Source organism: Hyperolius riggenbachi, chromosome 3 (assembly GCF_040937935.1).
Source record: "Hyperolius riggenbachi isolate aHypRig1 chromosome 3, aHypRig1.pri, whole genome shotgun sequence".
NCBI lineage: Eukaryota > Metazoa > Chordata > Amphibia > Anura > Hyperoliidae > Hyperolius > Hyperolius riggenbachi.
The window spans coordinates 286,361,538-286,467,870 of record NC_090648.1 but is presented as its reverse complement, the minus strand read 5'-3'; the positions used below and the strand labels follow the sequence as shown (position 1 = coordinate 286,467,870).

Genomic DNA, 106,333 nt, shown 5'->3' with positions numbered 1-106,333 from the left:
TTTTCTTTCTCTGCCTGAAAGAGTTAAATATCAGGTATGTAAGTGGCTGACTCAGTCCTGACTCAGACAGGAAGTGACTGCACTGTGACCCTCACTGATAAGAAATTCCCATTTTTTTTACCTCTTTCTTGCTCTCAGAAGCCACTTTCTGCTAGGAAAGTGTTTTATAGTTGGAATTTCTTATCAGTGAGGGTCACACTGTAGTCACTTCCTGTCTGAGTCAGGACTGAGTCAGCCACTTGCATACCTTATATTTAACTCTTTCAGGCTGAGAAAGAAAAAAAGGAACACAGCATAGTTATTTGTGTGCTAGGCACTGTACATACACATGTCTATCTCATTATGTCACATTTCAGTTCGGGAATCCTTTAATGTGCTTCTTCTTGAGCCACTCCTTTGTTGCCTTTGCTCTATGTTTTGGGTCATTGTCGTGCTGGAACACCCATCCACGACCCATTTTCAGTTTCCTGGCAGAGGGAAGGAGGTTGTCGTTCAGGATTTCACGATACATGGCTCCGTCCATTTTCCCGTAACTGTGATTAAGTTGTCCTGTGCCCTTAGCAGAAAAACATCCCCAAAGCAAAATGTTTCCACCCCCATGCTTGACGGTGGGGACGGTGTTTTGGGGGTCATAGGCAGCATCTTTTTTCCTCCAAACACAACGAGTTGAGTTAATGCCAAAGAGCTCTATTTTGGTCTCATCAGACCACAGCACCTTCTCCCAGTCACTCACAGAATCATTCAGGTGTTCATTGGCAAACTTCAGACGGGCCTGCACATGTGCCTTCTTGAGCAGGGGGACCTTGCGAGCCTTGCAGGATTTTAATCCATTGCGGTGTAATGTGTTTCCAATGGTTTTCTTGGTGACTGTGGTCCCTGCTAATTTGAGGTCATTCACTAACTCCTCCCGTGTAGTTCTAGGATGCTTTTTCACCTTTCTCAGAACCATTGACACCCCACGAGGTGAGATCTTGCGTGGAGCCCCAGAGCGAGGTCGATTGATGGTCATTTTGTGCTCCTTCCATTTTCGAACAATCGCACCAACAGTTGTCACCTTCTCTCACAGCTTCTTGCTAATGGTTTTGTAGCCCATTCCAGCCTTGTTCAGGTCTACAATTTTGTCTCTGACATCCTTGGACAGCTCTTTGGTTTTTCCCATGTTGGAGAGTTTGGAGTCTGCTTGATTGATTGATTCTTTGGACAGGTGTCTTTTATACAGGTGACTAGTTAAGACAGGTGTCCTTAATGAGGGTGACTAATTGAGTAGAAGTGTCTAACCACTCTGTGGGAGCCAGAACTCTTAATGGTTGGTAGGGGTTCAAAAACGTATTTCACTCAATGAAATGCAAATCAGTTGCTATCTTTTATTTAAGGTTATTTTTTCGATTTTCCTTTTGATGTGCTATCTGCCCCTGTTAAAATAAACCTACCATTGAAATGATACTGTTCTGAGACTTTTCATTTCTTTGTCATTGGACAAACTTACAAAATCAGTGAGGGGGTCAAATAATTATTTCCTCCACTGTATATACAGAGGGCTGCAGCACACAACAGGAAAACAGTGACAGGGGCTCTTGGTTACGCTTTAACACGTTTAAGCTCACCAACTGTGCCAAAGTGTCCCCGATCAGGTGAGTCCTACTCTAACCAGGCAAAAATGCTAGTTTTTAACAGCGTTCTAGTGGGAACCATGCCAAAAGCCCAAGGGTCAACTAAATGGGAGAAATTAAATTAAAAACACCTCACCTTCTACTAGCTACTAACTAAACTATGAGCTGCGCTCATTTATATGCTTAACTGTGCTAGAGGTGGGCGTGGTTATGCTCGCTCACAGGGGAAAATAATATATGTCAGGGGATGAGCAGCACAAATCAAATTTTATGCAATACTATGCAAAACATGCACGCATAGCCCACTAGAACGCTGATAAAAACTAGCATTTTTGCCTGGTTAGAGTAGGACTCACCAGATCTGGGACACTTTGGCGCAGTTGTTGAGCTTAAACGCATTAATGCGTAACCAAGAGCCCCTGTCACTGTTTTCCTGTTGTGTGCTGCAGCCCTTTTGTATTTATATATTTCTTATGGAGATTGGGGTTCTCCAGTGCTGCGTGCATGCTTTGCATAGTATTGCATAAAATTTGTTTTGTGCTGCTCATTCCGACATATATTATTTTCCCCTGTGAGTGTGCATAACCACACCCACCTCTAGCACAGTTAAGTATATAAATGAGCGGAGCTCATAGTTCAGTTAGTAGCTAATAGAAGGTGAGGTGTTTTTAATTTAATTTCTCCCATTTAGTTGACCCTTGGGCTTTTGGCATGGTTCCCACTAGAACGCTGATAAAAACTAGCATTTTTGCCTGGTTAGAGTAGGACTCACCAGATCGGAGACACTTTGGCGCAGTTGGTGAGCTTAAACGCGTTAAAGCGTAACCTAGAGCCCCTGTCACTGTTTTCCTGTTGTGTGTTGCAGCCCCTCTGTATTTATATATGTCTTATGGAGATTGGGGTTCTCCAGTGGTGCGTGCATGCTTTGCATAGTATTGCATAAAATTTGGTTTGTGCTGCTCATCCCCTGACATTATTTATATATATATATATATATATATATATATATATATATATATATATATATATATATATATATATATTATAATATATATTGTAAGGGAACGAGTCCAATTTGTGTAGTCTCAGGGGGTTTAGGCAGATTGCAGGGACCAGTTTGGTCTTAGAAACAACAGTTCAGTCAGCAGACCAAGTTTTAAGCTGATAGCATCAGCTTTATTTACATATCCAACACACAGGAGTACAACAAAAAACAAAACATAAAAATAAACCCTAGCCTGTCCGGCTCTAACTAACATACATAGATTCCCTCTCTATGCAATAGAGAGGATCTAGCATCCAGCTCTACAAACAGTATGCTTAAGTTTGGTTACTCACTGTGTCTGGCTCTCTCCTTACTGCAGGCAGGCAGATCCCAGGAAGAGAGAGAGAGTAACACTGGAGACACCCAGGGCCGGGCCGAGGCATAGGCTGGAGAGGCTCCAGCCTCAGGGCGCAGTGTAGCAGGGGGCGCAGAATTCATTCAGCTGTCATTCCTAATTGTGTTTGAAGCAGAAATAAATAAGAAAAGGGGATACATGGCAGTGACTGCAAGCCAGATAACTAGATATTAAGGTGTTGGGGAGGTCGTGGGCCCTGTGGCGCCTCTTAGTCTAATAGCAATCAGTGTGTGATGGCTGGGGTGGCAGGGATGGAGGGGCGCACTCAGGGCCGGATTTACCATAAGGCACTGTAGGCATGTGCCTACAGGCACCTGATGATGGAAAGGCGGCTCCCTCCCCTTTCCGAGCGCCTCCCTTCCTCCTTCCCTACGCAGAGTCCTGTTGAGAGTGTAAATGAGAAGTTACTCACCCTGCTCTCTGCATTCCACTGATGAGATCTCCCTTCGGTCAGGACCACCTCTAGCTTCTTATTATTGAGTGTACTTCTGGCTACCTAATACTAAAGGTGCCCATACATGGTACAATGTTTTCTTTTTTTTTCGATCAGATAATTTAGTTCAATTATTCTGTTAGATTGAATATAAAGATTTGTCCAGCATGTTCAATCAGATTTTTATTGAAAAAACGGGATAATCGTTCGTTTTTCTTGATAAAAAAAAAGATTATTTTTGACTATCATTCGATTCAATCGTTTTGGTGGAATAAACAGGAAAATTGAACTTTTTTTTATTGTACTGTAGCTATCTATGACAGGCAAGGGAGGTAAGGAAGAACTGACAGCTGGGACAGCCAGCACACTTACTGTGCAGTTTGGTGGGGTTTGTAGATTCATGGAGGGTGAAGTTGCCAGGAGGACATCTGTGCCTATAGGCTCCTGTGAGGTAAATCCGGGCCTGGGCGCACTTTAGTGTCTCAGCCTTGGGTGCTGGAGGACCTTGTCCCGGCTCTGGAGACACCATATTTAAAGGGTTTCCCCTGAAGCCTAATGAGGCAATTAATTAGCCAGGCTTCTTCAAAAGCCTGGATAGCCTGGTGAATGGAAGTCCCACCCGCTCACTTTCATTCACTCCAGGGCCCCTTTTACCGGCTTTTCTAAAAAGCCAAATGCAGTGAAAGAACACCCTTTCACTGCTGAAATGCTTGCTGCCCTGGAGTTTTAACATATATAAGAGAGAAATCTGGGAGAAATATACACACCTTCTACCTCTAACCCAGCATTTCTCTCACACACCCTCCCCCTCTGTTTCGACGTAGGGGTCGGAACATAACTAGCCTCAAGACAGTGTACCCGGGACAAGGCATCTGCATTTCCCAGCTGGGACCCGGGTCTATGCTCCACTGTGAACTTGTAGTTCTGAAGGGCCAGGAACCATCTTGTCACCCTTCTATTCTTTTCCCGATTTTCACACATCCATTTTAGGGGGGTGTGATCAGTAATTAATGTAAACTGGCGGCCTAACAGATAGTATCTAAGCTCCTCCAGAGCCCATTTAACTGCTAAGCATTCCTTCTCTACTGTAGCATAGTTTCTTTCATGGATGTTCAACTTTTTACTCAGGAAAACCACAGGATGCTCTGAACCTTCTCTGATTTGGGACAGTACTGCTCCCACTCCCACATCAGATGCGTCCGTCTGCACAATAAAGTTTTGTGTGAAGTCTGGGGTAATCAGCACTGGTTGGCTACATAAAGCTTTTTTAAGGGTCTGAAAGGCCTGTTCTGCCTCAGAGTTCCACTTGATCATTATAGACTTGGTCCCTTTTGTAAGGTCAGTCAGGGGGACCGCTATAGTGGCAAAATTAGCTATGAACCGTCTGTAGTAACCAGTGATTCCCAAAAAAGCTCGAACCTGTTTCTTTGTCAATGGTCTAGGCCAGTCCTGAATTGCTTGCACCTTGTTAAGCTGAGGCTTAACTAGCCCTCTGCCAATGTTATACCCCAAATATTTGGCTTCTTCCAGGCCTATGCTACATTTCTTTGGGTTAGCTGTCAGTCCGGCCATACGTATGGAGTCCAGCACGGCCTGTACCCTAGGTAGATGGGATTGCCAATCCGCGCTATGGATAACCACGTCATCCAGATACGCTGCTGCATACTGTCTATGGGGCCTTAAGATTTGGTCCATGGTACGTTGGAAGGTGGCAGGGGCCCCATGTAACCCAAATGGCAACACAACATACTGGAACAGTCCTTCGGGAGTGCTGAAAGCAGTTTTCTCTTTGGCTTGGTTTGTCAGGGGGATCTGCCAATAGCCCTTGGTCAAATCTAAGGTCGTCAGATATCTGGCTGTTCCTAGTCTCTCAATTAATTCGTCCACACGAGGCATAGGGTAGGCATCAAATTTGGAGACAGCATTTAATTTTCGAAAGTCATTGCAAAAGCGCCAGCTCCCATCCGGTTTAGGAATTAAGACAATTGGACTGGACCAATCGCTATGCGACTCCTCAATGACCCCCAACTCCAGCATTTTTTTAACTTCCTGAGATATGGCTTCTCGTCGAGCTTCAGGCACCCTATAAGGTTTTATGTTAACCCTTACCCCAGGTTCAGTTATGATGTCATGTTTTACCAAAGAGGTTCGACCAGGTTTCTCCGAAAAAACATCCCTATTCTTCATTACAAGGGCCTGTACTTCTTTCCTCTGAGTGTCGGACAAGGAGTCTGCCACCTTAACCTCTGGCACTAAGGGTTCTGCACTTAGAAATGAAGTAGGCTTGGTGAACAGTGACATCCTTTCTTTCCAAGGTTTGATAAGATTGACGTGGTAAACCTGCTCAGGTTTCCTTTTACCTGGCTGGCGAACCTTATAATTTACCTCGCCAATCTTCTCAAGAATTTCAAAGGGTCCTTGCCACTTTGCCAAAAATTTGCTTTCTACTGTGGGTATTAGAACTAGTACTCGATCACCAGGGGAAAAATTACGTATTTTAGCACTCCTATTATACACCCTCCGTTGGGCTTCCTGCGCCTGCTCCATGTGTTCTCTTACTATGGGCAGCACTGCAGTTATCCTGTCCTGCATTTGGCATATATGCTCAATGACACTTTTAAAGGGGGTGGGTTGACCCTCCCAGGTCTCCTTGGCTATGTCCAACAGGCCCCTAGGGTGTCTACCATATAACAATTCAAAAGGGGTGTATCCTGTAGAGGATTGGGGAACCTCCCTTATAGCAAACATTAGATAGGGTAATAAGTAGTCCCAATTTTTCCCGTCCTTGTCAACCGCTTTCTTAAGCATATTTTTGAGGGTTTTATTGAACCTTTCCACTAACCCATCAGTCTGGGGGTGGTATACAGAAGTGCGAAGTTGGTCCACTTTGAACAATCTGCACAACTCCTTCATGACCCGGGACATAAATGGGGTACCTTGGTCAGTAAGTATTTCTTTTGGGATTCCCACCCGGCTAAAGACTTGTACCAACTCTCTAGCAATGGATTTCGATGAGGTATTACGTAGGGGAATGGCCTCGGGGTATCGGGTAGCATAATCCATTATTACTAATATATGTTGGTGTCCCCGTGCAGATTTTACTATCGGGCCTACCAAATCCATTGCTATCCTCTCAAATGGTGTCTCTATCACAGGGAGAGGGACCAAAGGGCTACGAAAATGTGGCCTAGGAGCCGAATACTGGCAGTCTGGACAGGAACTACAGTATTCCTCGACTTCACAATGTAGTCCTGGCCAGAAAAACCGTTGCAAAATTCGTTCCTTTGTCTTCTCTACCCCTAAATGTCCACCCATCACATGTTTGTGTGCAAGGTCAAGTACCATACGTCGGTATGGTTTCGGGACAACCAGTTGCTCCACCCGATCATTTCCCTTTTCTACTACCTGATATAACAGGTCATTTTGGAGGGCTAAGTAGGGACAAGAGAGCGTGGAGTCAGGGTTTACGGGTTTCCCATCTATAACTTTTACATTAGCCCTTGCTCTAGATAAAGTGGGATCCTTTAACTGTTCTGAAGCAAAATTATCCCTCCTAATCTCCAAATCAGGCATGTCATTTTCTTCCTCAACCGAGTCTACATGGACTTCCCCCTCTGGTATCACCTGGTCAACCTGGGGTTCCATGTCTACCTCATCAGCTTCCCCTGCTAAAACAGAGAACGGAAAATCTCTAGTAGCCCCAGCCTCCGGTACACCCTCAGACACATTAGTACCAGAATCAGGGGAGCTTCCCTTTGAGCAAGATTGGTTCATAACCTTGTCTGTCTCCCACAATTTCCAAAAATGTGGGAAGTTTCTACCCAAAATGACATCGTGTGGTAAAGTGGGAACCAACCCTACGGGGTACATTAATGTCCCGTAGGCAGTTTTGATTTCCACTTCCGCAATAGAATACTCGCGAGTATCCCCATGTATACATGTAACCCCTACTTTATCATGCACATATTGAGGAGTTTCAACCAACACAGATTTCATCAGGGTAACCTGACTACCAGAATCCAACAATGCATTTACTTGTTTTCCTTCCACAACAACATTACACAGGTGCTTATCATTCCCTGTCTGTGGAAGGGCTGTACACACAATCTGAGCATACATTGACGTACATCTATTTGTTAAGGCCATATCACACTGCATAGGTTCATCAGTTAGGCTGCAGTCTGCAGCAAAGTGTCCCAGCATATTGCACCTGAAACACCGCACTAACTCTTTATTAGGTCCTCGGCGAGGAGGGGGCCCTCCTGACACATTTTGGTACTCTCTGAGTCTAGCGCTAGTAGATTCTCCACGTTGGAGCATGCTCTTATCAGTTGTAGATCCTTTTTTCCAAGCAGGAAGCTTTCCCTTGGGAACCTGGGTTCGCTCTACTTGTTGAAGGCTGAGTAGCTCCTCAGCAGAAACGTACCTCTCCACCATTTCCACAAGCTGATCAGCAGTTTTTGGCTCTGCATGGCTTACCCATTTGCGCAAAGGTGTCGGTAGAGACCTAAGGAACCGGTCCATCACTACCCTCTCCACGATCTGTGGTCCGGTTAGAGTCTCCGGTTGCAGCCATTTTTTAGTTAGATGAATTAGATCATGCATCTGGGAGCGGGGAGGCTTTTCTGTTATAAACATCCACTGATGAACACGCTGGGCGCGGACTGAGAGCGTGACCCCCAGTCGGGCCAGAATCTCAGCTTTTAGTCTGTCATAATCTTTAGCGGCTACGTGATCCAGATCAAAATAGGCTTTTTGGGGTTCCCCAGATAGAAAGGGGGCCACCAGACCCGCCCACTGCTCTCTAGGCCACTCCTCACGCTCTGCAATCCTCTCAAATGTGGAAAGGTAAGCTTCAACATCATCATTTGTAGTCAACTTTTGCAGATAGTAGCTAGCACGAATAGCACTTGACTTAGCGGTTTCTGTAGGCGGTGCTGCTGCACTCCTTGCAGCTAGCTGCTGCACCACCTCTTTGAGGAGCTCATGATCTTGACGCTGTTCCTCTCTGTTTGCAATCAGCTGTTGTTGCTGGACTCTGGTGGCCTCTTGCTGGGCAGCCGTAGCCTGTACCAGAGCCTTGACAATGTCATCCATATTGACATGCAACAAAACACTTTATAATGATGAATTGCAATTAGGTTTCTAGCCCCTTAAAAAAAAAAAAAAACCAAACCAAAAAAAAAAAAAAAAAAAATTTTTTTTTTTTTTTTTTTTTTTAATGCCAAAGCATCCTCCACCACATGTAAGGGAACGAGTCCAATTTGTGTAGTCTCAGGGGGTTTAGGCAGATTGCAGGGACCAGTTTGGTCTTAGAAACAACAGTTCAGTCAGCAGACCAAGTTTTAAGCTGATAGCATCAGCTTTATTTACATATCCAACACACAGGAGTACAACAAAAAACAAAACATAAAAATAAACCCTAGCCTGTCCGGCTCTAACTAACATACATAGATTCCCTCTCTATGCAATAGAGAGGATCTAGCATCCAGCTCTACAAACAGTATGCTTAAGTTTGGTTACTCACTGTGTCTGGCTCTCTCCTTACTGCAGGCAGGCAGATCCCAGGAAGAGAGAGAGAGTAACACTGGAGACACCATATTTAAAGGGTTTCCCCTGAAGCCTAATGAGGCAATTAATTAGCCAGGCTTCTTCAAAAGCCTGGATAGCCTGGTGAATGGAAGTCCCACCCGCTCACTTCCATTCACTCCAGGGCCCCTTTTACCGGCTTTTCCAAAAAGCCAAATGCAGTGAAAGAACACCCTTTCACTGCTGAAATGCTTGCTGCCCTGGAGTTTTAACATATATAAGAGAGAAATCTGGGAGAAATATACACACCTTCTACCTCTAACCCAGCATTTCTCTCACAATATATAATATTGCATATTCTGGCATATAAGACTACTTTTAAACCCTTGAAAATCTTCTGAAAAGTCAGGGGTCATCTTATAAGCCGGGTGTCATTGATGTCGGTGATACGCCCTACCCTGTTACCGGCTCTCAGATCTCGCTGTTGAGGACTGTAGTGAAGCGGCGCAGGTGCACATGTGCGAGATCCGAGAGGCAGAGAAGGAGGTAAATAGGATACCAGCATAGGCCAGAAGGGTGAAAGAGGTGTGTTTTTTGGGCACAGCGCAGTCTATTCTTCCATACCGCTCTGATAAACAGGGAGACGGGGAGAGCTGACCAATTCACTTAGGGAGAGGGAGAGTTGATCAAGCCAAGCAGTCAATCAATTGCTTCTATACTGTTATATACTGGGTACCACATACAGTACAGCACCAGTATCTGTTCATACATAGCACCAGTAGATGGTGTTTTTTTAATTTTTATTTGGTGTTCGTTGAAAGAGGGGTAGACTTATACGGCGAGTATATCTCAAACTCTATATTTTAACTGTAAAAGTTGGGGGCCGTCTTATATGCCCAGTCGTCTTAGGGCCTGTACACACTGCTGCGCTTGCGCTGCGCTTTTCAAATCGCATGCACTTTTTAATCGCAAGGTCTTTTGGAAAATAATGAACATCGTGAAAACCTGTACACACTGGTGCGATGCGCTTTTCCTATTCTCATGAAGGCTTGCAATTTAAAAATCGCATGCGATTTTAAAAGCGCAGCAGTGTGTACAGGCCCTTATACGCCGGAATATACGGTACGTACACACCACACACACACATGTCAGGCACACTTTACAGGCCGGGGATATCAAAAAACAGTCCTTGAGGGCCGAGGTCCTCACAAATTTTTGACATAGTTCAAATTAAATGGTGGGACTGATTTAGGAAAGGTGTGATTCATCAAGTAGAACACATTTACTGATTTCTCTTTTTATCCTAAACACTGGCATGGATATGGACTGGAATTTGCCACCTGTGCTGAGAAGTGGCGCTGCTGCGGCTTCTAATGATACCTAGCTCAAAGTCAGGATGGAATCAGGATGGAGTCAGTCGTGAGAAGGTGGGAAGAAGGCTGAATGAGGACATGCAGCAGAAAACAATAGCTCTATGCAGTGGCTTTTGTTTTTTACTGTGAGGCTTTATGAAGGGAATACTGTGAAGGAAGACATCAGGTGCTTCACATCACAATGCCAAGAAGACAGAATCCTTCTGAGGCAATACTGCACTGCATATGCTCCAAACCTATTACCTCTCTTGCCTCTACCTCAACCTGGCCCTGCAGTTATTGGCAGCCATTGCAAGTAAAAACACAAAAGATGGTCAATGCACAGAAACTAGAGGCGACCTTGATATACAGTGTATATTGTAGACTAAAACTCAAAAAACTAACAGAAAACATAAAAAGACTGGTATAATATTACTGGAAGCTAACTGATAACTTTGCTGGTTACAGGATACATTATCAGGTTGTCTTGTAATAAAGAAATTGGTGAGCAAATAAAGCAAAGAAAGTTCATTTTAACCCACCTCTGGGGATAGTAATTCACTGGAAAATTAAAATGTTTGCTATTACGTGGATTTGATAGTTTGATTTACTAATTACAGCTTCTGCCTTTTCAAGCCGAATAAATTATAATACACAATCATTAAAAATACTCTATTTTTATGTAAATATTTTAAAAAAAAGTTCAGTCTGGAGATTTGTTTGTGTTACAAGACTTTTGGTGACTATTGTCACCAGCTTTTTAAAATCCTTAGGTAGTGCACTGATTACATATTGCAAGAGCTAAGCAGCTTAGCAATTACAAAACAATAAAAACATGCAAAAGAAAATCATGAAAGTACTTCTGTTAATACTGTACACATTCTATTGCGTACAACAAAGATCAGAAGACTATTTTGGTAGAGTAGGAGTTTACATATTTCTGGTGATGTGCAAGTCAGCAATCAATGATTTTCCTGCACAGGTGCAGCATTGAAATAGCACTTCTAGAGTTGCCAGCCAGTGTTATCTGAGAGGTAGTACAAGTATCCTACTATGTGACAGTGTATGTATGTGTTTAGCCTGGTCTCATATTAACTGTTTAATAATGTAGCTAGCAAAGTGATATGCATTATAGCTATGTACAGTAAAGTTGCATTCTAGGAAGTATTTTCAAGGATAAATAACACAGAAATAAAGTACAGTATATGGTTTACAACCTGCTGTTTACCTTTATTGAAATTGATTGGTCCTGAGAAGATTACTCCACTTTGCCCTCTCATGTCAACCACAAAATAACTGTAGTCTGCTGGGACGCTGTATAAACAGGCTATTCATTAAACTACAACAAACAGATTTGTAGGTATTCCAGTTTCTCCTGTTTAGTTTTGTTAAGAATACCAGTGTGAGCTATGCATGTGCACTTGTATTTTAGATTCTTGGCGTGCTAAAACAAGGCTTCCTGTTCTGTGCAGTTTATTTTTCTTCTAGAAAAATGGAAACATGGCCGCATTCTAAAGCCTGGTACACACTTTTTATGAATAAAAGTGGTAAAAGGAGGTGATAAATTGGTCAGTGATTGGCCAATCATAATTAAAAGTGTGTGCCAGGCTTTAGAATGCTGCCATGTTTCCATTTTTCTGAAAGAAAAACTAACTGCACAGAACAGGAACATGGTAAGAGGCAGCGGTCAGGGAATGCGTGTCTTGTGATTTTGTAAGGGAATTTGGACATAGCTGCAAAGATTGAATTGGTGCATCAACTATCTGAAATGAGCTTTTAAGTTTAATCTAGGCCAGGGGTAGGAAGCCTATGGCTCGGGAGTCAGATGTGGCTCTTTTGATGGCTACATCTGGCTCATATACAAATCAGTAGGGGTTGATTCACTAAGCTACACTGATCAAGCAGCGCAGCTTAGTGTGGCAGCGCAAATAAAATTTTCAAAGTAGGCACGCTACTCCTGTAGCATGCACTACTAACTTACTCGCGCTACCTCAAAACGAACGGCTGCTCCAATTGTCCCACTCTGGATCCTGTCAGGTCCAGTGACTTTTTAGGACGAGTTTCCCGCATTTTGATTGGCCCAATAGGCTGCCTGTCACTTGACAGGCAGCCTATTGGGCCAAAGTGCGGAGATCTCATCCTACAAAGTCACTGTATCAACCCCCAAGTCAGCTATCTAATTGTACAAGCTGTTAGTCAGTATTTCTCCTGTCTAGCTCTCAGGGAAATTGCTGATGTTGCTGAAACCCAAGAGAAGCTGAAGATGTGTCTGACTCTTCCCCTGCCCAGCGGATCAACTGTATACACATCACCATGGGAACAGGGCCGAGAGCCCTCTGCTGCGCATGCGCACTATTCCAGTTTGAAACATATTGTATGGCTCTCACAAAATTACATTTTAAAATATGTGGCATTCTATCTCAGCTAAATTGGTTCCTGACCCCTGATCTAGGCACTTTGAGCCTCATTGGCTTTATTCTAAATAATTTTTGTTGGACCCTTATATAATTGGGGCAGAAGTAGTAGTTTTCTGGTGAAATGCTGCCCGCTGCGTTTGTTTTCTGGTGAAATGCTGCCCGCTGCGTTTGTTTTCTGGTGAAATGTGGCCCACTGCGTTTGTTTGCTGGTGAAATGCTACCCTCTGCGTTTATTTTCTGGTGAAATGTGGCCCACTGCGTTTGTTTTCTGGTGAAATGCTGCCCGCTGCGTTTGTTTTCTGGTGAAATGTGGCCCACTGCATTTGCTTGCTGGTGAAATGCTACCCTCTGCGTTTGTTTTCTGGTGAAATGTGGCCCACTGCGTTTGTTTTCTGGTGAAATGTGGCCCACTGCGTTTGTTTTCTGGTGAAATGCTGCCCGCTGCGTTTGTTTTCTGGTGAAATGTGGCCCACTGCGTTTGTTTGCTGGTGAAATGCTACCCTCTGCGTTTGTTTTCTGGTGAAATGTGGCCCACTGCGTTTGTTTTCTGGTGAAATGCTGCCCGCTGCGTTTGTTTTCTGGTGAAATGTGGCCCACTGCGTTTGTTTGCTGGTGAAATGCTACCCTCTGCGTTTATTTTCTGGTGAAATGTGGCCCACTGCGTTTGTTTGCTGGTGAAATGCTACCCTCTGCGTTTGTTTTCTGGTAAAATGCTGCCCGCTGCGTTTATTTTCTGGTGAAATGTGGCCCACTGCGTTTGTTTGCTGGTGAAATGCTACCCTCTGCGTTTATTTTCTGGTGAAATGTGGCCCACTGCGTTTGTTTGCTGGTGAAATGCTACCCTCTGCGTTTGTTTTCTGGTGAAATGCTGCCCGCTGCGTTTGTTTTCTGGTGAAAAGTGGCCCACTGCGTTTTTTTGCTGGTGAAATGCTACCCTCTGCGTTTGTTTTCTGGTGAAATGTGGCCCACTGCGTTTGTTTTCTGGTGAAATGTGGCCCACTGCGTTTGTTTGCTGGTGAAATGCTACCCTCTGCGTTTGTTTTCTGGTGAAATGCTGCCCTCTGCGTTTGTTTTCTGGTGAAATGTGGCCCACTGCGTTTTTTTGCTAGTGAAATGCTACCCTCTGCGTTTGTTTTCTGGTGAAATGTGGCCCACTGCGTTTGTTTTCTGGTGAAATGTGGCCCACTGCGTTTGTTTGCTGGTGAAATGCTACCCTCTGCGTTTGTTTTCTGGTGAAATGCTGCCCGCTGAGTTTGTTTTCTGGTGAAATGTGGCCCACTGCGTTTTTTTTGCTGGTGAAATGCTACCCTCTGCGTTTATTTTCTGGTGAAATGTGGCCCACTGCGTTTGTTTTCTGGTAAAATGCTACCCTCTGTGTTTGTTTTCTGGTGAAATGTGGCCCACTGCGTTTGTTTTCTGGTGAAATGCTGCCCGCTGCGTTTGTTTTCTGGTGAAATGTGGCCCACTGCGTTTGTTTTCTGGTGAAATGCTGCCTACTGCATTTGTTTTCTGGTGAAATGCTGCCCGCTGCGTTTGTTTTCTGGTGAAATGTGGCCCACTGCGTTTGTTTTCTGGTGAAATGCTGCCCGCTGCGCTTGTTTTCTGGTGAAATGTGGCCCACTGCGTTTGTTTGCTGGTGAAATGCTACCCTCTGCGTTTGTTTTCTGGTGAAATGTGGCCCACTGCGTTTGTTTTCTGGTGAAATGTGGCCCACTGCGTTTGTTTGCTGGTGAAATGTGGCCCACTGCGTTTGTTTGCTGGTGAAATGCTACCCTCTGCGTTTGTTTTCTGGTGAAATGTGGCCCACTGCGTTTGTTTGCTGGTGAAATGTGGCCCACTGTTTGTTTTCTAGTGAAATGCTGCCCACTGTTTGTTTTCTGGTGAAATGCTGCCCACTGGGTTTATTTTCTGGTGCAATGTGGCCCACTGCGTTTGTTTTCTGGTGCAATGTGGCCCACATTGCATTATTTTCTGCTGAAATGTTGCACACATTGCGTTTATTTTCTGGTGTCTGGGGTAACTTGCTGCATTTATTATTAATGGCTCATTCACACTACAGAACGTATGCACGAATGCGATTTCATGCATGCGCTGCCAACGCACAGTGATCGCACGGAATGCACGTTATGGTGCGCTAAAGCGTGGACGTCGGCAGCTGTACCCATCGGGGAAAAGTATGCGTTGTGCGTTAAAATGTTCCCAGATGCGTTACAACGTAACGCATGGGAATGCACACCTGTAGTGTGAATGGTAACATGGAAGTCTATTGACTTTCATGTTACCATATGAATCTTACATTATGTGCGTTGCGTCAAAACTGACAGTGCAGCAAATAGTGTGAATGAGCCCTTAATGGTCATAGTTGGCTATATTTGCTGCTTTGGTGGTTACGGCGGGTATAAATAGCATCATACAGTTTCTGCACACCCATGATGCGAATCCTCGTTTCACCACATCATGGCGGAAACACTGCTTTCTTATGCCTCGCTGTTACATCATTATGTTAGCTCCACCCATACAATATCATGGCCACGCCCATTTTTCAGGACCCCCCCCCCAGTGGCACTCGGAGATAAAAAAGTCGATGTTAGGTCGCAATTTGGGCACTCGGCCTCTGAAAGGTTAGCCATCACTGGTCTATCTGATACACACACGCACGCACGCACACACACACACACTGTGTGCCTCTTGGAGCACAGGTTGATAAGAGGGTAATAAAAGTACAGTGGATACCATCAGCTCCTATGGTACCTACCCATGTCTGTGTTTATAATTTCCAGTGCATGGAGTGCATTGTGCATGTTTTCAGTACATACTCCAGCCACCATCTTTTGCTTGACGTATGCCCATGTTTCTATGCAGCCTGTGCATCAAACCCTAAATAGTTACTGGAATATTCACTATGCACGCACACGGAATGCTCTCAACAGCAACTGCAAACTTGGGAGAAAAGCAGTATAAGTGAGGGGACCTTGTGGGGCCACTGCTGTGGTGAGGCATTGCCATAGGGTAGTGCTTAGTGATGAGCAGAAATTACATCTATGCATAATTACACATCATAATTTGCATTTATGCATCGTAATCATAATGCGAAATTTTGGGGAAAAGCATACTTAATTTTGTATGTAATTGTAAGCATTCGTAATTATGCATGAATTTACGCATCATTTTGTGCTGACTTTGGTGGTGAATAGCAAAGGGGCTTTGCTATTCACCACCAAAGTCAGCACAAAATGATGAAGTCAGCACATACATGCTATTGCTACCAAAATTGCTACATAGGTTAAAGAGAACCCGAGGTGGGTTTGAAGAATATTATCTGCATACAGAGGCTGGATCTGCCTATACAGCCCAGCCTCTGTTGCTATCCCAAACTCCCCTAAGGTCCCCCTGCACTCTGCAATCCCTCATAAATCACAGCCTCGCTGCTGACAAACAGCTTGTCAGAGCTGGCTGTGTTTATCTCTATAGTGTCAGTCTGCTGCTCTCCCCGCCTCCTGCAGAACTCCAGTCCCCACCTGCATCCCTTCCCTCCCTGCTGATTGGAGGGAAGGGACGGGGGCAGGGACCGGAGCTATGCAGGAGGCGGGGGAGCAGCTGAGACTGCACTACAGATGTAAACACGCGTACGTTAAAAAGGGGCGCTGGGAAAAAAGGGTGCGGGGTTTTAAACGATAAGCATGGATAACGTTTAAAAATGTATTGTACTGTATTTCGTTTAAAATTAATGTTTTATAAAGTTATGAAAAACAAAAGTTTGCTTTCCTAAAACAGAAAGAATTTGCGGTAATTCAGGTTGGAGTGAGCTCGAGATGTCTCCCAGGCACCACTGCTGAATATATGCAAATTAACCATTGTACCCTTAGAAGCTAAACACACCTCCAGAACCGCTGGAATGCATTGATGTGTCAGCTTGTTAATATGTACAGAGCCATAATAATCCAACATGCATACAGACTGTTTCGGATTGTTTGATTCTCATCAGTGCATGGCATGGATTAATTTGGCTCTATGGAGTAGGGCTTGTAAATCCGAGAGGCACAGACTAACCAGCAAGCTCATGGTGACCCAGAACTCATTGGGGTGTGTAAGGGACTACAATGGTCCTAAAAGCCCCCTTACTAAGATGTTAAGAAAAACAAAAGTTTGCTTTCCTAAAACAGAAAGAATTTGCGGTAATTCAGGTTGGAGTGAGCTCGAGATGTCTCCCAGGCACCACTGCTGAATATATGCAAATTAACCATTGCTTCCTTATAAAGTTATAAATCATTAAATAATGTGTATTAAATCGGCAATTGTAAAAACGTTAATCTTCCGTTTAAATAGTGAAACGTATAATAACGTTTAATTTTTTTTTTTACTAAGTAACCCTCCCTGTACCTACCCCTAACCCCTAGACCCCCCTGTTGATGCCTAAACCTAAGACCCCCCCCCCTGTTGGTGCCTAAGTAACCCTCCCTGTACCTACCCCTAACCCCTAGACCCCCCTGTTAGTGCCTAAACCTAAGACCCCCCTATTGGTGCCTAAACCTAAGACCCCCCCTGTTGGTGCCTAAACCTAAGACCCCCCTGTTGGTGCCTAAACCTAAGACCCCTCTGTTGGTGCCTAAACCTAAGACCCCCCTGTTGGTGCCTAAACCTAAGACCCCCCTGTTGGTGCCTAAACCTAAGACCACCCTGTTGGTGCCTAAACCTAAGACCCTCCTTAGTGCTCACTGTATTGTGTGTAGAATAATGTTTTAAAAACAGTAAGGGATAAAATATATTACAATTTACATTACGTACTGATCGCTTTGTTTCGTGAATAATAATGTTTTACAAACAGTAAGGGATAACATTTAAAATAATGTTTTATTGAAATAAGAAACGTAAATCATCACAAGCAGTTATAAAACATGAAAAATCTTCGGGCGCCGTTGGAAAACGTTATTATTCTCGGGCGCCCTTTTTTCCTGTTCGGCGCCCATTAAACGATAATTATTATAGGAGTGAATGGCGGCGCCCGATTTGTCCACTAGCCTCCTGCGCCCTTTTTTACTGTTACCTGTAAACACAGCCTCACAGCACGGCTGTAATTTAAGAGGGGTTGCAGAGTGCAGGGGGACCTTAGTGGGGTTTGGGATAGCAACAGAGGCTGGGCTGTATAGGCAGATCCAGCCTCTGTATGCAGATAACATTCTTTAAACACACCTCGGGTTCTCTTTAAGGAGGATAGATGGTACAAGTCAAATTTTTATTTTTTTTTCAAAAAGACCTTTGAGAAAATCGATTTAAAAGATGCAAAGAAAAATGTTTTTTAAACTGTCATTTTTCAGAGTTTAAAACCATTTTTCTTTGCATTGTTAAAATAGTTTTCTCAAAAACTACAAGGTCTTTTTTTGCCTTGTACCCACTATTTGCCCTGTAACCCCTCTCCCTGCCGCTCTGTGCCAGCTCCTCCCCCTTCCAGGCTACTGGGGACACCTATAGACCTGGCTACCTAATCTGGGGACACCTATAGACCTGGCTACCTAAACTGGGGACACCTATAGACCTGGCTACCTAAACTGGGGACACCTATAGACCTGGCTACCTATACTGGGGACACCTAAAGACCTGGCTACCTACACTGGGGACACCTATAACTTGCTACCTATACTGGGGACACCAATAACTTGCTACCTATACTGGTGGTGCCTATAGCTAACTACCTATAATGGGGACACCTATAACTTGCTACCTATACTGGAAGCACCTATAGCTAACTATCTATACTGGGGACACCTATAACTTGCTACCTATACTGGGGACACCTATAACTTGCTACCTATCCTGTGAGCGCCTATAGCTAACTGCCTATAATGGGTGTGACAATCCAGTCCCGTGATCCCGTCTACAAGACGTTAAAAGACCGATTGCTGGATCGTCAGAAGAAGGTAGTAATGTGACAGAGCGTGCCAATCCCGTCTAATCTGCTCCCGTTAGCATTAGCAGGAAGTACAGTGAGCAGACTAACAATAAAGATTGGTCGCAACGCTGTCGACAATATGTAATGTGACAATCACTCACCAATCCCGTAATACTAGGCCACTGTTGCCATGCAGGTCTCGTGCACTAGATACTTCTGGAGGCAGATTCACTGTGCGTGTAGTAAATGGTTAAGATTGGTTGGAGGTGCCCATACATGTACAATCACGATTGTATGTACAATCGGCAAACTAAAAATATCGATTTCACACTGGAAATCTGGTAATTTCACTGCCACCACTCTCTCGTGTTCAGGGAGGAAAGAGACTCCCGCTAACTACACCTAAAAGGAAAAAAACGGTTATTTACAACCTAGCTAGAAAATCAACAATTTATAAGAAAATAATAAAACAATGCGGTAGTATAACTGACTCTTCAGAGAGCAGATTCTTTGTAGCAACAATCAGATGACCAGAACAGGGACAAGCCTACTTTAGCCCACAGATAAATATACCTGTCCGGCAGAACAGATCGGTTTGATAGATAGAGATGAAAGATAAACAGAATGTCTTAATGTACAGTTCAAATACCGTTATTGGTAGTCCATGCGGCAATCGCAAGTCTTTGGCAGAAAGTCCAAGATTATATAGTTGGCTACCTATACTGGGGGAAACTATACTCAGGCTCTAGGCCCTTCATATGACACATGCCTGAGGCCCTGCAAACTCTAAGGCCGCCCAGCATTGCAGGCAGTAGCAGCACCCAGCAAAGCACTCAGCCCTCCCCAGCCAGCCCCGGCTATCTAATACTGATATATATGGGCACATGGCTACTTAATTCTGTTTTCTGGGCATGGCCGTTTCTAGGGCCGTGCGGCCCGTGCGGGCGCCCTGAGCGCTGTTGGGAGGGGGAGCTGTGATGGAGGGGGGAGCCGCAGCCGCGGGGAGGGCAGCCCGACCTCTCTCTCCCTTCCTCTCCCCGGCCGCCCTCCGTGCTCCCCCCTCGGACTGCAAAGCAATGGGCAGGGAAGCGCTATACAAAACTACTCACCTCCCTGGTTCCAATCGCTGCTCACTCGCCGCCAGTCTCCTCTCTGCATAGACGCTGACACATACACACACATGCTGCTTCCTGCTAAACAGGAAGCAGCGTGTGTATCAGCGTCTATGCAGAGAGGAGACTGGCGGCGAGTGAGCAGCGATTGGAACCAGGGAGGTGAGTCGTTTTGTATAGCGCTTCCCTGCCCATTGCTTTGCAGTCCGAGGGGGGAGCACGGAGGGCGGCCGGGACAGGTCGGGCTGCCCTCCCCGCGGCTGCGGCTCCCCCCTCCATCATGGGGGCACCTACCTAACCTATACTGGGGCAGCTACCTGTCTAACCTATCCTGGGGGGCACCTACCTATCTAACCTATACTAGGGGGCAGCTACCTAATCTAACCTATACTGGGGGCAGCTACCAAATCTAACCTATAATGGGGCAACTACCTATCTAACCTAACCTGGGGGGCACCTACCTATGTAACCTATCCTGGGGGGCACCTACCTATCTAACCTATACTGGGGGGCACCTACCTAATCTAACCTATACTGGGGGGCAGCTACCTAATCTAACCTATACTGGGGGCAGCTACCTAATCTAACCTATACTGGGGGGCAGCTACCTAATCTAACCTATACTGGGGGCAGCTACCTAATCTAACCTATACTGGGGGGCAGCTACCTAATCTAACCTATACTGGGGGGCACCTGCCTAATCTAACCTTTACTGGGGGGCAACTACCTATCTAACCTATACTGGGGGGCAGCTACCTATCTAACCTATACTGGGGGGCACCTACCTAATCTAACCTATACTGGGGGGCAACTACCTAATCTAACCTATACTGGGGGGCAGCTACCTAATCTAACCTATACTGGGGGCAGCTACCTAATCTAACCTATACTGGGGGGCACCTACCTAATCTAACCTATACTGGGGGGCAGCTACCTAATCTAACCTTTACTGGGGGCAGCTACCTATCTAACCTATACTGCGGGGCACCTACCTATCTAACCTATACTAGGCAGCACCTACCTATCTAACCTGGGGGGCAGCTACCTATCTAACCTGGGGGGCAGCTACCTAATCTAACCTATACTGGGGGGCACCTACCTAATCTAACCTATACTGGGGGGCAGCTACCTAATCTAACCTTTACTGGGGGCAGCTACCTATCTAACCTATACTGCGGGGCACCTACCTATCTAACCTATACTAGGCAGCACCTACCTATCTAACCTGGGGGGCAGCTACCTATCTAACCTGGGGGGCAGCTACCTAATCTAACCTATACTGAGGGGGTAGCTACCTACTCTAACCTATACTGGGGGCACCTACCTATCTAACCTATACTGGGGGGCACCTACCTATCTAACCTATTCTGGGGGGCACCTACCTATCTAACCTATACTGGGGGGCAGCTACTGTACCTATCTAACCTATACTAGGGGGGACCTATTCTGGGCTACCGATACTGGGGGAATCTATACTGAGTGCAACTAGACCTGGCTAACCTATACTGCGGGCACCCATACCTTGCTTTGGGGGGGGGGTGCAATTTTTACACCCTCGCCCTGGGTGCATTTTAGCCTAGAAACTGCACTGTTTCTGGGGAACATGGCTACTTAACCACTTGAGGACCACAGTCTTTTCGCCCCTTAAGGACCAGAGCCTTTTTCTCCATTCAGACCACTGCAGCTTTCACGGTTTAATGCTCGGTCATACAACCTACCACCTAAATGAATTTTACCTCCTTTTCTTGTCACTAATACAGCTTTCTTTTGATGCTATTTGATTGCTGCTGCGAGTTTTACTTTTTATTATATTCATCAAAAAAGACATGAATTTTGTCAAAAAAATGACTTTTTTAACTTTCTGTGCTGACATTTTTCAAATAAAGTAAAATTTCCTATACACTTGAGCGCGAAAGTTATTCTGCTACATGTCTTTGATAAAAAAAAAAACATTCAGTGTATATTTATTGGATTGGGTAAAAGTTATAGCGTTTACAAACTATGGTGCCAAAAGTGAATTTTCCCATTTTCAAGCATTTCTGACTTTTCTGCGCACCTGTCAGGTTTCATGAGGGGCTAAAATTCCAGGATAGTACAAATACCCGCCAAATGACCCCATTTTGGAAAGAAGACATCCCAAAGTATTCAGTGAGAGGCATGGTGAGTTCATAGAAGATTTTATTTTTTGTCACAAGTTAGCGGAAAATGACACTTTGTGAAAAAAAAAAAAAAAAAAAAAAGTTTCCATTTCTTCTAACTTGCGACAAAAAAAAATGAAATCTGCCACGGACTCACTATGCTCCTCTCTGAATACCTTGAAGTGTCTACTTTCCAAAATGGGGTCATTTGTGGGGTGTGTTCACTGTCCTGGCATTTTGGGGGGTGCCTAATTGTAAGCACCCCTGTAAACCTAAAGATGCTCATTGGACTTTGGGCCCCTTAGCGCAGTTAGGCTGCAAAAAAGTGCCACACATGTGGTATTGCCGTACTCAGGAAAAGTAGTATAATGTGTTTTGGGGTGTATTTTTACACATACCCATGCTGGGTGGGAGAAATATCTCCGTAAATGACAATTTTTTTATTTTGTTTACACACAATTGTCTATTTATAGAGATATTTCTCCCACTCAGCATGGGTATGTGGAAAAATACACCCCAAAACACATTATACTACTTCTCCTGAGTACGGCGATACCACATGTGTGGCACTTTTTTGCACCCTAACTGCGCTAAGGGGCCCAAAGTCCAATGAGTACCTTTAGGATTTCACAGGTCATTTTGAGAAATTTCGTTTCAAGACTACTCCTCACGGTTTAGGGCCCCTAAAATGCCAGGACAGTATAGGAACCCCACAAATTACCCCATTTTAGAAAGAAGACACCCCAAGGTATTCCGTTAGATGTATGGTGAGTTCATAGAAGATTTTTTTTTTTTGTCACAAGTTAGCGGAAATTGATTTTAATTGTTTTTTTCACAAAGTGTCATTTTCCGCTAACTTGTGACAAAAAATAAAATCTTCTATGAACTCACCATACTCCTAACGGAATACCTTGGGGTGTCTTCTTTCTAAAATGGGGTCATTTGTGGGGTTCCTATACTGCCCTGGCATTTTAGGGGCCCTAAACTGTGAGGAGTAGTCTTGAAACCAAATGTCGCAAAATGACCTGTGAAATCCTAAAGGTACTCATTGGACTTTGGGCCCCTTAGCGCACTTAGGGTGCAAAAAAGTGCCACACATGTGGTACCGCCGTACTCAGGAGAAGTAGTATAATGTGTTTTGGGGTGTATTTTTACACATACCCATGCTGGGTGGGAGAAATATCTCTGTAAATGACAATTATTTGATTTTTTTTTACACACAATTGTCCATTTACAGAGAGATTTCGCCCACCCAGCATGGGTATGTGTAAAAATACACCACAAAACACATTATACTACTTCTCCTGAGTATGGCGATACCACATGTGTGACACTTTTTTGCAGCCTAGGTGCGCTAAGGGGCCCAACGTCCTATTCACAGGTCATTTTGAGGCATTTGTTTTCTAGACTACTCCTCACGGTTTAGGGCCCCTAAAATGCCAGGGCAGTATAGGAACCCCACAAGTGACCCCATTTTAGAAAGAAGACACCCCAAGGTATTCTGTTAGGGGTATGGTGAGTTCATAGAAGATTTTATTTTTTGTCACAAGTTAGTGAAAAATGACACTTTGTGAAAAAAACAATAAAAATCCAATTTCCGCTAACTTTTGACAAAAAATAAAATATTATATGAACTCATCATACACCTAACAGAATACCTTGGGGTGTCTTCTTTCTAAAATGGGGTCACTTGTGGGGTTCCTATACTGCCCTGGCATTTTACGGGCCCAAAACTGTGAGTAGTCTGGAAACCAAATTTCTCAAAATGACTGTTCAGGGGTATAAGCATCTGCAAATTTTGATGACAGGTGGTCTATGAGGGGGCAAATTTTGTGGAATCGGTCATAAGCAGGGTGGCCTCTTAGATGACAGGATGTATTGGGCCTGATCTGATGGATAGGAGTGCTAGGGGGGGTGACAGGAGGTGATTGATGGGTGTCTCAGGGGGCGGTTAGAGGGGAAAATAGATGCAATCAATGCACTGGGGAGGTGATCGGAAGGGGGTCTGAGGGGGATCTGAGGGTTTGGCCGAGTGATCAGGAGCCCACACGGGGCAAATTAGGGCCTGATCTGATGGGTAAGTGTGCTAGGGGGTGACAGGAGGTGATTGATGGGTGTCTCAAGGTGTGATTAGAGGGGGGAAATAGATGCAAGCAATGCACTGGCGAGGTGATCAGGGCTGGGGTCTGAGGGCGTTCTGAGGTGTGGGCGGGTGATTGGGTGCCCGCAAGGGGCAGATTAGGGTCTAATCTGATGGGTAACAGTGACAGGTGGTGGTAGGGGGTGATTGATGGGTGATTGATGGGTAATTAGTGGGTGTTTAGAGGAGAGAAGAGATGTAAACACTGCACTTGGGAGGTGATCTGATGTCGGATCTGCGGGCGATCTATTGGTGTGGGTGGGTGATCAGACTGCCCGCAAGGGGCAGGTTAGGGCTGTTTGATGGGTGGCAGTGACAGGGGGTGATTGGTGGGTGGCAGTGACAGGGGGTGATTGATGGGTGATTGACAGGTGATCAGTGGCTTATTACAGGGAATAACAGATGTAAATATTGCACTGGCGAATTGATAAAGGGGGGTCTGAGGGCAATCTGAGCGTGTGGGCGGGTGATTGGGTGCCCGCAAGGGCCAGATTAGGGTCTAATCTGATGGGTAACAGTGACAGGTGGTGATAGGGGGTGATTGATGGGTAATTAGTGGGTGTTTAAAAGAGAGAAGAGATGTAAACACTGCACTTGGGAGGTGATCTAATGTCGGATCTGCGGGCGATCTATTGGTGTGGGTGGGTGATCAGATTGCCCGCAAGGGTCAGGTTAGGGGCTGATTGATGGGTGGCAGTAACAGGGGGTGATTGGTGGGTGGCAGTGACAGGGGGTGATTGATGGGTGATTGACAGGTGATCAGTGGCTTATTACAGGGAATAACAGATGTAAATATTGCACTGGCGAATTGATAAGGGGGGGTCTGAGGGCAATCTGAGCGTGTGGGCGGGTGATTGGGTGCCCGCAAGGGGCAGATTAGGGTCTAATCTGATGGGTAACAGTGACAGGTGGTGATAGGGGGTGATTGATGGGTAATTAGTGGGTGTTTAGAGGAGAGAATAGATGTAAACAATGGATTTGGGAGGTGATCTGATGTCGGATCTGCGGGCGATCTATTGGAGTGGGTGGGTGATCAGATTGCCCGTAAGGGGCAGGTTAGGGGCTGATTGATGGGTGGCAGTGACAGGGGGTGATTGACGGGTGATTGACGGGTGATTGACAGGTGATTGACAGGTGATTGACAGGTGATCAGGGGGGATAGATGCATACAGTACACGGGGGGGGGGGTCTGGGGGGGGTCTGGGGAGAATCTGAGGGATGGGGGGGTGATCAGGAGGGAGTAGGGGGCAGATTAGGGACTAAAAAAAAAAATAGCGTTGACAGATAGTGACAGGGAGTGATTGATGGGTGATTAGGGGGGTGACTGGGTGCAAACAGTGGTCTGGGGGGTGGGCAGGGGGGGGCCTGAGGGGTGCTGTGGGCGATCAGGGGGCAGGGGGGGGGGGAAATCAGTGTGCTTGGGTGCAGACTAGGGTGGCTGCAGCCTGCCCTGGTGGTCCCTCGGACACTGGGACCACCAGGGCAGGAGGCAGCCAGTATAATAGGCTTTGTATACATTACAAAGCCTATTATACACAGTACACGCGGCGATCCGGGTGCTAGTAACCCGCCGGCGCTTCCGAACGGCCGGCGGGTTACAGCGAACGGGGGGCGGAGCCAGTCCCCGGCAGCTGATCGCGTCACGAATGACGCGATCGCCGCATAGCCACTCCCGCAGCCGCCCCCGCCGATGGGCGTATTGCGGTCGTTTGGGCCCGGACTTTGCCGCCGCCCATCGGCTGGGGGCGGTCGTGAAGTGGTTAATCTATGTATAGGGCCCATTGGGCTACAAAATTATTTTATTTTGACGCACTTGGTTATTTATTTTGTTCACTGTAAGGCACCTGTGGCTATTCAATTATTGTATCTGGAAGTGTGTGACTACTTAATACTTTTATTTAGCAGCATTTCACTACTTGATGAATTATTATGAGGCATGTAACTACTTGATTATTTTATCTAAAGTATATCTGGTCAGAACCACTCTATGTGAATAACACCCTTACTTATTTTGATATTTTGTGTATTTTTTGGGTCTGCCCATGACCCATCATGACCATGCCCATGTTTCATGGCATGACAACACTTTTTTTTTTTTTTTGCTGCAGCATGCTGCGTGTGCCGCATGTGGCTGTCTCCCTGTCATGTACTGTCCTCAGAAGAGCTCACAATCTATTCCCTACCAGAGTCATAGTCTAATATCCTGTGCAAAATTTCTAAAGTACATGTGTATTTGAGCCCAAAATGGCGGGGGAGGGGGTTGGGGGGAACCAAGGCTGAAACTTTCCTGTTGGGCCCTTGGTGTTCCCGTCCGACCATGTGTAAAATCCATGCGTAATTATGGATGATTATACAAAATCAATTGAATTAACAATTTGTAATTGTGTATAGGCGTAATTGTGAAAATTTACACAAAATTTACGTAATCGTAATTAGCTGATTATGATCATCACTGGCAGTGCTGAATGGGAGATAAACTGCAGGTTACATAGCAAGATAGGGATGGTTCTGAAGGGAGAACAGCTACAGATGCCATTGCTGTGTTTGGGAGGAAGAGGTGACATGGAGGCAGCGCTGAGATAAAGGAGGTGGTTTGGTGCAATGCTGAATGTGGGAAATTGGCCTGAGACCAGAGCCAAATTGAAGCAGATGAACTAGGGAGTTGTTTTGATGAGTCAATAGCATTAAGTGATGATGGGTGTGGGCTACACTAAGAACTATTCACACTAGAGCGTTTTTCCGCAATTTCGGCAAAACGCTCAAACGCTAGCGCTTTTTAAAATCGCTCGCGTAATGAAACCCTATGGGCCCGTTCTTACTTGGGCGATTTGCGCTATTCGCCATAAATCGCCCAAAAACAGGAAAAAATGCATACGCGTCGCCTGCACCATTTTCAGGCGATTTCCTGGTGATCGCGTTTCAGTGCTATTGAAGCGCTAAACGTGATCGCGGCAAAATCGCCGTAGTGTTCAGTGATTTTTCCGCGTGAAATCGAGTAAAAATCACTCCTGCAAAACGCCGGAAAAAAATCTCCTGCGTTTTGCGTTTCTAAGTGTGAATGGGGCCTTACGGTGAAGTGTGGTGTCGTGTTAGACAGAGCAGTGCTATTGGGATAATGCTGATGCTATGGCAGGGAGAAGTGACTGGGGGTAACAGTATATGGGTCAGTGAATACTGAAAAGCAGATCACAGAATGCTGATGCTGAGCTAGCCATACAGTATATGTCACAATTTCCAAAGCCTTGTACACACGCTCAATCGCTATTGCTCTTAATTGATTGATTGGCTACAGCAGAGCAGCTTGTACAATTTGATGGAGAGGGGGAAAGGGACAATTGGTGGTGAATAAACTATCAGCCTTTTGTGGTGTAGGGGATAAAAAGAGTGCAATGTACTTCTTTGTGGTTCTTCTACCATTGTGGATTGCTAAGTGACAACAGCTGTACACATGCTAGATTCTTGGCTGAGACAGTCAAAAGCAAGATTGTGTAATGCATACAAGACAAGACTACATCTATGCCAATGCTCTCTCATTTCTCAACTCTCTGTCAAACATCTATCCACCACTACTGCTCATTGTCTACCAATTCTATCACCTCTCACTTGCTGTCCGCAGTGTTTGCCACTTATGTCTCCTGATGTCACCTCTCTGTTGAGACCCACTATAGCTACCATCACCTCCTTCTCTTGCTGCTCACCCTCTTCTCCCTCCAAATGCTAGCTCATTTTTTCTGCCTACTGTCTGTCTGCACTTCTTTTTGTCCCATATAATTGATTCACTAACATGCTGCCATTACCACCTCTGCCATGCTTTCTCTCTACCCCAGCACATCTCTGTCACTCACTTTTTCTGCATCCCCTGTTTCTTTCCTAGCCTTGTCTGTCTATCTTTGGTGAAATGCTCTATCTCTTACCTCTCTCTATCATTTCCTTTATCTCCCTCCTTCTCTAATAAATATACATGTCTCACATAGAGAAAGAACAAGAGTGCTGGCACTGCAGTGTAAATAGTTCCCGTGGAGGGGGAGAGGGGTTTGTAGTGATGCAGTTTTCCAGTAGTCCGGCAACAATTGAAGCGTGCTCAGGTCAAGACATGATCTGTGTCAAAGAGAGAGAAAAGCACCGGCAGCCTCCGTAGAAGCGCACCAGCGCAAAACGGCTGTAAGGCTCCTCAGCCCCTGCACCCACCGCACCTCTTGCAGCAAACTCCGGTATGTGTTCCACAATGTTTTGATGTATGTATGTATGCAGCACTTTTTGATTACGCAATTCAAATAAAGCAACTGAAGCAGTGCTTTTCTCTCTCTTTGACACATATATCTAATAAATATACTGTTCATTATATACATATTACACATTTGTTCAAATGGGCACACATCTGCTATTATTCCCTAATAAAATAATAATATTTCACATGTAAATACTGTAGATAATGTACAATGTGAGTGTATGCATCGGCAGAAACCAAAAAGTCCACAAAATGACTGCAGCACCAAGATGTGGTTTATTCTGTAAGCATAAACAGTCATATAATGTATCTTATCATCAACAGTTTCACAGCCCTTTCTAATGCCAAAAGAAACAATAAAACAAGGGTGTAACCATTTAAGGGTGAACTATATACCTAAGTGTGTGTCTTTGTTGACATATAGCTTAGGTCAGGTTTGCGTTAATGATTTCTATGTTTCCTATTAGTACAATATTAAAGAATACACTCTATTATTATTATTATTATTTAGTATTTATATAGCGCCGACATATTACGCAGCGCTGTACAGTGTATATATATATATATATATATATATATCTTGTCACTAACTGTCCCTCAAAGGAGCTCACAATATAATCCCTACCATTGCCATATGTCTATATTATGTAGTGTAAGTACTGTAGTCTAGGGCCAATTTTAGGGGTAACCAATTAACTTATCCGTATGTTTTTGGAATGTGGGAGGAAACCGGAGTGCCCGGAGGAAACCCACACAGACACGGAGAGAACATACAAACTCTTTGCAGATAGTGCCCTGGCTGGGATTCGAACCAGGGACCCAGCGCTGCAAGGCGAGAGCGCTAACCACTACGCCACCGTGCTCTAGAGCCATAACTGTCCATACCTTGGATTGATGAACATCACCTAGCTTGAAACAACAGTATGCAAGATGGACTAGTGCAACTTTGTAAAATGAATGGCTCAGACACACCATACACTGGCAGCTTTGGATGTATGTGTGGCATTTCAGAGACATAAAGGAATGATCTACATATTCACTCACTGGCCAGGTGCTGTAGAGGGGACCCCAGGAGACCAGCTGAAAGTGGAGCTGCAGCAAGAGACCAATGAAATGGCTCAAACAGCGGACCAATGGGGAGCCCCAGCTGCGGATTCATAGATGCTTTGCTCGGGCTCCTATGAGCAGTAATTACAGTGATAGATACACTGTAATTACACGACGAAATTTGCGGCGATAGGTGGCGGGTAATTAGTGGCGGTACATAGAATGACAGGAGTGCCCGGCATAGCTACATGGGGGGGGGGCTTTAAAGATGTGCTACGACCCGACGGGGAGCTCTGGGGGTCTCCTTATTAAAGGAGACCCCCCCAGATGTTGCGGTGACAAGGTACATTAGCTGGTTTAGACTTGCTCTTTGCAGATCTAAGCTAACGCTAATGTCTGCTGGGAAGCATCGCTTCCCAGAGGCATAAAAAGGGAAATAGGATAGCATGTAAAGAACTCGCTGGGCGATTATATCGCCCGATCGATTTCTTTTCCGCCTGGGGGGTCTTAAGTTGAATAGGATTAGACGATGCCCCCATCACCTAAATTAAGAACTTAGTGCTTAGCGCTGGCGAGTTCAGCAATAGGATATGGCCCTTAGTCTGGAATAGCACATTTGACTTGTCCTGCTAAGGAGGCCCTACCAGTAGCTAAGCTACCGCCGGCATAGCTCTCAGGATCACTTATTCACACAAGGCCCAACACTGCAACAAAGTAATGATGATACCTTTGGTGGGGGGAAAAACAAAAACTAACTTTATTTAAACTCAGAGACAGGAAGGGGCCTATTTATACAAATGGCAATCTAATCTGGTGGTGTCAGCACTTGCAATCACAATTTTTAGAAGTATGTGTTAAAGTATGCACAGACATAAGATATTTGATATCTGAAACAATTATTAATAATTAATCATTACAGACAGTTGTCAGTCTAATGTCTGTGTTGCCAGTCTGCATGCGCAGTATGGAAGTCCTCGTCTTTGGAATCCTATTGAGGCTTCCCTCTGCTTTCTGCATTCTGCCCTCACCTAGTGCAAACCCCCAGAAGTCTCCGACAATGGATAGTTGGCAACCATATGGGGGCTACGCACCTTCTTTGGGCATCAGCGTGGCTGCGCAGTAGCCACGCAATCACAGCCGCATGTGCACAGTAAGCCAGAGCCTGTGCTACTGTGCATGTGCAGCCGTGCTCATCACAGAAGAGGAGTGCGGCCCTCAGGGCCGGATTTACCATAAGGCACTGTAGGCACATACCTACAGGCGCGGACGGATGGGTGAGTGCCTTGCCACTGCTGTTCTGCATGGAGGTGGAGGAGAGCACCAGAGGGGGAGCCTAGGAAAGGGAGGAGAGAAATCGGGCCGCACTCCGGCGAACAGCAGCCCACCCCCCTTCCTCTGCTATGCGAAAGGGAATACTCAAGTTTGCCTCTGGCGGCAAAAAGCCTAGAGCCGGCCCTGCGCATCAGGGCACTTGTGCCAGAGGGGCCCACCCTGAACCACAGTATTAGCTCTTTATTGGTCTGATTACAATTACTTATAGAGATGCTTTGAATAGTAGTAATCTTTAAAGCAGGACGATTAGCCATACTATGCCAGGGAAAAAAAACCCCACATATATAAGTAGATAAAAACTTGATCTACTTACATAGCACATGTATTGTTCTGTCCACGTTTTGATTTCAGCGAATTTTATATAGTCAATGAAAAGAATGCTGTTCCTGGTGGGAACCATGTCTTTTGCCCACAGTTTGAGGCTAAATACTGATGTCATTTCTTCCCTTAACTTTTTTTTCTTTTCTCCTCCAATTGCTGAGTCACCTCAGCCTTGCTTGTGAGCAGAGGATCATGTTTCCGCTAGACAGCTAGGCAGAGAAATAAAGGGAAGAGGAGGAATATATTATAGAAAAAAAGAACCCCCAGCATGCAACTGTTTGGCAATGGCTATTGAAGAGCCAGTGCTCCTAAGGAATGTGATAGCTCCAAACCGTAACAGCAGAAAAAGTTTTAAAAGTTTTGAATGCAGGATTAGCATCTTTATCACTTTAATACACTCAGACCAGTTGCTGTTCTAACACCTCTTACACTGTGGTAGTCATTGATTGGTTTTGGTGCACTGTATTTAATTATTATCCACTTTGTCCTCCTTGACGCGTTCACGCGTACTCCCGGCCACGTATTCGGTAGCCCAGGAATCAATGAATCGGGCTATGGTGCCCGATCACTGATTCCTCTCCCCTGCAGAAAAAGCGACAGCTTCTCTCGGAAGCTTCGCTTTTTCTGACTCTATGTCCCTCTAAGCGTACATTGTACGCTTAGAGTGATGTCATGTAAACAAACTCAAGGTTGCCATCTTGTGGCCAAAGAGTAAGGCCTGGTGCACACCAAAAACCGCTAGCAGATCCGCAAAATGCTAGCAGATTTTGAAACGCTTTTTCTTCTTTTTCTGTAGCGTTTCAGCTAGCATTTTGCGGTTTTGGGAAGCGTTTTTGGTGTAGTAGATTTCATGTATTGTTACAGTAAAGCTGTTACTGAACAGCTACTGTAACAAAAAACGCCTGGCAAACCGCTCTGAAGTGCCGTTTTTCAGAGCGGTTTGCGTTTTTCCTATACTTAACATTGAGGCAGAAACGCATCCGCAATCCAAAATCTGCAGCAGCCCGGGAGTATGCATTTCTGCCAAACGCCTCCCGCTCTGGTGTGCACCCATTGAAATACATTACCCAAGCGGATCCGCACCCGCAAGCAGATCGCAAACCGCAGCCGAAACGCTCTGGTGTGCACTACGCCTAATACTACATCTAAAAGTAAAAAAAAAATACACTACACAAATATTTCCCTAAATAAAACACTATTTACTTCCCACCCTCCCAAAAATACCCACATAAAATGTTTATTAAAATAATAAAAAACAAAAAACACATAAATATTTACCTAAGGGTCTAAACCAGGGGTCTCAAACTCAATTTACCCGGGGGCCGCAGGAGGCAAAGTCAGGATGAGGCTGGGCCGCATAAGGGAGTTCACGTGTCCCCGACCGCAAAACGAGGGCTGCAGAGCCCCCAAATCGCCCCGGGGGGCAATCCGGCGGCATTTCCTGGAAGGGGCAGAGCTTTCAGCTTCAGCTCTGCCCCTCCTGACGTCAATCGCGGCGGATCGCCGCCTCTGCCCGCCCCTCTCACTCTTCCTTCACAGAGAGGGGCGGGGGAGAGGCGGCGATCCATTCGGCGATTGACGTCAGGAGGGGCAGAGCTACAGCTGGAAGCTCTGCCCCTCAGCGCAGTCGTGGATGTTTGCGCGGGGGATTTGGGGGTCTGCAGCCCTTGTTTAGCGGCGGGGATGCGGCGGATTACTTGGGAGCACTGAAGCGAACTATAAGGTAAAATGGGCAAATATAGTTCGCTTCCATGTCTCTTTTGCTTTTGCCGGCAGGCAGGGCCGGTTTAAGCAACAATGGGGCCCCAGAGCAAAATAAACCTGCCCCCCCCCCCCCAACAGATACCCTGGAACAAAAATCGGCATTAAGGGACCTTTTTTGCAGCTGGTATAGTCAGGGTGTGAAGCCCCAATCGGTCGGAGCTCCACATTCTGGCTACCCCAGCCTGCATGGGGGACAAGGAGTTAAAAAGTTTCAGGAGGGGGGACCCCACATAATTTAAAAAAAAAAAAATTCCCACACTCTAAACATACAAAAAAATTTGGGAAAATAGGAAAAAATGCCAGGAATCTTCATACAGCCATATTGCGGCTGTATAGCGATCCCTGGCCAAAGCGCTGTGGCTGCGTATAGACCCCCTAGAAACCCCGTCAGGAAATTTATTGCGCTTTCGTTTGATACATGTAAAATTACACTACCGTTAGGTTTGCTACTAAAAGTGACATTTACCGCATTTAAAAGTATACTATTTTCCTTCGAAACTTTAAAATCGATTTTCTCAAAAACTATAAGGTCTTTTTGAAAAATTGTTTTTTCCTTTTATTTCTAATGATCTCCTTAACATATCCTGCAAATGTAGGGTTTCTAGCATTTAAGGTGGATTTGCTATTAACCATTAAAGTCGGTGGGTTTTTAAATGTGTATTTTTTTCCTTTGCAACTTTAAAATCGATTTTCTCAAAAACTATAAGGCCGATTTGAAATTTTTTTTTTCCTCTTGTAGCCACTGGGGGCCCCTACAAGCAGCGGCGGGACAAGGTCCTCCAGCACCCAAGGCTGAGACACCAAAGTGCGCCCCTCCATCCCTGCCACCCCAGCCATCACACACTGATTGCTATTAAAGTAAGAGGTGCCACAGGGCCCACAACCTCCCCAACACCTTAATCTCTAGTTATCTGGCTTGCAGTCACTGCTATGTATTCCCTCTTCTTATTTCTTTCTGCTTCAAACACAATTAGGAATGACAACTGAATGAATTGTGCGCCCCCTCCTACACTGCGCCCTGAGGCTGGAGCCTCTCCAGCCTATGCCTCGGCCCGGCCCTGCCTACAAGCTCTGGGGCCACAAAATATTGTATCGAGGGCCGCAAATGGCCCGCGGGCCGCGAGTTTGAGACCCCTGGTCTAAACTATTTAAATATCTATGTAAAGATGAAATATTTCTATATTTTTTTTTTTATAAGCTTGCAAATAGTGATGGATGCGAAACGGAAAAAATGCTCTTTTATTTCCAAATAAAATATTGTCGCCATACATTGTGATAGGGACATAATTTAAGTGGTTATGTATAGAATGCATGGGGGTCCCGTCCCAATGTAAAACTTGCACTTAGCCCAGCTCTGCAAGGCAAGAGTGCTATTCACTACACCACTGCGCTAAATGATTATGCTGATTTAGGCAGCTTGAAATGCAGCACTTGATTAGTCCATATTTAAGCTGCATAAATTAGCATAATTATTTACATCAGCTGGGAAAATACAGTATTGCCATATGTGCATTTGACATCCCTAGTTAGGAGCAGACGAGGTTGACTGTGCAGACAGGAATACCCTGCCTCTATTCCACAATTGAATCTGCGCTCGCTCCCGCCAGTCCCAGCACAGGCGCGGTCACGCACACTTCTGCTCACAGGGCAGGCGGTCGCGTGACGTCAGGCTCCGCCCTCGGGAGCGCGCGCAGTCAGCCAGGAAAAGGGGGTGGAAAGATGGCGGATGTGGAGGAGCAGCTGTCCGATGAGGAGAAGGTTGGTGCCGTGTTTGTGGCGCTCTGTAGAGGTGGCAGCATTGGCTTCTTGTTCTGGGACTGGCATAGAGCAGCTGTGCGGGCACGGAGGAGTGTGTCGGGCCGCTCCCTGTATCTGTGCGGTTAGTGGGCAGGTGTCGCAGGTGAGGGGGGTCAGTGACAGCTCTGGGCTGGATGACTTCCGCTTGGCGCGGGGTGGGGAGGGTAGGCTGAGGCTCCGCTATATCCGCTCCTTGTACGGCCTCTACCGAAAATAGGAAGCACAAGGGTGGAGACCCGAGCAGCCAGACATGGCTCCCTCCCTGACTGCTGTCTATCTGTCTGTCTGTGGGTGAGGTGCTCGGCAGCACCTCCGTGTAGTGTGTGTGTGTGTGTGTGTGTGTGTGGTGTGAGTGTGCCTGCGGGCATTTCTGCCCAAATCACTGGCAGCGATAGGGCGAGCAGGAGTCTGCTACTACTGCTGTCTCCTCCTCGCCTGATCTTCACTTATTAATGATGAGCCTTGTATTTGTAGACGTTGTCTCCTGATAGAACCCATGTGTTCCTACTTAGTGTCCCTTCCCTCTCTCCAATGCTGCAATACTTCCTGGAGAACTTCACTACTGCTTTCCTTGCTTATGGGCTGCTTGGGTGCACACACTGCTACTGATGTGGTAAATAAGAACAGCTTGCAGCTGATCAAGAAAAGAAGCCATTTCACTGTTTTCACATAGCCATATAGGGAATCAAAATGTAGATTGCCTCTGAAATGATTGGTGAATGTAGGTTTTGTGGGTTAAACCACCTTATGTGGGTGTTTGTGCAGGCTGGCCAAATACAAGGTAATCAAGGTCCTTAATTACAGGAAGACCTAATGTTTGATATAGATAGATTATCTATATAATTTTTTTTTCCCCCTCAAGGAGCTATCATTAGGAAAAGTTCAATCCTATGTTTGCTCAAGGCTAATCAGATTTTGATGCGAATTATAAATCGATATCTTAATTGATAAAGCTGTTGGCATTATGCTGGGAATGGGTCAATTTTGCTGCTCGATTCTCCCGCTCGATCGTTTCACAGTTCGATTCTGCAGTCAGTACTGTTATCTTCCGCTCGTTTTTATTATCTTTTTCATTATCTTTTTCCAATCACTTCAAACCAGGAATCAAGTGGCGAAATGATCGGGTGGGAGATTGGACATGTTGGAAATTATCTATCGAGCCATCTTAATAGCTCAAAATCGAGCCGTGTATTGCCAGCTTAAGGAATATGATTAATTTTATACTAATTGTAGATAAAAATGGAGATTCTAAACCTGGATTTATCTTTTTCTGTTTCACATTTAGAGATAGAACAGGGTTAGTATGCGCCCAATGTTGAAGCACTAAATATGTTTATAAACAGGATGAATTGCATGGTAAATATACCATGTACAATCCTGTTTTACCGGTTTTCGGGGGGTGGTGCTACCAGGTGGCGTAGCGGCGGTGATGCGACGTAGAGGCGGGTAAACGAACATTGACGAGGATAAGCAAATACTCACTTGCTGGCAGCCGGGTCGTCCTGCATGCTGTTCTAGCTTCATTCTACTTCCTTTTCTTGTCCTATTTCCCTGAATCAGCGCCCCCTGGGCACTATTACAAGGAGGTGATGCAAGAACAGGAAGTAGAATGAAGCTAGTACAGCGTGCAGGACAACCCGGCTTCCGGCAAGTGAGTGTTTTTGTATCCCCTACTGCTGCTTCCCCCTGGCTTTCTATACTGCAGGCCCAAATCCTGGCTACACCTATCCCTGGCTCTCTCTACTGTGGGCACCAATCCTGGCTACACCTACAGTGGGTTGCAAAAGTATTTGGCCCCCTTGAAGTTTTCCACATTTTGTCACATTACTACCACAAACATGCATCAATTTTATTGGAAATCCACATGAAAGACCAATACAAAGTGGTGTACATGTAAGAAGTGGATCGAAAATCATACATGATTCCAAACATTTTTTTACAAATAAATAACTGCAAAGTGGGGTGTGCGTAATTATTCGGCCCACTGAGTCAATTTGTAGAACCACCTTTTGCTGCAATTACAGCTGCCAGTCTTTTAGGGTATGTCTTTACCAGTTTTGCACATATAGAGACTGAAATCCTTGCCCATTCTTCTTTGCAAAACAGCTCCAGCTCAGTCAGATTAGATGGACAGCGTTTGTGAACAGCAGTTTTCAGATCTTGCCACAGATTCTCGATTGGATTTAGATCTGGACTTTGACTGGGCCATTCTAACACATAGATATGTTTTGTTTTAAACCATTCCATTGTTGCCCTGACTTTATGTTTAGGGTCATTGTCCTGCTGGAAGGTGAACCTCTGCCCCACTCTCAAGTCTTTTGCAGTCTCCAAGAGGTTTTTTTCCAAGTTTGCCCTGTATTTGGCTCCATCCATCTTCCCATCAACTCTGAACAGCTTCCCTGTCCCTGCTGAAGAGATGCACCCCCCGAGCATGATGCTGCCACAACCATATTTGACAGTGGGGGTGGTGTGTTCAGAGTGATGTGCAGTGTTAATTTTCCGCCACACATAGCGTTTTGCATTTTGGCCAAAAAGTTTCATTTTGGTCTCATCTGACCAGAGCACCTTCTTCCACATGGTTGCTGTGTCCCCCACATGGCTTGTGGCAAACTGCAAACGGGACTTCTTATGCTTTCTGTTAACAATGCCTTTCTTCTTGCCACTCTTCCATAAAGGACAACTTTGTACAGTGCATGACCAATAGTTGTCCTATGGACAGAGTCTCCCACCTGAGCTGTAGATCTCTGCAGCTCGTCCAGAGTCACCATGGGCCTCTTGACTGCATTTCTGATCGGCGCTCTCCTTGTTCGGCCTGTGAGTTTAGGTAGATGGCCTTGTCTTGGTAGGTTTACAGTTGTGCCATACTCCCATTTCTGAATGATCGCTTGAACAGTGCTCCGTGGGATGTTCAAGGCTTTGGAAATCTTTTTGTAGCCTTAGGCCACATACAGACATCAGACCATAGTCTTTGGAAAATGAAAGATCACAGACCAATCTTACCACCCTTCCTGTAGTATAAGAGCCATACTCTACACAGTCTTTTCTATGGAGCTGAACTCCACATCAGGAAAAAATCTTTGCAAGATGCTGCACACACAGATGCTGTACAGACACAAAAGATCAGTATCTGCAAAAGATCTGTTCCTGCCAAAAATCCATTCCTGCAAATTGCAATGATAGTCTATGAGATCTGCAGATCATCATACACACATGATTTAACTGACATTCATCTGCAGATCAGATCCACCAGGATGGATTTGCAGATCTGCAGATCTGCAGATGAATGTCAGTTAAATCATGTGTGTATGATGATCTGCAGTTCTCATAGACTATCATTGCAATTTGCAGGAATGGATTTTTGACAGGAACAGATCTAGTGCAGATACTGATCTTTTGTGTCTGTACAGCATCTGTGTGTGCAGCATCTTGCAAAGATTTCTATCTGATGTGGAGTTCAGCTCCATAGAAAAGACTGTGTAGAGTATGGCTCTCATACTACAGGAAGGGTGGTAAGATTGGTCTGTGATCTTTCATTTTCCAAAGACTATGGTCTGATGTCTGTATGTGGCCTTAGCCTGCTTTAAATTTCTTAATAACTTGATCCCTGACCTGTCTTGTGTGTTCTTTGGACTTCACGGTGTTGTTGCTCCCAATATTCTCTTAGACAACATCTGAGGCCCTCACAGAGCAGCTATATTTGTATTGACATTAGATTACACACAGGTGCACTCTATTTAGTCATTAGCACTCATCAGGCAATGTCTATAGGCAACTGACTGCACTCAGATTAAAGGGGGCCGAATAATTATGCACACACCACTTTGCAGTTATTTATTTGTAAAAAATGTTTGGAATCATGTATGATTTTCGTTCCACTTCTCATGTGTACACCACTTTGTGTTGGTCTTTCATATGGAATTCCAATAAAATTGATTCATGTTTGTGGCAGTAATATGACAAAATGTGGGAAACTTCAAGGGGGCCGAATACTTTTTCAACCCACTGTATCACTGGCTCCCTATGCTGCAGGCACCTATCCTGGCTACCCCTATCCCTGGCTCTCTCTACTGCAGGCACCAATCCTGGCTACACCTATCACTGGCTGCCTATGCTGCAGGCACCAATCCTGGCTACACCTATCACTGGCTGCCTATGCTGCAGGCACCAATCCTGGCTACACCTATCACTGGCTGCCTATGCTGCAGGCACCAATCCTGGCTACACCTATCACTGGCTGCCTATGCTGCAGGCACCAATCCTGGCTACACCTATCACTGGCTGCCTATGCTGCAGGCACCAATCCTGGCTACACCTATCACTGGCGTCCTATGCTGCAGGCACCAATCCTGGCTACACCTATCACTGGCTGCCTATGCTGCAGGCACCAATCCTGGCTACACCTATCACTGGCTGCCTATGCTGCAGGCACCAATCCTGGCTACACCTATCACTGGCTGCCTATGCTGCAGGCACCAATCCTGGCTACACCTATCACTGGCTGCCTATGCTGCAGGCACCAATCCTGGCTACACCTATCACTGGCTGCCTATGCTGCAGGCACCAATCTTGGCTACACCTATCACTGGCTGCCCATGCTGCAGGCACCAATCTTGGCTACACCTATCACTGGCTGCCCATGCTGCAGGCACCAATCTTGGCTACACCTATCACTGGCTGCCCATGCTGCAGGCACCAATCCTGGCTACACCTATCACTGGCTGCCTATGCTGCAGGCACCTATCCTGGCTACACCTATCCCTGGTTGCCTTTGCTGCAGGCACCAATCCTGGCTACACCTATCCCTGGCTGCCTATGCTGCAGGCACCTATCCTGGCTACACCTATCCCTGGTTGCCTATGCTGCAGGCACCTATCCTGGCTACACCTATCCCTGGCTCTCTATGCTGCGGCCACCTAATTCTGGCTACACCTATCCCTGGCTAACTATGCTGCGGCCACCTACTACTGGGGGGTGGTGGGGCACATTATTTAATGTAAGGGGGGGGACCCCCGGGTCCAAATAATTGTTTAATACCGTCATACTGTGGTGTGTGCGGGTTTTTTTTTTTTTTTTAATTATATGGTTATACTGTGGAATTTCATACCGTTGCAACCCTACTCTGTGGAGAGGGGAGTTGAAAGAATAAAGAAAAGCTGTCCTGCTGTATATACTACAGTAGAAGCTGGTTGTTGGTCATCCAACATGACACAAACTGTCATTGGTGTTGCAATACAGATTTAAAGTTAACTATGGGAATCCAAACTGCAGTTAAACTTTTTTTTTTTTTTTTTTTTTCTTCTTTTAACTTTCCTGGGGCTTCTACCAGCCGTCCTGCGCCCACGCTGTCACTAAGTGATCCTCCAGTCCCCTGCAGCGACCCTCTTCTGGCCGGCTGACTGGTGGGCCGATGGCCACTGCACATGCGTCCTCGATTAATAGGTGTGCAGACCAGTGCTGCGCATCTAAATGACAGAGGGTCGCTGTGGGGGACCGGAGGAGCATTCAGTGACACTGGGCACAGGGTGGCTGCAGGGGGCTGGTAGAAGCCCTAGGTAAGTTAAACTCGTTTAGGAAAAAAAAAGCATAGTTTCACAAGGAAGAGTAGCCATGCTCACCCTGCTGGGTTATGGGTTTTAATGGAAAATCAAGTACCGAGGGGTGTGGTCAATTTACAGTCAATCACTAACCACCTGCACTCAAAATATACTCACAGCAATCTAGAACTCCTAGTAGCTGTGTTTGTGGTGCAGAGGGCTAATGATTTTTAGTAATGACAGTTTCAGCTTCTATCTTTGGAGTGATGGTTGTACAAACTTGCTGTTGAAGTTCCCACGCAGACCAAAGGACATCAGGTTAGTTAAATTGAATACTCCCTTTGAGACAAAGGAAGATGGATCACAGCGATGTCCAATGACAAGCACTCCCCATTCCGTTTTCCTGCTGGATGGGTATGCATAACGGGCAGGAACAAGACTTCAAGTGATCACGGTACTTTATGCCGGAGTTGTCAGCGTTAGGCGGTCCTGGGGCTGCCACATTCCCGACGTCTATCAATGTTAGGTGGTTGGGAAGGGGTTAAATATCCGCTGTGACGGTCATTATTGCTTCACGATGCTAAACGAGGTTCATGTGAGTGCACATTTACCCACGTGGTAAGATTGCGGAAACAACAGTTTGTTGCCCAAAAAAAATCACCGGTCATCAGGAAAATCACAGTAGAGAAGGCCAGCATTGTTGTGAATACCTATACACACTTTTTTTTTTGTCAAGGGAAATCAGAAATGTGTTTAGCTTCACTCATGCTAGATTTCCTAATAATTTTTTCATAAATTAACTGTCCAACCAACAAAATTTCAGTAAAGGTGTCATACATCAAACAATGTATGGACAGATCTCTCTCTGATTGAAAAGAGATCTGGTGCCTGCCCATACACCGCAGGCCGATATCCAGTCTATTTCAGCATGGAATGTCTTGGGGATTTGCTTTGTGATGCCACATCTACTGCCTTGCCACCCTCTACACTGCCCCACCTTCCCCACTGTAAAATGTGCCCGGTGCAGTATACTTTATCTGTCTGCGCCCCCCACGGGCTCTGGACTTTGTCCGCATACATGTGCCCCATGCTTGCTAGTGTGTACATGGGGGGCAGCAGCAGGGGCTCTGTCGCATTTGTCGTTTATATCGCACGCTGTTACCGCCTCACACCCGATCGTGCATGTCGGCCCTACATCTTGCAGCACGTCCGAATGATACATGCGGACAATTTGGCAGGGCTGTGGAGTCAGTACAAAAATCCACCGTCTCCGACTCCTCGGGTTAGGATTACTCTGACTCCGAATTTACATATTACAACTTTGTTGATTGGACGTATGTAACAAGAAATGCATCTCTTAACCTTCCTGGCGGTAAGCCCGAGCTGCTAGCTGCGTGTGCATTCCGATCGCTGCCGCTCCGCACTGATTCACCGCTGATCGCCGTGCATGCCCTCTTTATCTGCCAACGCTTAGGAATTTTAAAATAAAACTGAAGTGAGAGGGATATGGAGGCTGCCATATTTATTCCCTTTTAAACAATACCAGTTACCTGGCTAGCCGGCTGATCTTCTGGCTCTAATACTTTGTCATACACTAAAACTAGTCCTTGGTAAGAGTACTTGTAGAAGACAGGAACAAAGAACATCTATCAGGTCCTAGGCAGTATAACTGTGGGTACATGTAAGAGTGATGTGCAGTTACTCTGCAGGGGAATGAGGGGATTCTTCCTCTATTACACATTCTTCATGCAGAATCTGAACATGGATCAGGCCCTAGGCAATATAACTGTGGGTATATGTAAGGGCCAGTGCACACCAAAACCGCTAGCAAATCCTCTAAACGCTACAGGTTTTTGAAGCAGATTTTCAGAGCGATTCTAGGCAGGAGGTTTTCTAAACATGCCTAGCGTTTTCTGGAGCGTTTTTGTGTAGCAGATTTCATATATTGTTACAGTAAAGCTGTTACTGAACGGCTACTGTAACAAACACGTGGAAAACTGCTCTGATCTAGCGGTTTTCAGAGCGGTTTGCGTTTTTCCTATACTTTACAGTGAGGCAGAAAAGCATTCTGCAAAACCGCAAAAGTGCTGCAGGACCCATGTTTGCGGTTTGCTAAAAACCTCACACCGCTAGTGTGCACCAGCCCATTCAGATTCATTAGCCAAGCGTTTTCACAGGCGGAAGCGGTTTGCGAAACGCTTCAAAAACCGCTCGGTGTGCACCAGGCCTATGAGTAATGTGCAGGTACTCTGCAGGAGAATGAGTCTATTCTTCCTCTATTACACAAGTAACAATTTTTTGATTGGTTTATTTCATTTTTGTGGGCTAAGCACAGCTATTACTGTATATATAAATTATTTATGATGACTATCTGAGAAATTGAACATTTATCATATTTTCTATTTTAACCACTTCACCACTGAGGGGTTTTACCCCCTGTCCACCAGAGCAATTTTCACCTTTCAGCGCTCCTTCCATTCATTCGTCTAACTTTATCATTACTTATCACAATTAAACGAACTATATCTTGTTTTTTCCACCACCAATTAGGCTTTCTTTAGGTGGGACATTATGCCAAAAATTATTTTATTCTAAATGTGTTTTAATGGGAAAATAGGAAAAATGTGGGAAAAACATTATTTTTCAGTTTTCGGCCAGTATAGTTTTTAAATGCATGCTACTGTGATTAAAACCCATGAAATGTATTTGCCCTTTTGTCCCGGTTATAAAACCGTTTGAATTATGTCCCTATCACAATGTTTGGCGCCAATATTTGGAAATAAAGGTGCATTTTTTTCAGTTTTGCGTCCATCCCTAATTACAAGCCCATAGTTTATAAAGTAACAGTGTTGTACCCTCCTGACATAAATATTTAAAAAGTTCAGTCCCTAAGGTAACTATTTATGTATTTTTTTTTTTTTATTGTAAATTTTATTTTTTTTTAATTACAAAAAAATAAAAAAAAATAAAAAAAAAATTGGGAGTGTGGGAGGTAATGAGTTAATTTATTTGTATGTGAAAAATGTTTCGGGTGTAGTTTTACTATTTGGCCACAGTAATGCTGCATACACACTTGAGATAAAAGTCTCTGGAAAAGGCAAGATCACAGACCAATTATACCCCATTCCATGTAGTATGAGAGCCATACCTTCACAGTCTATTCTATGGAGCTGCACTCCCCATCAGATAAAATCTTTGCAAGATGCTGCACACAAAGTTGCCCGTACACATTCAAAAGATCATTATCTGCAAAAGATCTCTTCCTGCAATAGATCCGTTCCTGCAAAATGCATTCATAGTCTATGAGATCTGCAGATCATCATACACACCTTGTTTAGCAGGCAATCATCTGCAGATCCACCAGGATGGATTTTCAGATCTGCAGATGATTGCCAGATATGCAGATGAAGTCTGTTAAACAAGGTGTGTATGAGGATCTGCAGATCTCATAGACTATGAATGCATTTTGCAGGAATGGATCTATTGCAGGAAGAGATCTTTTGCAGATAATGATCTTTTGAATGTGTACGGGCATCTTTGTGTGCAGCATCTTGCAAAGATTTTATCTGATGGGGAGTGCAGCTCCATAGAATAGACTGTGCAGAGTATGGCTCTCATACTACATGGAATGGGGTAAAATTGGTCTGTGATCTTGCCTTTTCCAGAGACTTTTATCTCAAGTGTGTATGCAGCATTACTTTTTGTTTAATACGACCTCCAAGCGTCCTTCTGGACTCTTGAAGGAAGTACTAGGAGGCTGGGTAAGTGTTTTTGTTTTTGTTTTTTTTTCACAATGATCGCGCTGCTCATCGGAGAGCAGCGGATCATTGCGGGGCTTAGATCAACGAACGGGAATGGATTTTCCCGTTCATTGATCTCCCGGCGGGCGGCGTGTTTACGAGCGGGAGCGCGGGCAGCGGCGGGAGCGCAGGAAGTATGGATTTCTCCGTCCCTGGGGGTTAAAGGATGGAAAAAGGGACGGAGAAATTCGTACGGGCGGGGGTAAAGTGGTTAATTACAGTTTAAATTCATTAGGAGTCGGTGCATTTTCTCCCGACTCCGACCCCAGGTACCCAAAAATTGCCCGAACTCAGACTCTTCGACTCCAAATCCACAGCCCTGCAATTTGGGTCACAAATTGTTTGCACAGTCAATCTTGCATGCTCTTGGTGGCAACAATTTTCAACCGATTATTATCAGATGGTTGATCGGCCGCCAAGTTGCTTGATGACCACCTTAAGAATATGAAGCTGGCTATTCACTAAATGGATGCGGTAAATAAAAGATATCATGCAGATAATGGTCATTCTCTACCCTGTCACAGTGCCTCATTAGATGTAAGATCAGATCTCATCAGAGATTTGATCCATTATGCCTCTGCTCATTGCATTACAAAGCCTCACTCTGTGATAATGTTGATAAAGCTAAAATGTATTTATTTTGCATTTAGAAGACTATAAGAGTAAATGGGGTTTTATGCTAGGTACAAACTATGAGATTATTTGACAGATTTACTGTCAGATCGATTATTTCCAACATGTCCAATCTGATTTCTGATCGATTTTTCCGTTCACTTCAATAGGAATAGATTGGAAATCAGATTGGACATGTAAATAATCGATCTAACAGTAAATCTGGCAAAAAAAATTTCAGACCTAGCATACCTCGTAATGCTGGTCTTGTGGTAGTTTATCTAAACCAGTGTTTTGGGATTTTTAAATGCTGATTGGGAATGAGCTGAAACTTTGATTTTAGGTCATCGTGCTCCGTAGGAGGCTCACTATATATTACATAGATGGACTGACTTTGTGATATTCAAAATTTGAATGGAAAGTGGGAGGTCCTATCTGTGGGTGATATACACCAGGGACATGTGCGAGGGGTCCCTGTATGCAGAGTGCGCTGCGCACCATGCTTCAGCTTGTATAACTGTCGTCACTCCGGCTTGCATCCTCTACTGTCCTGTAGGGATAGCCCTGCCTAGGAGAACTCATGGAGAAGCATGTGATCAGTTTGGTCAGCTGATAGATTTGTAAGGTTTTGATTTGCTGTGTTGACTTCCTGGTTTAACACATGATCATGACCAGCAAATCAGAGCTTTACAAATGTATCAGCTGATCAAACTGATCACATGCTTCTCCATGAGTTCTCCTAAGCAGAGCCATCCCTACTGTCCTGTGCAGCTACTGAACTGACCACCAGAGCTCAGGGGAGGGGGGGGGGGGTGTTTAATCAGCTATACCAGGGAGAGTGTGTGTGTGTGTGTGTGCCCCACAATTACCTTAAAGCGGATCCAAGATAAAAAAAAACTATAACAAGTAATAATAGAAGAAAAAAGGGCTGCGGGTGATCCGAATGAATGCAACAATAGTCAAATTTAAAAAAATATCAAGATAACTTTATTAACTATACCTAGTCTAAAATGCACATAAAAAATAAATCAGATTAAAAAAACACTATGAGATAGCCATCCCACCACGTCAGCACACTAACACACTGTCCACACGCATACATCTTATGGTGGATAAAGGGACATGCAGTGTCAAAGTCTGCCTTGGCAAGGCAACAGGTAATCTCCACAAGTAAGCTGGAAAGGCAAGTGGCAAGCAGTCATAAGTGAGGTGGGTACAGCCGCACGGGTCTGTGGATGTAGTGTAAACCGAGATATGGTTGTTGTCAGTCTCTCCAACAACAATAATATGGGCAAGGTAGTGTCCAGCCGTAGTAGCGACAAATAAAGCAGCGTAAGCTATGCAAGCAGGCACATCCCCGTTCACTGTCAACAGCACTCGAGATTGTCCACTCACTTGTAATGGGACCAGCGGTCGCGCATACTCAGCGTGACAGTCTCTGCAAGGGGATACCACTCAGGAGCAGCAGGTCACTGAGGGTAGTGCACCAGATGGTATGCAGCCAGAGAGGAAAAGAGTGCTCACTAGTCTAGATGCGGGGATGTGCTCAGCAGTAGTCGATGCTGTGATGAAGCGTGGGGTCCGGAGATGGTAGAAAACCGGATGGCAGAGTGGTGGTGGAGCCGGTCACGTGGAGGGAAGACGTCTCATGAGGGAACTGCGCCCTTACGTGTTTCGCCGACTTCCGGCATCCTCAGGTGTGTCACTATTGCAATGTCATGCATACTTATCACTCTCGGCTGCCAGAGGAGGGGCAGGAGGCCGGAGGTGACGTGCGCTCCAGAGAGAGAGAGAGAGAGAGAGGAAGCAGGAAGCAAACCTCCCTCAACCTTGCGCAAAGCTGGCCAGTGACACCCCCTCGGGCAACCGAATGACTATGCATCCACATACAACTGTAAGGTGAGTTCCAAAACTATACATTCATTCATTCATTCATTCATTAAATAGTATCTAAGGGGAATTTGAGTGAAAGAGCACATTAACTGTTTTAAATGAAAAAATGCATCCAGCTATGGTAGGCATTAAATAAACTGCGCAAATGCAGTAAAGTGCCTGCATCATCAATAACATAACAGAACACTCATGTATGCCAGATAGTGGGAAGAACAAAGTCAACCGAGGCATAAAGAGACAGACCACCCAAATCGGGTGGACAAACAGGGTAAGGGGGGCACAGCACACCAAACTATATAAAGGTAAGAAGTGAGCGAAACTAAAAGACTCATTGAGACCTGGATATTGACAGGCCTTAAGGTCATATATGCATTGTGTTTCACGTTGTAGTAAGAGGCGGTCAAAATTCCCGCCTCGTATCGTACCGTGGATTCTATCGAGTCCAACAAATCACAATTTATCACCAGTGCAAATCTGACACTCACATGTCATGCAATAGGAGTCAGACTTTGTTGATGTTTCGAAATGCGTCTCCACAATGGTCGTTTTTTTTTTTTTTGCCTATATAGAAGGCCCCGCAGGGGCACAACAATAAGTACACTACCAGCTCAATTTGGCAATTCACATAATGCTTAACCACTTCACCACTGAGGGGTTTTACCCCTTGAGCACCAGAGCAATTTTCACCTTTCAGCGCTCCTTCCATTCATTCGTCTATAACTATCATTACTTATAACAATTAAATGAACTATATCTTGTTTTTTCCGCCACCAATTAGGCTTTCTTTAGGTGGGACGTTATGCCAAGAATTATTTTATTTTAAATATGTTTTAAGGGGAAAATAGGAAAAATGTGGGAAAAAATTCAGTTTTCGGCCATTATAGTTTTTAAATAATGCATGCTACTGTAATTAAAACCCATGAAATGTATTTGCCCATTTGTCCCGGTTATAAAACCGTTTAAATTATGTCTCTATCACAATGTTTGGCGCCAATATTTTATTTGGAAATAAAGGTGCATTTTTTTTTTCAGTTTTGCGTCCATCCCTAATTACAAGCCCATAGTTTATAAAGTAACAGTGTTGTACTCTCCTGACATAAATATTTTAAAAGTTCAGTCCCTAAGGTAACTATGTATTTTTTTTTTTTAATTGTAAATTTTTAAATTATTTTTTTTTATTACAAAAAAAAAAAAATGGGGAGTGTGGGAGGTAATGAGTTAATTTTTTGTGTAAAAGTAATTGTATGTGAAAAATGCTTTAGGGTGTAGTTTTACTATTTGGCCACAAGATGGCAACAGTAACTTTTTGTTTAATGCGACCTCCAAGCGTCCTTCCGGACGCTTGGAGGAAGTACTAGGAGGCTGGGAAAGTGTTTTTTTTTTTTTATTATTTTATTTTCACAATGATCGCGCTGCTTATTGGCGAAGCAGCGGATCATTGCGGGGCTTAGATCAACGAATGGGAATGGATTTTTCCGTTCATTGATCTCCGGGCGAGCGGCCGGCGGCGTGTTTACGAGCGGGAGTGCGCGCTAGAGCGAGCGCGGGCAGCGGCGGGAGCGCGGAAAGTATAGATTTCTCCGTCCCTGGGGGTGAAAGGATGGAAAAAGGGACGGAGAAATTCGTACGGGCGGGGGTAAAGTGGTTAAAGGTGTGTGTTCTACCATTGGGCAGGAGAACCCTTCTTCCCACTCTGATATACCGGCAATAGGAGCAACCTCCACATGTATATGTCCCCAAACTATAACAAATAACTTGCCTATATATCTTATATAAAGTTTAGATAGTTTACACAGCATATCTAGCTGCAAACAGCTTCAACAGTGTGATTATTTATTCCTGTGATACAATGAGCGGCCATGTTCTGTTTGTCACATTACAAATACGCAAGCTGATCTGTATCTCCAGCCCTCAGTCTATGAAAACTTCAGTCCCCTCTCCTCCTCCCATCTGCCTCTGAAATTTCTAGCTAGTAACCTCCTCCTGCCCAGACTGAGCTCCCATAAGCCCTTGCTACTAAGGCTTTTTCACCTACATTTTAGTATTTTTCTAAGTATATTCTTGCCTGCTAGTGGTTTAAAAGACATTTTGACAAGTTTGAAAATATCTCCTAGGAGATAACACAGGAGGAAAAATTAATTGCATATGGGCCCACATCTCTAATGCTGATGTATGGCTATTTTATAGATTACAGGATGCCCTCTTGTTTTCAGACTTGTGTGCTATAATTCTCCCCTCCATTTGCTGTCAGCCCACCTGTGTAGTTGGTGTTATGCTAGGTACACACCATACGTTTTATCGGCAGATAGATGGTTCAATAGATTTCGTCATGTCCGATATTCTTTCCGATTGTTTTTCTGGTCGATTTCTCATAGTGAATGGAAATTGATAAGAAAAAAATAAGAGAATCGTTTGGACGGAAAATCAACTGAAAATATGCACCGTGTGTACCTTGCATTCGATGGATTAATGAAGTGACAGCAAGCTTAGTTTTCTTCGCTGTAAGACACAAGGGTCCTTATTTGATTAACTTTTCTCCTGTGGTTTCTCCCATAAGGTAATTTTATCTTGTCAAAAAAATAACTTTTTAGTACTTAGCAACTAAAGAAAATATTTAAAAATTAATATAACAATAATGTTGACTGTTTTTTGTTGCTTGCTGTGTGAAAAGTATCTCCTTTTTGTAAATTGCATGCAGCTTGGAAATGGGTCATTTTAAGTTCAGTTTCAGCATAGTTTGACTGGTCCATTTCAATTCTGCATCTATTTTACACAAAATATGCATGAACTACTACTTTAATCCTGAAATCCTTATTCGTTATGTTCAAAAATGTGTTGTTGGGGTTTGAAAACATGCCCATTGAATGATTAATGTAGCATGCTGTCCATTTTGACGCAGCCGCGCGCACACGCTATCACTCTGGTGAGCAAGAGTCGAGGTGTTTTTTTTTTTACCCTTGGCTTGGACAGTTTTGCAGTACTAAACGGCACTTGGATTATATGATTTTATGCCTTCAAGCTATTTGCCTTTTTATAGAGACTTGTACATTAGCTTCATGGTTTTCATTATGATCTAAGAAACGACTGAGTCTTTAAAGGACAACTGAAGTGAAGACTATGGAGCCTGCCATATTTCTTTCCTTTTTAAATAATACCAGTTGTCTGGCAGCCCTGCTGATCTGTTTAGCTGCAGTAATAGTGTCTGAATAACACCAGAAACAAGCATGTAGCTAATCTTGTCAGATCTGACAATAACACCTGACCTGCTGAAAGTATTAGAGGAAGAGGATCAGCAGGATAGCCAGGCATCTGATATTGCTTAAAAGGAAATAAATGTCAGTCTCCTTATCCTGCCCACTTCAGTTGTCCTTTTAAAGGTTCGTATACACGTCCGATGAAGATCGTTACCAAGGAACGATCTGTGACGTATGCACGATATTAAAATGAGACCTGATTAGGCGTCCTTAACAAATGACTTGGTACATATGTGAGCTATTTTAGAAGAAAGTACTGAACGACGACCGATAATGTATGCATGCGCAAACGGAAGTGACGCAAAAATAGATCAGGCGACATAGTACACACATAGACAACTTTTTACAAATATAACGATTTTTGAGTTTTCATTATTTAGATTAGTGGGAAGTACGTTATTTAACGTTCGTGTATGCGTTTGTTCACAGGGTTTAATTTTCATACAGGGAAACCATGTTATTTTTTGAGTACGGAGTAAAGGAACTACAAACATGCGCAGAACATCAGATGAAAGTTATCGGATGATCTCTGTACACATGACTGAACAATTATCTGTTGAAAAAATCCGCCGGGTTGGATCGGCTGAATGTCCTGTTGCTTTAAATGAGCAGTTAAGGCTCATACACACATCAGACTATAGTCTTTGGAAAATGAAAAATCACAGACCAATCTTACCACCCTTCATGTAGTATGAGAGCCATACCTTCACAGTATTTTCTATGGTGCTGAACTCCCCATCAGACAGAAATCTTTGCAAGATGCTGCACACACAGAGGCTGTACAGACACAAAAGATCAGTATCTGCAAAAGATCTGTTCCTGCCAAAAATCCATTCCTGCAAATTGCATTCATAGTCTGAGATCTGCAGATCATCATACACACCTTGTTTAACTGACATTCATCTGCAGATCTGAAAATCCATCCTGGTGGATCCCAGTTCTGATTCCCCAGGATTTCCGCGCAAAAAGTGGTACAATTAATTTTCTGAACCTTTTTTCCTGTAACTTACCGAAATGAGTCAAGCAAGAGTTTAGTATACATTATGAGTATAATAAAAGTGTCAAACACAAATTCTTGTCAAAAATAAAATTTTATTAATAACAAACAGAAATAGCTTGCATTTTTAATCAATGCAGAAACATCAAGAAAACACATAAATAAATGAAGGCAGAAAAATGTATACACAGTCTTGAGGTTTACCCCTAAAACACCTCCTTAGTGTGGTACTCCTTGAAGCAAGGTATTATACAAAGTGCCACGTCAGTCTGGGCAATAAAAACGGGTCTCCTTTCTTATTTTTTTTGCCGTCTTTGCCCTTTTTATTGCAGCAGACCACACACCTCCTTGGAGCGGCTTGTATCAGGGCAGTCTGTGGTAAATGTTCAGCAAAGTGGCGTCCAGAAAGCAGTGTCGGGTTTACGACGTATGACGCCCTGCGCCCCGGTCTAGCTGCTGACTCCGGTGTGGGGTGTTTGACACAGATGGCTTCTGTGAGCTTCCAGATGAAGTCATGGTGGGGTACAAGACTGTCACTATTTTGTTTGTACAGGACATAAGCGTTCCACAAACATTGTTCCAGCAGGTGGCAAAATCTTTTTGTAGTATTTCCACTGCTGTTTGCGGACAGCCGGATAGAATGACATTGCTCCATCAGCCCTGTCCACTTTCCCCATCGTTTTGTTGTAATCCAACACTGCTTTGGGCTTCTCAACCTCCTGTCGACTCCTGGTAGTGGTGCGGGCAGTCTCTGCGTTGTGAACAGTGCTGAGGATGCACACATCCCTCTTGTCCCTCCACCTCCAGAGCCATAATTTTGCCCTTCTGCCAGGCAACAACCTCCCCCTTCTTCAGCTTCCTGGCAGTAAAGGCCGTTTGCATATGGCAAAGGTTAGCCCTCACCGTGCCATATGCGTCAGTCTTATGCTGGATCAGGTGTTCAAATAGTTCCGGGGAGCCGTAAAAATTGTCGTAAGGCAGTACCCCTGATCCAGCAAAGGCTCAATAAGAGTTAGTACAGAGAAGGTAGCACACCCAAACTCCCTGTACTGAGGTGCAAACTTTGTGCCTTTACCTGTGTATATCACAGAGTTCCATATGTAGCCGGTCTTGGCCTCACACAGCATAAAGGACTTCACCCCAAAGCGTGCCCTTTTGGATGCAATAAATTGCACCCAGCTCAGTCTCCCCTTGTACGCCATGAGGCTCTCGTCCATGGTGATGTCTCTGTCTGGAACGTACACAGCCTTGAAATTGGCAACAATCAGCTGATAGATCTCCCAAATTTATATCCGCTTGGAAGCGGGGTGGGTGGCCTCATCAAACTCATCATTGTTGCTGAAGTGCAGGTACTTTATGATGAGGGTGAAGCGGGGCTCGGACATAACGGATACAAAGAAAGGGGTACTGAGGATCTTGTTAGTGGTCCAATACCACTTCTGCAGCGGCTTACCGACAACTCCCTGGAGGATGATGAGGCCCAGGAACACCCAGATATCATCACAGGTGACAGGTTCCCACTTCCGGGCTGGAGAGAACCTGGGTAGAGAAACACCCTCCTGCTGCTGCGCTGCATACCGATTGGTCTACTCCACGATCTTCCGGATGACCTCATCGGTAAGGAATAGCTCCAGGTAGGACAGTAGACTGTGGTCGCATGCGATCTTCTGCCCGGGTGCCCCTGTGAAGGGGAACCTGGGTGGCGGAGCTTGAGTGGGGCTCCCCAGCTCACACCAAGTGCGTGCGACACTCACTGGCTCCTCGGTTTCGCCGTCACTGCTCTCCGACTCCGAAGACAGATCACCGGGAACCTCGCTGTCCGTAGACTCCTCAACGAGCTCCTCCTCATTGTCTCTTCCCTCCAGGACATCCAGCAGCTCCTGGTCACACAAACGCCTCCGGGAAGACGAAGCCATGACCCCAAAGCAGGATACGGGGGTCAAAGGTCAGCGACAGGAAAAAAAAATCCAGCAAATGCAAACACACAGGGACCACAGCGTCTTGAAAAAGACTAATATAACTGCAATATGTATGTTGAGTCCTATGGGAGAAAAGCGCTTTACAAATGGTATTGTATTGTAGCAAAGACTGGAAAGGCAGAAATCGCTCAAAGCACAGAAATTGCAAAGCAGAGCTGACAAGCAGACTAAGATATGGACACTGGGACTCTGAAAGAGGAAGAGGTGTAACGGTTCTGGCCTTTTATTCATTGTATACAGGTGTTTGCTAAACAACTTTGAATTACCATGGCATGACTGGATTACATCAGCTTTGTGTACTGATGTAATCCAATTATGCTGATTGCAGCCACCGGGGGGGGGGGGCTGGCGCCGGCGCCTGATCACCATCCGAGGAAATGACACACCAGGTGACACAGAGGAAGTGGCTGGGCAGCGCCATCTTGCCTGCCCAGCCGATCTGCCCGGGAGAAGGACACAGGCAGCCCGCAGAGCACCCCGCTGAGCAGCCTGGATGGATGGGATGGGAGGGAGCCGCAGCAGCAGCCCGCTGAGCCGCTGGAGGGATGACACAGGAGGAAGAGGCACAGAGGAAGTGGCTGGGCAGCGCCATCTTGCCTGCCCAGCCGATCAGTACGGGAGATGGACACAGGGAGCCCGCTGAGCAGCCTAGATGGATGGGATGGCTGGGAGCCGCAGAGCAGCCTGGAGTGCGCGGATGCGCCCAAAACAGCGGAGGCAAGTGCAGGTACTGCTGGACGAGCTAAGCTTGTCATAAACAGTTTCAGCTAGATTATTCTGGACGAGCTCAGCTCGTCCAGACCGCTAGGCAGGTTAAACAAGGTGTGTATGAGGATCTGCAGATATAGACTATGAATGCATTTTGCAGGAACGGATCTTTTGCAGATACTGATCTTTTGCAGATACTGATCTTTTGAATGTCTACAGCATCTTTGTGTGCAGCATCTTGAAAAGATTTCTGTCTGATGGGGAGGTCAGCTCCATAGAATAGACTGTGTAGGTATGGCTCTCCTACTACATGGAAGGGGGTAAAATTGGTCTGTGATCTTTCATTTTCCTAAGACTATGGTCTGATGTGTGTATGAGCCTTAAGTCTTTGTTTTCCTTCCTCTGTATTCTTTCTGCCCATTTATTGTTGCAAATGTTTTTATGCTTCTAGGTCCGTGTAGCAGCAAAATTCATCATCCATGCACCACCAGGGGAATTCAATGAAGTGTTTAATGGTGAGTAATCAATTCATTTTATTTTTTCCTTAATTGTGCTATCCTTTACAGTCAAGATTGTGGATGGCTTTAAAAATGTAGCTGCTGATTGGTGGATTACAGAAGTGCACTCTGTAAGGGCTAGTGCACACCAAAATCACTATTGCAATAACTAGCACTTAGCGATTTTCAGTTGTGTGTGTTTTTTTTGTTTTGTTTTGTTTTTGTTTTTTTAAGAAAAATCACAATGCTCAGTGTTCTCCCCAGTAAAATTTCAGCCGGGTGGCTTGAAAAAGTGGCCGGGTGGGGCACGACAGGGGAATGCAGGGGTAGTGCTTCTCTTTGCAACTCTGCTTACAGCAGAGGAGGATGAGAACAGCTGGTGACAGCCGGGTGCTTGCCAAAATTAGCTGGGTGGAGCACCGGGCTAAAAGAGCCTGTGGAGAACACTGATGCTGCTGTAGGAAAACCCTCATAGGGCTTCAGTAGCCAAGCGCTTTTCAAAGCGCTGGCGATCTGAAAAGCGTGAAGAATCGCTCTTGGTGTGCACTAGCCCTAACTTAAAACACTATTCAGTTGGTTCCTTCTGTGTTTCATCTATGGTAAGTGGACTGCACTATCTCCAACCAAAAATAGATCAATCAATAAGAATCAGAGTGGATTATAAACTATTGTTTGCATAGCTTAAATTGGCAGTATGTGTTCAAGATCAGGTATAGGGTTGTGTATGTTTCTGTGCACTAAAATTTTCCAGCGCGTGAGCATTACGTAGTCATTTAATATTGACTGTTTGCTTACCATAGGTGTGTGGCCTACAAATCACCCCATTATAAAACAAAATAACACTTTTCCTGCCTATCAAACTGTGAGGCAGGCAGGCTCTGCACAGTGCTAATGTAGAAAGGAAAGCAAATGGTTCACGAGTACAAATATAGCATCCATGTTTTAGTTTAGTATTCTCACCAGTATAATATGTTTATTTACATACTTGTGCATGTTTCTACATGTCAACAGCACAAATAGATCACAGACCGTGCTGTGGATGTCAGGGCTGTGGAGTCAGAGCAATTTTGGGTACCAGGAGTTGGAGTCTGATTTCACAAACTGAGTCAGATGATTTTGTACAAAATCCACAGCCCTGGTAAGTATTAGACCGAGGAGTTGGAGCCATTTTGGGTACCTGGAGTTGAAGACGGTGGTTTCATAAACTGAGGAGTCTGAGTTGAAGTTGGAAGATTTTTGTACCGACTCCACAGCCCTGGTGGATTTGTTGCCCACGATCTGCAGCCTAGCACCCCTGGACAGGTGTGCAACCGGCGAAGCTACCATTGTACATTTTTTAAAGTCGCTACAATGGTAACTTACTAGCATATTTTTGGGATTTGTATTCATTGCTGAATAAACCCACTATGTATGACCATATAGTGTATTCCCACTTCTCTGCAAGCCGCAGGGGTTGTTGCTGCAAAAAATTGCCCTCTTCCAGTGTGTGGATGCAGATTGGCAGTGTCTTTTTGATTCCATAGCCAATTGGCAAGCTTCCAGCATTAAGCAACTGCATAAAAGTTGCTACCACCACTGTTGTCTGTGCACATGGGAGGAAGTGTTATGTCGCTCTAATTTCACTTTAACCACATCATGCCACGAGCTGAAAGGAACAAAATGCACATATCCTACATGTACACTTTGGGCAGAATAGACAGACTTGTATGAAGATCCTGTTTGTACTGAAGGTGCACAAATAGGACATTTAGAATGTCCATATAGTGAGTGGTTGAAGAGACTACTAAGTCTAAAATCAACATTTTATATTTCATTGTCCTAAAAATCTATGACTTTACCTGTGGTGGTGTTGTAACACACCCTCGGGTCAAACACAGTGATTCCAGCCCTGGAGACTTGGGCGCAGCCGTCGTCACCATAGGCCGTAACAGGAATTACGGCTATAGCAGCACACAGGGAGTAACTTCAGCGCTGTCAGAAGACGGCGTTGAAGTTACTTCTAAAACACAATAATTTTGGCTTCCAGCAATCGCTGGAAGCCAAATTATTTAATTTCCCCGCCATCCATGGCGGCCTGGAGGGGGAATAGTATTTTACACAGCCGGGAACTTGTGCAGCAGCAGGATCAGCTGTATCCTGCGCCAAAGTCTACCAGAGCCGATATCTCTCATACGTCCCTCCGGTTCCCCTCTTTTGTGCTCTTGGTACATAGCCCCCCCACTGTTCTCTTTATCTGAGATGGTGCCATGGAATTGCCGCAGCACTTGTCTGTAAGGAGGTGTGGCCACACACACTAAAAGCTGGTGCATGTAGGGCTCTGAGGGTGATCAGAAACCCCGTTAGTCATTGTACATTTTTATGACAACGTGATACATGCAACCTTAGATCCCACAATTATAAGACTTTAATAATGGCACAGATACTGCTGCTTCTTACTCCACACTTCCCTTTTTAGTCTTTTCCTCTTTTTTTTTTTTTTTTTTTTTTTTTTTTTTTTGTCTCATTCAGTCATATACATCGCATGTAATTCAAACCGAGTAGTCAGGTCACAACTGAACCTTTTGACTCCCACATGACCACTCCTCACACCATCCCTACTGATGTCTTATACTGACTGAATGGAGGAAAGACAGTGTACAGCTAATAGTACAGTATCTGCAATAAATTTATGGTGACTTGGTAATTTCCTAGTTTGAATTGCTAACCATTGGATTTATGGATGGATATGGGTTAGTGAATAATCCTGTTGGCATGCTCCCAGGCGTACCCGTTGTATTAGTTGTGATACACAGAATTTGTGGACTCTTTGGGAAAACAGAACAAATTATTAGAGTGCGGGTAACCATATGGGAGTCAGCATGTTTTCTTGAGTGCTCTCCAGATAGTTTTCATATAGATGGATACAACAGACAAAATGGTATTCGGGGTAAGAAACAGTGTCTGTGCTTTTATGCAAATAATTCCACGTTGGTGCAGGATTACGTAAGTTCTGTATGCTAATACATGAAGCATGAAAATTGACCCTTCCACTCCTGCCAAAGGTGGAGTTAAACCGGTCTATTTTTAAGCTTCATACATTGCCATACATAATCAGAATAATCCTGCATGAAATTATTTGCATTGCATTGACCACCCCTAATCCGAATATAACGGCCTGTCTATGTGCATGCATCCTCTTGAGTGTCTCCTTTAAAGAATTCAGGCCTCTTTCACATGTGAACTGCCCACTTGTGTTACCTGGTGGCAGAATAATGCATAATCAGAATCTGAATCATTTCACCAAGCATGACTGGGTCATACCCGGAATTGGTTTTAGCAACAAACAGGCCTCACTGGAATTAGAAGTGAGAAAACAAGACAGTGAAAAACATATGACAATGCTCTATAGGTACAATGATGCAATGACATTACAGAAAAAGTGGGAGACCACTGAGACAAAAAATAAAAAATATAAACGCACACAACAGTAGTAGTGCAGAACCCACTCGGTGACATGGGTGCGGCCCCTAAAGGGGTGCGACTATAGGGGAGGTCCTGGTTTGGAGGGAGTTCAAGAGTCTCACCGCTGTGGGGAAAAAAGTGTCCCTGTGCCTCGATGTCTTGGTGGGGAGGGCCGGGAACCTCTGGCCCGATGGAAGTCGTTTGAAGAACTGATGGCCTGGGTGCGACTGATCATTGACAATTTTTCATTGCTCTCGACCTCATCCTGGAGTTATGAATGAGCTCCAGCGGGGGGAGGGGTTTTCCTATTTTCTGTGCTGTTCTGATAACCCTCTGTAGTTTGTATCTATCGGTGGCTGAGGCGCCGGCATACCAGATGAGGATGGAGGAGCAAAGGACCGACTCGATGGTGGCAGAGTAGAAAGACTTAAGTAGTTCATGGGTCATGCCAAACTTTTTTTAGTTGGCGCAGGAAGAAAAGTCTCTGCTGGGCCTTCTTTTGGGTTGAGATGGTGTTTGTTTTCCAGTTCAGGTCCGCGGAGATCGTAGTGCCCAGGAGATGAACACTTGATACTCTTTCAACTTCAGACCCATCAATATGGATCGGACGGGGGGGGGTGGTGTTTTGCCTTCTGAAGTCAATGAGCATCTCAACGGTTTTGGTAGTGTTGAGGACCAGCTTGTTCTCCCTGCACCAATGGCAGATTCTTTCCACCTCTTGACGGTAGGTGCGCTCATTGTTTTTGCTTATGAGGCCAACAATGGTGGTATCGTCAGCAAATTTGATGACCTTTACTGAGTTGGCCATGGATGCGCAGTCTTGTGTAAAGCGAGAACAGGAAAGGTGAAAGGACACATCCCTGTGGGGCTCCAGTGTTGGTGATTTTTGGACTGGTGGAGATGTCACCCAGCTTCACAGTTTGGGACCGGTTTGTGAGAAAGTCCGTAATCCAACAGCGGAGGGTAGGGTGGACGTCAAGTGCCATGAGGTTGTTGTGCAGTATGCGTGCTCTAATGGTATTGAATGCTGAGCTGAAATCCAGGAGGAGCATTCTGGCATATGAGTCCGGTCTGTCCAGGTGGTCCGTTATGTACTCCAGGCAGATATTAATCGCATCGTCAGTGGACCTATTAGCTCTATACGCGAATTGGAACTGATCCATTCAGTGCAGTGTGGAGTGTTTAAGAAGGGATAGGACCACTTTCTCAAAGGTTTTCATGACCATAGATGTGAGGGCCACTGATCTGAAATTAAGGTCTGAGACTCCTTGCTTCTTTGGAACAGGGATAATGGTGGACTTTTTAAAGCATGTAGGAACCTTGCCTTCCTTTAGGGACTTGGAGTATATGGAAGTGAGGACGGGGGCCAGCTGCCGTGAGCAGGTTTTCAGACCGGCTGGAGACGCACCATCTGGGCCTGAGGCTTTCCTGGCATTCAGAGGGGAAAGGTGCCGCAAAACTTCAGCCTCGCTCACTGCTAGAGGGGGAGCGTTCGGGGTTGCAGAGAGGAGGGCAGAGGTTGCTGTCTGACGGGTCCTCGAACCTGCAATGGAAGTTGCTGAGTTCCTCGGCTAGCTCAGCAGTTGGTGTTGCATGTTGAGGGGAAGGTTTATAATTTGTGGCCGACTTGAGCCCTTTCCAAACGGCCCGTGGGTCGTTTGAGCTAAGGTTCTGTTTTAATCCTTTCTGTGTACACCCTTTTTGCAGCTCCTAGTTCCTTGTTGAGAGAGTTCCTAGCCTTCCTGAAGTCCTCTAAGCCTAAGGAGCCGGACTTGTGTCTGATCACAGCCGTACTTAGATGTGACTCTCTAGGGGAGCTGCCGAGTGCCAGCAGGCGCCAGGTTGATGCACATGAGCAGGCTGTAAATTCACCGCCCTCAGCCTCCTGTGTGTAAAAGGCCTTATTCAGATGCTCTTCAGCAGGGTAATACTTTAAAATGCAACATGTAGCGATCTTATGCTTTTCAGTATACTGTACTGTACCAGGGCACATTGGGTAAACAAGAACCATTAGAACTGTATGATTTCCCTTTTAAGCATCCTTTTTGATGTAATTTCTCTTTTACTCCAAAACTGTATTTTATTTTTATCCTTCCTTGGGTGTAGTAGTTTCCAGTTCAAATCTGGGCCAAAACACTATATGCATGGAGTTTTTTTTTTTTCCCAAGTTTGTGTGGGTTTGAATACTCCTGTTTTTTCCCACATCCCAAAAACATACAGATACATTGCCTGGCTTCTCTCCCCACTAAGGCAAAAATATTTAGACTGCTGGTCCCTCTGGAAGAGATTACCAGGGAGGGTGGCAGAAACAATGTCACAAGAATTATTAGGAGATATGGATAACATTGGGAAGAGGTAAATAAAATCTTGACGGCTCATTGGCCTGTATTATGTTTTGATCCATTGATAGAAAAAATTTGTTGGTCCTAGACCTCATGTTACGGCTCGTAGAGCGAAGAACCTCAGAGATGAATTAGTACACACTATCCTTCCCCCAAAATCGAGTAGTAACTGGTTTGAGAGGAGACCTCCGCCAAACGGGATGTTCAGGTGTGGTCGGTGCACTATGTGCCCATTTGTTGACAGAACAAATAGATTTGATTCACAAGATGGGAAGAAATCTTTCTCTATTCAAATGTTCTGCAATTGTGAATCTCAGGGAATTATCAAGTTCCCTGTCCATGTAGAAAAATGTATATAGGCATGTCTACACGCCCCTTTAAAACTAGATTGGGCGAACATATATCCAATATCACAAGAGGGAAGCCGTTGTCACCTCTTGCAGAACACTTTCAGAAATTCCACGCAGGGCAGGTGCTGGGCCTGAGAGCCAAGGTTATTCAGGTAGTCAAACCTAATATCCGTGGAGGGAGTTTTGAGAAAATACACTGTACTCCTCCAGCGTGAGGCTGCTTGGATGTATAACCTTGGCTCAAGGGTGCCTGATGGCCTAAAGGTGGATTTTTCATTGAAAAGTTATTTGTAAATATTGAGGATTGCTTCCTTTCCCCCCCTCTGTAAGGAACCATAGATTAGAATAGTCGCAGTGTGTCTCTATGTGATTTTTTTAGCGCAATTAGCTGTTCTGCCACTAGATGGCAACCCCTCCATACAGAGTAGTATATGCATGGCTGGCCTAAAACTGGGAGGAGCAGCAGCCATGTATAAGAGGAGCAACTCAATGCACCTCTAGGAGATCACTTCCGCCCTGAGGATGCTTGGGATTGGTCCAAGCGAAATATGTAGGCGTGTCCTCACCGGCACCATGTGGAACGCCATACACGCCGCTGCATACAGTTTTGCTGCCGATAGAGCCTCATGCCGCTTGCACATATCGCTGTGAAGTTCTGACTCCGGGCAACAGCAACTTGGGACCTCTGGGCAGACTATCTGGCTACATCTGGCATCTTTGGGAGACCTGCAGTAAAGCGGTTGGGTGAGAGACAGCATCTTTGTGAATGACTCTACGCCATACGCATTCACTCTTGTCATATGCAACTTGAATGTGACTGTGCATGTTGAAGGCAAAGTGTTTATTACCACAACCTCTATCAGGAGCAACTGCTAATGTGTTGCCTTGTTGGGAGCGACAGTCTGATCTCTACACCTTTTGCCTCGGTGTTTGATGCTTGCACCATTGTGAGGAATGCGTATCGCTTAGATTGCAGGGACTGCCTGGTTTCATCCTGCTCAGCCGACTCTGCTGCAAAAGGACTTGCTGGCTCCCTTTTGTTGCTAGTTCTGCCTCCATCCCTTACTGTGCTTGGCATGCTTCATAAGCCGTAGTGGCCTGTCTTCGGTAGAATTAGTTTTGCTGTGGGGCGGTGTGTGTTTGGCGTGGAGTGTGGGCCGGCCTTGTATTATTTTTAAAGTATTGACAGATCTGTCAACTTTTATGGTTGTTTGTTCAGGTATGCACTTTAACTTTTTGATATGAAAATAAAGTGACCACACAGAGTGGCGTTTTTGGACATACACGCTTGGTTATCCTTTTCTCCCCCTTCCCCTATTGGAAAAATATTTAGACTGCAATAGGTACACAATGTCTATGGTAGGGGTTAGATTGTGAGCTCCTCTGAGTGCCATGACCATACACACTGTGTAAAGCGCTGCGGAAGATGTTGGCGCTACATAAATGCATAATCGTAACAAGTTACCTTTAGAACATATGCATTGGACCTTGAAAGCCACTTTTCAGTGTCTGAAGCCTATTCTATGTATGCTGGTCACTAATGTCTATTTCATTACATTTTAATTCATAAAGTTCTATAACAATATTTTAATACATTTTATTCCCTTTTTATACAGATGTACGGTTCCTGCTTAACAATGACAACTTACTCAGGGAAGGTGCTGCTCAGTAAGTTCTGACTTCATGATATTCATACTAAACGTTCTAATTTTGTCAATGATTTACAATGAGCATGTTGGCAAATTCATTTGGCATGTTACAGAAAACCTGTACTGAAAAAAAGTTCCCCTGGGGGTATTTGCCTCAGTAGGGGGAAGCCTCTGGACCCTATTGAGGCCGTCCGCGCCCCCCCCCCCCCCATCCTCCTGTGTCCCACGGCGGTCTCGATGCAGCCCCCAGAACGCACTGGCGACAAATCCGACAGCCTGTGCAATATTTACTTTTTCGGGCTCCAGCGGGGGCGCTGCTGCGGCTCTTCTGACGGAGACAGTCGAAAATAGTCGATCTTCATCGGGTCTGCTCTACTGCACAGGAGACTTTCGCCTGCACAGTAGAGCGGCCCGACGGAGAGCAGCTATTTTTGCCTATCTCTGTGGGAAGAGCGGATACTACTCCTGCGCTGGAAGGTAAATATTTACATCGCCGCCGCCCCGGGAGGATTTTCTCCACTGCCGTCGGACCGAGGAGGAAGGGGGAAGCCTCAATAGGATCCGGAGGCTTCCCCCGCCCGAGGTGAGTAACCCCCCAGGGGAGGTTTTTTTTTCATTACAGATTTTCTTTAAAGCAGACCTGAACTCAGAACTTCATCTATGCTATAAAAGCTAGGTTCTCATATGCATACCCTATGATGCCCATACCTGCATGGGCATTGTTTTGAGGGCTGGAAAATGCTTATGGCAAGTTGTGTGAGTAAAGAACGCTATTTCAAAGAACATCGTTACCACATACTGTATATTTGATATGAAGTGGCTTTCAAATATAATTTGACCGCTAGTATTTGACCCTTTTTAAAGAGTCTGAAGCTAAATTAAAAATGGCTTTTAAGCTTATATTCAGCAGGGGCATGTTTAAACCTGCTAAAACGCCGCTATCCTGCGGCATAACGAGGTGTCTTTACCCTCCAAATCCCCCCTGCTACCTCCGGGGAGAGCTTCCGTGTGAGGCAGGGCTATGAGCTGCAGCCCTGCCTCACACGCGTCTATCAGCGGCAGGTCTCTGCCGTCGCTGAGGGGCGGGGGAGAGGTGGAGATCCGCCGCTGATAGACGCGTGTGAGGCGGGGCTGCAGCTCATAGCCCTGCCTCACACGGAAGCGCACAGGGGCAGCAAAATCCACTACCAAGTTGGTCGTGGATTTTGCAGGGGGGATTTGGGGGGGGTAAAGACCCCTAGTTATGCCGTGGGATAGCAGCGTTTTGGCAGGGGCAAACATGCCCCTGCTGAATATAAGCTTAAAAGCCATTTTAATTTGGCTTCAGACTGTCTTTAAGTCTATTCAGGGGGTCAGTTTAGTGAAAATACAGAGTCCGACCCGAATAAATAAAAGTAATTATCCATAAGGGCTCATTCACACTATGTGCTGCGCTGTCAGTTTTGACGCAACGCACATAGTGTACGATCCACATGGCAACATGAAAGTCCATAGACTTTCATGTTATCATTCACACTACAGGTGTGCGTTCCCATGCGTTACGATGTAACGCTTCTGGGGACATAAAATCGCACGACGCACACGTCTCCCGATGGGTACGGCTGCCGGTGCCTGCGCTCTAGCGCTCCCCGACGTACATTCCGTGCGTTGACCGTGCGATGGCAACGCAAGCACGAAATCGTGTTCGTGCTTGCGTTGTGTAGTGTGAATGAGCCCTCAGTGAACAGATATTTAAAGCACAGGCATTGCTGTTTTGTACCATGTAAGCATATCTGTGTGAACTGAAGTTTTACTGAAAGAGGAACCGAGCTAACAAAAACAAACAAACAAAACCCTTTGAATATATTGCACCCTCAGCATTGTAAAACAAAATCAGGCTACCACCATCACGCAGAAGCAAAATGCATGTGATTTTTCATAGTTTGCAACTCTGGGAGCCTCTTGAGGGGGGGGGGGGGGGGGGTGGACTATATTCTTTATAAAAGGCCATTAGTAATGACCATACATTTTATCTTGTATGCACTTTCATAAAATGTTACACTTGGGTGAATTGTGCTTGCTGAATTTTTTTTTCTTCTATCTAGTGCTTTTGCACAGTACAACTTGGATCAGTTCACACCTGTGAAAATTGATGGTTATGAAGATCAGGTATGTCTCTTTACCCGGATTTTCTTCCTCCTGCTTTTATCATACCTGTTCTAAAATATACCGAAAGTAAATGTGGTGTTGGAGTAGTATGCATTTAAAATTCATATTAATATGGCAAGTGGCAAAATTATACATTTGTTCTAATATACACAACAATTAAACAGCATACCAAAAGCACAATGCAAGCACACAAGAGATCTGTTCCAAGGCTTCAGTAACCTACCTGCAGGAGACATCATATTGACATCATAGCTACCCTCTTTCCCTGAAAATAAGTCCTACCCTGAAAATAAGCCCTAGCTGGAATTTTGAGCATGCTTGAAATATAAGCCCTACCCCGAAAATAAGCCCTAGCGGAAGTCAAAGAGGAGGAAGGATAGCCAGTAAGTGGGGACACAGTGGTGCAGTGCCAATCAAACACTGATCCTGTCATCCCAGGCACACAGCAAGGTTATAAGCTGTGTGCAGGGAAGACAGGGCAGGTGCCTGATCAGCACAGCAGCATACTTTCAAATCCAGGAACATCACAGTACAAAGGAACAGGAAATGTTCTGCTGAGAGACACTTCCTAATAGAAATATAAGACATCGCCTGAAAATAAGCCCTAGCACATCTTTTAGAGCAAAAATTAATTTAAGACAGTGTCTTATTTTCGGGGAAAGACGGTATTCAACATGGGTAAGTGTTTTTCATTCTGTTGATAATCTGACACAGGTGTCAGACTCCAGGCCTGGAGGGCCGGATCCATGGCAGTGATTAGGATGAACTGAGAAAGAGTGAAATCTTCTATTTGATGGACCACACCTTTCCTGATTCAGACCCATCAAAAAATGTGTGAGGACCTCGGCCCTCGAAGCACCAGTTTGACTTGTCTGATCTATGAGATTAGAGATGGTCAAAAGCAGTAACTCATTAAAGCGAACCTTAAGTCAACTAAAAAAAATGAGATGAACTCACCTGGCGAGTGATTGTTCGCGTTCCCAGCCTGTATATCGCCCCTATGCTGCTATTGCGGCCAGGAGGCCGCAATAGCAGCATAGGGGGCGATATACAGGCTGGGAACGCGAACAATCACGCGCGTTCTCATGCCTGTCGGCCGGTGACGGCCAAACCGGAAGTGCTCGCCGGCGGGTCCTGGGACATCGGAGCGGAGCTGCGAGGGCACCGATCGGCTGCTGGGGACTGAGGGAAGCCCCAGGTGAGTAAATCTCATTTTTTTAAGTTGACTTAAGGTTCGCTTTAAAGAGCACCTGTGCCTCAAAGGTGCCCAATTTTTCAGTTTAATTACCACTGTGTAATGCATGAGCATGTTTTAAGTGCCCCTTTTTAAGGGGGGTGGTGTTTCCTAGCCCCCCTCCCCCCCACTTTTTGTGCAGGTTCAGTGCTGTTTAAAAATAATTCGGCTGAATATTCCAGGGGTTGTTTGTTTTGGTGTGTGTGTGTGTGTGTGTGTGTGTGTGTGTGTGTGTGTGTGTGTGTGTGTGTGTGTGTGTGTTTTACTTTAAAAGAAAAAAAAAAACTTAAATTTTAAGAAATAAACATGTCAGATGCTGTGGTAGAGAGAAGCCTCTGTGTCCTCCAGAGGCTTCCCACTCCACCACCAATCTTGCGCTGGGACCCTCCGTAAGGGCCCATTCACACTAGAGTGTTTTGCCGGCGATTTCAGCAAAAGGCTCAAACTCTAGTGCTTTTGAAAGCGTGAGTATAATAAAACCCTATGGGCCCGTTCTTACTTGGGCGATTTGCGCTAATTGCTGCAAATCGCCCAACAATGCAAAACCATAGCCTGCACAATTTTCAGACGATTTCCCGGCGATCGCGTTTCAGTGCTATAGAAGCGCTAAACGCGATCGCAGAAAAATAACAGCTAAGTGTGAATGGGCCCTAAGTTTGTGGCCACGCTCCCATCTAATAAAGGTGTGCAGCTGCGCAGGCTGCCTTTGCAGTAGCTTGGAGTCACTTGGGCTTGGTGGAAACTGCTGAGCAGCTTTGTTCTACTGTGCAGACATGGGGTGCAGTGCGGCTGTACTTGTTCATGGTGGGGTAAGTATCTAAATGGGGCACTTCCCTCAGCAGTGTGACAGTGTACCCTAAGCGAATAAAAGATTGGGGGGAGGGGGTAGTTGTACTGGAAACCCAAGAATCCTTTCCCAACATGACTTGGATAGTTCTACCTCTTATGTGATGCTCAGCAGGGATTACGTCTTAAAGGAAACCAGAGATGGTTCTCTAGCTTTTATTTATATTACCTGGGGCTTCCTCCAGCCCCATGAGCACCGGGACCTCTCACCGTCCTCCTTGGCCCTTCCATTCTGCCGCTATGACTCCTGGTAATCCGGGCAGTTGTGGCCTTCTGCGCATGCACGGATTACTGTGAGTCGTATCGCCAGAACGGAGCGGTTGAAGATGACGAGGGAAGCCCCGGTGCTCATGGGGCTGGAGGAACCAGGTAAGTACAAATTGGTACACTTTAAAAACACAATCCCTGGTCTAAAGGGAAAGTTTGCCAGTTAGAAAAGAGTAATATTGGACTTTGTTTTGAGGTGCCTTTGCAGATTCTTTTACAAGATAAAACAAATTGCTAGTAGATCTTGTATATCTCTCTCACCCACCCACCCCTTCTTTTAGGTATTAATAACAGAGCATGGAGACCTTGGAAATGGGAGGTTTTTGGATCCAAAGAACAAGATTTCTTTCAAGTTTGATCACTTGAGAAAGGAGGCTAGCGACCCTAGGCCACATGAGGGAGAAAATGCCATAGAATCCTGGAGGAATGTTGTGGATGCTGCAGTGAAGTCCTACGCGAAAGATCACTATCCAAATGGAGTTTCTACTGTAAGTTAAACTGGCTTGCTGCATTCCTGACTGTGACCTTTTCTTAAGAAGTTAAGGCTAGATGCACACTAAACTGAATGCACAACGGGGTATTAACAGTGTATCTTGAGCGGAAATGCTGTGCCCTGTCGCAGCGGCCAGCTATATATTTGCACCAGCCGTTCTAGGCCTCTGTGCTGCTGACTGGCTCTGGGACAAGCGCTGGTAAGCTCAAAGCCTCGGCAGAAACAAGGGCTACTATTGGATAGCTCAATGTGAATCCTACCTAGCAACAGGGAGATCTCTCATGGTCCACCACTGAACCAATGAGAATCCTCCTTGGTGCCATTGGGAATTCTCATTTTATCTTTTGCAATGCACGATAGTTCTAAGGTTGTGCCCAGACTTCAAAACTGGTGCTTGTTCAGAGCCCAGTAGCACTCAATGGTGACCCGAATGGTGACAGAAGACTGGTGAGAAGATCCGGAACAGAGGCGGAAAACAGCCTTGTGAGAACTAACACTGTATGTTACCTTAAAGCGGACCCAAACCAAACATTTTTTTAATTCAAAATATTTAGTTGCACCATTCTGACACATACAAAGATAAATAAACACTCCTTCAAGCCTATGAGCATTTCAGTGCATGCTTTTCACCCTCCTCTTTGCATAACTAGGGTTATACAGGTGGCAGCCATTAGCAATTCCTCCTTTACTGGACACCATTTACTCCAGCATTTTGCCGGATTCTGTCCCGGCAATTTTGAAAGGAAGGGAGGGGTTTCTCTAATAAATGTAAAATATTTTATATTTGTCATCATGCAGCTGAAAAAAAGGCTGCTATTTATTATTATAATTTAGAAAATAGATTTCATTTCTGAAATCTTGTATTTTTAATTTGGGTCTACTTTAACCTCCCTGACGTTCAATAGTGATCTGCTTAATTTTCTTAACCCTTTTTTCTTTTCCTGTAACTTGCCAAAATGTGTCAAGCAAGGGTCTAGTATACAGTGCAGGAGAGTATTGATGTGCATGCAAGTTTTGCATATTTTATATTGACGTGTATAACCGTTGATACCGCCAGGGAGGTTAAAGGACACCTAAGGTGAAAATAAATTCATGAAATAAACAATTGTACCTATTAGGCCTGAACGATATATCGTCTGGGGACCGAAATCGTGATCACGGAAATGACGATTCCGTGATCGTCAAAGTGCCGATTTTCACATGTCACTCTGCAAGTGCAACCAGTCTGTGTTCTCCCAGTGTGCGGAGCTCGCCGCTCCGTACAGCGGCGGCTTTCATTTGCGTCAGCGGCTCACGCTCTCCTAACGTACTTCCTCCTAATGTGCAGGCTCTCACTTTCAGTGGCCTCTAACTCCGCCTAGCGCCTATGTCACAGCTGGGCGGGCGGCAGAGTCTGCCCACATGCTTATCAGGCTGTCAATCAGGTGCTTGGCCACAGGCTCTCTTCTACACTCAGCGGCAGCTCACTCCGCCTAGCGCCTGTTACGTCACAGTTGGGCGGGCAGCAGACTCCTCCCGCATGTCTGTGTCAGGTTGTGAATCAAGAGCTTGGCCAGTGGCCTCAAAGGCCGATTATCAAGCCTGCTTACGTAGGATTTACAGCTCCGCCTCCTTTGCACAGAAGAAGGCTGGAGGAGAGTCAGTGTGCCAGCGTCACTGATGACTGTGGTGATCAGCAGTTAAGTTCTGCATACTGAAAAGTTGCTGTAGTCTGCTGCTGGGCATGCTGCTGCTGTGTGCATTTGTGCAAAGAAGCCGAGTGGGATCACTTAATCCTAAACAGACTGGCTGAAGCTTCACTAACACAGTGCAGAGTCAGACTCTTAGAGAGTTTTAGTGAATTTAGTGCTAAAGCTTGATTTGGAAAAAAAATATCGTGAATTGAATCGAAATCGCAATTTTTGACAAAAATCGTGCAATTCAATCTTTTCCTAAAATCGTTCAGGCCTAGTACCTATCCTCCTTCTCCTAAAAATGACTTTATAAGATATTCCACAGTTTTTTATTTTACATTTGAAGTTTTTTTTATTTTTTTTATTTTGCTCAATGACCTATTCATTGAAGTATGCCAGAGGTAAAATCTATGAACTATTGACCCCTTTTATCTCTTTCCTGCTCTCAGAAGCCATTTTCTGCTAGGAAAGTGTTTTAAAGTTGTAATTTCTTATCAGTGAGAGTCAGTAGTGAGAGTCACACTGTAGTCTGACTCAGTCCTGACTCTGCCACTTACAAACCTGATGTTTAACTCTTTCAGGCAGAGAAAGGAAAAAGGAACACAACATAGTTATGTGTGCTAGGCACTGTACATACACATGTCTACCTCATGTCTCCTCGGATATCCTTTAACTGCCTAAAAACTGCTTTACGCCGATTGGCGTGCAGCGCGGCAGCCCCAGGACCACTCCATGCCAATTGATGTGAATGGCTGGGGGTGGAGATTGCAGGGGATCGCGCGCTTATCCCGCTGGAATGACGGAGTGGAGCTCCGTCATCAGCCTCCGACTGTTAGATGCCGTCTAATAACACTGTACAGTGCTGCGCTCTAAGGCACGTGTGACACGGCTGTCCCCCTGGGAGGCATAAAAGTGATCCGCTGTCATAGGCTGAAGCCTATGACAGCCGATCATGCTGATTGGCTGGCGGGGGAGGGAGGACTAACCTCCCTGGCGTTCTGATTGGGAATGTTTTTTTTTTTTGTTTGTTTTCTTCCTTTCATTCAGCTAGCCTAGCGCTAGCTACATGATGCGCCCCTCCCACCCCTCCGATCGCCGCTGACGCCTATGCCCGTCAGAAAATCCCATTCTGAACGGGATTTCCTCTAGGGCTTCCCTGTATGCTAGAGGTGGGCGTGGTTATGCACGCTCACAAGGAAAAATAATCTGTATCGGGATGAGCAGCACAATACTATGCGAAGCATGCATGCAGCACTGGAGAACCCCAAACTCCATAAGAAATATATAAATACAGAGAGGCTGCAGCACACAACATGAAAATCAGTGACAGGCTCTTGATTACGCTTTAACGCATTTAATCTCACCAACTGCGCCAAAATGTCCCCAATCTGGTAATTGTGTGTGTGTGTGTGTGTGTGTGTGTGTGTGTGTACGTACATACGTAATATGTTGACGCTTTATAAATAAAATTATATATTAAACAAGGCAGGAGGGATCAGGCCCCACCAACAGAAAGCTTTGTTAGTGGGCAGAAAAAGGGGGGGGGGGGGGAATCACTTGTGTGCTGAGTTGTACGGCCCTGCAGCGAGTCCTTAAAGCTGCAGGGGCCTATTTTGTAAAAAATGGCCTGGTCACTAGGGAGGTTTAAGACTGCGGTTAAGGCTTGCACTGATCCCGTAAGCATCCACAGCGTGTGCAGTCTCAAAAAAATGCCAGTAGGGGATAGTTTGTTCTGCTCCCCCCTCCCGTTCCACTTTAAGTGGCAAGTGTAAATGGATCCTTAGTCAAATTTGTAAAATGAAATTTATTTTTTCTTTAGCTTCAACCACTTCTGTCTAACCACACTGAACTGTGCCAGATAAGGGACTTAATCTGTACTGCTTGATGCACTGCATATTAACTAGCAATGGTGCAAGTGCTGGAAGGTGATAATTACATTTTTCTGATCCATTATTGATCAGGAAAATGTCAGTCATTCAAACACAGGCACATGGTATATTGGGTAGTGTATGCCTAGCTTAAAGTGAACCAGATACGAAGCACCCTCATGTATTTACCATATATATCAGTGGGAACATTCGCAAAAACACCTACCCTGCTCTATGCTTAATCCTTCACCGCTCAGCCTGCTTATCAGCCCCGATAAAATCCCTGACTGAGCATTCAGTCTGACTTTGCTCAGGAATCATTATAGCAGAGCCAAAAGGGGGCAGGCTTGGGCTTGAAGACATCAGAGAAGACAGACTCCGCTATAATGATTCCTGAGCAAAGCCAATCTGAATACTCAGTCAGGGATTTTATCAGTCCTGATAACAAGCAGACTGAGCAGTGAAGGATGAAGCCGAGAGCAGGGTATGTGTTTTCTCTAATGTTCCCACTGATATACATGGTAAATACATGAGGGTGCTTCGTCTCTGGTTCACTTTAAGATATGTAATAGTGATGAAGCTGAATTGATATATTGTGAACTTTGTATATCAAACCTTCCTTGATCCACTTCTAGTATTCCTCTGTAGGTCATTGACTGTTTTATAATGAGGAATACCAGTATATACATAGTTACATAGTTATTTTGGCTGAAAAAAGACATACGTCCATCGAGTTCAACCAGTACAAAGTACAACTCCAGCCCGTCCCCCACATACCCCTGTTGATCCAGAGGAAGGCGAAAAAACCCCCACCAGGCATGGTCCAATTAGCCCCAAATGGGAAAAATTCCTTCCTGACTCCAGATGGCAATCAGATAAAATCCCTGGATCAACATCATTAGGCATAACCTAGTAATTGTAGCCATGGATGTCTTTCAACGCAAGGAAAGCATCTAAGCCCCCTTTAAATGCAGGTATAGAGTTTGCCATAACGACTTCCTGTGGCAATGCATTCCACATCTTAACCACTCTTACTGTAAAAAACCCTTTCCTAAATAAATGGCTAAAACGTTTTTCCTCCATGCGCAGCTCATGTCCTCTAGTCCTTTGAGAAGGCCTAGGGACAAAAAGCTCATCCGCCAAGCTATTATATTGCCCTCTAATGTATTTATACATGTTAATTAGATCTCCTCTAAGGCGTCTTTTCTCTAGACTAAATAAACCCAGTTTATCTAACCTTTCTTGGTAAGCGAGACCTTCCATCCCACGTATCAATTTTGTAGCTCGTCTCTGCACCTGCTCTAAAACTGCAATATCTTTTTTGTAATGTGGTGCCCAGAACTGAATTCCATATTCCAGATGTGGCCTTACTAGAGAGTTAAACAGGGGCAATATTATGCTCGCATCTCGAGTTTTTATTTCCCTTTTAATGCATCCCAAAATTTTGTTCGCTTTAGCTGCAGCGGCTTGGCATTGAGTACGATTATTTAACTTGTTGTCGATGAGTACTCCTAAGTCCTTCTCCAAGTTTGATGTTCCCAACTGTATCCCATTTATTTTGTATGGTGCTAGACCATTGGTACGACCAAAATGCATGACTTTACATTTGTCAACATTGAATTTCATCTGCCATGTATGTGCCCATATAGCCATCCTATCCAGATCCTGTTGCAATATGACACTATCTTCCTGAGAGTTGATGATTCTGCACGATTTTGTATCATCTGCAAAAATAGCAACATTGCTCACTACTGCATCTACTAGGTCATTAATAAATAAATTGAAGAGCACTGGACCCAGTACAGACCCCTGTGGGACCCCACTGCTAACAGTCTCCCATTTTGAGTACGATCCATTGACCACAACTCTTTGTTTTCTGTCCATTAGCCAGTTCCCTATCAATGCACACAAACTCCTTCCCAGTCCTTGCATCCTCAACTTTTGCACCAGACTTCTGTGGGGAACAGTGTCGAAGGCCTTTGCAAAGTCCAAGTATATCACAGCTACAGCATTCCCAATATCCATATTAGCATTCACTACCTCATAAAAGCTGAGCATGTTAGTCAAACAGGACCTGTCTTTAGTAAACCCATGTTGATGCTGAGAAATAAGATTATTTTCTACTATGAAGTCATGTATAGTATCTCTTAGTAACCCCTCAAATAGTTTGCATACAACTGATGTTAAGCTTACAGGTCTATAATTTCCTGGATCAGATTTTTTGCCCTTCTTAAATAATGGGAAAACGTGGGCTGTACGCCAATCCACTGGGACTCTGCTAGTTGCAAGAGAGTCACAAAAGATAAGATAAAGGGGCTTAGCTATAACTGAACTTAATTCTCTTAGGACCCGAGGATGCATGCCATCCGGGCCAGGTGCCTTGTCTATTTTTAATTTTAGTCTTGCCTTTACTTCTTCCTGCGTTAAGTATTTAATATTACAGTTAGAAGATTGAGACTCTTTTGCCTCTGTAATTTGCAACAGTGCTGTTTCCTTTGTGAAGACAGAAGCAAAGAAAGCTAATGGTTTCACAAATCTGAGTTCATTGTGCATGAAAATTCAACTTCACTTTTTTTTCTTAGTGTGCGTTTTTACATTTGTCAGGATAACTACATTTTTGTTTTTCTAATTTAGGTATATGGAAAAACAATTGATGGACAGCAAACCATAATTGCATGCATTGAGAGTCATCAGTTTCAAGCTAAAAACTTTTGGTGAGTTTAGAAGTTCGGAGATTCAGATTACATTGGATTGTACTGTAGCTTGCTCTAATTATTATGATAGTGTATGGTAACCGACTTCTTCAAGGGGAATTGTTTCTTATGCTGTCAGCTTTAAAACGGCTAATACATTACCAGATTTTTCATACTATAAGACGCACTTTCTTTTCTCCTTCAAAAGTGGTGGGGGAAAAGTCAGTGAGTCTTATAGTGTTCATGTATGTTAAGGTTTTCCCCCACAAGCAAATAAGTGCAGCTGAAATTTTTGTGTCCCTCCGCGCTCCTCCTCCTCAGTCTTGTCTTCTGACTCGGCCACTCTTTCCAGCTGCGCACTATGCTGCTGCGAGTGCTGAAGCCTCCTGCATTCCGGGGATCGTGCTGCAAATGCCTCTCTCCTTCTCTGCTCTGATGCAGTCACAGGGATCGTGCTGCAAATGCCTCTCTGCTCTGATGTGGTGCCGGGGATCGTGCTGCAAATGCCTCTCTCCTCCTCTGACCTGATGCAGTGCCGGGGATCGTGCTGCAAATGCCTCTCTCCTCCTCTGATCTGATGTGGTGCCAGGGATCGTGCTGCAAATGCCTCTCTTCCTCCGATCTGATGCAGTCCCGGGGATCGTGCTGCAAATGCCTCTCTCCTCCTCTGATCTGATGCAGTGCCGAGGATCGTGCTGCAAATACCTCTCTGCTCTGATGCGGTGCCGGGGATCGTGCTGCAAATGCCTCTCTCCTCCTCTGATCTGATGCAGTCCCGGGGATCGTGCTGCAAATGCCTCTCTGCTCTGATGCGGTGCCGGGGATCGTGCTGCAAATGCCTCTCTCCTCCTCTGATCTGATGCAGTCCCGGGGATCGTGCTGCAAATGCCTCTCTGCTCTGATGCGGTGCCGGGGATCGTGCTGCAAATGCCTCTCTCCTCCTCTGACCTGATGCGGTGCCGGGGATCGTGCTGCAAATGCCTCTCTCTTCCTCCGATCTGATGCAGTGCCAGGGATCGTGCTGCAAATGCTTCTCTCCTCCTCTGATCTGATGCGGTGCCGGGGATCGTGCTGCAAATGCCTCTCTCCTCTGATCTGATGCGGTGCCAGGGATCGTGCTGCAAATGCCTCTCTCCTCCTCTGATCTGATGCGGTGCAGGGGATCGTGCTGCAAATGCCTCTCTCCTCCTCTGATCTGATGCGGTGCCGGGGATCGTGCTGCAAATACTTCTCTCCTCCTCTGATCTGATGCGGTGCAGGGGATCGTGCTGCAAATGCTTCTCTCCTCCTCTGCTCTGATACAGCCCTGTATTCGTGCTGCACACAGGTGTCCTTCTAGTACTTCCTCCACGCTACAGTCATTCAAGAGACTCTGAAGTGAGAATAAATCTCGCTTCAGAGCTTATATTCAGCAGGGGCATGTGCCCCTGCTAAAATGCCGCTATTCTGCGGCTGAACGGGGGTCCCTTACCCCCCCAATCCCCCCTTGCAAAATCTACGACCAACTTGGTCGTAGATTTTCCTGCTCTTGAGGCAGGGCTAACTGCTGCAGCCCGGCCTCTCAGCCCCGTCTATCAGCGGCGCATCGCCGCCTCTCCCCCACCCCTCTCAGTGAAGGAAGGCAAAGGGGCGGGGGAGAGGCGGAGATACGCGCTGATAGACTCGTGTGAGGCAGGGCTGCGTGCATTAGCCCTGCCTCAAACTGGAAGAGATCCCCGTAAGTAGACGAGGGGATTTGGTGGGTAAGGGACCCCCGTTCAGCCGCGGGATAGCGGCGGTTTAGCAGGGGCACACATGCCACTGCTGAATTTAAGGGCTGAAGCGAGTTTTATACTCGCATCAGTATCTCCTTCAGTTAAAAACCTCTACTTACGCAGCTCTTTGCCTTGTTTACTACAGGCCACCATACTGAATCCTGTGGGGACATGGCTATAGTGTGGAGGAAGTACAATGTATGCCTGTGCAGCATGGGACGATGCTGCATCAGATTGCAGGAGACAGACATTTGCAGCACAATCTCTCGGCACATAGGCTTCAGCACACTCGTGCTGCAAATGCCTCTCTCCTCCTGATCTGATGTGGTGCCGGGGATCGTGCTGCAAATGCCTCTCTCCTCCTGATCTGATTCGGTGCCGAGGATCGTGCTGCAAATGCCTCTCTGATGCGGTGCCGGGGATCGTGCTGCAAATGCCTCTCTCCTCCTCTGATCTGATGCAGTCCTGGGGATCGTGCTGCAAATGCCTCTCTCCTCCTCCGATCTGATGCAGTCCCGGGGATCGTGCTGCAAAAATGCATCTCTCCTCCTCTGATCTGATGCAGTGCCGAGGATCATGCTGCAAATTCCTCTCTGCTTCTCTGCTCTAATGCGGTGTCGGGGATCGTGCTGCAAATGCCTCTCTGCTCTGATGCGGTCCCAGGGATCGTGCTGCAAATGCCTCTCTCCTCCTGATCTGATGCGGTGCCGGATCGTGCTGCAAATGCCTCTCTCCTCCTCTGATCTGATGCGGTGCCGGGGATCGTGCTGCAAATGCCTCTCTGCTCTGATGCAGTGTCGGGAATCGTGCTGCAAATGCCTCTCCTCCTCTGATCTGATGCGGTGCCGGGGATCGTGCTGCAAATGCCTCTGCTCTGATGCGGTGCCGGGGATCGTGCTGCAAATGTCTCTCTACTCCTTTGATCTGATGCAGTGCCGGGGATCGTGCTGCAAATGCCTCTCTCCTCCTTTGATCTGATGCGGTGCCGGGGATCGTGCTGCAAATGCCTCTCTGCTCTGATGCGGTGCCGGGGATCGTGCTGCAAATGCCTCTCTCCTCCTCTGCTTTGATGCGGTGCCGGGGATTGTGCTGCAAATGCCTCTCTCCTCCTCTGATATGATGCGGTCCCAGGGATCGTGCTGCAAATGCCTCTCTCCTCCTCTTCTCTGATGCGGTGCCGAGGATCGTGCTGCAAATGCCTCTCTGCTCTGATGCGGTGCCGGGGATCGTGCTGCAAATGCCTCTCTCCTCCTGTGCTTTGATGCGGTGCCTGGGATCGTGCTGCAAATGCCTCTCTCCTCCTCTGATCTGATGCAGTGCCGAGGATCGTGCTGCAAATGCCTCTCTCCTTCTCTGCTCTAATGCGGTGCCGGGGATCGTGCTGCAAATGCCTCTCTCCTCCTCTGATCTGATGCGATCCCAGGGATCGTGCTGCAAATGCCTCTCTCCTCCTCTGATCTGATGCGGTGCCAGGGATCGTGCTGCAAATGCCTCTGCTCTGATGCGGTGCCGGGGATCGTGCTGCAAATGCCTCTCTCCTCCTCTGATCTGATGCGGTCCCAGGGATCGTGCTGCAAATGCCTCTCTCCTCCTCTGATCTGATGCGGTGCCAGGGATCGTGCTGCAAATGCCTCTGCTCTGATGCGGTGCCGGGGATCGTGCTGCAAATGCCTCTGCTCTGATGCGGTGCCGGGGATCGTGCTGCAAATGCCTCTCTCCTCCTCTGCTCTGATGCGGTGCCAGGGATCGTGCTGCACATGCCTCTCTCCTCCTCTGATCTGATGCGGTGCCAGGGATCGTGCTGCACATGCCTCTCTCCTCCTCTGCTCTGATGCGGTCCCAGGGATCGTGCTGCAAATGCCTCTCTCCTCCTCTGATCTGATGCGGTGCCAGGGATCGTGCTGCAAATGCCTCTGCTCTGATGCGGTGCCGGGGATCGTGCTGCAAATGCCTCTGCTCTGATGCGGTGCCGGGGATCGTGCTGCAAATGCCTCTCTCCTCCTCTGCTCTGATGCGGTGCCAGGGATCGCGCTGCACATGCCTCTCTCCTCCTCTGCTCTGATGCGGTGCCGAGGATCGTGCTGCAAATGCCTCTCTCCTCCTGTGCTCTGATGCGGTGGCGGGGATCGTGCTGCAAATGCCTCTCTCCTCCTCTGCTTTGATGCGGTGCCGGGGATCGTGCTTCAAATGCCTCTCTCCTCCTCTGCTCTGATGCGGTGCCGGGGATCGTGCTGCAAATGCCTCTCTCCTCCTCTGCTCTGCGGTGCCGGGGATCGTGCTGCAAATGCCCCTCTCCTCCTCTGCTCTGATGCGGTGCCGGGGATCATGCTGCAAATGCTTCTCTGCTCTGATGCGGTGCCGGGGATCGTGCTGCACATGCCTCTCTCCTCCTCTGCTCTGATGCGGTGCCGGGGATCATGCTGCAAATGCTTCTCTGCTCTGATGCGGTGCCGGGGATCGTGCTGCACATGCCTCTCTCCTCCTCTGCTCTGATGCGGTGCCGGGGATCATGCTGCAAATGCTTCTCTGCTCTGATACAACCCTGTATTCGTGCTGCATTCGTGCATCCTTCTAGTATTTCCTCCACGCTACAGTCATTCAGTCAAAAACCTCTACACACGCAGCTCTTTGCCTTGTTTACTACAGGCCGCCACCATACTGAATCCTGTGGGGACATGGCTATAGTGTGGAGGAAATACAATGTATGCCTGTGCAGCATGGGACGATGCTGCATCAGATTGCAGGAGACAGACATTTGCAGCACAATCTCTTGGCACAGAGGCTTCAGCACACTCAGTGATATCTGATTACACTGAAGTTGCCAACAGGAGAGACCACGTGGAGTGGTAAGAGCAGGGCTTAGATGGTTTAGTGCTTCCAGTTTATTGCAGTGTTTCCTCTGAGCTCTGGCCAGGGACATTAGACTATAATTAGAGGGAGATCAATGCAGTCCACAAGATGTCCCTGCACCATGGACGCACCCAGGTTTAAGTTATCAGCTTAAACCTGCCAATTTTACTGCATTGCTTCTATATTTATACAGTAAATTTTATAATGTATCCAGTGATTACTTCTCAGCTCTTTGTGCTTCTGCTATGTGTGCAGTCAGTTTCAGCACTGGCAGGAATATATACTAATTGTAGCTGAGAAAATGCAAACAAAAGAGGTTATCACCTCTTGGATGCTGCAGGAAGATTTCCACTGAAGAAAAAAACACAATAAAGCAACGTGGTATGAAACGTAACATTTCATCTGTGTTTTCAAACTTTAAACACAGCATAAAACAAATATACTGCTATAAAGTCACTGGAAGGCAGAGTTTCACATTATTGAAGCTGGTTGTAGTTGCTGAGCAAACCAGATTTATTTATTTATTTTTGTATTTATTTTTTGTTTTGTTTTAGAATGTGAAGGGTTTAGAGAGGTGTTTTCAAAATTGCAGGCTGTGCTGGGTTTTGGATATGTATAGCTTGTTTTGTTTTAAACCTAAGAAAATACTAACACTACATAACATTTTTACTAAATGTTCAGAAGGTTAGAGAAATCTGACCACAAACTATTGTAATTCCCTGATTATGGTGATGACATTTCCTTTTCTAAGGCATGTCAAAAAAAACTTGTAATTTCCCTTTTGGTATTTGACATTTCCTGTTTGATTGGACATGCCTGTTCTGTGCCCAGTTGATTCCACTATTGCTGCAGGCAGTACAAAGCTAGCTGCTGCAGCAGTGGTGCATGTGGTGGACCAGGTAAATGATCAGCATCTGGAAGATGCAAATATTACACCTGATGTAAAGGGTATGCCTAGCTTGAGATGGAGAAATATGCCTTTAAAGGACTTATTCACGCCATCAGGAGCATACTGTGCCTGCGCAGTACGCTCCTGGTGACATGCGCACGTGCAGAAGACTCTGACCCATCCGGGGGGTTGCAATCTTCAGCGGGCTGCCAGAGGAGATAGGAGAAGATCGGAGATGCTGCATGGTCCCCAAATGATTTCTATGAGCTGGAAGAAGCCCTCTAGGTAAGTAGAACCAGGTTTTATTTTATTTTTTTTGGTCCCCTTGAGTCCTTTAAATTGTAAGACCATTATTATTTTCTAATAAGTGATGCAATGTCTGTGGGGAACAGTGCTGTACCATACCATTGTTTCCAATAATGACCATACTACTGTGGTTTTCCATTTGTTGTTCAACTCTTACAATGCAATTTTGAAAAATGGAGTTTAGCATACAAACTTATAAAATCTAATTTGTGTAGGGTGTTAACATTTTAAGCTAATCTGAAGCTGTTTTACAGGAATGGACGCTGGAGGTCAGAGTGGAAATTTACAATAACACAGTCTACGACGAAGGTGGTGGGCATTCTCAAAATTCAGGTGCTAACCTTTGATCTTTATCTGGCGAGACTAAAATATATAATGCATTATCTGCAGGCTTAAATGTACTTTTTTTGACATCCTATTAAAAATCTGGCTTAAATGTTGTTTGATGGCTGCCTGCCATCAGGTGACTGGTCTTAGTTTGTAGTTTTTATTATTATTATTATTATATATTTAGTATTTATATAGCGCCAACATCTTGCGCAGTGCTGTACAGAGTATATTGTCTTCTCACTTAACTGTCCCTCAGAGGGGCTCACAATCTAATCCCTACCATAGTCTTATATCTATGTATAAATTGTGTAGTGTATGTATCATAGTCTAGGGTCAATTTAGGAGGAAGCCAATTAACTTATCTGTATGTTTTTGGGATGTGGGAGGAAACCGGAGTACACGGGGAAACCCACACAGACACGGGGAGAACATACAAACTCCTTGCAGATGTTGACCTGGCTGAGATTCAAAACAGGGTCCCAGTGCTGCAAGGCGAGAGCGCTAACCACTACACCACCGTGCTGCCTAATGACAGTGAAACGAGGAAACGAACCATATAACTTATACTAACAAAATTGGGCTACAAGTAAATACAGATTGGGAGAGTGGCCTCACCCCACTTGGACAAAGTTGCAGGTCTGGGCTGTGGTTATGCTCCAGGAAAAACGAGGGGTTCAGGGTAAGGCCTCGTTCACACTAGGGACATTGCTGTAAGCTTTTCTCAGCGCATTGTGCTGTGCGCTTTGCTAGATACAGCTTTTTCCATTGATTCTAATGTGCCACCTTCACATCTATGCACTTAATGTTACTGTCTGTCTGAGAAATGTGGTGTCGCATGCATTTCTGTGCATTGCACTGTGAAGCGCACAACAATGCAAATTAATCGTTGCACTTTTTTAGTACATAGAAGCGCATGATAATGTGTTTTGAAAATGGGTTAACCCTTAATTAAAAAAAAAAAAAAAAAAAAAAAAAAATCAAATGAAAACAAATCTTTAACTGCTACAACAAATTATCAAAATGTGCTGAACAAAAACTTGTTTAAGCGCATGTACTACACATGGGTCTGCTTAAAGTGCAATGTACTGAAACACGGTATGAAACGTGCATCAAAGCATGCATTTTTTTTTTTTTTAATCAAAAGGTTACGTTTCTGAACGCACCCAATGTGAACGAGGCCTAAATCAGAAGGAGCCCATAAACCCCAAAGAGGGGCGTGCAATATAGGAAGCTAATGCTGCGTACACACTGGCGACTACGGTCGTTTGAAACAGCTAATTAACGATCGTTCCACCGACAATCGGGGAAAAAACTTTACCCAACGATCATTAACACGAACGACAAAAGAACGACATTGGGAAGATGGAAATATACAACCTGACGGATCGTATCTACCGACAATCGTTACAAAACTATAGTGTGTACAGACATCGGCCGAGAACGATCGTTACAAGGGCCAATGCGCCTGCGTGGGAATACTGCCCAGCTTCAGTACTTCTTTTGTAGCGCGGCCGTAAAGATTGTTACATTGCTCTTTTCAATTAAACTTTGTTTTCAAGTTAACAATCATATATTTGTATCTGTTGTAACTCCATGTTAGTGTTTTTTTTTTTTTATTTTATATAAATATGTACGCAACATTTCCTTCTGATCGTTCTTTTCTGCGAGAACGATCGTTAAAATGTGTATGATGATCGTTGCATCCCATCGTTGCATTCCAATCTTTCTAATATCGTTCGTCTGGTAACTATCGTTCCTTGCAAACGATAGTTATTGCAAGTGTGTACGTAGCATTAGTGTAGGTTGTTAGAAGTTAAGAATGCACTCAAGAGGGGAAAAAAAATTTCCCTTCTGGGACCCTGAGCTGGCTGCTGACCTTCCCTCCCTCCCCAATCACCTCCCAACTTGACTGTGCTCCCTGGGGCCCCTGCAGAGTCTTTGGTAGTGTATCCTGTCACCTGCCCACCAGCACAGAGGCCCCTACTCTGCCAAAGATTCTGCAGAGGCTCCTGGGAGCAGCAGTTAACATGGGGGAAACTTTGGGGCCCTTACAGGCTCTGGGGTCCTGGGGCGATTGCCCTCTTTGCCTCTATGGTAGCACCGACCCTGACCATAGATGGTCATGACCGCTGTATGCCATTTCATTTCTCATAGGCTTTGAATTATATGCAGCTGGAGAATTAAGGGTTCTTCGTACGCATGCCCTGCCACTTTGCACAAGTGTCTCCACTAACTTCAGATTTATTTACTTTTAAAATAGGTTCATTATTATGAAGATGGAAATGTGCAGTTAGTGAGCCATAAAGATGTTGAGGAATCGCTAACAGTGTCTGTGAGTATAATTATAATTTGTTCTATTTTTATTTATATTTTTTTACTTGGGTCAAGGGATGTGAAGTTTTGGTAGTTTACCTCCATTACTTTATCTACTGCTAAGGTTGGCTACTTAAATGATACCAGAACCCAAAAGAAGAGAAATGGGGAAAGCAGGCATGTATTGTGAGCTGTCCTGATGCTCACAGCTCCCCCCATTCTCCTTTCTGTCCCCTTCGATACCTGTAATTGTCCTGTGGCCCCGTCTTCTGGTCAGCTTGGTTGGGACTGGCAGGGCTGCACATGTACTACAGCACGCAACTGCAGCCGTGAGTGCTCTGTGCATGTCATGAGATCTTGGTCATGACATCACACTGTGGGAGGGTTTACACCAAAACATCAGCCCTACAAACCCTGCTGATGATTTAGTCGAGAAAAGGTAAAGATTTCTCATGGTTAAAGTTAAGATATGGAGGCTGGCATATTTATCTCCTTAAAAAAAACAAACCAGTGACCTGGCTTCTTACTGATCAGTTTGGTAACAGTGGTGCCTGAATCACACACCTGAAACAAGCATGTGGCTAATCCAGTCAGAAACGTGATCTGCATGCTTGTTTAGGGTCTGTGGCTAAAAGTATTAGAAATGGAGGCTCTGCAGGACAGCCAGGCAATCTGCATTGTTTAATATGAAATAAGTATGTCAGCCTCCTAATACCTCTTACTTCAGGTGTACTTAAATACATGATAAAACAAATGACTATTACTGCCAACAAGTGATGTATTCATAACAAAGAATGTCAAGTGTCTGCGGGGGTAAAAGCTTAACGGGTTGGGACCACGTGTAGTTAAAGCTACACAGCACTTGTGGCCGACTAAGCTTGATGTGGTGGTGTGTTACCACACGATCCTATGCACGAGACATGATTGTGTCTAAAGACAGCTGAGTTCTGTACCTAGGAAGTGAATAATAAAAGGCTCTGGTCCTTAAAGAACAAGCGACACCTCGAAATAAACACATAAGTAGATAAATACTACTTCTACTTACATAACAGATGTATTGTGCTATCCACGTAATTATTCCTGTGAATTTTATAAAGGAAAAGCAGAAAATCCTATTCTAGGCAGTGGCCATCTTGCCAAGCTAATGCTGACGTCATATCCTCCCTGACTCTTGTTCCCCCCCCCCCCCCCCCCTTTCTCTTGCTCATTGTGTATTCATTAGCTGCCCTCCTCCCAGAGTCTTCAGATACCCCCACTGAGGTGTATACAAACTGCACTTTTTTTTTTTTACACATCCAATCACTGAGTCACCTCAGCCTTGCTTGTAAACACAAGTAATCAGAGGGTGTTTCTGACAAGCAGCTAGATAGGGAAATAAATGGAGGAGGATAAATATATTATAGATACAAAGAACTCCCAGCATTCAACTCTTTTTGGCATGGTTTGGCACTAGGGCCAGTGCTCCTAAAACAGTGGTGGCAAACCTTTGAGACAGAGTGCCCAAACTTCAACTCTAGTCTCTTGTCTCTCGTAAAGTGCCAACACGCCAATTTGAACAAAATGACCCCACCCCCTCAGATGACAAATACCAGGCCCTCAAACTTAGTGACCAGATTTTTCTGGGTTCAACATGGGGTGGGGGGTTGTTTGCGGCACGTGTAGCCATGACATTGTATGGGCGGAGCTAACGTAATAATGTAACAGCAAGGCATAAGAAAGCCGTGTTTCCGCCATGATGTGGTGAAACAAGAATTCGCATCATGGGAGTGCAGAAACTGTGTGATGCCATTTATTAGTATACTGTAACCCCAAAGCAGCAAATATAGCCAACTATGACCATTAAATAATAAATGCAGCAACCGTTACCCCAGACACCAGAAAACAAACGCAATGTGGGCAGCATTTCACCAGGAAATAAATGCAATGTGGCAGCATTTCACTAGAAAATAATCGCAATGGGGGCAGCATTTCACCAGAAAATAAATGCAATGAGGGCAGCTTTTCACCTGCAAAAAAAGAAAAAATTTACTCACTCGACCGGCTTCTGGTGTGCAGCTCCCTGGACGATCCTCCTGCATATCTCCCGCGCTGAATGGAATAGCAGGGCTACGGGAAGATGGCGCCCGAAGCCCTGCACTGGAGACAGTCTCCAGTGCAGGGCTTCGGAAGCCATCTTCCCGTAGCCCTGCTCTGCCTGCCGAAAGACTATGCAGGCTGGAGCGGGCCTGCGGGCTATGAACTGGTGCGGCGTCTATTAGACGCTGCGGCCAGTTCAATGCAATCATACGGTGGCCAGATGAGCAGCGATGGCGTGCCTGCAGATGAGGCCACGCGTGCCAGGTCTGCCATCGCTGTCCTAAAATATGTGATGACTACAAACCATAACAGCAGAAAATTTTTTTTTTTTTGCAAGTTTTGAATACAGGATTAGCATCTTTATACTTAATACACTCAGACCAGTTGTTGTTTTTTTTATGGTGAAAATACAGCTTTAAAGAGAACCTGAACTGAAAATTAAAAGTTAAAATATACATACACACATCATACTTGACTCCCGTGCAATCCCCTTATCAATCTTCTCCTCTCCTGCGTCCTGTTTGTCCACTGTGATCAATGGAATTCTCCATCCTCCATATTGAAAATGGCCATTACCCCATAACAGCTTCCTGGTAAGCACACTGTTAAACTGTAATATCACCCACTTGAACCATAAGGAAACATGGACATTACCTTGCACCTTCAGTTGTAACTGACAGTAGCTGATATATAACTGACAGAAACTGTTGTATTTCAGTTCTGACAAAATATTGTCAGAACTGGAAGGGATTACTGTAAGAAGAAAGTGTTGAGCTTTTGAGAGGAACGAATGGAGAGGTAAGTATGCAATATGCATTTGCAACTATATCATGTGTTTGTTTTAAATACTTTTACTCAGTTCAGGTTCCCTTTAAGGTGTGTGAGCCTTGTGGTCCTAAATGTTTGGTACATGGTTTAGATGCATAATGATTGCCCGCAATTTGAACAGTGTTTTTTTTGTTTTGTTTTGTTTTGTTTTTTCTGGTACAATTGCATTCCACAAATTGTTTCAAACAAACTGTAAACAACTGAAAGCTTGTGCTCAAGGGAATAATATTTCAAGGCAAATGAGCTTCAGTGTCTGTACATTTATCTGTGTACTTTCCAACATGTTTGATCTGTTTCGGGAAAAGGAATCAATTGCGTGAAGAAATCATGGAGAAATCGGTGGAGATTGACTGGATAGGAGGCAAAGCTCTGCCTCCCCAGTGCAGCAGAATCTGCGACATAGCTGCACGGTAAAGACGATCTGATGATCGTCAGTATCCTCGGTTTTCAGAGTGCCCGCTGTCTGTACGCTTTTGGCCCGCCTACCGCTGCACCGATTGGCCAGAAGCAGTGAATATTTATTATTGTTAATAAGCCGGGGGGCGGATCCACTCGAGCGAGCGGCACACAGCTTCACCAATCGCTGGATAGCGATGGAATGACGGCAGCGGTAGGCGGAGCTGTGCAGAGAGTACAGCTCTGCCTACCGCTGCCGTCATTCCATTCATATCCAGCGATTGGTGAAGCTGTGCCACTTGCTTCAGTGGATCCGCCCCCGCTGCCCGGCTTATTAACAATAATAAATATTCACTGCTTCTGGCCAATCGGCGCAGCGGTAGGCGGGCCAAAAGCGTACAGACAGCGGGCACTGTGAAAACTGCGGATACTGATCACCAGATCGTCTTCACATGAACCGCTGCCCGGCTCTAAGCACATTGTTTGTTGTTAAGCCCCCAGCCCAGGGTCATCTTAGACCAAGGCAATGCACATTAGCCTGCTGTGTGAACTGACACAGAGCCCGCCACAGCTAGGCTCCACCCCCCCTTCGCCGCCATCATAAGCTCCAGTCCAGATCATGTTGGTTCAGCCCTGCCCCTGCCATCAACCTGACAGACCCTGACCCCGCCCTCATACATAGATATATGACTATATCATTACCCCCCCCCCCCCCCCCTGATTTATAATGTATTCAAATCACATTATGTCAAATTAATCCTCCTGGCGGTTTGTCAAAATCCGCCAGGGGGCAGCAAATAAGTTTAAAAAAAAAAAAAATTTCATGTAGCGAGACAAGGTCTTGCTACATGATAGCCGCAGCGGCATCCCCCCAGCCCCTCCTATCGCCGCCGGAGATCAGGAGATCCCGTTCAAAGAACGGGATGCAGCGCATGGGGTCTGGGGGGGGGGGGGGGGGCGGCTGTGGCGACGCGTATAGCGGTCGGATCGGCGGGTAGCGGCGGCGATTGGGCACTGCACGCAGCTAGCAAAGTGCTAGCTGCGTGCAGCAAAAAAAAATTATGCAAATCGGCCCAGCGGGGCCTGAGCGGTGCCTCCCGGCGGCATAGCCCGTGGTGGGACTGGGCAGCGCAAGCTGTTATTACAGTCAAGCTTCAGCCAATCAGCCAGTCATCAAGCCTGAAAGTAAGCATAATTTTTTTATTTTTTTTAGAATTAATCACAGCTCCGCCTCTTGTAACAGACAGTGTGGATGAGGGCACTGCTTGATGTGGTGAGCTGCAAAGCTGGTGTTGTGTGCTTGCCTGCTGCTGGGCATTGTGCAAAGGAGTTGTGAGTAATCCCAAAATTGTGGTTCAAGGGCCAGGCTGTATAACTGGCTGTAGCTTGACTGACAGGCCTACAGAGACTCTTGAGAGCTAAGGAAGGGCTCTAAGTTGCTCACAAACTGATTCTTGTGGCTGGTGCAGTAGGAGAGAGTGAGCAGAGCCGCTGCTGGGAGTGGTGAGGGCCCGTGGCACACTGACTACTGTGCACAGAGCAGCGAGCCGAGCCGTTACTGCACAGCGGGCTTCAGGAGAAGCACTGTCACTGAACTGACACTGACTGACCCGTTCTCTACCCCTACGTCCAGAATTGGTAAGAGTAACGGTCACCATCGTGTTACTTAGCAGTTTATTACTGCACAGTCCTACAGCACAGCAGGCTTCAGAGAAGGACTGGACCGACCCGCAAGCTGCTCACCTCACCGACACCGACCCAGGATCAGTTGTGTTAGGGCCTGGCTGAGGCTGTCTTTTTGTGGCAATCACGCGACCTACACCTGCCAAGCTCACTAATAGCTCCTGCTCCCTGTGCTTTGAAAACTTGTCATTTGGGCCATGGCTTCTGCTGCAGAACCAGAACCGGAGTTACAAGATTTACTCGGCAAGAAAAAAAGCACGTTGGTCATTTGGAAGTATTTTGGGTTTGAGAGAGCAGATGTGCAACAGAAGCAGGTACTGTGCAGAACTTGTCGCGCTAAAGTTGCAACTTCAAGCGGAAACACAACTAACTTATACCGGCACTTGAAAAATAATCACAAGCTTTTGCACGAGGAATGCATGGTGAAAAAGTCCAGTGAAAAGTCGAGTGAAAGTGCTGCTCAGGCCCACAGTAGTAAACAATCTACAATTACCGAATCTTTTGCTCGTGTGACGCCGTATGAGTCCAGCAGTAAAAAACATCAGGAGATAACAAGAGCCATAACGCATTACATTGCCAAGGACATGGTGCCTATTAACACGGTCACTAAAGGCGGATTTACAAACCACCTCCGCACACTGGACAAAAGATATGCGATGCCCTCCCGCAACTACTTCAGCCAGGTTGACCTCCCACAGCTGTACGCAGAGTGTAGAGGAAAAGTGGTAACAGAGCTGAAAAATGTGCAGTATTATGCCACAACTACTGACATGTGGTCAAGCAGAACAACCGAACCATATCTGAGTTTGACTGTGCATTTTGTGAATGACGACTTTGAAATGAAGTCGCTGTCTGCAGACAGCATACTTTCCCACTGACCACACTGGAGAGAATATCGCACAGGGTTTGAGAGAGTCTCTGTCAAGTTGGGATCTGAGAGAAGAGGACCAAACGTGCATCACAACCGACAATGCAGCAAACGTCATCAAAGCGGTGGAACTTAATGGGACCAGACTTCAATGTTTTGGACACAGGCTGCATCTTGCAATTGAAAATGCAGTTAAAGATGATGCAAGAGTCAAGCGGGCAACTGGACTTTGCAAACAGTTGGTGTCTTCTCTCATAGCTGGAAAAAGGACAGTGCTGAAAAAGGCACAGCAAGAATTAAATTTACCTGAACACTCACTAATTACAGAATGCATGACAAGATGGGGTTCAAGGCAAAAAATGATAGAGAGGGTGCTTGAACAGAACAAGGCATTGTCGCAGGTTCTATCTGAAGACAAGACACGTCACCTGGTCCCCACTTGGCAGGACACAGATGTCCTTAAATCAACAATGCCATTGGACCTCTGCAGGAATTTACAGATGCTCTTTCTGGTGAAGCATATGTAAGTGTGTCATACGTAAAGCCAGTTCTCCATCTCCTGAGAACATCCACCCTATGTGAAAATGAGGACACAGCTCTTACTAAGGAAATAAAATCCAGAGCTCTTGCCTACATTGAAGATAAATACAGTGACCCAGCCACACAGGAGCTACTGGACATAACTTCATTCCTTGATCCGAGATTCAAGACCGACTACATAAGTGCTGAAAAATGTCCCAGATGTCAAAGAAAAGGTGCAGATGCAAATGGAGCAGGTGGCACGAAAGAAGAGGGCTCGTCTTCGCACCACAGATGCCATGTCCCAGGGTGCAGCAGAGGCAGCTCCATCCATCACCGAGAAGGGAAAGCGGTCACTGGGCAGCTTCTTCAAGAGCAAGAGTCAGACCATGCCTTCTTCTTTCTTCACTGTGCAGTTGGAGGATGCTCTTAAAGCTGAACTGGACAACTACCTGATGAGTCCAACTATTGATGGAGAGCAAGATCCACTGGCCTGGTGGAGAGTGCACAAAGTTAACTTTCCATGGCTGAGCAAACTGGCTTGTAAATATCTGTGCATACCAGCCACCAGTTCACCATCCGAGAGACTGTTTAGTGCTAGTGGCAATGTTGTCACATGTCAGCGCTCATGTCTAAAACCATCCAAGGTTGACATGCTGGTTTTCTTGACAAAAAATCTTGAGTGATGATGATGTAGTGTTATGTTTGAGATTTTTGTTGTTGTTTGTATTTCACTCCAACTAGGCTGGCCTCTGAGCCTTTGTTTACATAGGGTATATTTGTAATTTTTCAGGAAAAAAGTTTCTATGAGTGTGTGCATTACTGTTGGCCAAGAAGACCCTTTTTATTTTATTTTTTTTAGGAATTTTTGCACTTTCTATTTCTTACATATTTAAAGTATTTAAAATCAGATACTTACCCTGAAGAGTGGGAAGTCTCAGGATCCTATTGAGTCTACCTTCACTTATCTGAGGGGTCAGCGGTAGGCGCGCACAGCGATGGGTGACAATGGAGTAGCAAGGGAAGCCTCAATAGGCTTCCCTCTCTTTAGGGTAAATAAGGAAGGAGTATCTGATTTTTAACATGGGTTTACATTTTTTGTATTTAAACCAGGGCTGTGGAGTCGGGGCAGGGGCAATTTTGGGTGCCTGGAGTCTGAGTCGGGAAAAAAATGCATAGACTCCGACTCCTAATGAATTTAAACTGTAATTAAAATAGAAAATATGATAAAATGTTCTATTTCTCAGATATGTCATCATAAATAATTTATACATACAGTAATAGCTGTGCTTAGTCCACAAAAATGAAATAAACCAATCAAAATTAGTTACTCGCGCTGCTTCAATAAAGCAGTCCCCGTATTTTTACAATCAGATATACACATCTGATTGTGACTGTATATATGATGTGTACACAGGAATCTCTTAGGGCTGGTTCAGACGGACGTCTGCGTGGCGTCGCGTCTGGGGGCGTTGCGGCAGCTGCGCGGTCAGGCTTTCAGTAGCCTTCGGTCGCGTCGTGATGCGGTCGCGGTTTTTTCTTCCCCTAGGGGAACATTAGCCGTTGCGGTTGGCCGCTCCCTGGAAGCAACATGTCGCTTCCAGGGGCAGCCCGAACGCTCATGGAAATCGGGACCCGAACGCCGCGTTCGGGTAAAAGCGCGCAAAAGCTCGGTGTAAACGTTCCATTCACTTGAATGGGAGCGTTTACTGCGACGTTCCGAACGCTTGCGGTAAACGCTCCGCAAGCGTCCATCTGAACCAGCCCTAATATATACGAAATAACATCTATGCTGTAAGTATAAAGCCTGATGTGTAGCCGTGTCACTAATAGAGATGGTCAATGAGATGGAAATTCTGCGTTGATTCTGATTTATGCAAATGTACTCATTAAATCAAATAACACTTTGCTCATGAAATCAATAAATTTGATATGTTGTTAAAATTTGGTTTGGTGACTACGAAATAAATGGTACCTGAGAAGGATGAAAAGAAAAGCTTTATACATACCTTGGGCTTCTTTCAGCCCCCTTCAGGCTAATCAGTCCCTCGCTGTCCACCTCCACCACCTGGATCTTCTGCTATGAGTCCTGGTAATTCAACCAGTCAGCGCAGTCCGGCCGCATGCCGCTTCCACAGCAAGGAGCGTTCTGCACCTGCGCAATAGTGCTGCGCAGGTGTAGTACGCTCCCGGCGGCGGAGTGTGCATGCGCACTACACCAGACTGGCTCAAGTACCTGGACTCATAGCAGAAGATCCAGGTGGTGGAGGTGGACAGCGAGGGACTGATTAGCCTGAAGGGGGCTGGAGGAAGCCTCAGGTATGTATAAAACTTTAATTTCACCTGTCTCAGGTTTACTTTAAGTTACACAGTAGTACTATACATGTGCACTCCCCACAGAGCTGCAGGGAATCCACTGAGAATGTTGTGCACATTGAACACAGAGGTGTTGTCTATCACCCATAAACCTGGTTCAGATTGTGCATGAAGAATGTGTAATAGAGGAAGAATCCCCTCATTCTCCTGCAGAGTACCTGCACATCACTCTTACATGTACCCACACTTACATTGCCTAGGGCCTGATAGATGTTCTTTGTTCCGGTCTGTACCTTTTACAAGTACTCTTACCAAGGACTAGTTTTAGTCTATGACTAAAGGGAATAAATATGGCAGTCTCCATATCCTTCTCACTTCAGTTGTCTTTTAAAATTCCTAAGCGTTGGCAGTTAAGAGACGAATTTTATGTTACATACTTTCAATCAACAAGATTGAAATATGCAAATTAGAGGAGTCGAGGAGTCTGAGTCGGTGGAATCCTAAACTGAGGAGTCGGAGTCGGTGGATTTTTGTACCGACTCCACAGCCCTGATTTAAACTGAAAACAAGGATTTTTTTGCACTACTGCGTTAAAATGAGGATGGCTCTGTTTAATTCTTAATTTGTAATTGTTAAAAGCTTTAATAGGAAGAAGCAGTCACCAGCCGGCACTGGCATCCATGTATTTATAGCTGTAAGTTTGTCTTATTCAGATCTGTCGCATAGAGATACTCAATGTTTCGGAGCGTCTGCACTGCTCACTCCTGACCGGTCTGTTAATAACTTGATAAAGGAGCAGTGACAGTCACTCTGAAACATTGTGTATCTATGTGACCGATCTAAATAAAGCAAAACTTAGAGCAATGAATACATGGATGGTGCATTGGTTGCCATTGTCCAGTTGTCTGCTGCTTCTTTCTATTATGTTTGGATTGGGTTATCCATTAGCCAGCAAGGCACATCGCCATTGATTTGACGGGTTGCACTGCACACTGACTGCGCTGCACTGCATCTCTCCAAGAACTGCTGTTAAAAACTTTCAAGAATTCTTGAGCAAGACATGCATGTTGCTGTTTAATACAAATACATTTACAACCCAATTCTTGCCTTTAGTTTTCATCTTTGTTTGCAGTAGATTATCTATTTGTTTTGATAAATTCAATTTCGCAATGCAGTGACATTTACAAACATGACAGAAAATGACATCATACTACACTCAGTTTGATAATATGATTTCATTTTCTGTCAGTGCATGTTTGTAAATGTTACTGTACATTGTGAATTTAGTGTTAAAGCTTGTTTTGAAAAAAATCATGAAAAATCAATCGCAATTTGAGAGAAAAATCGCAATTTCAATTTTTCCCCAAAATCGTGCAGCCTTAATCTGCGACCTGCAAAGTCATGGAAGTTTGCAGGTCTAGTTCTCTGGTATAACACTCGTTCTTCCGCGGGAATGCTACAAATCCACTTAGAATTTAATGTTGAACGGGACTGAGGCTCGATCCATACTTGTGAAGTTGCAGATCGGATACGTTTCAAACTGAGCAGTTTTTCTAAAAACTGATGCAAAACTGACCAGTTTTTTAATTTTTTATTTTTTTTTTGCATACGTTTCCAGTCCATTTAAATGTATTTTCTTTCTTCATGTGTGTTTCTATTGGCTAAGAGATGAGGGGAGGAGCAGGCAGTAGGCAAATCCGTCTTTGCCTATGTTTTGTGTGCAAAAGTTCTGTGTAGAGGGAGATCTGTTTTTGTGTAGCCTTTCACTACCCTTCCATATATCTGGGGTTTGTAGAAAAACCTCTCCATTCAGTTTTTCAAAACTGACTCCGCAGATCCGTTTTGTAAGTGTGAGAAGACGGCCGCTATTGAAAACATTGGTATCCGTGGCTTCGGTTTTGATCCGGGCCAAAATGCAGAGCCACAGATACGGATAAGTGTGAACCGACCCTAAATTAAATAAACTGTAAAAAAAATATAATTTAGAGCAGGGGTCATGAATCTTTTTGACTGAGAGCCATAAACGCCACATATTCTAAAATGTAAGTGTGAGAGCCATGTTTCAAACGGGGATAGTGCACATGTGCAGCAGAGGGCTCTTGACAGTGTTGCCATGGTGATGTGTATACAGTTGATCTGCCGGGCAAGAGAAGTGTCAGACACATCTTCAGCTTCTTTTGGGTTTCAGCAACATCAGCAATTTCCCTGAGAGCCAGACAGGGGAAATACCAACTGACTGCTTGTACAATTAGCTAGCTGACTTGGGGGGTTGATTCACTTTGTAGGACGAGATCTCTGCACTTTGGCCCAATAGGCTGATTGTCAATTGACAAGCAGCCTATTGGGCCAATCAGAGTGCAGGGATCTTGTCCTACAAGGTCTAGAGAGGGACAATTGGAGCAGCCGTTCGTTTTGTAGTAGCGCAAGTAAGTTAGTAGTGCATACTACAGGAGTAGTGTGCCTACTTTGAAAATGTTGTTTGCGCTGCCACACTAAAGCTGCGCTGCTTCAGCAGTGTAAGCTTAGTTAATCAACCCCTACTGATTTGTCTGTGAGCCAGATATAGCCATCAAAAGAGCCATATCTGGCTCTCAAGTCATAGGTTCCCTACCCCTGCTTTAGAGTCTCTTTAAAACGCCCGCTGCTCTGCATAGATCTCCCGGTGGCTGCCATAAGTTCAGCTCGAGATAAGCTCCTAGCATGTTTTTTCCACCCCGAGCTGGACTCATGATAACCGCTAAGGAGGTTAATTATAGCATATGATGGTGCTTTTTCAGAATAGTGCAGAATGAACGAACACATGGAAGCCAATGATTTTAATTACCAAAATCACTTTTGTAGAAGACTATGGATTAGTTGCATTGTATGTGGCCTTATCGCATATTCTAGACATGCATAAAAGTGAGTTAATCTACACAAACGCCAAATGTGTAGCTGCTTCTCTCATATTACAATAAATAGTTTTTGTGCAGTGTGTGTAAATTAGTTTGCATGAACTCCTACTACATTTATATTCAGTGGCTGGTTGGGTGTCATTATTATCCACAGTTACCCTAATTAAAATTGGGACTATGCATATTACTTATGGGGAAATGTCAGTGTTTGTCTTCCCCAGTTTCTAATAATTTTATAAGGTTTTCTTATTTTACAATGTGTATCTTTTCAGAATGAAATACAGACGGCAAAGGAATTTATTAAAATTATAGAGGATGCTGAAAACGAGTATCAGGTATGTCTTATGGCTTCCAGATGCTGCAGAACACACCTTGAAATTACACTTTTTTTTTTTTTTTTTTTTTTTTTTTTTTTTTAGACTTAGAGTCTGAAGCCATAATAAAAATGGCTTTTTTGCTTTATATATAGCAGGGGCATGTGTGAGCTGCAGCCCTGCCTCACACGCGTCTATCAGCGGCTGATCTCCGCCTCTCCCCTCTCAGTGAAGGAAGACTGAGAGGGGCGGAGATCCGCCGCTGATAGACTCGTGTGAGGCAGGGCTGCAGCTCTTAGCCCCGCCTCACACGAAAGCGCTTCCCGGGCAGCACAGGGGATTTGGAGGGGAAAGGACCTTTGTTTAGCCGCGGGATAGCGGCATTTTAGCAGGTGCACACGCCCCTGCTATATATAAGCAAAAAAGCCATTTTAATTACGGCTTCAGACTCTCTTTAAAGGACATCTGAGGTGAAAATAAGTTAATGCCAAATGACTTTAAAGGGACACTTAAGTCAATCAAAAAAAATGAGTTTTACTCACCTAGGGCTTCCAATAGCCCCCTGCAGCTGTCCGGTACCCTCGCCGTCTCCCTCCGATCCTCCTGGCCCCGCCGGCAGCCACTTCCTGTTTCGGTGACAGGAGCTGACAGCCTGGGGACGCGAGTGATTCTTCACGTTCCCAGACACATTAGCACCCTCTATGCCGCTATATGGTATATGATATATGCTATAGCAGCATAGATGGCGCTATTGTGGCCAGGAACGCGAAGAATCACTCGCGTCCCCAGCCTGTCAGCTCCTGTCACCGAAACAGGAAGTGGCTGCCGGCGGGGCCAGGTGGATCGGAGGGAGACGGCGAGGGCACTGGACAGCTGCAGGGGGCTATTGGAAGCCCTAGGTGAGCAAAACTCATTTTTTTTGTTTGACTTAAGTGTCCCTTTAGTAACCCAGTTTTATTTCATATTAAAACTACTTTTTTCCTGCTTTCAGAAGCTGTTAACTGCCAGGAAAGTGTTTTATGGCTGCAATTCCTTATCAGTGAGGGTTAAGCTATAGTCCGACCCAGACAGAAATTGCCACTTGCATACCTAATTTTTAACTGTTTCAGGCAGAGAAAGAAAAAAGGGAACACCGCATAGTTGTGTGCTTGGCACTGTACATACACGTCTATCTCGTCACGTCACCTCAGATGTCCTGTAGCCACCCTGGCGTTCTATTTCCCCAGGATTTCCGTGCAAAAAGTGGTTCAATTAATTTCCAATAATTTTTAACCAATTTTTGCAATCAATTTTTTTTAATATATTGAATTCAATTCAGGTTATTGTATTGAATTCAATTTAAAAAAAAGTGTTTGCTGCGAGATGTTGATGGTGCTGTGTGACCCTGGTGCCATCAGCGCCGATTTGACGGGAGACGTGATCGCCGAGGGAGAAGCAAAATCTGCCAAGGGACATGGAAGAAGGCACTGGGGAAGCTATCAGGGACGCAACGAGGGATCAGCACGCCAATGGTGAGTATAAGACCCAGATGTATTAGCCAGGTGTAGTTAGCCAGATGTGCAGCCAGGTATAGTTAGCCAGATGTGCAGCCAGATGTATTAGCCAAGAATAGTGAGCCAGATGTTTTGCCAGGTGTATAGTGAGCCAGGTCTAGGGAGTCAGATGTATAGGGAGCCAGGTTTGCGGGTGCTTTTGCCCCCCCCCCCCCCCCGACTGTGGCCGGGTGTCCCTTCTGTGGGGGGGGGGGAGAGATGTCCCCCTTCTGTTCAGACTGGTCGGGGACGTGTGTGTGTGTGTGTGTGTGTGTAGATTCCCCTCTTATGCGGGCTGCTGGTGGCCTGCGGGGATCCTCCTGTGTCCGGGGGGGTGTCCCCTGCTGTGGGTGGCCTCTCCCTCCATCCCTCCTGGTTCCCCCCCCCCCCAGTTAGAAGCCCTGATCTACTCACCTGAGGGCTTTCTCCTGCGGTGGAAGCGGAGCACTTCCTCCTCCATCACGAAGTCTCGTGTTCTCTAATTACAGTTACGAGGCTTAGTGACTCCACCGAGCCTCGTAACTGTAACGACAGAGACCGGGACTTCTCCGATGGAGGAGGAGGGTGTCCATCGCGGCCAGCGCAGGAGAAAGCCCTCAGGTGAAGTAGATCAGGGCTTCTGACTGGGGGGGAAGGAGAGAGAGGCCACCCACAGCCCCCATAGAAGGGGGAGTCCCCGACCGGCCACCACCAACCCGCATAGCATAGGTTCTGCAACCATTGCATGTCAATGGAGTAATTTCTATTGAATGCAGTTGTGCCATTGCAGTGCTGTACGGTGCGCTGCAGAGGAAAGTACGGATTGCATTCTTCACATTTCTCCAGCATGCATCTGATTCCCCAGCAGCGAGTGACAGTCTCATCCGGACTTCAGGTAGACAACCGCGGCTGTCTGTGATACGGAAAGCCAGGTGCAGAAAGCATCTGGCTAGTGGAAACTGGCCCTAAGGCTTTGTTCACACTGCACCTAAGTGATTTGGTGCACTGGTTTTCTGCCACATGCAGCGCATGGAGATTTGTGCTAAAGCAATAACTTCAGCGACATTTAAAGAGAAATTGTATGTCTATCATGCTTTTGAATGTAATGGGAATTTGGCAAAGTCTATGGACTTTCATATTACCATGCATATCTTGCACCATGTGCGGTGCATTAGAACTGACAGCACTGCACAGTGTGAATGGGATCAGGAACAACACTGTGTTAGGTCAACATGCAGCGTAAACTCGCACTAGTATTTCCTGTGCGCTGAACGCAATGGTTTTAATGCTTGTATTTCTTTTTTAGACTGCAATCAGTGAGAACTACCAGACTATGTCGGACACTACTTTCAAAGCCTTACGTCGGCAGCTGCCAGTGACCCGCACCAAGATTGACTGGAACAAGATTCTTAGTTACAAAATTGGAAAGGAGATGCAAAATGCCTAACACGAACAATGCATGACTGGATGATTTTAGTGTCTGTGCATACAAATAAAATTTGGTTGCAAAAGTATATGACGCTCCCAACTTGCCTGGTCAGCATGACCCATTGCTATAAGAAACTAAAATCAATGTAATTATAACACAGCCACAGCACAAAATTTTAAATGAAATTTGTTTACATTTTTGGCTCTTGGGTTAGTACTTGTGCTGCGATTAAATCATTCTCTTGTTTAACATTTTTAGAAAGACAAAATACTTTAAAGTGGAATTCCACTTAAGTTTAAAAAAAATGGTTGACTTATTTTAGTCCTACATAAATTATTTTGTCATTTTAATGTTATTAAAAATTATCTATTGCAGTTTGCAGCCAGCTATAAATGTCCAATATTTGCCTGGAAATGAAATCAGCAATGCTAAAATCTGTTTGGTGTATTCTCTAAAGTAACGCTTTTAGTAGCTCCTCCTCTTCTGCACAAGTTAACTCCACAGCGTGGGAAGCATTTATACATCTGCACACCTGGAGCAATTGGCAAACCTGGCGGAATGTCTGTATTTGCCTCTGCACATAAACCACAGTTGTCTGCAAAATCCAGTGTAAATTACCTAAAGGGATTGCAGTTTCTATTTACAAAAGTGGAATTTCACTTTGACTGTTTTTTTTTTTAAAAAGCACTTAAGTCTGAATAATTCAGGTGGTTATATAATCCTTTTAAACTTCCATGTAAAATAATTCTGGTGCCAGTGTGGAACAAAACTGCTCCTTATATTTTATGCATTCACGCAAGGTATTCCTTGGTGAAATGTAGCCACACAGCTCTTAAAGTTGTGCAAACTCTTTGCCTCCGCTAGGTGGAAAGAAAGTACCTTATTATTATTGCATTCTGTCAGACTAATCCCTTTCTTAATGAGAATGCCAAGAGAAGGCCAAGTTCTTATTTTACTTTGAGAATTTCTTTCAAATCGGACAATGCTTGAATATAATAAATGCTTTGTTCTTGTTATAGCTATTTAAATTGGCTTGAAATCCATCTACCCTTCTTATTTTATATTATGTAGCCTCCAATGTATTATAACAAGGCAGATTGTAATATATATAATCCTGTACTCATCATGTCTGTCATTTTTTTTTTTTTTTCTGTTTTCTGCTCTTGAAATGTATTACAACTCAATGTGATATTAAAATGCAGATTTTCTATTTCTATGAGTAGAATTTGCTTGCAGCAAACCCTTTAGTCTTCAAAGTGTTAAGAAGCCATATTTTACTTTCTATGCATCATAGTAATCTAGGATGGCTTGTTAGTTGACCTTTGAATTGGGCTGTATAGGGTATACCACATAATATGAATACCGCAGGGCAGTGGGGGGAGATTAATGGAGAGGACGTTTGTCATTAAATCCATTACAATGAGGTATAAAGCAAACCTGAATGAGTATAAAGGTAGCCATACACTGGTTGATTTGCCATCAGATCGACCAGCTGACAGATCCCTATCTGATCGAATCTGATCAGAGAGGGATCGTATGGCTGCCTTTACTGCAAACAGATTGTGAATCGATTTCAGCCTGAAACCAATCACAATCTGTTGAGCTGCTCCTGCCGCCGGTGCCCCCCCCCCCCCCCCATCCCCCTCCCCCCCCCCCCCCCCCCGTATACATTACCTGAAGCTGGCTCCCGGGCGTCTTCTCCACGCTGCACCGCTCTGTTCTGGCTCCATCCCGGCGCTTCCTGTGTCACTCCGTGACCAGGAAGTTCAAATAGAGCGCCCTCTATTTGAACTTCCTGGTCACTGCAGTGACACAGAAAGCGCCGGGATGGAGCCGGAACAGAGCGGTGCAGCGCGGAGAAGACGCCCGGGAGCCAGCGTCAGGTAATGTATACCTGATCGGATCAGCCGCCGCTAGCGACGCGCTCCCTACCCGCGGGCGATCGAGGGTAATTTCCCGCACTGCGCGATCGACGGACCGATCCGATTTCGGGAGGAAATCGGATCGGCGGGTGCGTTTAGCGCGAACGATTGGCAGCAGATTCGATCCCAGGATCGAATCTGCTGTCGAAGCGGCCGCGAATCGGGCCAGTGTATGGCCACCTTAAAGGTTTTTTTTAAATCCCCTTATGCTGTTTTGAAGTGCAATTATGAAGCCTTCCTAAAAAAAAATATTTATGAAGTTGTTGCTGTAAGTAGGGGGGATACTTGGCCAGCACAATCATTTATAAAGTATTTCATGGTACAGTAATGTTAAATGGAATATATACATTGTTAACCTACAGTTTTAAAAAATACAAATACACCGGATACTTGAGAGGGAAGGCTCTGACTGATAGAGCCTTCCCGATAGACCCATGGTCCCTGCATTTCAGCGCTGGCTCCCCCGGTATCAGTATTCAACCAACTGGTCAAATACTGCTCTCTGCTGCTGAAGGAGGCTTCAGAAGTCTTTGAGCCCTGCCCTCCTCCGTTCGCATCCCCCGCCAAGAAGACTTCGGAAGTCTTTGGGAGCCGAGTCCTCCCGAAGACAGGTGGCGCACAAGCGAGGGCGCACATGCGCAGTGTAGAGCGGCCCGTCTTCGAAGCCTCCCTTCGCCCAGGAGACAGTGGTATTTGACCGAAACGGTCGAATACCGCTACGGGGGAGCCGGGAGAGGAGAGGGAATGCTCTATGGGACCCAGAGCCTCCATCTCCTTAGGTGAGTATTTGACTTGTTTTTTTTTAAAACCGGTTCCCATTAGCTTTAAGGGGTGTTTTTTAACGGGCATTTATAACTGTCTTTGTAAAGTGCTTGCTGCTGAACAAGGTTTTCAATGTAACCATCTTAGGGCTCGTTTCCACTATTGCGGTGCGGAATCGCCTGGATTCCACCGCTGATGAAATCGCATGCGATTCCCCATGTGTTTTTGCTGTGAATTCGCTGAGGTGAGGGTATATGCGATTTTAACCATGTCACTGCCTGTGTGTATTTACATTGGTACCTATGCGAATTCGCAGCTAACGCATGGGGAAACTGCATGCGATTTCCCTATTAAATATATTGCATGTGATTCACATGCATTCCACTTGCATGCGAATTCTGCGGCTCTTTTGTGCGTTTTTTTCACTGCTGAAAAAAAGTACCTCAACAATGCTACAGTGGAAACAGACCCATCCACTTGCATTACATGTGCGAATCTGCATGCGTTGGACGCATGCGGATTCGCGATAGTGGAAACCAGCCCTAAGTGTGGCTGCACTAAGATGCCTGCAAGATGAGAGGGAATCTTATGCCATAAACATGGAAGCCTCGAGTTGTAAGGTGTCTAGCCAGTTCAAATTATTGCATACAATGAAAAAGTGAGTTACAATTGAAAGACTTGTATGTTCCCACTCTTTCCACCCCCATTTGCTTTTTTTTATTGGTAAAATCTCAATTACACAATAACTGAAAAATAAACCAGTAAATTAAAACATATGGTTCTTCATTATAACAACTTGAAAGATCCTGATCAGCTTGGACTGGATCAAGTCATTAAAATGTTTAAAAGAGCCCATACATTGGCAGATTTGATTGAATAGATCCCTCTCTGATCAGAGCGGGATCTATTGCTGCCACACATCTGCACAGATTTTCAGCATGAAATCCCACTGCCCCCTCCTGGTCTCCCTCATGTATGGCTGTTATTCCCCCTAACCCCAGGAATAAGTGTGCAGTGTACTTTTTCCCCTGCTGCATGTATGGTGTCAGTACATATGGCATGGACACAGTTGCTCTTAGCCGCAATGAAGAGAAGACACGGGTGGACCATGCTAATGGTCAGGTGACAGGTGTAGGTATCAGGAGCCAAAACTACACTGCATGACTTGCCATGGGTGCTTGAGGTGCACATTAGACAGTCCATTGGGTTTAATGTCAGGAAACTGAACACTGCTGCCCCCAACTGAGCACTTTTGAACTGAGATCTTTCCAGCATGTTGATCATTTGTGTTGTGTGTGTGTGTGTGACCGTCAGACATCTGTCAGCTGCGCTCTATAGAGGCAATTTTATTTTGGTGGTAATTTTGCTTCTATATTTTCAAATTATAGAAAATGTATAATTCATATTTGCCACTAGATTACAACTATGAAAATGTGGGGTTTTTGAAGGTAAACTATTCTTTTCATTAGAAAGTTCAGAATAAGTGACCATGAAACTTAGAAATGACAAGTCTACACTAATTACTACCATTTTTTTATTCCCAAATTTAAAAATAACTTCCAATATGCAGTTTCATGCTCATATGCATGTGGTATAGGGAAGGATCACTCTCGCGAAAATTGTAAAATGTTTAAATATTATATATACACTCGCGTATAAGCCTAATTTTTGGGCCAAAAAAAGTTCCCACTTGTCCCAACATCTCAATCATTGTTAAAAACTAATCCTTTGATGTCCTTAAATCTCATCTTCAAATTCCAAAACAGAGGGACATGTAGTGCAAAAAAAAAAAAAAAAAGTGATGCAAAAATTACACAGCTTGTGGAAACTCCCATTCTAAAACTTTATCCAACCCCTAAATTTTAAGAGTTTATAAACAGGTTGTAATACTGTATAAATAAACCAAAATCCTGCACAGTAAGGACCACTGAATCATGACTGCAACTTTTTGCGACAGTACCAATCAGCCCTTTTTTAACCACTTCTCAACCACAGGGTTTTTCACCTAAAAACCACAGCAATTTTAACATTTCAGGGAGGCAAGGGTTAATGGGGGTATAATTTATTTAAAAAAAAAAAAAAACCTCACTGATGCTGATCACTCACTGAGGCCCAGTGCACACCAAAACCGCTAGCAGATCGTCAAAACGCTAGCGGTTTTGGGAGCAGAGAGACGATATTTGCCGGGTGCACACCGAGCGGATTTTGTATGTGCACACCGGCGGTTTGAGGTTTTAAGCAAACCGCAAACGTGCAGCAAGAGGCACGTTTGCGGCTTGCTAAAAACCTCAAACCGCCGGTGTGCACCAGCCCATAGAGATACATTAGCCACGCGGATTTTCAAGCGGATGCGGCCGGCGGATCCGCCCAGTGTGCACTGGGCCTCATGCTGTGTTAGTTATCTGAGATCCTCTCACGAGTGATCTCAGTGACTGATACAATGTTTACACACATTCTGAATGAATGAGCACTGTCATTGGCTTTGGCAGTGCTCATTCAAACTTGCAAGCACTTTGATTGGCTTTGTGAACTCCTGTTCACATCAGCCAATCACGGACCAGTGGGTGCCCGACGCGTACGTGCATCCGCGTGCACGCACAGCAGGAAAATAAACAGGAGTTGCTTATCTACGCCCCGTGACTCAGGTGAATTTTAAAGGGGTGTAGATAAGCGTGGCAGAGGTTGCCAAGTGGCTAAGCAAAAAAAGAACACTTAAAGGGAAGGTCCAAGGAAAATAAAAAAATGAGTTTCACTTACCTGGTGCTTCTACCAGCCTCATGCAGCCATCCTGTGTCCTTGTAGTCACTCACTGCTGCTCCAGTCCCCCGCTGGCAGCTTGCCGACTTCGGAGGTCAGCGGGCCGCATTGCGTACATTTTTACGCTTTCACGCTAATGCAGAAACATTAACACATACATTTTTACGCGTTAGTGATTAATGCGTACATTTTTACGCATTGATCCACTAACGCGTAAAAATGTATGTGTTAATGTTCCTGAACTAACTGGAATGCGTAAAAATGTACGCAATGCGTTCCGCCGACCTCCGAGGTCGGCAAGCTGCCAGCGGGGGACTGGAGCAGCAGTGAGTGACTACGAGGACACAGGATGGCTGCATGGGGCTGGTAGAATCCCCTGGTAAGTGAAACTCCTATTTTTATTTTCCTTGGACCTTCCCTTTAAGATGGATAGACAACCAATAACTTACGCAACATCCATCACCATATAACCAGCGAAGAGAAAAACAATTCCAAGAAATAGGCCAGAAAACCATACAGCAAAGTGGGCTGAAGGAGAAAATACCACCAAACTAAGCACTTCATATAAGAACCAAGCCACATTACCCAGTGTAGAATTGGCGATATTCTACTAATGGCTTCACCGGGCGCCCCAATTTTCGAGTGCATTTTTCCCAGAGAGGGCTTTTAAAAATAAAGGAATTCCTGAGAATCCCCCATGAAGAGGTGACCTAGTGCAAAACCTGTCAGATTGCTTCCCCTCTGGAGTGAGAACCATCATCACATCTAGAGATGGTCCAAACTGTTTGATCACAAACTTATTTGCGCAAACATTTCTGGTTTGCGTCGAAACGTGAACTTTATGGCGAGTTCGACCCGCCCCTATACTACATCATTAGGCTCAACTTTGACCCTCTACATCAGTCAGCAGACACATGGTAGCCAATCAGGCTACACCCTCCTGGAGCCCCCTCCTTATTTAAAGGAGAACTGTAGTGAGAAGTATATAGAGGCTGCCATATTGATTTCATTTTAAGCAATACCAGTTACCTGGCAGCCCTGCTGAGCTATCTGCCTGCAGAATCACACCAGAAACAAGCATGCAGCTAATCTTGTCAGATCTGACAAAAATGTCAGAAATGCCTGATCTACTGCATGCTTGTTCAGGGTCTAGGGCAAAACGTATTAGAGGCAGAGGATCAGCAGCATAGCCAGGCAACTGGTATTGCTTAAAAGGAATCCAATATGGCAGTCTCTATATACCTCTCACTACAGTTCTCCTATAAGGCAGCTGCGTCGGCCATTATCCTCACTCTGACCGCTAGCAGATCCGCAAAACGCTAGCAGATTTTGAAACGCTTTTTTTTTTTTTTAAAGATTCTTTATTTATAATTTTCAAAAAGAAATGACAATAATACAGCATAACAAGTATAAAGGATATAACCCATCTAAATGTTGCATTGTTTACAAGATGAAGTGCTAATAAAGAATTATCATAGGAACCCCACAGTGGGTCCCTATTTGGAGCCAGTGCTATAACAATGGAGGGAAGGACCAACGTACTATCCTTAAGGCAGAGAAGCCTATGGCACATACGAGAGGTATATACAGATATAGAAAAAGAACATATTCTACTTTCTCTTTTGATTAGATGTAAACACATAGCTGCCCCTATGTGTAGGGAGGTCAAACCTCAGCCCATCACAAAAGAGTAAATTCCGAGGTGGAGGCGGGAGCACCAGGGCCCATAGGGAACATACACCTAGCGAGCCCGCCTCCACCCTCCTATAGATGGAGGTCCAGAGTATGTTCAGAGAGAGCAGTAGAGACATTAGTACTCAATCAAAAGGGTGTATTTATAAAAAAAATAACAAAAGAAGAGAAAAGAAGACACTACAGAGTAAATAAAAGAAGGAGACAAGGAGCAGGGAGGAAAGGAAAAAAAAAAGGGGGGGGGAGGGAAATATAGAAAAGAGAGAGGAAGAGGAAGAAAAGAGAAGCAATCCGGACAAAGCACCCAGGGCCTTTAGGAGGGAAAGGGAATGCTCCCTTCCTCCCATTGGGAGGTCAGCAATAGATCTAGAGAAGAATCAGCACCATTTCATAGAGAGGTATCAACGTCAGGGAGACCAGAAATTGTTAAGCTAGGTTAGGGGTCATTAAATTTTTATATAGATCAGTTTCTTCAAACTCCCACCATGGTGTCCAGGTACGATTAAATTGTTCGAATCTGTCATGGAGGGAATGTGTGAGGTCCTCCATATATTTGGTAGATTGTATCTCTCTTAGCCACTCTACGATGGGGGGAGCTTGAGTTGACTTCCAGTGGCGTGCAATAATTAGTCTAGCGGCATCAATTAGGTGTTTTGAGAGGGATTTTTTATACTTGCCCAATCTTCTCGGAGTGTTGTGCAGCAGGTAGTATGAGGGGTCATCTGATGCCTCCACGTCTGTGATGTTAGTAATGATAGACTTCACAGCATTCCAAAAGGGCACAATGACTGGGCAGCTCCAAAAAATATGGAGCATAGTCCCCTTGTGTGCAGAGCAACGCCAACATAGAGGGCTAGAGTTAGAGAACATCTTGTGAAGTCTATCTGGAGTGTGGAACCATTGTGTTAGCATCTTATACCCAGATTCTTGAATGCGCGCCGATATGGAAGATTTCTGGGACAGTATTAAAATCTTTTGCCACTGGGGGTCAGTAAAAGTTTTACCTAGGGTGGATTCCCATTTAGAGCGCAGGGAAGAGGACAGTCCCGAGTCATTAAGGAGCATTAGGTAAATTTGTGAAATTCCTCGTGTGACATGGCCCTCCCCACTGCACAATCTCTCAAAGGGAGATAACGCTCTGGAAAAACATCTAGCATTACCCAAACCTGATTAAAAAAATGTATAAACTGTAGATGGGACCAGGCATCCAAGGAAGGGGACCGAAGTCGATCCCTCAGAAAAGATAGCTCGGCCCACCTAGAGTTCTCAAGAAAGTGAAGTGCTCTAAAAGGGCTTAAGTTTCTCCAATGTTTGTATGCCCCTTTGTGCATGCTCGGAGGAAAGTCAGGGTTATCAAGTAGTGGGATCAACGGAGAAGGTCGAGAAAATAGGTGAGCAGATCTATTCATTTTGTTGAGAATCTTTACAGTGCTCTCAGTCAATGGAGAGGCCCTAACCCGGGGGGGGGTAATGCCCCCGTAGACCAAGGCAAATACTGCAAATTAAGGGCAACTAGGTCACTCTCCATACCAACCATTGAGAGCACCATGGCGATGCCAGTCAATAATTCGTACTAGGGTCGAGGCCCCATGGTAGAGAGAAAGGTCTGGGATCGACATGCCTCCCTGGTTTTTAGGCAAAATTGTTAGTGCATATTTAAGTCTAGGGGGTCTGTTTTTCCAGATGAATTTCTGAAATAGTTTCCTAATTTCTTTGAAGTATGACGCGGGTGCGGATACAGGGAGGGCCTAAAAGACATAGAGGAACCGTGGTAAAACATTCATTTTAATGATGTTTGTTCTGCCAAACCAAGAGAATTTTGCAACGTCCCATCTCCTCAGATCCGCCTTAATCTTGGAAAGCAGAGGGGCGTAGTTAAGGGTAAAGACTTCACCAAGATTATTTGGTATTTTAGTGCCCAGGTAGGAAATTGCTTGTGGTGACCAAGTAAAAGGGAAGTTGGATTCTAATTGTGCTTGTAAATTAGGAGGGAGGCCGACATTTAACGCCTCACATTTGCTGTAATTTATTTTGAAATTGGACAGGTCACCATATTTGGCAAATTCTTGCATAAGGTTAGGAAGTGATATGTGTGGATTCGCTATATAGAAAAGGAGGTCGTCTGCATAAGCAGCCAATTTGTGCTCAGCAGATGGAAAATGGAGTCCACTGATGTCGGGGTTGGCTCGGATGGTACGTAATAAGGGCTCCAATGCCAGAGCGAAGATAAAAGGGGAGAGGGGACAACCCTGGCGGGTGCCATTAGCTATGGAGAATGGGTCTGACAGTTCCCCATTTACCTTAATCCTAGCCGAGGGGGATCCATAGAGAGCCATAATATGGTCTAACATATTTTTAGGAAGGCCGATGTATTGTAAGGTGGTTCTGATAAAATCCCAGTGGACACGATTGAAGGCCTTCTCCGCATCTGTAGAGAGGAGCATCATAGGCGAGGCCTTCGACCGTGCCCAGTGGACCGCCAACAAGGTTCTAAGGGTGTTGTCCCTGGCTTCACGGGTGGATATAAAGCCAACCTGGTCAAAATGGATCAGGTTAGTCATCCAGGGAGAAAGCCGATTCGCAAGAATCTTAGCATAGAGTTTCAGATCAACGTTAAGTAAGGATATAGGCCTATAATTAGAACAAAGGGAAGGGTCCTTACCTGCTTTATGAATAACTGTGACGTGAGATAATAACATATCATTAGGAACGGTGTTGGAGAATCAGTGTCTGCAGTAGAATTGAGGGCCCTGAGTAGAGAGGGGTGTAGTAAAGACAGAAATTGCTTATAGTAATCTAGAGAAAAGCCATCAGGGCCCGGGGCTTTACCTGAAGGGGTCTGGGCAAGAGCAAGTTTAAGCTCTGATAGGGATATAGGGTCCTCCAGTTCCTCCATAGCTTCCTGAGGGAGTCTAGGGAGACCTGACTGCCTGATATATTCCTGTATGTTCTGCAATGAACTGTGGTTTGTCTGATTGGGTCTCTTACCTGGGAGATTATATAATGATTTATAAAAGTCCCGGAACACCCGGGCAATAGAGGATGATCTGTGATGTTTTGTGGCAGTGGCATCATTTATATGGGGGATATAATTGGCATTCTGTTGGATCCGAAGGGCTCTAGCAAGGAGGTGACTGCA

The 106,333-nt window shown here is 45.3% G+C and overlaps 1 protein-coding gene across 1 annotated transcript; it reads left to right on the top strand.

Annotated features, from left to right (window-relative positions):
• The first annotated feature begins 34,360 nt into the window (after positions 1 to 34,360).
• LOC137563685 (F-actin-capping protein subunit alpha-2) lies at positions 34,361 to 96,146 on the top strand. Its single transcript, XM_068276435.1, has 10 exons — positions 34,361 to 34,468; positions 53,736 to 53,799; positions 61,531 to 61,582; positions 63,648 to 63,711; positions 66,340 to 66,546; positions 72,727 to 72,806; positions 78,839 to 78,917; positions 81,175 to 81,246; positions 93,080 to 93,142; positions 95,939 to 96,146. The coding sequence occupies exons 1-10, from the start codon at positions 34,430 to 34,432 to the stop codon at positions 96,077 to 96,079; spliced, it is 861 nt and encodes a 286-aa protein (XP_068132536.1). The 5' UTR covers positions 34,361 to 34,429; the 3' UTR covers positions 96,080 to 96,146.
• Positions 96,147 to 106,333: the final 10,187 nt, after the last annotated feature.

Bases quoted from the DNA above. Each gene is read 5' to 3' on its own strand.
- LOC137563685 (XM_068276435.1), top strand. From the start codon at position 34,430: ATGGCGGATGTGGAGGAGCAGCTGTCCGATGAGGAGAAG. The intron at 53,800-61,530 runs GTGAGTAATCAA...CTTTTTATACAG, and splicing joins ATTCAATGAAGTGTTTAATG to ATGTACGGTTCCTGCTTAAC. The intron at 93,143-95,938 runs GTATGTCTTATG...TTTCTTTTTTAG, and splicing joins ATGCTGAAAACGAGTATCAG to ACTGCAATCAGTGAGAACTA.